This window comes from Leptosomus discolor, chromosome 7 (assembly GCF_034619465.1).
Source record: "Leptosomus discolor isolate bLepDis1 chromosome 7, bLepDis1.hap2, whole genome shotgun sequence".
In the NCBI taxonomy this organism is placed as follows: Eukaryota; Metazoa; Chordata; class Aves; order Leptosomiformes; family Leptosomidae; genus Leptosomus; species Leptosomus discolor.
The window spans coordinates 57,662,087-57,805,464 of NC_141397.1; the positions used below are offsets into that span (position 1 = coordinate 57,662,087).

At 42.0% G+C, this 143,378-nt stretch overlaps 5 protein-coding genes across 7 annotated transcripts; 2 read left to right on the plus strand and 3 right to left on the minus strand.

The window, feature by feature from the left end:
• Positions 1-15,351: 15,351 nt before the first annotated feature.
• On the plus strand, positions 15,352-41,908 carry GNB4 (G protein subunit beta 4). Its single transcript, XM_086468497.1, has 10 exons — positions 15,352-15,384; positions 32,533-32,632; positions 35,534-35,572; positions 36,306-36,412; positions 37,369-37,432; positions 38,255-38,417; positions 38,615-38,681; positions 38,859-39,060; positions 40,285-40,501; positions 41,750-41,908. The coding sequence occupies exons 2-10, from the start codon at positions 32,576-32,578 to the stop codon at positions 41,854-41,856; spliced, it is 1,023 nt and encodes a 340-aa protein (XP_086324623.1). The 5' UTR covers positions 15,352-15,384; positions 32,533-32,575; the 3' UTR covers positions 41,857-41,908.
• Positions 41,909-47,308: 5,400 nt separating this feature from the next.
• On the minus strand, positions 47,309-72,435 carry MFN1 (mitofusin 1). Its single transcript, XM_086467606.1, has 18 exons — positions 72,403-72,435; positions 71,762-71,883; positions 70,796-70,931; positions 67,752-67,914; positions 66,981-67,105; positions 65,212-65,320; positions 62,776-62,883; positions 61,915-62,068; positions 61,723-61,790; positions 56,900-57,021; positions 55,305-55,431; positions 54,886-54,990; positions 53,827-53,929; positions 52,639-52,868; positions 51,988-52,143; positions 51,286-51,482; positions 49,841-49,975; positions 47,309-48,960 (listed from the first exon to the last, which is right to left on the minus strand). The coding sequence occupies exons 2-18, from the start codon at positions 71,874-71,876 to the stop codon at positions 48,891-48,893; spliced, it is 2,223 nt and encodes a 740-aa protein (XP_086323732.1). The 5' UTR covers positions 71,877-71,883; positions 72,403-72,435; the 3' UTR covers positions 47,309-48,890.
• A 3,735-nt stretch (positions 72,436-76,170) lies between these two features.
• ZNF639 (zinc finger protein 639) lies at positions 76,171-79,995 on the minus strand. Its single transcript, XM_009957932.2, has 5 exons — positions 79,832-79,995; positions 79,355-79,422; positions 78,683-78,790; positions 77,701-77,838; positions 76,171-77,422 (listed from the first exon to the last, which is right to left on the minus strand). The coding sequence occupies exons 2-5, from the start codon at positions 79,410-79,412 to the stop codon at positions 76,275-76,277; spliced, it is 1,452 nt and encodes a 483-aa protein (XP_009956234.1). The 5' UTR covers positions 79,413-79,422; positions 79,832-79,995; the 3' UTR covers positions 76,171-76,274.
• An 8,414-nt stretch (positions 79,996-88,409) lies between these two features.
• On the minus strand, positions 88,410-120,284 carry PIK3CA (phosphatidylinositol-4,5-bisphosphate 3-kinase catalytic subunit alpha). 2 transcript variants are annotated; one of them, XM_086468296.1, is made up of 21 exons: positions 119,956-120,284; positions 113,638-114,051; positions 112,026-112,235; positions 111,094-111,344; positions 109,192-109,437; positions 108,281-108,366; positions 106,301-106,406; positions 105,036-105,188; positions 104,793-104,927; positions 100,914-101,038; positions 100,442-100,523; positions 99,828-99,992; positions 99,175-99,278; positions 97,817-97,988; positions 97,394-97,500; positions 96,768-96,889; positions 96,163-96,241; positions 93,599-93,769; positions 92,906-93,023; positions 92,589-92,740; positions 88,410-91,362 (listed from the first exon to the last, which is right to left on the minus strand). In XM_086468296.1, the coding sequence occupies exons 2-21, from the start codon at positions 113,987-113,989 to the stop codon at positions 91,092-91,094; spliced, it is 3,207 nt and encodes a 1,068-aa protein (XP_086324422.1). In that variant the 5' UTR covers positions 113,990-114,051; positions 119,956-120,284; the 3' UTR covers positions 88,410-91,091. The 2 variants fall into 2 exon arrangements, with proteins under 2 accessions (XP_086324422.1, XP_009957229.2); XM_009958927.2 differs by lacking the exon at positions 119,956-120,284 and having other exon boundaries at positions 113,638-114,064.
• Positions 120,285-137,847: 17,563 nt separating this feature from the next.
• ZMAT3 (zinc finger matrin-type 3) lies at positions 137,848-143,245 on the plus strand. Of its 2 annotated transcripts, none has more exons than XM_009954124.2 (5): positions 137,848-138,132; positions 139,742-139,861; positions 141,617-141,783; positions 141,895-141,995; positions 143,017-143,245. In XM_009954124.2, the coding sequence occupies exons 1-5, from the start codon at positions 137,863-137,865 to the stop codon at positions 143,226-143,228; spliced, it is 870 nt and encodes a 289-aa protein (XP_009952426.1). In that variant the 5' UTR covers positions 137,848-137,862; the 3' UTR covers positions 143,229-143,245. The 2 variants fall into 2 exon arrangements, with proteins under 2 accessions (XP_009952426.1, XP_086324391.1); XM_086468265.1 differs by having other exon boundaries at positions 137,863-138,132; positions 142,987-143,245.
• Positions 143,246-143,378: the final 133 nt, after the last annotated feature.

Genomic DNA, 143,378 nt, shown 5'->3' on the forward strand with positions numbered 1-143,378 from the left:
GCTGTGACTCTTCCAGACAAACAGCAGAGATTCTTATTCCAGGTCACAAATGTTAACCCATGGGCCTGAAACTCCCTTAGCCAAAGTATAACCTTTTTCTCATCCATTTGGAGTCACCTACGACAGCTTCATGGTAGTTCAAAACCATCAGAAATCACTTGTAACTAGCACTGGTCCCCTTATCAGGGAGAACAACCTGTTCTCCCTCCAGCTTTTGCACCCTGGTCCCAAACTGCCTGGTCTCCTGTTTGCAGCCGGTACACAAGCTAAAAACGCAAGTCTGCTGATCCTACAGAGCCTGACTCACGTCTCTGTGAACCACTTGCAGCAGCCTTCCCCAGAGGGAATGAAGAGCTTGATGGATGTTGTACTGCAGGTTATCAGAGTGCGTGCTAATGAAGCAACAGATCCATTACAGTATTTATCCATTTTGTAAGATCCAATTACAGGAACTTTGTGAAGTATAAAATAGTTTGATTTTACCCTGTGTTCATCCTGTAAAAGACGATGTCTCTCAAAGATATTCCCATCCTATCATTATTTCATTGTGCTTATTTATCTATGTTCAAGATTGTTTAGAGCCAGGATTTGATTCTGCCTCGTTCCTGATAATGTTTTTTGTAAATCTCTTTGATAATTGTCATGGATAAAGCAGAAGAATCCCTGGGTCTTTTGCTTGCGGGGTGTGACATGTAAAGTATAAGTTGTTCTTACAGATCAGAATGCAGGGGACTGACGTAGGAATTATTGTGTGAAATTACATTGTCTCTGTATGTAGGAATTCAGACAGTGATCATGATCGTCCCTTTTGTCCTTTAAAAATGAGAATTTATGACTCAAAAGGTGCTCCTCTGTCAGTCACAAAATTTTTACCATTATACCATTAAAAATAAGATTCAGTATAATATCCTGTCCTTTTAGTTGCAAGTGGTGTTTTGAATGCAAACTGATTTACAGTCGTTTTCTTCAGTCTGCAAAACAGGCACCCAAAAAAAAAAAAAAAAAAGGAAGAAATTCTATATTCAGTGGTGGTGGCCAGAGAGGGGCAAAATATAATATAATAAAAAAACCTTATTGAAGAATTTTTCTTCTTTGCATGGGTTTGAGAGATCTATTTTTTTTAGGATGAGGACTATTTTTAGGGATTCCTTAAAACTACCTGAAGGAGTAGCATCTGAAAGTGAATGATAACAAGAAATAGAAATACAGATATAAGTTTTTACAACATAAAATGCATATAATTTTTATCAGGTAGCCAACTTCTTGTTCAGAAAGATTTCCTGCTGCATTAAATTTCCCTTGCTGTATCCCCCAGAAGGCTGAACGTTGCTATCCTCTGCAGACAATGCAGCAACGCCCTTATTTGGTGCTAGTGAATGATTTTTCCATTCACAAGCTGTTTCAGTGTTCCAGAGCATCTCACTGCTCTAGCATGCATTTGTCTGAATTTGAAGTAATTTATTCATAAAAAGGTTATTCTCTCTTGGTTTGGGGGATACCGTCAGGGACAAAGGCACATGCAGTAGCACAAACAACCGGGATCTTCTGGCAGACTTTTTGTCTGCCTAACGCTTTCACTGATGGCCTTGACACTGATTATAATGCCAATAGAGTAAAATATCCTCTACAAAATATAATTTCCTGTTGGATTGTTGGCAAAGCAGTGCTGATGTGGCATACATTTATGGCGTCATCTATAGGTGATGGCACTATCTTGCCTGTTCTGTTTTCAAGGTTAAACAAAGAAGTGTACAAAATACTCTCAGCAAGAGAGAGAACTACCTGAGTCTTAGGTCTGACTTTAGCTGAGCATTCAAACCCTTGTGCTGTGCTTTTTGTGTGCAAACGGACCTGCCGTGTATGTAAATTATCTCAGTTTACATAGAAGCAATGTAGAAGACTGAACTGTGTAGATAACTCTGAATAGATCTACTTGTTTTTTGTAGAAATTCTAAGGATGGTGGACCTAAATAATAAAATTAGAGTAAAAGTCTTAGTAATAACACCCGTAGAAGTACATATTTACCAGTTTTACATATCCCAAACTAGATCACACTGAAATGATGGACAATTCAATCAAATATATGCCTGGAATGTATTTAGAGCCAATAGCAAGAAGCTGAGTTCAGATAGATTCAGGCTGGAAATGAGGCATATGTGTCTATCAGTGTGGGTCATTAAACATTAGCATATCTGGACAAGAAACGAGGAATATTTCACATGCACAGTAAATTGAGGATTTGTCTACGTAAGACTACACACATGTAATCTGAATTAACATTGACAAGTTAAAGGATCTGGTATAGGAACTACTTAGGGAATGTGGTTGACCGTTGCTGTAAAAAGTCAGACTAAAAGATTAGAGTAATCTCTCTGGCTGGAAAATACATGAGTCTATAGCAATAGCTCTGTCCTATATGAGCACAGCAGAGAGAGAACAAGAAAAGGTTTTCATTTTCACACGATTAGATAGTTAGATCATGTCAAATCTTGGCTCATCACCAAGACTACTTGCCATAAAATTTCTGACATCAGAAGAGGGACATCTGTATTAAAGTGAAATTTAAAGATTGTCTAATATGTAAGTTTATGAGACAGAGTCCTTATCCACAGAAATAGTGTTGTCAGCAGCGCTGTTTGAATTAAAGCTGCAGATTGGATCTAGTCATTGATGCTGATCTCAACTTTTATGTAGGACATAAATTGAATACATTACATTTTCTAACACGCCAGGCCAGCATTCTCTGACGCAGATACCGCAGCTGAAGTAAATGGGAGCAGGCAGTGTTTCCCAGCCTGAGGTGTCAGGCCATTAGAAATTTCAGGTTCCTAAATGTAAATGTAGTATAGATAACCAAGTTGAAAGATATCTCAAGTATATATCCAAAGACACATATTATTCTGACAACACGCTGGAATCTGCTATTACTGCTGACACTGTGCCAACCCAGCAAAGAAGGTTTTTGATGTATTTGAAGAAACGTGTAAGTTCAGTGTCCTGTAACTGCATCCGTAACCACCAGCCTCTCAGGAAAAAACTCGAGAAGGGTGTTTTTTGTTTTTTAATGGTTAACTTTGCACTCTTGTGCCTTCCTTCCTCTCTAAGCTTCCTTTTTGTGAAGATGAAACTTAGTGATGCAGTGTTTGCCTATAGGCGTCCTTTTTCCTGTGAACATAGAGAACCCTGAAGAATAAATAAACTGTTTAAGTTGCTGATCCTGCATGTTTGCAAATTCATTGGGAGATTTGGCTCACATGTAAGGACACAAGGATCCGGCTCCTACGGAATAAACGTCAAAGAACATGAAAAGAAAAGCCTTAGTAGGCACTGGGACTATAAGAACAAAGAGTGCTTCCAAACTGCAGTAGTGAAAACCACTGGGAAATGTGGAATAGTCTGACAGAAGCCATAAGAATGATGGTTCTGAGTCAGGCACTGAATCAGGAGAGAAAAAAAAAAAGGGGGGGTGGGGGGTGGGGAAAGAGGCTTGATCCAAGTGAATTAAAGCTACTTATATTCCTGGAAATGAATTATTTCCTCTTTATCAAAAAGGAAAAAAAAGACAAAGAGGTTAAGAATGTAATTATATGTTGCAGAAAGAATTATATGGCAATTTCTGTCTCCCAGGCTTACGTTCAGGATACTAACCAAAACTCTGACACACTGACTGACTTTCTGTAGTGAGTCTCAGCAGCGTTGCCTGTGCTGCCTATTTACTTTTCAGTACTTCCTCTTGGAGGCTTTCTTTTAGTCTATGTTCTCGGCAGGCTTTTAGAGGAAGCTCTGGGTATTATTTTGTGTCCAGAATAAACAGAAAGCACAGTACTCTCTTCTGTGCATAAGCTTTCTCCTTCCCTTGTGAATTTACAAATATTGTAGAAAAACAAAATGATCACAGAAATAGTGTTTTGTTAAACAGTCACTCAAAACTAGTGCTGAGGACTTGGTTCCTTGCTTTGTCAATGAGTTCAAGCATATCAGGTACATAATTTACTATTTACGTCGTGAAGGCCTTCAAGGAAGTGCTGAAGCCTACGAGCCATCTCCCCCCTTTGCTATCTTAGGCTGAGAGTATTTTCATTCCATTAATCTCTGCTTAGACGCAGAGCGTCTGAAGACTGTTGCAGAGTATCTGTTATCAATGCACAGTGCTGTTTTGCCAGTCATATGTCATGAGGGAGCATACTCCCACTGGTATGAACAATATGACCATGAAAGAAGGCGAACAGTAACTGCATTATGTCCACCAGAAGATGGATAGAAGTTAGAGGGAATATGTTTTTGCGCACTGTGTTTCAGGGCCTTGCTCATCAGTTGCACAACACTGCTAAACTTGTTTCCTAGTATTGTATTTACAGTGAAGTTAAATCAAGGTTGTAAACCAGAAAATTGTATTCAGATGCTTTGTAGACTGACGATGACAGACATACCGCGAAATGCTAAAAAAAGGATCAGCTTCAACTCGTCTATAAAGAACCTAATCACCAATATGAATTTGACAGCCAAGATCTGAAATTGTTAACTTCACTCTGTCCTATAAACTCACTAGGAATGTCTTTTTGTGTTGATTTTGTTGATGGAAGGAAGTTGGCTGGAAATAATTATGTTAAGATTCAGTTATTCATAAAACTGTATCATTTAATAACAAAAATCCATTCGCTTATGAATGCATTTAGGTTGCTGCACTGAACGTACCCAGACTCCCATCCTCCAGTCATCTAAGAAGGTCTCTGTCATTCTTAATTGGTGGAGGAGTAGAAAAGGACTGGGGCAATTTCCAAGAGAGTTTTTTCTGGCCTTCCTGGTATGATGCCCTGAAGTAGATGAGATGCTGCTAATATCACAGAGACCACTGGGTTAAATTAACCAGGATCTAATTAAGATTACAAAAACAATCCCAAAAGAAAACTTTTATGGGGCTGCAAGCAGCATTATCTCTCATTATCCCAAAGAAAGTTTATTTCTTGCTACTTCCCTTGAGAGAAGAGTTAAAAATTGCCCTGTTATGGGATGAGGACTGCCCAATAGATAGCCAGAAAAAGCAATCTGAGAACTAGCATGGCCAGCTGGAGCCCAGCCAGTATGACTGTGACTGGTGATCCCCCGAAAGAAAGCTGTGGAGCAGAAGCTGCTGCCCACTGCCGCTGAGAAAGCATCCCCCAGCAGGTGCCACCTAGAGAAGCCAGTGATTGCCTGGCCTGCGGGAGTCGAAGGCGAAGCAAGGTGAATGGGAATGAAAGAAAAACAGGAAGGGGAACAGTGGGAAAAGGAATTAGTCTTCATTTTGTGGGCTGGAAGGATCAAACTGCAGTGCACTGTTGCAGTGTTTTGAAGCACGTTTTGCCTTAGGACCTGGCTCTCCTTATGCCGATTTAAGTCATCAGTTTGATACATAGTGAGGCGAACAAGCATCAACCCCTTGCTTGCCTACTCGTACAGACACATTTACACTGGATGCTTGCTTTTTAGCACAGTAGCGAACCAACAATGCTAAAACACCGTATGTTCTGCTGTGTCAAGGGAAGGAGCTGTCACTGTAGCCACATCACTAAATGACGTTATAACCCTTGGTCTCACAACATTCGTATAGATCTCCAGCTCTCTGCTATTTGTCACTAATCAGAGTAGTCTGAAGATAATCATGCAGGGACATTATCCCATTTGATGTTCTTTCCCTCTGCCTTAGCTAATCATGTCTACAATGCCCACACAAACCAGCATATCCTGACTTCTCCAATTCCTTTTGCTATCTTCATTTTTCTTTCTTTAGCAGAAATAATTGAAAGATCAATGAGGTTATTGTGCCAGGTCTATTGCTCAACTCCCCAGTTTCCTGTTGCGGTGGGATCTAACAGGAAACTTGAAGAAATCCAAAGAACAGCCAAACTTCTTCTCATACTTGCTCTGAGACGCCTACCCTGCCTGTGTACCAGCAACAGTTGAACATGCTTTATCCTTAAAAGTTTAAATATCTTTTTATTACAGTATGCCTCATCCCGATGGAGACAATGTTAGGGTTCGTATTAGCACTGCTGAGTGCTCTTGTTTTCTCTTTCTGTTTTAGCAAAGCAAAAAAATTAGGTGAATTATCTTCCCTGTTACAGGTGCTTGACACTGCAATTTTAATCAGCGTAGCTGCAGAATTTGACCAGCCATCTTAAACCCCTTGTATTTCTTTTTTTAATCTTCAATTGTTATATTAATAATTTAAACATTTGTAGGGAATAGCCTGTTATATTGACCTTGAAAACATTATTAAACATAGTAAATGCAACATTTGCTTGCTAAAATGGAAGGATGAAATGCTCAGTCACTTAGAGCTTCATATGGTAATCATCAGAAAAACAGCTCCTTTTCTAAATGTAGCTGTCAAACTGACAGGTTGCAGAAGAAACAGATCCCCAGCTATTCAGTAGTTACAAAAGATCAAGATGGTCCAGTTTCATCAGACCATCAAAAAGGGAGACCTGAATTTGTTGAATTCACAGAAGTTTTTTCTGTTTCCTCACTTAGGCTGGTCTTAACCACAAGTTTATAAGAAATTAATAATAAACTTTTGAGCTGTTACTCATTGCATGGGGATATTAAGTCAACGGTTGGACTTGATGGTCTCAGAGATCTATTCCAACCTCATGATTCTATGATTCCAGGATGGCACTGAACATCAAATAGCTGTCAATTACAAGGTGAATGAAAGTACAACTGCTTTTTTTGAAAAATGCTTTGGGTTGATCACAACCACTTTGACATAAGATGCAATTCTCTACAAGTGCAGATAGCAACTGATTCTGGCAATTTCCTTATGGGAATTTTTCCAGGGGGATTTGATGTAAGCAAATGGCTCTGAAAATAAGCTGTGGACACACTACGAGGATCATTTAGAAGTCTTTTCTGAAAAAGACATCTCTGTGTCTGCTATAGTTCAGACAAGATTGTATAACTTTATCGATTCCTGACCCTTTATCCATGTCTGTCACTCAGCTCCACCACTTAAACCAGCCTTTTATTCTTTGGAGTAGTGGAAACCGTCGTTTTTTTCACATGCTTGTTAATGTATTTGCCAAGATACTGGGGACTTCTTTGCAAAGGTGCTACTGCTTTGCTGATTGACATTCAGCATGGGCAGGCAGAGCAGGCCAAGGAAAGAAGCAAGAAGCCGGAAAGGAACAAAACCCTTCAATTTTTGCATTCTTATTCCAAATGCCTTTGAATCAGCAGCTCTGGGCCCTTCCCAGCTCTTGAAGGAATGCCAGTTCAGTACAGTGAGTGAATAAGGTGTGTGTGGGGGCGACTGCTCTGTCAGTTGTGAGAAGCTTTATTTTAAAAAGTGCCTCTTTTTTTTTTTTTTTTTTTTGCTAGCGTTACAGAGGTTTGAATGGTTCTGGGGAGCTGGTAATGGTTTATGGAGGCTTTCTTGTTTATGGCCTGTTGCCCAGTCGAATCCAGCCCAGGTCATTAGTGACTAGAAGCTGTTACCATGTTAACACAGTGTGATGGATGATGTGAACTGTGCCTGAGTCCAGTTTCTAGCAGAAAAAGCATCACAGAAACCAGTATTGCTCTTGTCCCTAACTGACTCTCTCGCAAGCAAAGGGGGACGGAGCTGTGCCAGCGGGTTCATTCGGGGCAGAGCTGAGCTGAGGCATGCAGCTGAGCACTGTTGTAGCAAGCTTCCTCTGCCGCCACACATCCTTCCCTTCTCTGCAAAGAACGAACATTAGCCTGCGAAGCTGTCAAGCTGATGCTTTCCCCAGCACTGAAATAACACACAGTGAAAACAGGCAAGCAAAATGAACAAAAATAAGGAGCACCTTGGCTAAGGAGCACTGATATCTTCTGGTGAAAGATACACGGAAGAGCATGAATGGTTTCATTCAGAGTTTTGGACCAAAGCCCTGTGTGTATGAGGAAAATCATTAACACACCATTAGCAGTCATGCGTTAAAATGGAAATTACTTCTTTATTGTAATCTCTAGTTTTATTTTATAATATTTTTACTATTTCTTTTTTGCACTTTGCTTATTCGGACTCTCATACTGGTCATTTTCACTTTGCTTATATTTAATTTCACTCCTTTATTTGCTCGTTTGTTCTTCCATCTGAAAAGCTCTCATGTTGGGTAACTTGCTCAGCAATAAGGGTACAAGGAAGGCAGGTGGGCAGGCAATCTGAATTCTGATTTTGGCTCTGCCACTGGTTGCTTGGCAAGCTGTTTACACCACTCTGTGCCTTACTTTCCCACAGAAAGAGACTCATAGTTAAAGAACAGTTTAAAATCTTTGTCAAAAAAGAGCTGTGCATCTAACTACTGTTATTTACTGAAAGAAAACATAAATGAAACCAAGGTTTTTTTCCCATGTGCTCCTTAAAGTGTATATGTGTCGATTAAGCCCAGTAAGCATCTGTTCTTCATTTTCCTTTCCTGAATTAGGTCTAAATGTTGAGTCATCATCGATGTACACATCCAAACCACTACAGACATCTTAGCCTTCAAATTGTAAAAAATCCACATCATTCTAGATTCTTCAGCCCGTTTGACAGATGTGATATGCAAGTAGCAAATCCTAGTGACTAGTGAAGCTCAGTTATAGTACAGATCTGCACCGGCACTGCAAGGAGTATGTATTGCTCTCTCCTTAAACTTCGGTGTTGTCTCTATTCCTTCCCCTCATGACTTCATTTGGATGAAGTGTCCACCAACAGGGCACAGCAGTTTGTTAAGGGCAGCGTTGCTGTATAATTTTATATTACTTACAGTCTTATAAAACTGTTGCTGCTAACAATAGAAATAGTGTCGTTTCTCTGCCTACACCATGGTGCCATTTCCAGTATTGTTGATGCACGATAACTGAAACCCTTTTCCCTCAGGAATGGCTGGGGTCATAGCAACAATGTTGATGCAGATGCAGTTAAAAGCTAGCAGCAGCAGTATGCTGAAAAGCTTATTAGAAGTGGTCTCTGTGTAGACCTGGAAACCCAGCCTCTTGTATCAGATTTCCTCATTTGTGACCATAAAACTCTCCAGGTACCAAAAATTCTGTAAATTAAATGGCAAAACTTAAAAATGGCAAGCTTGAGTAATAGTCTTGACAACTCAGCGTAAGCTCAGACTCAAAGGTCAGAGGAAGGTGAAATATATCTGATTAGTCTAATATGCAACACTTGACTGTAATGAAAATTTCTTGCTGCACTACACCTGGAGGTTAGCTTAGATTCCAAAACTGAAAAATAAATAGCCTTTGCCATCTTTGCAACTGCAACTCACTGAGTTAAACCCTTAGTTCATTTACTGATCTTCACCAAAGCGTTTGCCAGTGTGACACCTGATAGCCTGGTATTCTGCAGTCTGCAACTAGCAACAGTGATTCAACAAGACAGTATCGTGGTTATGCACAGTGGGGTTTGGCTGGGCAAATGCCTTCATTTGTTGGTGGCACTGTGCAAATACGTATACTAAAAAATATTACACCTATTATTTTCTAAGATATTGGGTAGCAGTGGAATGCAAGAATCTTTCATTAAAGATTAATTAAAAATGTGAAAAGTAGTTTGATTTTGTTGTGATTGGAAACTAGCTTATATTTGTAAGAATTGCTAAAGCTAATTAATGGACCTGATCGTGCTTCTTCAGTGGGCTTCCTGTCTTGTTCCACAAAAGGGTCAATCTCTGAACAGACTGAACAAAATACTACTTCTTTAATACTTCTTTCTTCCTAGTTCCACATTTTACTACCCTTGTCAGTTACTGAATGTTTTGTTAAGCTCCTTTCATGACTATTCACATTTTCTCTTTTGGCTCCACTCATTCCACTCTATAACTGGAACACAACCTTAGTGTACATTACGCTCTTCATTTGTTGAGAAGTAATTGAAAACTCATAAAAAGCGATCACTTACTGTTTATGTGCAGTTAACTAGTCCTTGTTTGCTGCCCTGTTGCACACACTGTAAAATTCTTGGGGTTTAGGATTAGGTTATGTATAAGGTGAAGTAATTGTAATTTCCAAAGCAGGATCTAGAAAATACCATTCTTAATAGTTAGGAGAAGGGCTATTTGGCTGAAAAGGGTTGGGAGATTTTTCAAACTGAGAGTTAAAAAGGGATCTTCATTGTTTCTGCCCCTCCCATCTGCTGTTCTCTACAGCTGAAAATGGGGCAGAAAGCCAACGTCATGACATTTGAGCAGACAGCAGTTTATGGAAGCGTCTATTACAATTCCACACCCACACCCGTGGTAGAAAGAAGCCTTCTCCCTTGGCCATTTCAAGCAAAGTTGCTGCCAGAGAGTTACAGCTGATGTGAGGCTTCGTCCCCTGAGTCTGAGATTTGTAGGCAGACTCTTAAATTTTTCTATGTAGGTTTTAAATACAGATTCTCCTTCCCCTGCTTGCTTACTCCTCTCCCCCTCCAGAACCAACCAAAAGAATTTCCAAAACATGCCGTAGAGTTTTCTCAGCGCCCGCATGCCATTGTTACAAGTGGGTTGGACTGGGGCATCGGGGGATGTGCAGAAGCACCGTGATTAATATGAGCATTGCCTTTTGCCTCACTTTGTGATCTTAAACATTGCTGAAATACCTTGCAAATTACAGTAAGCCCATGAAACCCACTACTGATCTTGTGGTGTTGCAACTGGTCTTAGAAGGGAACAGTATAGATCAAATGGCTTTTTCAGATCGTTTGATTTTTGTTGCTGTTCTTTTATGATAAGTACTTTCAGCAGTTCCATGACTATATCCGTCGTCATTTTGTCTGAAAGAAATATATATGTTATTCATAAATACATGCATACATATAGGCCATACGTAAAGAATCTATGCATATCTATCCATTCCTCTTTCTTCTATTTAAATAGTGTTCAGTGATTTCTCAGTTCTCTTTAAAGGATGAGTCACCTGGCTCACTCTGGAGTCAGGAATCTAGACTCAAAACTGTAGCTGCACAACAGTCCAACTGTGTAGCTTTATCAGTTATTTTACTGGACCTCAACAAGTAAATGCACTCTCTGACATCCACTGCTTCTTCAGCCTCCTAAATAACAATAAAAATATTATTACTGTTTCTCCTTATATTCTTTTTCCATGATTTTTTATTTGAATTGAATGTTAGAGAATAAGCATGTGGATATAAAAGGAACTGAATTGTGCTGGATTGGCAGCCCCAGAAACTGAAGTTCACTGATTCTTGGTAGCACAAGGACACCTGCCCAGTTAAACGGTGATCCAAAGACAGGAGCCAGTGGTGAGCAGCTGGTGCAGTTACCGTACGAATCCTTTCTTGGATTCTAGAGAGACACGTAGACAATGTGAACTAAACTGCCACCTCAGATGCATTTCATGTAGAACTGGTGTGCAGAGAGATCACCGCTCCTTGGTGCTGTGAAAGGTCACCCATATGTGCGCAGGGCCACTGACAGAGTGACAGAAGATGGTCTGTCATGCTTCAGTGGTGCAGCTGAGCAAGTGGAGGGTTCTTGAAATGAATGAATGTTGGACTTCAGTAAGGATAAAAACAGGAGATTGAAGGTAAAGCGATAAAACATTTGCTTTCATATTTAGGAATCAATTGAGGAAGGGACATCTGAAGGTGGACATGTTTTCCTGTCACGTATATAGAAGATAAAGGTAGTACGTGTAATCCTGCTTAACAGAGTAATTAAAATATATCAGTAAATTAAGTGAACTTTTAAGTCTCTGGCTCTTCATAAGGCTTGAATAAAGAATGATGTGAGTCGCTCACTTATTAGTAAGGGGTTAATCACCATTCCAATGCCTAGATCTGAAGTAAAGATGGAAATGTAAGGGGAAGAAGATGTAGATTAGCATATCTCACCTGAATAGCTGCGTGGATTGCAGCAGCAGAAGTGCTGTCAGACACAAACAAAGACTGAGGACAAAGCAGAAGGAAAGTGTACATGCTGCGGGAGCGGCCTGATTTAACCAGTGACAAAACCAGTGATGAAAGGAAACCAGCATTGCTGTATAGATGTGTCAGGAAAGTGGATTGCTACATTGATCAATTAATTCTCAAGTCTGAATGAGCAATTTGTTTTTTCTTTTGTTTTCCTAAAGTCAGTCAAAGGGGTGGTGTGATTCAGTCACACCAGTGGAGGGGATTCCCTCTGGATCTTTGTCTCTTAGTTATCTGGGTTTGGGGTTTTTTTGCTTTAACTTGTCTCCTGAACAAACATGATTACTTCATGTATATCCTGAAGTGTTTTGGGAAGGAATTAGATAATGGGCTGATGAAACGTGGGGGCTTTCTGGAACATGGAAAGTACCAGGCTGACAACAAACTCTGCATTTCTCTGGAACCAAGACAAGACACGCATAGACTTTGGTGGTATTTTTAGCCATTTAGATTATACATGTGCCTGTCCATCTTTATGCCTTTTGGTCTCAGGCCCTGCCAAGGCTGGGGAGTTTTTTAGAAAATGTCTCATTGCTTCACTGTTCTAACACGCGGTGTTTCACAAGATTTCCATCAGAAGGGTGTTTAGGGTGCTGCTGGCGCTATCTTGGCTGAGGTTTTCAGTTACAGCTGAATCAGCACAATCTCCAAACAGGTTCCCTTCCTCTACCTTCCCTTTGGAGACGTCTCAGACTCATCGGGCAGGAATCCAAGCACTGGGGGCCTCCAGTAGCATTTAATCTATCAGAAACCAAAGTTGCTGTGTTGGCTGCAGCAACTCATAATTCAAAGAGAACATGTTAGAGAAACTGATCTAGATATTGATTTTAAAAACTGATCTGGCACTGCATCTCAACATTTTCACTGCAGAACAAATTGATACCTTATATAAATTCTAAAATAACATGAAGCATATTGCTGAACTGGCGTAAGAGTAACTCCATTAGGGGTAGCTTTGATTTTGCAGAGTAGGGTTTGGCATATGAAACCAGTGATCACAAGCAGAACGGGATAAAAACTGGCTGTAAAATATTGCCAGTAGCAGGACTGGGGATTTCTGTTTCATTAGGAATTCATAACTTCTTTGTACGATGAATGACTAAACAGACTACACAATGGGTGAGATGAGTTTTATAAGGAGAGGCGATTCTTTTTATTTGCATTGGTTGGTGTAAGAAAAGATACTCCTCCATGCAAACTTTGCTTTGCTCTTAGCTTTGGACCACCGCAGCTGCAGCAATGCCAACCCTGCAAGATGAGTTCCCCTGCAGAGAACTGTGTCCCCTGTGCTTCATTTTCCCAGTCTGCAACTGAAGAAACTTCCCTGTCTCCCAAATGAGTCATGAGGATAAATTATGTAATTTTTATAAAATGTTTTAATTTGCTCCACTGGAAGGACAAAGACTGATAATTTCATAATATGTAGCTACCTAAATACCATCTGAACTTTCCGGGGCTTTGCTTACTGCCTGTTATATACCAGAGCTGTTTCAAAACAGAAAATGAGAGATGATGTGCTCATTCTGGGACCATATCTTGTCAGTAATCACTACTCAAGAGTTCTGAAGATTGGATTAAGAAAAATCTAAGGGAACAAGCATAGTTTAAGGGAGAACTATTGTGCCAATTTCTCCCTTTCATAAAAAGTTAAGCAACTTAGTGCTATAGTGACTCTGACAAAGTTTTTTTCCTCTTCATGTATGGTCCAACAAAATCAAACCCATTCCTGTGGATTTTTGCTATGTGATCACTCATGAATGCAAAGTAAATATATTGCTGAATCACATCTGTCCTTTGGATACATAAAGAACAGATGTATTGCAGTGCAGGAAAGCACAATGTAGACTTTGCAACCAGGACAAAGCTATTAAAATAATAGGTTTGAGTCAGTTAAGGGAAATGTATAAATGGTTTTTAAAACTGATTTAAGGTAAGCAATGAGCTGTTTCATTACAGTACGTACTGTATGTTCCAGTATGTACTACCCTTAACATGGAGCCATTTATCAGTAATATTCTTAACAGCTCAATGATTGCTTTACCCACAGTAGTTAGGATACTCATGTAACGTATTTTACAAAGATCTTGAGACGTCATGGTCGTGATGGTGTGGCAAACCCATGCTGAGAAGATGGATGATGCAAGCGTCCCATCTTTAGTGTTGGAGTCCTGGCCAGGGCTGCCTTATGTTGGCTGGGCTGAGGCAGTGACTCCTACAGGGTGTCCCTGTGGCATCAAGGTCAGTGGAGCAGGCAGGACTCAGAGAAGGTGTGTCCAGAGCATCCCACAAATTAGCTGTTCTGTGTATTCACAGGTCTCACGTTGGCCGTGACTGTAGTTTGGTAATTTGATCATAATTTGAGCACGAGATGTGGAAGGGCAGACAGATGCGCACCGAGACTGGTACACCCTTGGCAGTCAGCCTCTGACGGCCTTTCTGCTTTCCACATGCCGGCGTAAGGGTGGGTGCACCCTGAAGGGCTGTAGGAGGGCAGCTTTGTGAGGAACACACGAGGTTTGAGCATCCATCCATGCACATTACTTCTACCTTGTTACTGACCTGCAAAGTTCAACGGCGTTACTGCTGCCACGGCCCACGGGGTGCTGAGGGCCGGGCGTGACTTTTACTGAGCAGGTCCACAGAGGCCAGGGCTGCTCACGAGGAGGCAGCTGAGACTGCGGAGTTTCGGGCTCATCTGATGTCACTTCCCAACATCTAGGAGCAGCCCAGGGGGTCCCTCCAGCCCCGGCCTACACCTCCCGGCCACACCAGATGCTGGCGTTCTTCCGCGGGCCGCTCCAGCGGGGCAGGGCGGCGTGGCCACCGAGTGCTGGGAGGCCGCTGAAGAGCACCCCGCCGTTTGGGTGCTTGGGAGGTTAAAGGCTTGATGGGAAACGTCTGCTGCCCGCGGCTCGCCGTCAGGGAGTCGTTCTGGCCGCCGACGCGCCAACGACTGGGTGGACACCTGGGTGCCAGCAGCCGACCCGGGAGCAGGCACTGATCCACCGCCCCCGGGGATGCCCTGTGCTCCGCACCACCCCCTGCCATCCCGGACAGGCCCGCAGCCCGCGCCGGGCGCCTTGCCGGGAGCTCACGGCCATTGCCGCCGTGCAGGTAAAATAACCCGCCGGCGCTGCCGGCCTCAGCCCAGCGGCTGCCGCCGCCCGGCCCGGACGCTGCGGTCCTCCTGCACCGAACGTAACCGCCCTGCCGCGGCTGGGAGGAGCCCGCCCCCGCCTCGCCCCGCCGCTCCAGGCCGCGGCGGGCTCGGCAGGCCTCGGCGCCGGGACCTCCGGGCGCTGTCTCTTTAAGCGCTCTGACGTCAGCGCTGCACAGCCATGGCAACGGCCCGTCACGTTGGCTGGGTCCATGCGGGAGGGGGAGGAGCTCCTCCCGCCGCGACCGAGCGCCATGGAGGCGGCGGCTCGGTGACACCCGCGCGGACCGTTACCCGGCGGCAGCGAGCCGGCAGGTATTTCCCTCCCGGGCCGCGCCGGGGCGGAGGATGCCCGCAGAGCCGGGCCCCCACCGGCGGGAGGAGGGGCGGGGCGAAGCCTGGCCGGCGGGCGGCTCTGCCCAAGACCCCCGGGGCTCGGCGAGGCCGCCTGAGGGCGGCGGCTAGTCCCGCCGGGTTGTCGGCGGCGCCTCCTCCCTGTCCCGGTGGGGCGCGGCGCGGCGGCACGGCCGGGCCGCGACTTTCCGCGGACCTCACTTCCTGGTCCGGCGGCCTCGCCGGCCGCCCCCGCGCCGCGCTCGGCCGTACGCGGGGTGGAGGAGAGCGGCTGCGGGCGGGGGGCGGCGGCCGCTCGGGGCCGGGCGGAAGGTTCCAGCGCGCTTTCCGCCTGGGGCGGCGCCACTCGGGCCGCGGGGCTTGGCGCGGGCTCGGCCCCACCGCCCCTCAGCGCGGGCCCGGCGCCGGGCGGGCGCGGAGCTCCCCGCGCACGGGGGAGGTCCGCATCGGTGGGAAGCCCCGGCGGCCCCTCCGGCTTTGCCCGCCGCCGCGCCCCCACAGAGCCCGGCGGGGCCGCCCGGGAGCGCCGCAGCCGCCCCGCGTCCGCCGGCCCCCGCCCCGCCCTCGCGGGCGGCCCCATCCCGCGGGCGGGGGAGCATGGGCGGCACCACCGCGCCGCAGCGCCGGGGGGAGGGGGCGGCGCTCGGTGGGGAGAGCCCAGCCGCAGCGGGGGTGAACGCTAAGGCGGCCGCGGGCGTCGCCGCCAGCAGCGGCCCCAGCCCGGCCGGCAGATCCGCTGGGACCCCGCCAGCAGGTAAAGCCCCGCCGCCGGGGCCGCGCTTCCCGCCGGGGCTCCGGCTGCGTCCGCGGGCTGAGGGGGAGCCCGCCGGGGTGCCGCCCTGAGGCGGCGGGCGGGTGAGGGGCGCGGTCCCACCTTGGGGTTGCGGGCACCGGGGTCCGCCGGGAGCGGCTGGGCCAGGGAGGGGTGGGCGGCATCGACGGCTTCCCTTCCCGTCCCCCATCCGCCGCCCCGGAGCGCGGGCATACCGCGGCGCCGCGCCCAGCCTCCGCGGGGAAGGGTGGTGCCGGGGCAGGGCTAGGCCGCCGCGGCCTCGGGAGGCCACCCGGAGGTGGGGGGGGAAGGCGGGAGGGAGGGAGAGGCTCGTCCCCCCGGCTTTTTCCCAGGCTGGGGGGCGAGAAGCGGGGCGGGCGGCTTCAGCCGCCTGGGGAGTCGTCGGCACTGACCACCCCCCAGTGCCGCCAGCTCCGGCACGGCTCCGCCGAAGGGAACCCGCGGGACTTCCCTCCCAGCCGTGAGAGCCGCCGTAGGTGTAGGTGGTGTAGAGATCGTCTTGGGGCCAAGGTGCCCCTTTTTGCCTAGGAGGTACCTCCTTGTTGCCGGGGGTCGTCAAGGACGAACCTGGCGCTGAAAATAATGGGCTTAGCGATGCGGGTAGGACGGGGGTGTTCAGCGTGCTCCTGCCATCCCGACAGTACCGGCTAGCCCAGCAATTTGGATTTAAAAGTCTGTGCAGCTGCAACAGGCAGTTTCCAGGTTTGTGGAATAACTAGGGAAACTCTTCTCACTTTTATTTTTTATTTCTATACCAATCTAGAACTTGATTGGGTTTCGGCGTTCCGTAAATTCGTCTTGTGGCAAGGGGCTGTGACTTGCGTGCGTTGCGTGAGTGTTGTGACAAGGGTAAATCTGAAGGTACTCCCCGTCTTTAGGAAAAGTGCAAAGTCATTAGATGCTTTTTGTGTCATACTTGGTAGGTGTTGCTGGTTTCCACATCCAGGGTGGGTTTTTTTCAAACTCTGGGGTTTTTTATTTGCACTTACTGCTGAGGTTATCAGCTGCTTTAATTTTTAGTTTGGTTTATGTCAGAAATTGTGAAAAGCACGCAGATTGCTTGTATCTGGTAGGCAACAGGTTTAGTTATGCTGTAAAATTATCTGAACTAATGCGAAATAAGTCTCTGATCTGCTCCCTGCTGTTCATTGTACAGTTTGGGAATAGACATGTTGTGTTTTATTAGACCAATTATAGTAGCTTGGAAAATAGATGATTTTCCAGGTTGGTTTTCAGTTCTGAAATAGGAGCACAGTAAGTCTCAAAGCTAAGTATGAGTTGAGGAAAAAATTGCTTAGAGCTTAATCTGATGATATATGATCAGTTTCTGAAACAACAGAATAGTAGCTCTTCTCTGCTAAGTAGATAGTATTAGGAAGGGAAAAGACTGGCAAAATGGTCTACAGAGAGGAGACCAGTAACTGACCTCTAAAACCCACCATAAACGCTCTGGGAGAGATGAAAACTGTCATTTTCCGAGTCTGGTGGGTTTTATTCAGTGGAGTTTTGCATGCTGGTTTGGTCTCTGCTTTGAAATATGTTCTGTCCGTTTTCTGCTGAGAATCTGAACTGAGAGATCAGAGCGATTGCTCGGTGAAAAGTGGCTCCCCGGTGGTAGCTGGGTGCTTTTCCTTTGCCAGTTGTCAGCGCAAGCTCGTTCTGGTTTGTAGGAGTTGCCATGCTTCACCTACAGAGTTAACTGCGAGAGCATTTGATGTGCTTTCCAGAATTTCATATACTTCCCTAAGTATAAAAGAGGATTTTTGGTAGTTCTTGGGGGGGCAGTGAGAACATCGGGGAACATGAGCCTGCAAAGTCACTCACAGAGGAAAACCTAAAGTTGCTGTCTTGGCTTTTACATCCCTTCCAGTATTTCTAATAGAAGATGGTCACTAATTGACAATTAAGTGACAGGTACAGTAGATGTAATTGCTGTTTAAAGTTGGGGAAACTCTGGAGTAATGGTAACAGGAAAATAACTGTATCAACAAATTAAAATGAAACAAACCACATGACAAACTCTTACAGTCCTGAATTCTTTTAATGGGATGGGAATCTTCAATGGGTTTTTGCAGTGTTTGTGATTCTTAAGCACAATAACTGCGGTGAAGTTAATTTGTGCTTCCAAAGAATAGACTGATTTTTATCTTGCAAGAAGGGGGCTAGGAAGAAGAGGGAGATCGTAAATATATGGATACATCTCACTGTGTCTAATATGGCAAAATATAGGCAATATTGAATTATGTATTCTTTCAAATTAGCAGTTTTTACAGTGGATAATGTAGATGAGTTTTACAGATTTAATATGTTGAGAACCAAGGCTATAATAATAGTAGTATCTTTCATCTGTTAATCATGAAAAATATGAGTTTCAGGTTACAGGACTGTCTTTTTCTGTGTTCTGTATTGTTAAAGTGGTACAGCAAATAGCTGGTGCTCTGTCTCTTGTTTAGCCCTTTCCCAAGTGCTTGAAAAGTTGGTTTTGATAGACTGCTCAGGTCATTTAAATCTTAAGTAGAAGATTGTTGCCTGTGAATGTCATGTATTTATGTTGGATAATGAAAGTTTCAGCTATATCTTCATGTTGGTTAATTGAGTGCTAAGATTTTAATTTTTCCAAATAATTTCTAATCAAAACCCTGGGACTTGGAAACCTTATTAGAAAACCTTGCAAAAATATTTTTGGATACATAGTTCTCTCCTAGACCATTGTGCAACTTTTTAAAATGTCACAAAATTTATGAATATAAGATTTTGAAAGTGAAGTAAGAAATTAAAAAAACAAACAAACCACCACCCCCCCCACGAAAACACAAAACCACAATGTGCAGTGCATTGTAGATCTTCCTCAATTATTGTCTTCTCTGCCAGAGTCATAAATTAAGGCTGATGTGTTTCTGAAGACAGGGTAGTTTGATTTGTTGTTTATTGTCTCAGGAGTCACTTTTAAAAGGCTATCAAACTAGTAAGAAATTCAAAATCTGAGCTTGATGTGCAGTGCTTGCTCATAGGATGAAAAAGCTTAGGGACAATGATAATGCAGTGATTGTGGCTTGTACTTAATGCTGTCAGAGAATATCAATGCTCAAATTAATGCAATTCCCAAGTGCCTGGAACTTGCTGTTGAGACAGTACGCATAGTATTGCTAATCAAGAAAATATTTTTCAAGTTCCACCAAAATTTTTCTCTCCTCTAATTGGATGCAGACCTGTCACTTATTTAATCTTCTGAAGTGTGTAATGAAATTTAGTTGTTATTGTTTGTTCTTGTATGAAACCTCTGTGTTTTGCAACCCAGTGTTTTGTAATAGAATTTATGTGAAAGATGCTAAACAGAACTAAAGCAAATGATCATGAAAAACATGAACGTATGCTGTCCTCTTAAGGTTGTGGTTTGCTATCTGATACGAGGTCAGAGAGCTTCACAGAGCTTTCTAGATAACACAAGGCAGTGCGATACAAAGCTGCAGCTTTAATTTAAAAAAATATGCACTGTTTAGGATTGTGTTAATGTGTTCAGCGGTGTGTGAGCAATGAAACGTCCATCTTTGCAGGAAGCCTGAAACAAAAGACCGAGAGGTGAACTTCTTAATGTTTTGAATGGATGTCGGCTTGGATGCCATCAATGATACTGAGTGTTCTGACTATGATGAATTGCTGTAGTTAGTGTGGGGAGCTACCGTAATGAGAACTGAGCTGAAGGTTTATAAAAACCAGAATTAAAACAAGTGCAGATGGACAGGATTAGCAAATAGTTACACTATTCAGTGAAGACAATTTCATTTCCTTTAAGATGTCTCGGCTTCCAAAAGTATGTGAAATGCTGACATACAGTAAAACAAGTTCTGATTCAGTTGCTGTATAACTCTTGCAGTCTGTTGCCTTCGAAAGGACTTGAACTGGAAAGGAGGGGAAAGATTGAAGTGCCTGACTGTAATGTAGAGCAAAAGACACTTTCAAGTTCCACCTATTACGTAAAATTAGTTGTTTGGAGGCAAAATAGGTTTGCCTATTTACTGAAGCTGTAGTTTTCCCCTCCTTCTTATGTTAGACCTCAGGCAAATATTAATCATATGGATATTCAGTGTAAGCCAAGTGTTTGAGTCATAGTGAATCCTACTGTTTTGAAACATTAAAAGAGCTGAGTAATGTTAAGTTAAAATTATTTTACAAGATTTTAATTTTCAAATGGGGGCGGGGGGGGACACACAACAAAATAAAATCATCAAATCAATCCCAGGATTGAATGTGTTTCTTAAATGAGATTGAAGGTCTTGGAGCTCTTCTCAGTGAGTGGCTTGGCGTCTTTGACCAGAACAAATAGCCTCACAATCAGCAGTGGGAACTCTTGGACCTGTTTGGTTTGTTTTCATAGTTCAGGTGGCCAGCATCTAGTCTAGCATAGATCACCCAACCAGTTTCAGGATAACTCGATGATTTTTATTCTTGTTGGGTTAATTTTTGTATAAATTTTTCCTACCCTATGTATTTTTTAACTGTACTAATTAATTCTGACTTGAATTACACTTGTGTCAGTTTCTGTTTGTATATTAAAATGCAATTTATGTGGTACTTGTACACATTTGAAGTCTTGCATTAAAATTAAAGGTGCTTATTCACGATCTAGTGTTAAAACACGTGGTGTTCAAAATTGATCTGATTAAAGGAATATTTGATCAGAGTATTTTTCTGGTGACCCTTTCTGTCACGACTGATTGCTTTAAGTGATTGTTCATGTAAACCAATTTTATCCCTAGTTTGGAAGAGGAAGGCGTTTTCCTTCAGATTCTTTATTTAAATTGAGCTTAGTTGTTACTGAGCTGAAAGAAATATTCAGATTGCATATATAGATGCTGTGCTTGTCAAAATCTGTTTTAACACACTGTAAATTTAGAGCCTCAGTGTATAACTAGTGACTTTGATCAGTTTTGGTAATTTGACTTCAAGATTTTGACAGTGCAATGTAATGCCAAGAGTACTAAAAAATTAATAAATCTCTGGTAAATTAGGTTTTAGGTAGGCTTATTCTAGAAAAGTTTTTTCCCCCCTAAAACTATAAATTGGGTTTAAGCAAGCGTATTTATTTTGTGTTGCTATGTAAGAATGTGAACTAGAGTCTTTTCCTTCACTTGCGCACGTCAGTGATGGGAAGAAAAGGAAGTAGAAGAGCTAACATAGTTTTGTAGCAGTCTCAACATCGAGTACAATAGGCAGAGTTCAAAAAATGGCAAAGCAGAGTTTCCAAGAAGACATTAAGTCCAGCTGCTGTAGAATACCAAGAAATGCATAATGACGCTAGTACTGTTTTCCTTACATTGGATCAGTAGGGAGGGCGGAGCGGGGATGTTGGGTACCTCTGACAGGCTTGGGGGAGAAGAGCATGGTCTGCAGGGAAGTGTTACAGCACTTTACAGGGTAAATGCCCCTTTTTAATCTTACTGACTGACACATGTGGGGCAAGAAACTTCACCATTGTGGTTGCTCTTTCTAATATTTTGGATATGAAGTGACTAAATAAAAAACCAATCCAAAGTATGGAGAGTGAGATGGCCAGGAAGTAAAGCTACTGTTTCGGGTGCTACAAACACAACCTTAACCTGTAAGATAGGCAACAGAAGAGAGGAAACTCCTTTTTTGTCTTACAAGCAGCCCAAAAGAGGGACCAGGATTTTTTTTTTTGTACAGCAGGATAAAAATGTAATACAAGTCCGCAGTAAAGGCTCTGTAATGAGTATGTAATGGTGTCAGCACTTTGTTGCTCTTCCACAGACTTTAGGAAGAAGCGGCTGATTGGCAAGGTCAGGTAGCTGGAGCCACAAAGTCATTCAGGCACCTTTTTTTCCTCTCATCTATTGTAGTTTGTTATAAATACAAATAGATGGGCGTCAAAAGCCGAACGCACACTTTGGAAAGGGATGAAATGAAGAAAAGAAAATTGGCTTTTCCTAGTGGTGTTGCTCGAGAAGCTTGAGCAATTTTCTGTTCTCAATCTCTACAGAAACTTTGTGGCCCTGAATCGTGGACCTTTGTGGTAGCTTTCACAAGATGACAGCTGCGAGGGCGACATCCTAAGCAAACAGTTAAATTGTTTGAGAATTTCATTGCTATGGCCAGTGTTTGCCTCTTCATTGAGTCAGATATCGTTTTGCTTTGCGCTTAGCTTCTGGAAGCAGGAGTTTAAGGATACTTCGCCATTTTTACTACTCTTTCAATCACAATTGCTGAGAAAAACTCCAAAAACAGTAGTATGCATTTCCCAAACTTTAAAACCAAAAGACGTAGAACAGTGTATGCTTTTTGGTGAAGGCCAGAAGCAGAGACGAGGCACTTAGTGAGGCTGCTGTTGACCCAACTCACTTTGGCTGAGGTACATAGGAAGTATTTACAAGAACAGAAGTTTCAGTGGATTGGAAAGATAACCTCCAGCAAAGCAGGTTGTGGAGCCGTGGGCTCTCTTGTGGCCCCAGTGCCTGGCAAATACATTCTTGTCTATAACCTTAGGCTTTGTCTCCTCAGGGGAATTCTGCTGTTTATAACCTAGTGAGTGTCGTGTTTTCACAGAAAAGTTCTCCTATTTAAAAAAAAAAAAAAAAAGTGACACTTTGGGAAGTCTCCTTCTAGTGGGAGTTTTGTAGTTCTTGCTGTCAGCATTTTGTTTCTCTTTCATCCTCTTCTGTTGGAAACTTCATCTAGGGTCGTTTCCTTCCAATAGCCAGGTGGGTAATTTCTGACTTTTGGCCACTATACTCTGTAGGTTTATGTGACCTGAATATTTCTTTTTTTTTTTTTTTTTTTTCTTTTCCTTTCCTTTTTTTCTTTTTCTTTTTGAACTATGAACTCTACAAATACATTTGGATTTTAATGCGTTGTAAAGGTGTGAAAAATAATGAATCACGAGTTTAATTTACAACTTCCTTTTAAATAATGCCAGCTTTATCTGGATAGGCTTTTTTAATAAGAAAGTTTTTTTTTATCTTGCCTAAAAGTTTTTTCTAGATACAATCAGTATGTTAAAAATACTCCTACTATAAAGACAGCCTTTATTTTGAGAACCCTGCAAGTGTGAAGGTAGTTAGAAGCACAGTGATGCATATTGCTTTAACATAACATCTTCCTTAAATATTCAGGTGTACTTTCTTTTTTAATAAGTGGCCGTTTGAAAGCAGGCAATACTGCATGAGAAACATCAAAAGCAATTCAAAAAGATTACAGATTAAATTGATCTCATCGCAAGCGGTACCTGAAGTCATTACACAGCCTGTGTACTCTCAATCCCATACTTGCTTTGGCAGGGGTGAAAAACTGTACTTAGGATTTTTGCTTTCTAGTATGGGATTTCTATGCATTCAGTGGCTCTCTGTAAAATGAATTTTTTGATAGATTTTTTTTTTAAGGGTCTTTGATAATATGCATTTGGAAAAAAAAAAAAAAAAAAAAAAAAGAAACCTGCTGGTCTGGAAAAGGACTTAATTTTTGTGGCTTAGAATCACAAATAATCGACCAGAAATGTGTTGTGAACCAAAAGAAAAACTAAAATTAGACCTGAGGGCGATAGTTTTATCTGATCTTTAGATAATCCGTATAAGAAAGCAAATGTTTATATTCCCTTGTTTTCTTATGAAAGAGTACAGCTGTATGCTAAATGTTACAGCTGCATTATTATGTGAACTGCATAATGCCTTGCTGTAACTTTGGTACCAAGGGAGTATGTGTGTGGTGCTGAATGGTGAGGAGGAGGGAAGGGTGCTGAAGACTATGTATAGATCAAATGCTTTTTTTTTTTTTTTTTTTCCCAAGCTGATGATACATTTGAAAGGATGCAATGTGTATGTGTAACTGGTACTGCTGGGCTTTCTGCTCCTGAAGTGTGTAAGAACGCTCCACTTTCAAGAACTGTCAGCCAGAAATTATTTCAGTCAAGTGAATAGTCATCGTAGTTGAATCGAGGCATTTTTCCTGTAGTTTCTCTTGATGTGTATCTTCTCCACTGACTTTAAACCTAAAATTTTCTGTGTGTTTAGTGCCTTTTATGCGTACCATGCAGTCTGCATGCTCTCAGAAAACAGGAGGCTGCTTAAGTAATCTTTTGTGAGTGCAGGTGCCAGACCAGATTTTATATGCGGAACGCTGCTTGGCCCGACAAGATGCAAGGGTGCTAGAGCACTTCAGTAAGTATCAATGTACTAGTGCCTTAAAATAAAATCAGACTTGTTTAGGGATGGATTTAAATGCAAGTGGTCTTTCAAAATGACTTTGAATTGTCACTGTGTTTTACACTTTTTGTGACAAAACTTGTTAGAATAGCATCTGGATATAGCTGGGTATTTGAAGAGGCAAATAACGTAGTACATCAGCTCTGTGTGTGTGTGCATGTGTCCACCTGTCTGTCCCCAAGGAAGAAACTGGACTGGAGCCATCTCTGTCTGTCTTGTTACTTAGGGTTGTATCTTTTTGCTTAAACCTTAAGATCTTTCTTGCCACTTCTTACATGTTTTGAATTGCAAAACCAATAGTAATTTGTTCAGTGATGGAGTGTCCTGTGATCAGTGAACCAGATTTTCACTGGAGAATCATTATTATAGTCACTGAAGACAACATAATTTGAATTTCACATGAAGTTCTGTTTGCGGGGAGTGTGATAAAAATAAACCTGTGCTTACGTACCAAAACATTTTGACCTGGAAACGAATATAAAGAGTATAAGATGCAAGAATGTTACTTTTGGAAAAATGACTCTTTTGGACTGTGAAATATTCATTACTTTTAAAAATTCTTCCCTTCCTATTTTTTTTTTCAGCCGTGTGCTTAACACTGATTTTCTTGTTTTTTTTCTAGAATCTAGTGCATGTGGGCGAAGAAGAGTAGGGTCTTTCTGTACATGTTTTATGAATGTACTTGCCTTAGACTTTAGGTTGAGTTTTAGAAATAAACTCTCATATCTGTGAGCTTAAAAAGTCTAAAGTCACTGATCAGTTTTTACTGGTAAACTTAATAAGACTTATTTCACTCTCATTTCTAAACTGTGATTTCCTTTGTCTGTTTTGACTGCTGTTAAGAAGGTCAGTATTTGTTGGTCTGTTTGTCTTCCATAGAGACCGTAATCAAACCAGCCATCAAATGCGGAGACGTGCCGTGATCTGTTAAGACTGATCACCGTGCGGGTTCGCGCGCTCGTTTGCGAGCCGTGCGTGCGCAGTGTCAAACGGCATTGACTTCTCAACCCAGCAGCACTGTTGCAAGGCGTGTTCGTTCCTCTGTTACTGAAAAAAAACGCGGAACATTGATACTTACAGTACTGAAATCTGAAGGTGAACACAGATATTTATATTTACCTGACTGAAATTACTTCTGTTAATAAATCCCAAGTAGTTATTGTGGTAAATACACAATACATAAAACATTTTTATGTGGCAGGCTTTATTTCAAAGTTATATTAAAATCACAGGAGAAGCAGCTGTATGTGTGTAAAATGGCAAGTATTTTCGTTCTTTATGATGTCTACTCTTTATGAGGTGTTTTGGCGGAGGAAGGAAGGAGCAATATTGTTGGCTTGAAACTGCTTCTGCCACCCAGTTCGTGGGTGGGGTTGTATTCGTGATGTAACTCCATGGGGCACGTTGGCACATGAAGAGGCAAGACTGCTGTCACATCCCACTGATTTATTGTTTGCTTGTGGGTCACTTCTGTGACTTCTCCTCTCCAGCTGTACAAGCAATTTTAAGCACATACGTTCATTGGTTCCTTAAAATTGGGGATGATATCTGTTCGAGAAATGGGTGTCTAAATAAGTTCTGCTAATACCCTTCCTCTCAAGAGGCGTTGGTTGATTATTTCCTGTTTTTGTACCAAAGCTATAATGGAGACATATCACTTTAAAACACTTCCAAAATGTGCAGAAGTGCAACAATAGCGCTGACCTCAGCGAGCGAGGTCACACCCAGGCTGCTTCCTGTTTTCTTCTTGGGGAGACCAGAGGCCCTGAATACGGGAGAGCTCTCCTTCACGTGTGCCTGGGGGCTTGGAAATCAGAGTGACAGTTAATTCCGTCTTACAAAATGAAAATTTAAAAATCTTAAGGAAAAGATTCAGTGAGGATTTCCAAGCTTATTTTCTAAATGGTAACCATTTAAAACAAAAAATAACCACTATTCTCCTTCTTTACTGAAGTGTCTAAGATGTTCTCCAACTAATGCACCCCTCAAAAGTGTGTGTTAAAGATACAGAAGGGAAAAAGATGCACTGAAGAGGTTTGAGAGGAGAGAGAGAGAAAGAGCAAGGTACGCAGAGTTACAGCCCTTATATACTGTTAATTCATCTTATGCCTCTCTCTGCTTGGATTTAAGTGTTAGTTGACCAATATAAAAGCTCCTTGCTTTGTTGTCTTTGTTTATTGATGCAGTACAGCGACAAATCGGAACAAAGAATTCTTGGGAAAATGAATAGCTGGTAAGGTCTCTTTGAAAAGCGGAGGAGAGACAACATAGGGCCAAGGTACAGTACAAAAAGGCATTAAATGTTTAATTTTCCTCAGTGGAGAGCTGAGAGCGTGTGTGGTCCTCCCAACAGCTCTACTGTAGTAAATATGTTACATAAAATTCCAACTAAAATAATTTTTATGTATGAAGGTACATAATTACAGTATAGCATTAATGCATTTATTTTAAATGGCTGTTGTGCTGGCAGAGATTTCACTTTATGTAAGGCTTTGTCCACTGTGTTGCAGTTTATTGATTTTGAGCCGTTCTTGAATATATCAAATCAAATCCATTCCCTTCAGGCTGTGAGGAATAAAACCTCTCTATGTTTTTCTTCTCTGTTCATGGCTTTGGGGGAGCCTAAATGAGTGGGCAAAGCTGCCGAAGTCTTGGTTAGTGTCATTGAATGAGGAAATGTTTTATCAAAATCTTCTTTGGCACATCCTGAATATATGAAGTATTAGGCCGTGTACGCTGCTGGAGTTCAGCCTCAGAGCCAGAACCCCAGACAGCGCTGTTAAGGCAGCAAAACCTGCGTACGCTGTCAGCAGTTACAGAAGACAGGCAGGTAACTTCAGACGAGCGACTTCAGCATGTAAAGGTTTTGGGGACTGAAGCTTGGATGTGTGTGAGTTACCAATATAGCTCCCTTGAGAGAGATCTGGAGTATTTCTTGGTGTCTTTTTCCTATAATTAGTAAAGCGCTATTGTTAGCATTCCTTATGTTTAGCCACCTGCGTGATCACTAGTAGGGACGATCACATGAAAGCTTTGTGAAACCTCCTCTCTTACTTTCTGCTGCTGTGTGTTGATCACTTGTGAGATCTTGCTGCATATGAGTTGAAAACTGAGGTTGATATATACAGGTGAGCACTTCTGTTCTAAAGGGCTGATTTTTTTTTTATATATACAATTCTTGCCTAAATAATTCTTTAGGCGATAGCTCTTAAGAATCCAGTCAAACAGACTGATCATTCTGCAGTCGGTCCCTTTAATCTCTATATAATTGGTACAAAAATAGCAATGCTTTGTTGTGGGGAGGGGCATATTTACACTTCTGTAGTAATTTTTTTCTTCCTGTCTATATGGTGTTACATGGGAATAAGCAAAGCTTGCCAAGGCAAGTGAAAATGCCATATTTTTTTTTCTTAAAGAAACCAAATTACTTTCCATCTTAGTTTGTAAACTGTAATCTTCTGAGACAGAAATAGCTCTGCTTTGCAGAACCAAAGGTTCCTATCACGGCATGCCTGACTATTCTGCTTCGAGATCTTCCAAATATCAGCCCATTTTCCTGGCTTTCCAGAGCTGTGTCTGCTCTCGGTCGCTGTGCCAGCCTCCTGCTCCGTGCTGTGGGGTGGGCAGGTCCCCGTCTGATGAACTCCTTGCATCCCAGCTCGGGTAGGCGCTGTGTCATGCCCTGCTGCTGGCCGGGGTGACACAGTGGTCCTGGGCTTAGTCACTCTTCTTACAGTGCGTCCTCAAGTACGTCTGGAGTGAGTTTTTCCAGAGAAGAGGGTGTTTTTCCAGACACAATGTTTGAGTCCGCAGGTTGCAGAGAAAGTACTTTTGAGACAACAACCTGTGGTAATTTGTCACTGCCTGCCCCTATAATGAAGAATTTAACTCTTAGCAAATGATGCTGCTACTGAATCAGGAATAGTGTAAGAGGTAATTTATCTGTGGAGCACTCAAGCCTGCCTGTGGCTTTCTTGACACTAGATATTCTGTGCAATCTGACTTAGTTAATTATTTTGCCTCGGGAGGCACTTTATTTTGGTATCAGTAAATTCACTTGTACAAGTCCGCTGAGGAAAAATTGCACTGAGGTACAGCTTAGCCTACAAATGACATTGCTTTTATGAGGGCAAAGATGTACCGTCTTGGTTACACAGCAGTTACTGCTCACAACGAGCTCCCTGCATTGTTGCTTCTGATGGGAAGCATCTCGAGTCCTTGACCCTGTTTCCAGATCGCTTGGATGTCCTGCAGTGGTACACCCCCTGGCTACCAATGGTATTAAAAAGTTCTTCCCCTCCCTGTTGCTTATCCCCTCAAGGCCCCTTTGCCGTAGCAGGTGATATTATTCGTAGTACACCATGCACATCATGAATTGCATTTGAAGGGAAGCATCTGGCTGCTTCGTCAGGGTTTCTACCTGTTGTTGAAAAGCAGATACCTCTAGTATTCTGCATCTAAAGTAACTTAGACTATCTTTTATCTCACTGAACATTTATTAAAAATGTTAAGAAATTGGGGAGGTAAACGTTATGTTACCCCCAGTCTCCTGAGATGGCAGGAAGGATCCTGGCTTTCTGCCCACAGAGGTGCAAGAGCTGGTGGCTTCACTGTGTGCATGGCTGAGTACGATACAGCTGGAGTCCTGGGGAAGTTCATGTTAGAAGTAAAGAATTTTCCAGGCTGTGGAGCGGTGCTGCTTCCTGGCTGTAGTATTTTGATCTTCCTGGAGGAGAGAATGAACAGGCACGTGTCCTTTGTAACCTAGTACAGGTTGGAGTTGAATCCACTGAGGTTTTAATTAATTTGTTCTGTGAGGAAAAACTTGCAATATAGAGATCACCTCAGTTCTTTGCAATCCCTGTAAGCCCTGTGAAAGCAGTCCCAGCATTTAATCTGATAAAACCCCAAGTTGGTTTTTATCTGATGACTGTTAGCGTTGGGAAATAGCACACTTCAAGGTTGTGGTGATGACCTGCTTCTCTGCACTAAGGACGGGTTTATAGGATGCAGCCTCTGCTTTGCCATTGCTGCCAGCCATCTCAGTTCTGTGTTCTTGCTTTGCTTCACTGGTCTCCTTACTGATGCACTTTAAAACAATATTACAGCAGCTGAATCTAGTCTGGATAATGGTCTGTGCACATAACTACATCTTGACTATGGCTTCCTCTCTCTTAACCATATCACTGTAGCATCAGAAGCATTAAAACAGACGTAGATGTGCCTGCGTGCGTGAGTTCCAGGCGTGTGCTTATCTTCCTGCGTTCCTGTCACGAATGTGGCATCAGTAACATGTTTAAATGGTAGTTTGACAGGAGTTCAGCAATGCTGCTTGCAGAGTTAGTGTGAATCTGGAAAGGCATCCATGAGAGCTTCCTCCCTACCCACTCAATTCCTGTAATTTCCTGCGGGCACCTCGAAATAGTGCTTAAAAAAATTTTTTTTAAAATCCCAAGTGGAAGCATCTTGCTCATGGTTCTGTTAAATGCTTTATGGTGGATGATCCTCTGAACACACAAGCAGTTGCATTGGGAGCTGCAGCCAGCCAGTACAACAGAGAGCGTTGGATACACTTCAGTTTAATGGTTAAACTGTGCACTTAGTTTGTTTGCTGTAGTATCCCGGTGTTTATATATAGCTTAAGAATATCTCAGAGTTTGCTGTTCAGCTGCTGCGTCCTGGAGAGGAACTTTAATGCTTAAAGCTAGAAAAATCCAGTTCTAAAATGAATCTAGATTTTGTAGAAATGTGTACTGGCTTGGAGGCTGTTATATTCCTTGAGGTATAGCTTGACCTTGAACCGCTTGATACGTTTCTGCTGACCACTAATGCTGATGACCTTGCAAATTCAGAACATACTGCTGTTGCTAGGACTTTTCAGCTACAAAAAAAAAAACCACCACCTTATAAAATGTATGAAAGATGATTGTCCTTTAATTTGCTTAGGAATTGATTTTTAAACTAAAGGCGGGTGAGTGAGAAGGCTTCTGAAGCTGGATTTTGTCCATGTAGGAACTTGTACAGGTATAACACGATTTGAAGCTGTTAAGCTTAACAGCTGTTTAGCTGCTGGTGCAGCTTGATACAGAAATGGTATTAATGATGAACAGTACTGATAGGCATGACATTAAAGTCGTTAAAACTGACTGTATGGTTGAAGTGCAGAATGGTCATTGATGGTCTTTGAGTGCCAGTGCAGTGCTACAGCCAACTTTCTAATATGCTCACAGTTTTACCTATCAATAAAAAAAAATGCCCTAACTTTAGCTACTTGTGACCAGCCATGCATGCTTCTAGCTGAATAGTGATGTCTCTTTATGATCAATTATTCTCCGTGTTGAAGTTACTGTTTACATAGCACTGCAGTGTGTGGCACATCACAGGGCAGAAGCTGACTTCCCTTCTCAGAAAATTAGAGATACATCAACTTCTCTGTTAGGAATCTTTATCTTCTGTTAAAAATAGCACACAAGACTACTTAAACGTTGGCAGGCATCATGGCTGGCTTGCTTCAGATGTTGGAGTCCGTTGCTTTGTCTGCCTTACCTTTGTGTAGGTTCTAGATCAAAAAAGGGAAAACATACTGAAAAGGATGATTTGACACCATCAGAACTGAAAGTGAGGCTATATTTCATAGAGGTATAGTATTCCAATCAGATGTGTTAAGATTGTCATTAAACTCTGTAGAATATAAAGGAATAGGATTAGTGTGCATGCTTAAGTGATGTTTTTAATGCTCGATTTTTTTAAATCAGACATTAGTATTGATCGCTTCTATTTTATGCCTTCCGTGCATTAAGCAATATTATATCTGAAATAGGGAGATAATAGTAAATCGTCTCCTAGTGTATTCGCATACAAATTATAATGTCTTTGTGGTTGAACAGAGCATAGATTTAAGGAAGGGAAAGGTGTGAACTTCATAGTTTGCTTATGTATAGCTGAAAATACTAGTTTGACCTTCTAAGTCATCACTGTGCTCTTAGCGATTAGGATGTGTTTTAATTTGTGTATGTTAGTGAGTTTATGAGAAATGGACTTTGCAAAAATTTTCCATTTTTGAGTAGCAATCTGACTTTTGTCTGTCTTCTATAAGCTAGGAGTGGTTTTGGCTTTTTAGATAATGGTGGGACCACCACCGCCAGCTTTCTGGTGGGCTTTTTCTGACGTGAAAAAACTACAAACCAAGTGCCTGGCTTGTTGGTGAGCAAGCTGCTAGCTTGTATTACTTTCACTGCAAGGATGTTGAAGTCTACACGTGTGTGAATAGACTTCAGAGGTCTCTGTGGTGGTGTGTGGCTGCACTGCTGTACTGGGGATAAAGAGGAAGATTGATCTGAGGAAACTGTTCAACACACTGAAAAAAATCAGATGCAAAATCTGTTTGAAGAAAAATTATTAACCTGACAGTCTGCTTGCATGTGGTCTTACTGTTTATTGATCTTTTTATTAAGGTTACTTTGAGTCCTTGTTCAGATGAGAGCTGCTTCAGGCTGCTGGGGGCTCTACCAGCATGAGGATTCTTTTAGGGATCGTTCGGTCTTTACTGTCCCTTGTCACTGCGTGGGTGCTTTTGAAATGAAGACATCATCGTTCCTTGCACAAGGAAAATAGGGAAAAAAACCCCTGCTGTTTCAGCTGTAGTCTAGGATTCAAAATTTTTGTCTTTAATTAGAACAAAAACCACCTTGGTTGTCATGTGCAAAGGTGCTTGTGTCATAGCACTGTTGGTCGCTGTTTACCTTTGAGCTCACTGCAGTCTTTGCTCTCTGTTGCCATCTTGGGGTGAAGACTGACAGAGGGGGTGAGAAGAGTGGTGCCAGAAATGCATTCAGTAACAGTTTTTTAAAGTACAGTGGGTGGTTCTGTTGACAGTTGCATCTATATTCAAAATATACTTCATTTAATTCTGCTTTTCATGGTAATTGAGGATTTGAAATAACTTTGGTCTTGCCAAATTTATTAGGCAGTGAAGGGAGTATCTATTTGGAAGCCTTTCTAAAGGCAGAATAAATATATATAGGTTCGTGGGAGGTTTTTGGTTTGTTTTTTAAAGAGGAGAAAGTGATACTGAAACTTACTTTTCTTCCCTCTTCTTGGCAGGTTTTCTTCACCAGTGGAGTGTGAGAAATAGAGACTGAAGAAGATGAGTGAGCTGGAACAGTTACGGCAGGAGGCAGAGCAGCTGCGAAATCAAATCAGAGTAAGAATTGCTAACTGCTTGTTTTTCGTGATAAAGTTCTTCCTTTAAAGGAGTAAAGTGTAAAGATTGCATCTATTACTTGCTCCTGTTTAAGTTATGCAGGGCTTAAAATATTTTCAGAATATTTGTTTAAAAATCAGAAAAGCCAGCCATTGGCATAATGAAATGCATTCATAATATTTCTTGAACAAAATGGTTTATTTCCTGTTGAAGTTTGCTGTGGTTTGTTACTAGGGGTGTATGCGTGTCTGAAAAGTTTTTAGTTTGGATTTTTAAAAAGAAAATAAAAAAGAAAAAAGGGGAGCAGCAAACTTCTCGAACCTAGGCATGACAAATTGGGGTTAAGGGTGCTGGAAAGGCTTGTTTCTGGGCTAAAAGTGACCGCCGCGCTGCCACGCTTGGTAAGCATGCGGGTCAAAGCGTGGAGTGAGAGAGAAAACCTTCCGGGGTGGATGTCATTTTTACGAGCCTTATTTCTTTCCTTCCTGTTGAATTTACTTCTTTTGAAATTGTGGATCCCCCCATATGTACTAATTTTTTGTTGAAATTATTCATTGAAGATAAACCAAGTATGAGCTGTCAAGCCCAAAGCCAGTTTGCCGGGAATCTGTTGCAACACGCCTGTGTATTTCAGCGGTGCGGTTTTTAGTAGAGAGAAAAGTACGAAGCGTAATAAGGATCTTCAAAGTCTGTTTATCCTTCATCATAAGTCTGCATGAATTAGATGGCGTGAATTTTTAGCGCAGGAAGCTGGAAGCGTCAGTGAACAGTGAACTACTAGATAGCAGGATGGCTTTGTGGTTAAAGCTGATTCCTAGTTCTGTCTATAATAAAGTTCCCATGTGATACGTGTCTTCACTTTGAGAACTGAAATTCAGGCTATGATTTTTTCAAAGTGTTGCATACTTGGTGCAGTGTCGTTTGAAATTGAATGAGGTTTTGAACAAATAAGACACTATATTTTAAAAAATATATATAGTTTAGGAAAAAAAAATTAAATCTTAAGTGTGTGTGCTAGGAAATTGTGGGGGCTGCACATTGATTGGGCAGATAGATTTTTGTCACAAATTCTGCATTGTCTACTGTGAACTGAGAAAAATGTACAATTATGTAGAGGAGCTTTTTTCTGTTATGGCACTAATGGTTCTATTATGATGCATATGTAGAAATGACAGTTAAAATCTGAGAATTAAAATAGCCTGTTGAAACTTTAATTTTCAGGCAGCTTTGCCAATCGTATGGCAAGTATTAGACAGCCTCAAGTAGCTAATAGCTCTTTCTTAAAGAAAAATTGCTTTGATTTGTTCAGAATTCATTTTACGTTTAACATCTTTGAGTGTTTCAGCTAAACTAAACAATTAAAGTTGTTTAAAGTCCAGTGTGTTTCTTCCTGTGGATGAAGTAAGTCCTGAGTGCTAGGGGATTTGCTGCTCTGGTATTTTAAACCCCTCCTGATTCCAGACGTCAACATTTTATAAATATTTCTGCAGTTCAGACATTTTAAAAATAAGTTGAGATGACTTAATCCACTCTCAGGCTTGCTTTCTAGGAGGAAAGCTATAAAGGGTGGTTGAAATAAACATGCGCTAAAAAATTGTTCAAGTTGCAATGTCACGTAACTCAAGCAAGAGCTTGGAAAATTAAAATTCTAGTCTGAATATGTTGATGCAGTTCCAAAATGCGCGAGCACGTTTCCCTTCCCCCTCTCAAAGAGGGCATTGCCATTAGTGTACAGACTGAACGCTCTCTTTGGGCGGAGGGACGCACCAATCAGTGGTGACAAAGGCCATCGGTCACTTGTGGGATGGATGCCTGCTTCGTTGGTTACGGAACTTAGAAGGTATTTGGAGAAATTGGAGGGCGTTAGAGACGGTCTTGTGGCTGATCCTTTAATATTGTTGTTGATAGTTTTATCTTTAACTTGTGCTGTAGAGTTCCTGTCTGATTTTAAGCCGATGACTTTAAGCCGTGCTTCTCAGCAGTGGCTGCTCGCCGGGTGCCTGGTTTTGTTTTCCCGAGACGGGAGCCCGAGTTGCAGGCGTGCAGCGCGATCGCGATTGTAGCTGAGACCAGGCTTTGCAATATCGGGGTGTGGCAAACCGGGCTCAGGGGTGCTTGCCTGTGTCAGGTGTCCAGCCTGTTACCCTGACTGTACACATGCCAGGCAAGCCTGCGTTCTAGGTGGGCTTGAACAATACACAGAAAATCAGTCACGTGCCCATAGAGTCTGAAATCATGAAAAAAAGACTGAGTATCTGTATGGAGACCTGAGCACCATCCATTCCGTGAAATGAATGAGGGTGTTAGCTGACTATTTTTTTTTGTTTGTTTTCTTCATTTTGTATGAAGTGCATCAGCGGCTTAAGCTTCGGTAATTTGCCTGTTAATTTTCATCCTGCCTCTCCTAACCAGCTCATCGCACCTGCGATGGCAAGGGGGTTAATGCAAGAGCCTCGCTTGCTAATCGTGTGTAATATGTGGTTGCTTTTTCAGGTGGATCAGTTGTTCCCTTGGTGCTCAGCCCACCCTGAGCAAGCACATCCACACCAGGGAAGGAATACAGGGAAGAGGGTAGGCACTGGGACTTCAGGATGGCTCCAAATGCCTTTGAATCACATACTCTGTAGAAAAGAAGACTCAAAGGTTGCTGGGCCACAGCCCTTCCGAAGTCCCGCTTCCTCCACTACCCCCAGCTTGTGTGCCAGTGCTTTAGATTCCTTGGACAATAAAACGTAGTAGGGTGACAGAAGGGATGTTGGCATGTCAGTTGTCGTTGGCTTGTGGCTTTTTCAGTGTGGTGAAGTCTAGCTTAAGAGTTATTTTACCTTTCTTAGACACTTTCTCTGAGCCGATGCTCAGTGTTGCCTTTTAGATTCAAGTTGTTCCATTCTTTTCTTTCAGGATGCAAGGAAAGCATGTAGTGACACAACTCTGGCTCAGGTATGTTCTTGATTCTGTGCATAGGCTGTTACTTGATAGATAAAAAAATAAAAATCGATATGATTTATGACTGTAACATGTTCCTGTTTAGTAACTGAAAGAAGCCTTTGGAAATGTACTGTGTATTTATACAGCTATTTAAAACAAAACAAAACAACCCCACCAAAAGACCAAACAAATTAACAAAATGGTAAAAAAACCCAAACAGTCCGGAAAAAAAAAAAAAAAACAACACCGTCTTAATGGGTCCTGCTTCCAGTTCACCTTTTAAATAGAGTCTGTTTATTGTGTTTAGTATATTTAGAAAGACTTAAATCAATGTCTTTTAGCTGTATTTTGGAAACAAAAGTATTTTGCGTTTGAAATTCTGCCCATGCTTTAAAAAGTAAGTGCAGTAAATATTGGAGGATTTTCTTTTATTGGATTTAATTGGAAACTTTCAGATTTGATAATCTGAAATAGCCTCAGCATTACACAGTAGTATTTTAAGACGACTTTCTGAAGTTTCAGGTATAGCCGTTGTGAGGTGTGTTAGTGCATCTTCTGTAAAACCTGTTTTCCTCACTGTTGCATGGACGTAGTCCTGGGTTGTACACTAGTATCCTTTCTTTTTTTTTTTTTGCTGTTGCATGCCAAGATACATTGTTTTCCATCAAAGTTCAAATGTATTTAGTTATCTTGTATATTAAAAATAGTTCTCAGTATCTCAGGGGTTTGTTTTATTTATTTTTAGATCACAACAAGTCTGGACTCAGTGGGTCGAATTCAAATGCGAACAAGGCGTACGCTTAGAGGTCACTTAGCCAAAATCTATGCTATGCACTGGGGATCTGACTCGAGGTTTGTACAAGTGATCCGTAAACCTGCAGTGCAGGGGTTAGAAATCAGATTGTCGAGATCAGAATTAAAATCTGGGTTTGGGACGCATACGGTGTGTGGTGGTGGTGCCCTTGCAGGGGGATCACAGACCACGGCTGTGGTGGGGTTTTTGACTTCAGTTATAGTTTGCCTTTTTAAAACCAGTGAGGATTGCATAGTGGTAATAGAGAAGTCTTGATTGAAAGGGAAGGTACTTTGCTTGTCCTTTCCTTCTTTTAGTTTTAACTAAGTTCTTTGAGTTGATTTAAGAGGAGAAGGGTATGTGGCGAGGCATATTTTTGGAATGATGGATATTGTTTTTTCCAAGGTGTCAAATAATTATTTAACTTCTATGGTAACAGAGAGTTTAAAAAATTACAGACAAATTTTATTTCATTTAAATAAAAGATCCCTCTGTACGTAGCTGGTAAGGTTACTTAGCTTCTAGGAAGGAGTTTTGTCATGCTGCCTTTAGAGCAACTGATGGTCAGATGTTAATGGTGCTCTCCTCATGCTCTACTCTCTGCCTTGTAGTCCAAAAACAATTACATCTTGAATCTCCTCTCAAAATCAGATTTATATTCCCTTAAATTTCTTGTTTATTTTTGTGTAGCTATATAATTAAAATATTAGTGTATGAAAAATAAAAGCACCTGGGGAGAGAGTTCATAAAGTGTGTTTTCAGTAAATTACTTGGGTTTGTCCGTTATTGTTAATCATGAGTTCCTGTGCACATGTGACTCTTCGGTCAGGAAGTATATAGACCTTTGTAGATTTTTTTCCAACAAATGCCTCCCTTGCCCCAAATAAGGCCAGAGGGTGATAAAGAAATTATGAAATTTCTGAATCACTTGGTGATCATGCATGATGCATGTCTATTTTGAGTTGGTTGTTTGTTTGGTTTGTATTGACACATTTTATTTTGTGTTTCTATTTAGGCTACTAGTCAGTGCTTCTCAAGATGGAAAATTAATTATTTGGGATAGTTATACAACAAATAAGGTAGAGTTATTTATAATCCATATCCATAATTCATGCATAATTTGTGTGTTTGAGGGGGCTTGTGTCTACTTTTTTCTATGGTTGCAAGGCAAAAATGAAAAGAAGCAGTCTTTTTCTAATTCAGACATAATTTTTTTTTTTCCATGACTAGCTGATTACTAGTGGTATGTTGTAGGCCCTGTCTCCGAAGGAAAACTTCTAGGTAATACGTAACATTTTCAGTTTAAATTTGCTGGTGCAATAGCTTGTAGCTATTGCTCTCTGCCTGTGTGGTGTTGCTTCTGAAACTAATTTGGTTTTAAATTGTAGCAATACACAACCTCAGAATTTAGAAGAGTGCTTTGCTTTTGAGGGCAGAGAAAGGAGGAGGGGGGAAAAAAAAAAAAGCAAGCTGATAAATGAGAAAAGCTTAGGTAGAATGTGGGGTGGTGATCTGCGTCTGTAAACTGTCCTGTCTCCATGGGTACAGCCATCCCATAACCTATAGCTCAGATGTGTAGAAGAATTGCACAAAGCAGTCTAAGCAGAATAAACAAATGTTGCAAATGTTTAAGTTTAGAATAGCTTTGCTATTAAATAACGTTGTACTGAAGTTCTGTGTACGTACCCTGGAGACTACTGGTATTTTTCCTCCGAGCCTGTGTCTATGTGTAAGTGTGAGATGGGTCGTAATGTGTTGTAAAATCGACACACTGAAACTTGGGATACGCAGTCTGTTTGGGGTCTTTCATCTGTTACAATTCATTAACTGACCCGAGTGACCTCAGTGGAAAGCGAAAGCCAACGTGTGACGTAGCGTTCACGAGCTCTGTCTTTCTGAAGATGCACGCCATTCCCTTGAGATCCTCCTGGGTGATGACTTGTGCGTACGCACCGTCGGGAAACTACGTGGCCTGTGGTGGATTGGACAACATCTGCTCCATATACAACCTGAAAACCAGAGAGGGCAACGTGAGAGTGAGCCGGGAGCTGCCGGGGCATACAGGTCAGCCATGTTCTTGCTGCAGCTGTGGGGTTTTGCTGCGCCAAGTGAAACAGTTCCACGTTGAGGTGTATTGTGAACTGTGAAATAGTTTTGCTGGTTACAGACTAGCTGTGGGAGAACGTTAATTGCTGCTCTTGGGTTTTAAACTTCAGGTAGTGCTCCTGGGTCTGAAACTAACGTAACTGTTTCATTTTTAGGGTACTTGTCCTGTTGTCGCTTTCTAGATGACAACCAAATTGTCACTAGCTCAGGAGACACCACGTGGTGAGTTTTTGAGCTCTTGTTGGCCTTTTTTTTTTTTCCCCCCCTTTTTTTTTTCTCTCTCTCCAATGCTTTAATTTGTATTTGTATTTAAATACAATTTGTATTTAATTTGTATTTAAAACTTTAAACTCTCAAGTAACCACATACATCATGTTAATGTTGTCACTTTATCTGCAGTGCTTTGTGGGATATCGAAACTGGTCAACAGACCACCACATTCACTGGGCATACTGGCGATGTGATGAGTCTCTCTCTGAGTCCAGATATGAGGACTTTTGTTTCGGGTGCCTGTGATGCCTCCTCGAAGCTTTGGGATATTCGAGATGGAATGTGCAGGCAGTCGTTCACAGGGCATGTGTCAGATATTAATGCAGTTTGTGTAAGTGATCATTTGTATTTCCACATGGGAAGAAAGGGGGAGGATAAAAGCTAGAGTTGCATGAATTCAGCTTATGGTCTACTGGGCTGTCTTGATTTAAAACCAGTTACTTTGTCAGGATAGCATGTAATGCAGAAGGTTGTCTAATAAGTTACAATCTAGTTTATAACTGAATTGTTAGTATGTTATCTGTGATGCACTGAAGTGTTCTTGCAATAGTTTCGGCTATGTTTTTGTTCAATAACTGAGACCTTTTTTTAAGAAGCAAAGAATGGAGGAGGGAGACTTTTTGCAGTGTAGCAATGTCTTAAAAAGTGAAAATTGTAGATAAATGTGATACACTGAGAGGGAGCAAAATAGCCAAGCATCCTCATCTGGAAGTTTTATGTTGAACAAAAGTGTACTTGTTTTCTGTTGAAAACAGCTTTCAGCAACATATTCTGGAAGGCAAAGTTAAAATCAGTACTTACGTTGAATATTCATCCCTGGAATCATTCTGTAATATTTATAAACTGGATTATATTTCCTCTCTGTCACAGTAACACTATGTTCTGATCTGCAAGATACAAGCTCTGATAAATAGGGAATGAAATCTAAGTCTAAGCTGCATCTGTTTTTGATAAACATGACAAATTATTAAGGCTGAGAAAATACCAAAAGCATGACCAGCAGAAAAATGCAGTTCCTATACTTAGACCTGAATCCTGAGACGTGTTGAGCTTTTTTCATTGCCATTTCAATCAATATGGCTGTTGTAAAAATGGCTCTGGTTTGGAGTAGAGTTTTTGGAAATCGAATTGCTGGCTTGCAGTCTTCTGTCTTGGCTGAGCCACCCTGGCTGGCCAGCTCAAGGTGGGGCGTGGAGTACCGCTGCACCCAGCTCTGCCTGGCCCGCAGCCAGGAGGCGCGGAGCGGCCTTTTGCTTCCTTTCGGAGGAGATAGTTGCGCCCTCCCTGACTCCTGTTACACCGCGTGCAGGACCTGTCTGGGTAAAATGCCAGCCGTTCAGGTGTTACCAGTACCGCTCGAGAAGTCTTCCCTTCCGTAGCTCTGTGTGCATTTTTTTTTTTTAGCGGGCAGATTTACATATTTATGTTTTTAAATAAATCGTTCTGCCTTTATCTGGTCATCCTGGCAAAATAAACCTGTGATGTTTTTGGAGTAATGCATGAACAGTGCATTATTTCTGGCGTCAAACTCCTGTCTCTCAATTAAAACTTCCAGTTTTTCCCTAACGGACACGCGTTTGCCACTGGATCTGACGACGCCACGTGCCGGCTCTTTGACCTGCGTGCCGACCAGGAGTTAATGATGTATTCCCACGACAACATCATCTGCGGCATCACTTCCGTAGCCTTCTCGAAAAGCGGGCGCCTCTTGCTAGCGGGTTATGACGACTTCAACTGCAACGTGTGGGATACTCTGAAAGGAGAGAGAGCAGGTGAGTACACGGAACTGCAAAGAGCCCAGGTTTTCCATTTCCTTAGCAGGAGGTGGATATCCAAAATGTGTGTGGAATGCAGAGCCAGTTCATTGCCAGTGCTAGTGCTGATGTTACGGAGTCCGCCTGCTCCCTTGGAACGCTGTTTTCTCTTGGAATGGCGTCCTTGTGCTTTATTGCACTTGGTTAGACCTTCTGGTTGTTACGTTGCATCACAGTTACACCTGTATCACGTGTGGAGTAACTGCTCCAGCCAGGGAAATAACTGCTGTTCTTGGGTATGGGCCGTTGTACATCTGTGTGCTGGAAGATACCAGCTCTCGAGGCTAAGGAACAGCCTCCAAAATCATGTGAAGTCTACAGAAAATTTATTTCACTGAAGTGTATGAAATTAAGTAATACAAAACTCTACATTTGCATTGACTTTTGCACCCACCAGAGGAAGTGATTCACTCAGTAGTAAGTTACCGTGGTCTTCTGGTGTTGGGAGGGAGGGAATGGGAACGCTTTTGGCCCTTGAATTAGTCACTTCTGTCGGGAAAGACAGCACGTTTATAGCCCAGCGACATCTTTCTCACTTCATGCGGTGATGGAAGTGATGGGGCCTGGCTCAGGTCTGAACCTTGGTTCTGCTGTTGAGACTGAAAACAGCTGCCTGGCCTTCAGGGAGCTGGACAGGCTGAGCTCTAACCCCTCGGGAGAGCAGACACGTGCGAGAATGGGCAGAAGGGAAGCCGAACCGAAGCGGGAGAGGCGGGGTACCGTGCTGCCTTCTAGTAGTCCGATGCAGTACGGGGGGTTTTTAGTCGTAAGGGTTTGCAAAACCTGGGAACCTCCAGGTAGTTCCTGTATCCGGGGCGTTGTCAGAAGACGCCACGTTTGATCTTGGAAGTACTTGATGGCTGAAATTGTGGACAGCGTTGCTGAAAACGGGGGAGAACCAGTGGAGAGCCTGAGGAGGGGTGCAGGAGGTCTTTGGGGCAGAAAGAAGGGGAACTCGGGCAGAGAGAAAAATGGAGGCAATACTGTGTGTATGTGTTTTTAAAAACCTCACTGTTGAGTGTCTTGATGTGGCTGTTGTGATGCCTGTAGTTCTTCAGGGTGAAGACAAAAAGGATTATTAGATCTCGCATTAAGTCTTTTTTTTTTTTTTTAGCAAATTTGAAGACTTAACCTGGGAGAACAGAGTAACAGCTGGAGTCCTTGACGTGCTGTGAGCGTTAACTTCTGTTGCTTCTTCTCTTCCAGGTGTCCTTGCTGGCCATGACAACCGTGTCAGCTGTTTAGGTGTTACTGATGATGGCATGGCTGTAGCTACAGGGTCTTGGGACAGTTTTCTCAGAATCTGGAATTAACTGGGAGCCAAACATGTACATTCTCCATTTGAGATCTGGAGAGATCAATGCTGCAGCCTATAGCTGTGAAATAACATTTCTACCTTGTATTTGCAGGTGAAGTTTTTCTATTCACTGATTATTACACAAAAAGGCTTTCTGTAAACTAGAAAAAAAATCAAGTGAAGAAATAGGGGAGGGGGGAAGAAATCACTGACTTTTTAAAAGGGGCCAGCACACATAATCATGGTGACCGACAAACTAAGAGCCAGTCTTTTTGTTTTGGTGGTTTGGTTAGATTGTCCTTGAAGGGTTTTTGCTTGTGCTCAGTCTGCTAATCCTGTACTTTTTTTTTTGTACATAACAGAATATACACGTTATAGCAGCCAATCATGTAACATTTGTCTGTATGTAAAGAAATATGTTCGCATTTTTTAAGGAACTACATTTATAGCTTTGCTTTTAACCCGAGATGTCACTTCTGAGTTTTGTAGTGGATAAACTAGATTGCTGTTTTTAATGTTTTCTGTGAATTTACTGTAGATAAAGTGAAGCCAATGGTATGTATGTGTTTTTATAATGGAAGGCATTTGAAATTTTTTTTAAAGGCCCTGGAGACTCCCAGTTAATACCTACCGCCTTACTCACTCACTTCTTGACCTGCTTGCCTATTTTTAATCATGGGGGTTCTTCCTTCAAGCCAGTGGTTCCTGGTTCATCCATTGGCAGTCATGGCCTCCAAACACCAAGGAGTTAATGCCAGGCAGACTTGCAACAACAGCAAAAAATAATTAAAAGTAAAAAACCAAAACCAAACAACCTGGTTCCAGAAGTATTAGCTTCCTTACTGCAGCTTTTCACACCAGTCGTGACTCCAGGCAGTCCTTGGGCAAGGAAGCCAAGCGAGCTGCGCTGCTGTCGGGAAGCGGCCGAGTGCTTTTCCTTGTGACGATTCAGCTCTGCCTACACGAGGTGGTTCTGGCCCGTCCCCAGCTCGAGCTGACTCGCACTAACGAAACGCTCTGGCGCGGTGCTCGGCGCGCAGAGAGCAGTGTATTTGCAAAGCTTGTTCCGTTATTACCACCGTCAGCTGAGAAATTCAGGAGGACTTTGCTTAAATTCCGAAAGAAGATTGAAATGTGCAGTTAATCGCCTGTAATCCCCCTCTAAATTAGGGGGTTGCCAAAGCATACCACAACCAAAAGCGCTTGTTGTTAGTTACGTGCAGTGTGAATTATAAAAGGAATTGTGTAACTTACAATAAACCAAATAACCTTACTTACCTGTGTGACCCTTTGAAACTTCATACTATAAACTTAGCGGCTTGCCTGTTCTCCTGTGGTCACAGAGGTCTGTACCATGGTGGCTTATTTAGATGCTAATTGTTCTGCAGCTTGTCACTGTAAATAGCCATTCCCTCTCCTTTTCCTGATTTTATTCTGGTTTTGATGTCAGTTGCTTATAAATGATAGATTCCGATCAAGTTGAGTGTAGATACAGGAAAAATCAAAGTGACTGATGCCCATTGGAAGCTACCGGGGAAGATTCCTTAACTTGTTGGTGCCTGGCAGCGTGCCTGCGCGTGCAATGGATGCTCTCTGGGGAACCTGAACGTCTGCTTTTGGAAAGGGGAACTCGCTCTATTGGCTTCTCTTAAGTGACTTGTTTTAAAGATACGTGAATTTTAAAGCATCAGGTTAGAAGACCATGTTAATCTGCCCTCATCTGAAGTTACGGGGCGTCTGGGTAGCTCTGGGTCAGGCAGTGAATATAAGTGCCCCGTATCTTGTAATATACCAAACCAGATTTGTGGCCGAGGTGACTTACTTGTCAAATTTCTGACATTTGTAATCCTAAATTTCCGTACTTCCAGACTGTGCCTGTAAACTTGCCATGTCTGTAATGGTGAAGGTGCCAATAAATGTACCAGTCAATCACAGTAAATTCACTTCTAAAAAAGAAAAAGGCGCATCTTGTGCTGGAGAAGGACACATTTACTAACAGCAGGCTGGGGGGTAGGACCAAAATCACACTGCGTTGTACGTCACAGGAATTCCTCTGCCTTTTGCTTTGTGGTCTGTCTGCATTAACAGAGCTATTACGGAATTCTTGTTACTCTCTTAAGTGAGCAGCTCTTTGGGATCTCGCAGACTTGGTTTATTTTCTAGTGGTGCACGTGATTATTATTTTTAACTCACAGCTGCCTTGAGCGAACCATTCTGGAAATTTGTTACTAAGGAATTTTAAGAAAATATTCTTTTTTCTAAAAAATTTTTTTCCATAGAAAGGTGTTTTGAACCAATTTCCTAGTCAACACCTCTGCGAACACGGGTGCCATTTTTACATGCTGGTATTAAAACTAGTTTCTACTTGCAAAACTCCAAACCCAATTTTACCAATGTACATAACTTTTCTTAAGAGTTCCGGGGGGCTGTAACCGTGGTCACGGCTCTCGCAGTGATACAGGTATTGCTGCAGATAACGTCGCTGTCATGGTTTGATGGGCAATTGTCTGTTGGGTTCAGCTGCTTTTGAAATGAACAGCGAGGAGCGCCGCCTGCTTGCTGGCATCGAGGGTTCCACAAGCATCCCACATGTGTCTGCCGGCCTTTGCCGCTCGCTTCGCCAGCGCTGCAGGGCCGGAGGCGGCTCCTTCGTGCGGCTGCACAAGGGAACCTGGAAGAAGCCGGAGCACGACTGGGGAAGCAGCGTCTGATGCTTCTTGGGAACTCATAGAAAGCTTGTGATAGACCCTGCCAAGGTGATGTTTGCTCTTTAATTACTGTCCTGGATATAGTTTAGAATTTTTTAATTTTTTTTTTTTTTCAAAGGCTACTGGTTTAGTGTAACACATTGTTACTGTGTGAGGCCAAATAAGGAACTTGCACAGGCTGGGGAAGTTCTTTTTAAACACCAGTGACCTTTCAAGATCCACACCCTCACTCAAGTGGATGCGGTTTTAATGCTAAAAGCTCAAACTGCCCCTAATAGGAGGGAGGTAATAAAATGACCCATCACAGGTTTTCCTTAAGAGGTTTCATTCCCAGCTTTGACCCGCAGAGCAGGTGGGTTGTGCCCATACTGTCGTGTAGGCTCCGGTATGCAGCGTGTGTGATTTCTGACTGTGCCCCAGGACAGCACGCTCGCCTGGTCCACGGCAGGTTCCGCGGCACTAGTGGGTACAGCTTGACCCCTCCCTAAAAGCTTGTTGCCGAACTCCATCGTTATCTGATGTAACTTGTGTAGTTACAGAAATGGAGTAACTGAGAACATGGTGCCAAAATGGTGCCAAGGTGCCTCTTTCCCAGCCTCTCTTACAAAAATCAGTTATGGCTCAGACTATGTGCTTTGTGCAACAACTTCTTGCAGGCAGGTGCAGTTCTTGTTGCCATCTTCTAACGTTGATTTAACGTTGCAACAGCGACTATGGCTCAGGGCAGTGCCCAGCCTGGCACTCAGACAGACGGTTATGGGCAGAGAGAGGGGTGGAGATTCTGGAAACCACAACAAGCTTCCCCGTGGCATCGTGCTGGTGTGTACTCGCTTGCTCCAGTCAGGTGGGCCTGTTCCCATCCCTCTCCAGACGTTTTTTTCTTCCAAACATCCCTATTCTCTGCCTCGCGAAATCGCAGATACGCCGCAGAATCGGGCAGCAGTGATAGTTCAGTGCGTTGACACCAACAGGTACCACTTGAAATGGGACGTGGCTGAAACAGGCGCTCCCCTGCCGAGGGAGGGGGCCTGACCTTGACTTGGCGAGGCTGAACTGATGTCCCAGCTGGTCCTAGTGTGCTTACTGTAATGCATGGGTTGGAAATAGTTTTACTTCAGTTAGTGTAACCGCGTGTCCCACGATGAAGTTCACGTTACTTTAAGGTGGAATGAAACCATTGTGAAAACATTCCAAGAGTGCTTAGTCTTTCCTCTTTGAGGCCACCGTCACCTCCACTAGGTTTAGTGCTGTGCTTTGAGATGTTGGTGAGAGTATTGGCTAATTCAGCTAGTTGGTATCCATGGTCGTGTAGCAGAATGACTGATTTTTGAGATAGCATTTCCTGTACAAGTCCTTACGCATGGGTTGGTGGTGCACTTTGTATACAGTAACCTGGCGTGCATGCTGGCAGCCGACTTCCTACACTTCGGAGGCACCACAAGCCTTTTTATCCAATTGCTGGTTATGTAAAATACATGCAGAATGTTAATGCAGTGTTGTTATGGTAAATGTGTGAACAGTGTTACTAATTGATATAACTGATAACAGATTACATGTGCCTGACATTCTTATACCACACAGTATGTTTAGGTTTTAACTAATATGGACTTCGGTGGAATAGTCTTAGATATTTCAAGCCTTTGTTTTACTTACACAATGGTGCTCTATTTGTGTTTTTCTCCTTTTTTTTTTTTTTTTTTTTTTTTTAAATAAAAGCATCTGAACACTTGTAGTACATATTACATCCAAAGGAGTCCAAAACAAAAATGCTTCTCAACATGCTTGGTTTTAATTTGCCTTTAGTTTCCAGCATTTCTCATCAGCTAGGGGTTGTTTTTTTTTTTTTAATTTGTTGCTGACTACTTCTTTGGAAAACTTTGGTAACGTTACCAATTATGAAGTGATTCTGCACTGCCTTTGGATTGTGTATGTATTCAGAAACAGTCTTAAAGCTTTTATTTAAGCTATTAAAAAAACCAGGGACTCGTGCCATTTGTTCTTTAACAGTGCTGTTGTAAAAAAGACTTCCCTGTGAAAAAAAAAAAAAATCACTTGCTATGAACTCTGTTTATAGCTTTTTTTTTTTCCACGATGGATCTTTTTCTTTGTATTTGTACAGTGGCTCAGTGAAAGATGTTGCCATGAGTTGATATTGTAACCAATAAACAAGTGCTTTTAACCAGCCTGTGGCACCTGTGAATGTTTAATTAGAGCTGCCATAACGAGCGTCCCCCTCCTAAACATCAGGCTTGGTCCTGTGACAGGGGCTGTGGCCAGACCCATCTCCCACAGCCACCAGGTCTCGCTTCTGGCCGGGGCAGGGGGGTGTTGAACAGCACCCAGGAGCTGCCCTGATGTACAACTCGCGTTTTCCCTCCCGGAGCAGCGCCCGTGCGAGGTTTCTGCCGGAGAAAGGGGGCAGCCCTGCTGACCCTCTAGTGAAGGGAGGGGGCAGGCAGCCACCAGCCCCAGCCTGGGAAAAGCAGAGGATTTAGAGCATGCAGAATTCCTGTTACCCCCTCCCTGAGGAGGCAGGCACCTTCCCGCCCTCCTTCCTTCAGCCGGCGGCATTAATCATCTTCTCCAACCCGCTGAACTGCTCCGGGCTGCCGCAGCGAGGGCGCAGCTTGCGCGGCCAAGCCGGGAAGCAGCTTTTTTCATTCAGCCTCAGCAGTTGTGTCCTGCAGTGCCTGCAGGAGAGCTCTGGGGCAGGCCTTCCCCCGGGGTACAGCTGCCGAATAACTGACCGGAGCAAAGGGGTAGCAGTTTCTTTTTAATAAATAACCATAGCACACAGGCATGTAAAGGTTGATCTTGATACAATGTCCATAAAAATGCTCCCAAAAGAGCACGAACACACAGCTGTAACCCCGTACACCTGCAGGCTGGGCTGCTTTTGTATTTCACAGTTTCCCTCAAACACCTTGAGCCTCCTCCTGCACGCTGCTAATGAAAGTTCCAAGAGAGCCATGCTTGCGGTAGCACAATCAGAAACAAACACCCAAATACACTGTGGTGAACACGGTGTTCTTTTGTCTCCTAATAATGAACTGCCCTGAGCATCAGATCTTACACTTTTTAAGACAGCCCTTATTTACTGGGAAATAGCAAATCCCTACAGCTTCATTTTAGAGGTGAATATTTCATTAGTCATGGTAACGCTTCCATAAAAATATATAAATATTCTGAAAAGGCTTTCTCTTAAAATAAGTTATTTTTAAAAAGTCTAGTTAGAAAAAAGTAGGTGTTCAATGACTGCAGATGGCAACAGCAAAGACTTTTTTTTTTTTTAAAGAGGCTTTGCAGTGCTGGAGGTGAGCAAAGGGGTGAACTACTCCAGCACCCCTGCCCGAAGTCTCCCCTGGAAGAGGCCTGGCCTACAGCAGAACCCAGGGGCCGCCCAGGACATTGCACCAGTAAAAAGTGCCAACCCCAGCCTCTCCCTGCTCCATGAACTCAGCAGTAGGAGCTGGGGGTCAAGGCTGACCCCCGCAGCTTCCCCCCCCGAAGGTGCCAAAAGCGAGTCGCCACCCTCAGCTGAGCCAGCTCTTCCTTGCCCGGGTGCCAGCGCAGCGGCAGCAGCAGCCGTGGCCCCCCCTGCAGCTCGCCTGAGCGCGGGTTCCAGGCCTGCTCTCGTGGGCAAATGACCACTTCACCACTTGACCAACTGCAAGAAGTCCGACCAGCTTGTTGAAACAGGTTTATTTTCACTTCATGGGTGCCATCTGGTCTACAGGGGGTAGCCAGAGGGGAAACTAGAGCCTACTGCGCTTCCTGAGTGAACGCTCTGCAGTTTACTGTCGCCTTCCCTTTGAGGAACTGCTGCCCCCAACACCTGCACTCCCTTTCAGAGCAGGCCAGGGGGTCCCTTCCCCAGGCCAGAGTTCACACTTCCCTTCACTGAACAAAGCCACCCACGCATGAAAAAGCGGCACCCTCCGTCCCTGGCTAATTCCTAAGCAACTGGAAGGGGAGACAGCGCTAACTGAGAAGGTCTCTCTCCCTGCGTAAACTCCTGGATGCCAGGAAGCGAGACTTGCCACTGCTAAATACTAACAAAAACCAGTAAGGATTTGGGGTTTTATTGTCAAGTGCCCAAAGAAATTTAGTGTTTAAAGACGATTTTTAACCCAAAATCTGCAAAACAAACAGAACACTCAAAAATACCACAGCTCTTCCGTTTGGTTCACCATCAGAAGCCCAAGTTTTACAGTAATTAACAGGTGTAATCAAAGTAACATTTAAAATATAAATCATTTCATGTGACTCCACAGAGAAGTGTCATCTGTAACGTTTCTACTTTGTCCTACAAAGGATCACGGGGAAAGTTACCAACGACGGTTTATTTACTCTTTTGAAGAAAATGTTTTGTAAAGCGATCTAGTTCATTCTCAAGGTGAATGGCTTTATTTCTGCAAAACAAACAAAAGCAAGGAATTTACTTCAACGCGGGAACACCCCCAAGGAGGCAGAATCAACAGCAGTGTTTAGTCTCTACTCCTCCGTTCCTGAAAGCCCCAGCACTAAGAAAACCCGAACGCTCCGGCCAGAGCCCCAGAGGGTGCGAGGGTGGGCCCCGGCCGCCACCCCACCTCTCCTGCGCCCCACGGGCTGGGCCAGCTTCATCCCGGACCGCCCCAGGGCTGCCCTTCCCTTTCAGACGCCACCTCGGGAGGGGCTCTGCAGCGGCAAGGAGGGCCCTCAGCCGGGCCCCTCACGCCGGCCACCCCTCAGCACCCCCGCCGCGGGCTGTGCCCGGTGGGGCTCCGCGCCGTGACCGCGGGAGGCCGGGGGCAGCCCGCGGCAGGGCAGGCTTAGCAGGGGGAGAACACTACGAAACCGAGGCTGAGGCTGCTCCTCAGTCCCTCAACCACCCATTGCTGGAGGCTTCTCTTGTGTAAACACCTCCTGCCGGAACGGCAAGACAAGCAGTAGCGCACGGAATGACCCGACACAGTACAGCTGCTCCCCTGTTCTCCTATGGGGAAGGTTTTTGGGGAGGTGCCACCCTAATTTACCTACAGAAGATGAATATTCTTGAGAAAGCAATCTCTCCCACACAATAGAGACAAAGACAATCTAAGAAAAGAATATTTTTGGAACTGGGCTCATTCATCTAGGCAAAAGCACGCATTTATTTTAACTTAACCAGAGCTGTTCAGTTACAAGCAAAGACAACAGGTACCGCTGCACACCCGTCTGCGCCTGTGCCCACCTCCTGGCAACCTGAAAGTAACAGCAAGGACCAATTGCACTGGATTTGCTCGTGGCCAGTCACACACCCAGGCTTACCTTAGCTGCTTGGAGTTGCTCTGTATGTTCTCCAGCTGGTCTATTTCTTTGGAAAGCCTAGCAATTTCTTTTTCCAGGTTTTTCTGGGTAATATCCACCTGCTGACAGAGCCGAGCAAAGGTAGTAGCCATTTCCCTAAAGAGAAAACAAGTTTGTAATCACGGTTTACACAAGTCTCTGCTACAAAAAAATTTAAGAAAAAGAAATAAATAAAACCCACACGGCATGGCAACGTGCAGTACAACACAGCAGCCAAAACCTCCAGCTGTTGAGGGCTTACAGAATAGCAGAAAGCAGGAGCACTGTGTCTCTTTTTTTAATTAAACATACAAAATGCACCTCAGTCTATGCCAACATCACGTCTGGCAATTTTTCACCGAGCATCAACAGGTACAAGCCTGAGATGGGGCTCTGGCAGCAGCACGTGCTGGGGCAGCCAAGCGCCCCCTCGCACAGCGCCCTGTGCCGCGCTGAGCGCCCAGCTCAGGGCAACGTGGGCGCTTGGCCGGGGGAGGAGTGCCCCGCCTCGCCGAGGTGCCCGATCCTACTTGCCTCTCAGCCACAGGCTCCCAACCTGAGTTCCAAGACTCTTCCTTGCACAAAATATATAAAAAAACCCAACCCCGTTACCACCCCGGGCCAGCAAGCAGGCTCTCCCGCAGGAGAGCAGACATCTCCTCTCCTCTCTACTTCACCTCACTGGAGCACTGCTTTGAGTCCAGCTCTTCCATGTCCTCACAGAGACACACAGCTGCTGGACACGGGGACGGTTCTCTTTCCTCTGCTGAAGCTGAACTCTGTACTAGTAAAGTTTTCCCTGGGCTACACCGGAGAGGTGTTCTGCACCCTGGTGGTTAGAGGTCTCATTTAGCAGGCCTAATTTTCTGAAATAATAATTTAATCAAAACAAACTGTTTCAACAGGAGAGGCTGAGGGAGACAGTCACCTCGACATTACTTCGCAGAGACAGGTGGAAACATATTTGGGAGAGACACACGAGACAAACGGGACAGTCCAGAAAGGCTGGCGAGCTCCTCTTCTGCAGCGCAGAGCAGCCGGGACCGGCTGCTTACACCTCGCCCACACCAGCCCTGGAGGCAGGACCACCGCTCACCAGCAAAGGGCCCCAGGGCTGGTTCGATGCTCGTCTAACATTCAGCCTCCCCTAGAACCGAGCCAGCTCCCACGTCTCCAGAGCGCAGTGCTGGACACGGAGCCTACGACTGACTCTCGCACACGCACAGCCGGAGATGTACGGACTGACCCTTGCAGGCAGCAACTTCAAACTCTTCTAAAACTCCCTCGTAGTCAACGCCAGGGGACACTAAAGCTGCCTTCCCGCACCACGCACAGCCAGTCCCTGCTCCCCGCTCCCCGCACACCCCAGCACCGCACCGACAGCGAGTTCCCGTCCCAGTGAGGGCAAACACCCCTCTGATACTCACTGCTGCACCTGATGGCTGCAATTAGCGCTGGTAAGACTGACGATCATCTGCAGCTTTTCAGTAGCATAGTCCACAAACTGCTGTTTAAAGGCTCTCTCTTTTGCTTTGGTGGTCCAAGTCAGTCTCTCGTAAAGATACAACAACCCGTACATACTTAGGGAAAGAGAGATGAGTTTCCAGCCTACTGTTCTCCAAATCTGAAAAAGAGGGTTCATCATCAGCTTAAATAAACTGCCCTACAGAATAAAATCTAATTCCACCCATTTTTTTTAATCATCTTCGTGGCCCGTTCCTCGGATTAGTTTAAGAAAATCCATCACTGCCGCAGCATCGCTGCAGAGCGACACAGCTCCATCCCAACGAGCGGCATGGGGAATGGCAGGTTACGGAAGCCTCGCTGCTTTGTCACGAAGGGAGGAGGAGAAAGCAAAGCTCCCACCCAATCCAAACTGGATGAGGCACCATCAAATCATCCTTTAATCCACAAACTGAACGCAGACAAACAGCATAGAGAGTATGTCCCACTGCCCTCAGTAATGACACCAGTTCTCTCCCTACAAACCACCTGCGGGTACCCAGTGTGCCCCACGCGCTCACCCAGCCCAGCGTTACTAAACCCATGACAAGCTCCACGTTGCGCCCCAAACAGGAAAGCCCAGTTTGATCTTTGCCATCACAGGCAACGGTGCTAACGCTACTTGCCACTCCGCCAACGACGATGATGCTCATAGAGGTCCGCGACGTCAGCGAAGCTAAACTCATTACCAAGGGAACCATGAAATCATCGTGCGACGCGATCTCCGGAGTTACAGCGGGAAGGCTGGCAGCGGACGGGGTGGCAGCTAAAGGACGAGGGATCTACAAGAGGGGAATATGGCAGCCTGAGTAAAAAGCATTAAGGAACTACAGAGCAGACTGGTTTTATTTTATCTTCATATATTCAGGGTTTGATCTACTTAGAGGAAACCCGTCAGCACAGAAATCTGAAGAGCACTGCTGACAGGCAGCGGAAGTTTTGACACTCCCTTGCCCAACGGGGGACTGGGTTAGAGTAAGGGTTCCACACGGGACTGGCTCTGCCACCAGGGTCCAAAAGTTACAGATGAAAAGGTTACCCGAAGGGTGCAATCCAAAGGACAGCTGCAGGAAGTTGAGGGAAGGTTTTTTTGTTCCGTTCTAACCCTGAATATAATCCAATAAAAACAACCCTCACCAAAAACATTTCACACAAAGGGACTAGGGGAAAGCAGCAGCAAGCACGTGAATAGCAGAGGCAAATACAGCAAAACCCAATACACTCTCAGCAAGGTAAAACAAGGCACTTAAGGTCAGCCCAGCCTCCGAGGCACTCACTTGTACGTTTGGATCGGCTAGTCCCAACAGTACCCTCTGAGCTTGTTTGGGACCCAAGAAACGGTTTACAAGCGAAGTCCATCCCAAGGAAAAGTGGAACATGATATCCTCTTGAAAATCTGCACACAGACTATGACAGTTTAGATCATAGCTAAGGTCGAACCTCCTGCACGGAATTAGCAAGTGGAGCTGATTCTGAGCACCAGAAGGCAACAATGGTTTCAGATTTTCTAGAAATAAAACAGAAGTGTAAAGATGAGTTAACATTAAAAGCTTTACAGCACATTCACAAGCAGCATCCTTGCACTGCTGAGCAGCCTTGTGAACTACAAGAACCTAAACTGACCAATTCTACTCATCTGTAAAATCAGCGGGTAATTTAGCAGTATTGATCACAGCAGAACAGGCAATTTATTGCTCTGATAAAAGAAAACAGTCACACAACATCAACTCATAGGGAAAGCACCATCGGAACAAATGGTCAAATCAACTGAAAGACCTCTATGAATGCTCAGATGATAAGGATGGACTAAAGAAAGTTGGTTTACCCAGCAGTTCCGTGGTGCCATACAGAAAAGGCAGCATTACTGCATAAGATGACAGAAGGCTTCACGTAATTCCATGATCTTGCTCTGAATCTTTTATCACCAGAAACAGATCGGAAGAGATATGGATATGCAACAAAATTACTACTTGTTTAAAAAAAAAAAATAAAAAATGAGTGCACAAATGCTTTGTGAAATGATCTTGTTTTGCACTCAGAACCAGAGGGACCTAGGCAGAGGACTGTACTGCAGAAACATTAGCTAACAATTAGTGTATTTCATGTATCTGCTGTGGGAGCCAAAAGTTTAAACGGGTTTCTAAAAGGCTTAGACAAGTCCCCAGCAGACAGGTCCATTACTACTTGCTTAAGCCATGAATCCAGATGCAGTGTCTTGGCTCAGAAGTCCCTAAACAAGCGATGGATCACTACCCTTACCCCGGTTCGTTATTCCTCTCCCCAGGCATCTGTTACTGGCTAGCATCACAGACAGGCTGCTAAGACTTGATCTAGGATGGCTTTTCCTTCATCATTTCATAGTGTTAATGTTAAATCACGACCAGAAAGAAAATTTTTTTAAAAGCAGGTTTTCTTAAATTGTCTTCCTCTAAACAAAAAGCCTGAACACTCCTTCCTCATCTTACCAATCATCTCCTGCTGCGACTGATGCATCGACTGATTGACCTCACTGGAGCAACGATCAGCCAGGTTCTTCCCCAAACCGTCTTCTATATGCTTGTTCAGTTCCTGAAATTTTATGAAGAATATATGCTCTTCAATTTACATTTAGCTAAACAATTACACTATACAGAGCAGAGGCAGGTTAAAGAGTAGGCATTGTTATTTACAGTGGGAAGAAAAGAATGTTACCATGGAAATACCATGCTTTTTAATTGCACATTGGGACTGAAAACCTAATCAAAATGACGCAGGAAAGATTTCTCTAGGACTGTAATTATTAAAAGGCACACGGAAAAGTCTGTCTTTTCAGCAAACCCGGACACTGAGAAGCACAGCACGACCACGCTGCCCTGCAAAGCCTCGACCTTCATCGTTTGACGGGAGCCGACCTCCCTGCTCTGCCCAGACAGACCGACCGACCCCACCAGTTCCCACGGGCGCCTGCTCCGGCCACGCGGCAGAGCCGGGCCAGCATCGGCCGTCCCGAAAACACCACGCTCCCGGCTGAGTTACAGCAGCCACTCAGCAGCAGCAAAGCCTGAGCCTAAGAGGCAAACACAGGTGTACGTGCCTTTAAAACACTAAGTCTGAGGAGAAATTCATAGAACTTTAATGAAAAATGCATTTTCCTTTAAAAAAAAAAAAATTAAAACTACAAGTGTCGGGTATTTGCAAGCTCATTTTATTTTTGGATCTATTTCATTTTAGGAGTAGTGAAAATTGTTTATGTCAGGTCTTTATGTACTGGAAGTGAAGCCTACAAATCAGGGTATCAGTTTCAGGAACCACTCCAGTAAAAAAAGGGTTGAAACAGAAATTAATTTCTTCCAAAAACAAAGCAGAAAGTATTTTCAACCTTTTCCAGTTTTAGACAGACAGAGACACACATAGGTCAGAAAGCAAAAACCCTGCAACGCTTAAACAAAGTGTCACACAAAATGCTATGCAAATTATGAAAATACCAAAGTAGACACTGAAGGAAGGACAAAGAGCCTGGCTTCAAACCACGCGAGAAAACTTACTGTCTTATAGAGCTTCAGTACTTGAGGAGAAGGGTGAAAATCTGCATAGAATTCATTAACCAAAACTGAAAGTCGGCAAATCTCATCGGTCATGGCAGAGGAGACCTGGAAGAACACGGTAAATACATAAAGAAGAACACGGTAAATACATAAAATGTTTCTCCTACCTTTGCCAGCCAGAGTGGGAACAGACCAACGCAGGGAATCATTGACTGTACCAGTTCACTACCTGACAGTCAGGAGGGATTGCCACTTTGAAGGTCTGGGGTTTGTTTTGATTTTTTTAAATTTTATTTTGGAAAAGGAACATACTAGACATTCCAAACATGCTTGGTAAGATGGGCGGGCACCTAAAGGAGCTGCCCTACAGAAAAGGCAACACTTGAATCTGGGAGATTTTTCACACTGCCATTACTTACTTTATTTTCTACCTCCTCAGTGACATGTTTGATTTTTTCCTTAGTATCTTCTGTCAGAATGTTCAGCTGATTTCGAACAAAGTCCAGCCTATCCTTCTGATCTTCTCGCTCTTCCATTGAATGGACTCTAACACAGCAGAAAGGAAATCACCATCACCAGCAGGTATTCTCCCAGTAACGAAACAAGCCCCAGAACCAGGCACGGGCCACCTAGCTGATGGTTTACTGAGCAGCCAAAAGGAATCCGAAGCAACACTGGCTGAACAGAGCAGAGGCGCTGCTTCAGAACGACTGCAATATAGACAGGCGCATCTGAAGGCCGCCCTGGTTGAACATAACTCCAGTTACTGGGGTTTGATATAGTCACAAAACAACATTTGGAGCTGGGATTGTTACCACTGTACCTCATGACCACTAAAAAAGGCCTGGGGAATCAGGGGCCTTTAATACTTGGTCTATCCTGATTTAAAAAGGGAAAAAAGGATAAGTCTGATCAAACTGTCCTACTGCTGCTCACCAGCACCACTCAACTATTCCTTCACAGTGAGACGGGTCTGATGGCCCTGCAGAGCAAAGGGGAGGTGGCAGGAACCAACCTTGTCACAAACAACTCTCTTCAGAAGTCCTCGACCTATCGTTTAAGTAAAAATTGCTTAATCTAAAGCAGTTTTATCTTGAAGGGCCAGCAGAAACATCAAACAGCAACTCAGATTAGGAGGGGTGACTACACAGGTTTTGGCAGGGCGACTGACAGAAAGCAGAATATCAGAGTATTTTCAAACGTTCCACAGCATGTTTTCACAGGATCCGACAACATGAGACAAGTCACTACGTAAACACGCCGGTTGTAAAAGCCGATGTATTCGGGAAGATGAGTGTGTGTGACAGGCACATGCAGCCTGCTGAAACACAAAGACACGCTATTAACAGACACAGGAAGGAGATCGATGCCGAGGATTAAACGCGACAGCAAGTTCGCCGTGTACAGGAGTCAAGAGGCAGCAACAGAAGTAAAGGAAAAAGCCGTACATATGCTCTCAGAGTTGCCTCCTCTGAGCTGCTATCATTAGCACCCAAAGGATTACACGAGCAAAGAGAGAACAAAGGTGTTTAAGGATACAATCTGGGACGGGCCAAAGGCCAAGCCTCTGTTAGCTGGGGCTCTTCTCATCCCTTACAGTGCTCCAACCCCTTGCAAAGTAAAGTGTCTGCATCCCCCCCATTTATTCTCTCAGTGTTTTTGTTAACAAAACACTTGGGCAAAGCATGCCCAAACATGACCTCTGAAATGCTGGACAGAGCTAGAAAAATTTAAAATTTCAAATAAAGATTCGAAAACCGACAGACTGCCTTTGTAACTGTCAGTCAGTAACGAAGAACAGCAAAGTAAACAGAGATCCCGACACAGAAGTCACAGACTGAGCGGTGCAAGTGAACAGCAGTAAGACTGACACACCAGAGAAATCCTCTGTTTCTTACCAAGCAAGAAAAGTGAATTTTAAAGTCCATAATGGCCCAAGGGAATCATCAGCATAGAAATGGCTCCTCAGAGGATCCGGATAAACGAAAGCCAACCAGCCCTCCAACCAACCTACCTTTTTTCTGCTGCGGCTATGTTTATGTCGTCCATAATGTTTTTCACAGTATCTATTATCTGTTTAGCTCTGATAGTGTGCTGCTCAAACTTGGTTTTCACGGCTGATTGCGAGATACACTCCTGCGAGGGGCCCAAGCCACAACACATTACTGCAATTCCATGCCAACACATTCAGGAATTTCACTGTCAGAAAGCACATGCTGCTAATTTTACCATGAACTTAAACCAAAGGGAAATAAAAAGGGAGAAAGTGTATAGAAATTAAAAGACAACAGAACTGAAATCTCAAACGAGCCTATAGCAGCACATCTGTACCTTCACGGTCATTCACAGTAATGTGCACAGGTTTTTATTCTTTTAAAATAAATTAATAGAGTAAAGACGAAAGAAAACTCAGATGAATACATAAGATAAATCTAGCTCTTCAGAAAATTTTCCAAACTATCTCTTTGGAATTATAAATGCCTAACATGAATGCTGGCAGTATTGCCTAGCTTGAGTCGTCTTTATTGCAACAAACAGTCTCAGTTTCAAGAAGCAGTTCAGGCAATAAAATCCAACATGCTCATGTCAATACTGACCGTCTGGGAAGAAAATATACAATTTGGAACATGAAACAAGGACCCTCTCACAGGATTAAAAAAAAAGTTGTTCAGTAGCCCTTACAATACTAGCTTATTTATAGATCACTGAAGTGTGAAATGAATGAGTAGAGAGTGCTCTAAAGATACAATTTCTCATCAATCTGCACTCTGGACTATTGTACAGTGATTCAGAAATTCCGGGACACTGATCAAAAAGATACACAAATGTTGAATTCGGGCAAAAGCAAATCAATTGCGACAAATCATAAATTAAAGACTTTGACTTTTCTTCCAAGCAACTGCACACCCTGAGTTATGTAGCCAATTAAATGCCGTTGGAATTCAACCTGCACTAAGTCACCATAAATTAGCAACATTTTCTGTTTGAGGGGAAGAAAGCAAGCAGCTAGTTCCTTTACACCAGATCTACGGGGTTTTTAAATCTTTCTCAATCTGTGGATGCACCTTTCATGGCACAAACAGGTTTAAGTCGCTTTTAAAAGACTCGCCTGCGACCTTCACATACACTGGAATAACAAGTTTCAGCTATCTAAAAATAATAGATCAAAACAAAATAAACAAAATGGGTAAAAGATATTGCTTGTGCCTCGATGAAGCAGATCTAGAAATCAGCAATGAAAGGCCAGAGTTTCATAAACATCAGCACATTGTAAGAGCTAGACTAGACCCAGAGGAAAGCCTTCCCAGCGTTAGTATGCGGCAGATAAAAGGATGACAGTCACTCACAACACAATCAGAACATCCAAGTTAGAGCACTAGGAAAAACACAAAGGTTAGTTAAGCGACTGGGAAGGAGAAGAGGGGTCAGCAGCAGATTTGCTGTTACGCTGTAAGTAAGTATTTATCGACACAAAGAGAAAAGGTAAGTTTCAACAGCGTCACCAAAACCAGTTACCTTCCAGCCCACTTCCAGTATAGCAATACAGTCTTTAAGCGCACAGCTTATGACGTGCCAGTGCAGTGCCAGCAAAGGACTCTGCACTAGCGTACTCAGTCAGGCTCGGTTATTCACTCCAGTTTACAGCCAGAATTGCTATTCCGCCCTGCCTCCCTCCTCCACGCCTCCCTACACCATCTCTGTTACCAGTTTTTTGAGGAAACCTGGCAAACACTACAACCTGAGGCACAGTGGGGTTTGGTTTTACGTGGAATATCCACTGAGGACTACAGCACACAGTGCACTCTGCATGCGCTTCTTTACCGTTTCGATAAAGCACTTCCATGCATCTCTCAGTAAAATTTCAGAAGAAAGATACACAGACTACTTTCTGTTATTCCACAATATAAAAATTCAGAACTGATGCACTAATTCAAGCCTTTCCTCTAAGACTGCATACTTTTTTTCTTTGTTGTAATGCAGCTGACACACAGAGCAACATCACTTTCTGAAGCTACTACATGAATCTCTAAGACTTTAATTTCACCACTGCTTACAAGTTTTTCTAGTAATGCCTGGACCAGTTTTCCTTTTAGCAACTTTAACCACCCTGTGCTTTGCAGAAAAACATATTCTATCTATTTCTGGAATGCCTTTTGCCCTCACACAAGTGTCTACATAAATGTAGTTACAAACCTTTCAAAAATGGTCCAAATTTTTCCCATATCACAACAAACTAGCACTGATGGAGTGCTTCTAGATTTTTTTTTTTTTTTCTTATCAGTCTTAGGATGAACAGGCTTTCCCACTAGGGAACTGATACTAAAATCAGGAATGTGGAACTACTGGAGAAGTAACAGTTCCTCTTCTCGGCCCATGTGGAAAAGAGGAAGAAGCCGTCCAATTTCCGTGAAGACAAAAGCAGGGTGAGAGAACGCAGGGGGAGCAAACCCAGCAGATACAGGCAGTGGGAACACGGCACACGTGGAGGGGTTTATAAATGAGGTGCTGAGATAGCTTAGAGATGTGAACTGGGTGGAAGAGAGCGAGAGCACCTGGACAGGGACAAGGAGCTAAAGGCAAGACAGACCAAGGCAGGGAAGCGGTCAGTGTTTGACGAGGACAGACAGAAGCATCTGTGCTCTTGTCCCCTCCTCTGCACAGACTGCAGGGTCATCCAAGAGTCCCGGGACTTGCAGCTCCTCTGTCAGGAAACAGAGTAAATGCAAAGCGTTTTGGCCGCAGTGCTTAGGCCGTACCCATGGCTACGCAGCACCCGAGTTCGGCCTAGCAGTGCATAAAGCCTGGTATCGAGTAGGGTTTCCTCCCCAGACTGAACACAGAACATCTACCTGACATACAACATTCTTCATTAATACACGTGCTGATGTAGCCTAGTGCTGCGAAACATAACTGATGACAACAGTATGCTGATGTCAGCTGCTTATCAGCTCAAGTGACAGTAATTTCAGTGTTAGGTCTGAAGATTTCAGACCTGGTGAACCATTTAAGTATCAGCCTTGCTTTAAAAGCAAATAAAATGCCATTATAACTTAGGAAATTGCCCACAAAACCTGAATGTGAAAGAGGCTGCACCATCAGACACTCAAAGTTTAAATTGCTTTGGCAATCTTAATTTAGCAGATGTTGTCATGCTCTTCAAGTGATGTGATCACACTCCTATTCAAAGCCACTCATGATTTCAGGATGAAACACGGCTGAGCAGCGAAAAACATTGCAGAATCCACTCTCGCTGCTGGAGTCAGAAGGTGTGCAGCTAACAAAACAGGCCATGGGAAAGAAGAAAAAAGTTGGTTTAAGGCCATACAGTGCTGTCACAGAACTGGTTTTGGTCCCGGCATCTACCAAAGAAACTTGCCGTGGTTGTGATCCTGTGATAGACGCTTCTCATTTTGGGAGCAACCTTGAGACTGCGACATGTGATTTACAGATGTGCTGAGCGCTTATAGCACCACATCATTTAATAAGTCATACATCCATCTTAACCTTGAAATATCTAAGTGTTGAGTGCTTAACTGCAACTGTAAGAGGTTTTGTCAAAAAAGCTTTGGGTACAGCACATGGCAAAATGTGTTAAAGAACAATAACTGACTTAGAAGCTTAATTTCCACTTTTTTCCTACTGGTTGAAAGTTTCCTACCGTAATTCTAAGGACAAAAACTACAAACAAAAAGGTCTGCTTGGCGACACAAGTAAGAAATTTCGTGCCTCACGGTCTGAGACCCTGCTGGTATTCTGAACCAGTCATTTCAACAATTCAGTCATCTATCCTGAGAGTGTGGATAAGGACTAAATTTAAATTTTAGTCTGATATTTTCTGGCTTATGGAAGACTGAATCAAAGTATTATTCTAACACCTTTTTGATATATACACATCATCACATAACTTGGTTTTGCTAAGGTCAAACAGGTTTGTTGTACTGTGAGAAGAAACACTTTCAGAGGCAGCCTGATTTTTTTAAAATACCCTGAACAAGGAATTACTGGCTCAGGCGTGCAAGAGCCGTCTTCAGCACCTGCTGTACACAACCTACGGTGATACTGTTCAGGCTCACGTTGCACGAGATAGGCTGGTACATACCACACAAAACCATCGAGGCATATCCGAGATGCTTCCTTAAGATATCCAAGAAGGGCTTTAATTAATTAAGAGTTATTAAACTCAGCTAGACAAATGGATCCTATCACGAAGAAATCACTCAAGTGTGTAGCCAGTCCTACTTCTGAAGAAACCATAAACTCCAACTACGTTCTGTACAGCAACAAGGACACAAAACCAGCATTAATGTACAGCATACCAGAGCCAAGAGGTAGGTAACAGTGATAATTTCAGAACTCCACCTTTAAAAATGCAAGTGAATATTTAGATTTACATCAGTGAAACAGAATTTCTTGGTATTTGCGTCCTGAATTACAACGATTAATTACAAAGCTACAACTTCAGAATAAAATAAGGCTTACTGCACAGCAAACGTTCCACCAGCACACGGTTCTAAGTGATGCACTTTCTAAGGGCATCGTCTCTTTTTATATAGACATAGACTATATTCATACTGAGGTCGCAAAACATGAGCAAAGAGTCCACTTTTGGTCCTTTCCCTCACTGAACAACACTTCTCTTTCAAACAACTACCTGCTATTCAAAGTGAGAACAGACAAACAGAGCCCACAGATAAGGGAAAGCTGTCAGATGGTTCGAATACCTTACACTCCTCCACTCACTAACATGGGTAATGTTCAGTAAAATCAAGCTAAGCATAAGCAAAAGCTACCTTTGCATTAAAAAAAGAGTCGGTCTAAAAAGCCCATCACAAATACCTCGAATATCTGCTCAAAATGTTGAAATTCCTGGAATCTTGTTTGAAATCCTTCAGCAAGCGCTCCACCTGTGAAACACAGCGGACCATCAGGGAGAGAGCAATACCTCACAGCAGTGACTGTATCTTAAATACTTTATCAGGTTTTATGCTGTTTTTCTGTATTTGAGGAAAAGCAAGAGTTTCTACACACCACCCTCTGGCATTCCTTGGGCCTTCTGTATCCTGGCACTCAGAACTTCTTTTGCTGAAACAAAAAAGATGCGATTCCTCGCTTCTACAGGATCAATAACTTTGAGCTCATCAACTAGAAAAGTCAGACAGCGCTCCATGTGCTGCCTACGCACCTAAGGAAAAGGCAAAAAGCTCATGAGAAAAAGGCAAAAGCTGAGCCATCATCAAATCAGAACGTCAGAGTCAGGAACAGACGATGAACAACCCCTTTGACAGCAGATGCCTTCTAGCTGCTTTTAACCATTTAAACAGCCCTGGAAGCCACAATATTTTCTTCTCCAACTGTCTGTTTTTACGCAAGTCAGAGATCTCAGTCAGTTACTGGGGTAACCACTCCATTCCCCATACACGGAGAAAGAGGTATCACTGCAAGCTAGCTGCCGCTGAGAGATCTGAAGGGCGCACCAAACTGTTACCATCTAACCCTGTACTCTGCCAGCTACTCTCTCATGTATACATGCATAACCCGTACCCTCGGGCTGCGTTACCGTTACAGAAATAAAAGGTAATACAAAGAAGATGGAAAACAAGCTTAGCTGTGGAGGAAAAAGGTTCTAAACAAGCTTCCCATTGTATTACCTGCCTGTATATATTGTGGTTTGAACTGCAGGCTGCTTTTTGCTCTGAACAAGGAGTAAGTTATTTCCATCTTCCGATCAAATAACTTATCCCTTTATTAATAAGACAAAGCTGGTGTTTTCATATTAATAACTGTATTACCTAGGCAATTTAGAATGCTTTTATGCATATGGAGGCCATTTCTTTATATATATGTATTTTTTAAAAAACCAACACAAGTAAGAGCCATCAAGTTACTCACATCTTCCATATATTCTCGTTCTGATGCAGAGGCATCCCATCTATTATTCAAGATGAAGATGTTTGGCTTGGAAAGTCGTTCATTCACTTTATGGAAAAAATGTTTTTCCTAAGAATTAAAGCACAAACAGAAAACTCCCAGGACATCCAAACCAGAGTCATGCATTCTTCTGTAACAGCTTCTGAAGTTAATCCAGCTTTCTAAAGGTTTACTAAAAAGAATTAATTAACATTAAAAACCGCAGATATCCAACATAAAAAAAGGTTTACGATAGTTCAAAAGTCATCAAATGCCCTAAAACCAACGTCAATGCTAAAAGTCAAAGACACTGCAAGCTTCTCTAAAATACAAATGTAACAAATAATAAATGTACAAATACAGATTAAGAAAATTGTCAAAACAAATTGTTCAGAAAATACTGGAAAATAAAGTCTATTTTTCTATAAATCTATCACACCATTCCCTGTCTTCCCTCCTCCCCACTTCTTTTACTATCACAAAATTTCATCATCTTTGATACTTCTAGTCCTCCATTAAATGTGTTTGCAATTGCGTGACACTAAAAATACTGTTGGGGAAGAGAGGAAGGGAAAAAACCCATAGAAGACAGGACTGTATCTGCTTATTTCGTGTTTTAAATAAGTCGCCTGGCTAAAACTGTGACGTCTTCGTTATTTGAACTACCAAGATGCTTCTGTTCATCCTGCCAAATCTGGTTTCTACACCCGGAAAAATATCCTCTATCTGTATTCTTCAACTAGGCAACGTCAGGTTGAACTATAGACAGGTTATGTTTCCTAGACAAGGATGTATGGCTTGAGCCACAGGAAAAAAGTCATTGCTGAACGTTTTCATTTTAGAAGTGAGACACACATGCACCTGAAAATGGATTTAGGTCCCTTGCCTGTACCTACCACCCATCACTGCTGTTTTCATAGTCATAATGGGTAAGCTGTGATGGAGCGAATCCCCACCCAGCATGGCTGAAACAGAAGAAATCTTTGTGCTTCCATAAGCTTTTTGAATCTGCAGCAGGACACCACCATGTACTCTGGAGACCACACTGGAGAGACGTTAGTCTCCATCAGCCGGGGAGTAAGCGTGTGTAAAGAAGAGTACTGTTGCAGAAATAAGAACTTTGAAGAGAATGTATGAGGGAGTATTATCTGTGGTTGTGTAGCAGCTGCCAAGTATTCTCAAACCTGTTACGGTCAGAGTCATGCGTAAGGAGGATGAGAACATAGTTATCATATACTTTACCTGAAGCATAAACTTTGTGTAGAGAAGAAATTACCATTTGCGACAATGCAAAGCAAAATAAAAATGCTTTAGAGCAGTTACATAATTGTTAAAGGCAACTTGATTTGTGTCTACCAGGCTGAAAAAATTAAAAAGGAGAGAGCACTGTTTTACCAAGCCAAAGCCTCAATCACAACCAAGATCTACTTCCTTTCCCTTCAATATACACCCTGGACTCTGGTGATTTCCGGATTCTGATAACGGCAAGGCACTCAGTATTAAGTGAGGATTTACAGACCTGGCAACCAAAAAAAACTCAGCAAGACTTTCATACTTGAAACAAACTGCAAGACTAACTTATTTCTATGTAGCAGCTTTCAGCCATGCCCAACAGGGAACAAAGACTGGCCAAAAATCACATTAAAAAGCAGAGTAGCACTTCTGTGTCTGGGTGTTTAGGATCAGACAAATACAAAACTAACAGAACCTTCAGTAGAGGTACAGCCTATTCGTCTTTCCTGCACATTTATTATCTCTGTCAGATTGGTTTTAATGGTTCATTTCCCTGAGCATACAGAAGTCTTCCCTCTCTTGAAACAAGGCTTTATAGAATAAAGGTGTTAAAACATCTTCAGCTCTCCATGTTGCACAGAACCATGCAACACGAATTCTTATTGCTAGCGTCTTCTTCAGAAGAAACACAGTTCAACAAGGGGAACCTGTAGCACTTGTCCTCAAAGCAAGGTGCATCAAGGGAATTCACCCTCTTCCGAGACAAGAACGCATGAGAACAAGACAGAAATTCAACTTCCTTCACCTACTTTGTGCATTTTACTGAACTTCTGGATATGAATTACTCCATAATTTATTTATTTGATAATACAAGTGTCTTCAGCTGACAAATATCAACAAACTGTACAGCAAGACAGGCACTGCATCATCCATTTATCAAAAAAAGAAATGAGACAGAAAGGATAAATGTGATGCTCAAGCCCAAGTAAGCAGAGCTGGTAAGAAACTTGGTTGTCCTTTCTCTAGTGGGGGATACACGTTGTTTCTTGCCTCCCACGCACAAATCCTATTCACAAGATCTAAGGGCAATGATTCATGGGTCTAAGGCCTAAGAGAAGTCATTACAGTCATGGAACTGATGAATATTTAAGTGAAGAAGTAATGAAAAATCATTGCACATCATACCGTGTTCATGAGAGTTGATTCTGAATTGGCAACCAAGACAAACACATCAGCATCTAAGCAGAATTTGTCAATCCAGCTGTCCAGTTCTGTAGTGACATCTGTACCAGGGCTGTTGAGAATAAAAACCGCAAACTTATATTTACATAGCGAAGGAGTATTTGGCTTTTATAAACTGATACAGTGGGATTGCCTAAGAGCCTCGTAAAAAGATACAAAGCTTTATATCTTTAGGCTGATGCCTACCTCAAGCTTAAGGCAAACATCTCAAAAGCCAATTACCATTTAACATTTATCAGTCAGTCGCTCATTGGACCATCTACTCATGCCACCCTGCAATTTCTAGTGAATACGTACAAATAAGCAGTATCATAACTGCCAAGAAAAGTGACAGGCCATCCGTACGAATTCCAGGCAGTCTCACAGAAGGTTCCCCCTCCCCATATCCCAAGTTTTAGACTTTAATCTAAAAGGACAGTTGCTCATAAAATATTCTTTCCATTAATAAAGGCCTACTTTAAAGTGATATGCTATGGAAGCTGGGCATAGATTTAATAAGAAACTAAAATGAAGTTAAAACTGTGATGGTGTCAGGTTTTTTTCTAAAAAATGTGTGGAGTATGAGCATGTAACACCTCAATCATTGCTGGTTCAAATTTTCTCTATCTAACAGTAAAAAGATTATTTGCTCCTTCCAAGTACCTGTTCTCTCAGAATCCAGGCTGTTTTGTTTGCCCTTTACATTTCACCTTTAGCAACCAAGACTGCAGATCAAATCACGCCCTGTATCATATCTACGCAAGGATCCCTCCTGGGCTTCCAGGATATTGGTGCCATGCACCTGTCCCCAGGGAGACAGCACAACTGCATGAGCTTGCAAGTCCAGCAGCACATCAAACCCACCAGCTCACTGTGCCAGCCGGGCTGCCTTGCTCTATGACTAACACAGGACCCCGGTTTGCACCCAAGAAAATAACGACAAACTCCAAGCGATTTCGAAGGTGCAAGATTAGAGATGCAACAAAAAGCACTACAATTTATCAGAATATACTCTGGGTGTTATTTTGCCAGGTACGAAGAAATCGTACAAATTCACTCATACTTGAGCAAATCACTCTCAAATTCCATCTATATTGATTCACACATTAGGTACAGATCACCTAACAGTTTGAAAAAAACATTACTAGGTTGTAGCTCAGTGGCCAGGAACACGGGCATTTCACATAGACAAAAAGCAACAGCTTTGAGAATCCTTTAAATACACGAGCTGTAGGAAATGCCAGCCCAACACAGAGTCGCACACAGCTGACAGTCACAATTCAGTTCTGAAGTCACCTATTACTTGGATACGTAGGCAGTGCAACTCTTATCATAACTTTAAAAATTAAGTCCAGATTGCTCACACTTCACGTGATCAGTCTGAAGTGTCTAAAGACAGGAGATGGGAAAAAGGTCGTTGCTGCAACAGCCCTATTCACACTTCCACAGTTTGTCTGAAAGGCAGAAGTATCCTCAGCCAAAAGCTAGTCCCTTATTCAGCTCAATCACAAGACACTTGTCTGTTCCAACTGTTACAAGGCCAAAATCAGCGGGGTGATGACAGGCAGCAGTATATACAAAAGAACAAACTCAGTACTCTCAAAGAAAATAAAAAAGCCTTTCACTTTGCAACCTAACAACCAAAACACCATCAATCCATAAACCAGCATCTTTTCTAAACATTATAATGGCTAATTTATTTAAAAAAACATTTACTAAAACAGAAAACGTACCTGTCCACTAAAACCAAATCATCTCTCAGCAGGGCACACTTCGACTTCGGCCAAAAGACATGGACCAGACAGCCAGCTTTCAAATCTTTATCCATGTGAAGTGCATGAGCAAGCTGATTGACCGTCTATAAAGAGCACAACGAGAAGACAAACACGAATGGGCACCACAAACAAGCCTGTAAGCCAGTCTCATTTGGTTCTCAAGCAAACCTGGACACGATCCATCTTGAACAGGATAACAGAGTTCATACTTCCTTCTGGTGAATATTTATGATTTTTTCTTTTTCTTTCAAGCTCAGACCCACCAGCATCTAAAGAACAAGTCCTGCCTTGAAACTCAAATAGGAGTTTCCTCGGAGCCACAAAGTGATATTCTCTACAGGGCCAGAGGGCGTGATACTGAGTGTTGTCATAAATTCGCCTCAGAGGTTTAACATATCAATGGGAGCAGCTAAACAAGCTGAGCACCACAAGGACAGATGAGAGGCGCGTTCCCAATCCTTAACAAGTAACAGAACTTGCTCTCAGTCCTGTAAAAATAAATCACTCAGCATATGTCAAGCTACAATGAGACACGCATTAGTTGTTTCTCTGAAAGAAAAACAGCAAAGTAGACTATTTCAGGTTGTTAGTTATGCCCTCCTAAATGACTTAAAAATGCAGAATCAGTTAGCCTTATAATTTCTTAGACTTGAAATCACTGTTAAAAGACAGATCTTTTGAGAAACAGTTACTGTGAAAAGTGGCACTAATCATTCAAAAAAATTCTACCTTGACACTTTTCTTCTCATCTGATCCTTCTGTCATAAGGTAAGCCTTATCTCCGTCCGTCCCTTCTACACTGAGGAAGCAGTTAGTTGTATGGCCAATCCCACTAGGAAGTACCTTATCCCACAGCATCGCATTAATGACCGAACTCTTCCCACTGCTCGTTCTAGAGGGATAGAAAATAAAAGCACTTTGAGCACAGTACAGCCACATTAAACATACCTTTGTCTTGAACTCAATGCACCCCCACTTAATTGCATCAGACACACACGCTGCAAGCTGGTTTGGGTGATAGAGCTTCAAGCTAGTAAAGCATAGCTTGCCAGAAAAGACTGGGGAGCACAGGGAAAGTTCATCTGAACAGCAATTCCAAAAATCCTTCTTGGTATCAACGTTGCCTATCCAACCAAGAAAACGAGTTTTCATCTGCATAACACACACTGGCTGAACAAACCCAACCGGTACCGGTAAATATGCTTTATCTGGTACACCTCAACATGCGTAAGGAATTTGTAAAAGATAGTGGCTCAACTTTGCTACACCAGAAAAAGCATAAAAAGGTGCCTTAGATCAACTTAAAGCAATTGCTAGATCACAGCACGCTGTCCCACGTAAGGGAGCAGCCTGCCCTCTTCTTTGTGCCAGCCCGAGCACTCGTGCAGAAAAGAACTGATTGTAAATATACGTAACATATTGGGCAGAACGGTCTGATCAGACAACTGCACATTCCCACTCACAGCAAAGCTAAAGGAATTCCAGGGATGCTGGAGGAGGACACAAGGAGAAGGCCACATGACCGGGGCAGGGAAGGACTACCCCTATGGAGGCAATCAACAGTGACTGCTTAAAACATTTGTGAAATCACCACCTCGGCAACTGAACCTGTCTTTATTGACAGATCTGATCTTTATCAGTCAGAAAGGAACTGCTGGAAGTCTTCTAGGCACGAGACGAGGTGCAAAAGGAGCATCACTGTACTACTGCCTTCAGATGTGCTTCAAAGCATTGCTGTCTAGGAATTCTGAGTTATCATTGCTGGCTGTGGTAAGAACAATTTAATTGGTGATAATCTCAACCGAATGAAGATTCCTATAGTAAGATGCGAAACAAGGTGCAAAGAAAAACCTCAAATGTGTTTATTGTGCATAATCCTTGTGAACTCAATCCTGCCCTTATCTAGGAGGTAGCTAAATTAACCAAAACCCTGTTGATTAAAAGGAACTGTTCACTAACCCAAAATTCTGCAAGAACTTGAAGTTTTCAGTAATGTCCTACTTCGCACTAACCCTCTACCCCTCACCCATAAAAAAATCTGAGGTTTAGCTATTACACAACAATATGAAGTTACATAGACTACACCTCATTTTTGGCTACTTCTTCTGGAAATAAACAGGACTCACTGTACAACAGATAGAAATGTATTTAAAAGGACTCTTTTTCCTGCTCTAAACTTCTTCCCTTTGCAAAAGCAACTTTTATCACACATCACAGCTTGTAAATGTATTCAACTTCTAACTATGTGAAATACCAAGGCTGAGATATAACTTATTTCTTTATCCCAAATCCTTTTAACGTTTTTCTTTAAATAGTTGAACTATTTTTAGCAAATGAAGGTAAGACCACTGCTGTACACATTTTTTCCAATATTATTACAGAATTTTTAGAACTAAAACATGCAGATTCATACTCCAGGAAAAAAAATGTAACCACATGCTTAAATTCAAGCACAGGAAAAAAAACAACCAAACAAACAAAATCAATCTTCCTGAAGCAAAGTGGACTAACAGACCCCGGACTAACAGACCCCGGACTAACCAGGCACATAAAAGCACTTGAAAGCACTGGAACCGCAGTCTTTTAGAAAGACTTCACTATTTTATATCTGACTTCACATTCAGTAAGGCAGATTTTCATCATCTTTCTACACCCTCCAAACTTTATAGGATCAGAATGGCACAATGTTTGGATTGCAGAGGTTTATTGGAAGTGTTAAGAGCCAATCAAAATTTCTCACTGAAAACTTGGGACTTTTCCACTAAGATGAGACTGAAATGCAAAACACAATACCTACAAGCAGAGAGACATAAAACCTCAGTGCTTTGGGTCTATACACCTGACAGCATCTCTTTAGAATACTTCTTACATAGTAACACATTTCAGGTGCAACAAATACCTTTCTTTTTAATTCCCTCTCTTCCTGCCGTAAAAATAAATAAATAAATAAAATTTAGCTGAGATGATAAAAAATATTTAGCTGAGATGATCACAAGCTGACCAAAGTGTAAAATTTTCTAATACTGAAAATACTTGGTTTTTTTCAGAACAGAAGTAAATTTAAATCTCCTGTAACTTCGGAAATGCTATCTAAATAGGCAAAAGGTCTGTTGTAATACCACCAGGACTGTGAACTAGAATGTTTCCTAATTAGTGATTCAGGAAAGCAAAAATTCATAGCTTCGTTCAGATCGATCTGTAAGCCGTACAGGACATTGTTACTGTTATCTCTTATAATTATCACACAGATCTAACAGACTAACGATACGACCAACGAGGCGACTGTCTCTACTTTTCTTCAGCTGCTTATATACAGAAACATAAACACCTCAAAGTTTAGTTTTTCAGTACTTGTGATCAAACAGAAGCAGAAGTTCTCAACAGTAATAGTCCAGTAACACAAAAGATATTGACTAAACAAAACCACTACGTTAGAAAAAGAAAAGCCATTCTGGAGAAGATGACAACAAACTCAGACCTTCCTAAGTCAAATAACGGATCTATGCAGGATATTTATTTTACAAAGTTTATCACTGGAAACCATTTAACAAGACACGCATAATTAATCTACAGTCACGAAGTAAGATGGCATCAAAGAAATATTCAACATCAAGTAGGTAAGAGAGAACATGGTTTTACGCTTCGTATTTCAAACAGCAATTCTACAACGAAGCACTAATTCCAGCGCATTTAGATTAGAAATACGGGCACTAAGCCCTGCAAGAGAAGGAAAAAAAAAAATCAAATTAAGTTTTGGCAATTCCGTTCATTACCTGCCAAAAAACGCCACTTTCATGTGTCTTCGTGAAAGCACCTCGCCGATGACTGCTAACTTATTTTTATATGCCTGTATTTTCGCTAGTTCGTCTTCTGTTGCTACATGTTCAAGCTCCGGGTTCCTGTATGTTGCTACACATAGAAAAAGAAAAACATAAAAGCAATCACGTACAGAGCACGTGCTCCAGGACACAAGATATAGATTATCAGCACTTCACAGGCCAACAAAGATCTGGGTAAATTTTAATTGTACAGCGGTAAAAAAACAAACCCAACAAAACCGCAGTACAGACATCGATATTAGCCCTTGTCATTTGACAGCTCCACCACAAGCACGTGTGAAATCCCGGCAGCAGTCGCTGCAGATGCATCAACAACCTCACTGCTGGGTTCAGTAATGCTGTGAGCACAGCCCGCTGTGCTGATCTGCCCCACTCTTCGTGGCACCTGCCTCCTTCGGAAAGGAAAGCTGGGACGTGGATACGCCAGCCAGGCTGGGCTGTCTTCCCCCTGCAGAGCTCACTGGAGTGACGAGCAACCAGCTCCATGTGGTGACACACACGCCTCCACGCTGCTAAAACTTCTGAGGGTGTAACCAGTGGTTGTGTTTCATCATGTTGATCTACTTTTCTACCGAATAATGGGAGAACCTGTTCGTCCTTCTAGGCAAAAGAAAAAGTACCAGGACTATAAATGCCGGAATGGTCAAGCTTTCAACCTCACGGAAAGGAGGCCAGGCTACCAGCCCAAGCGATGCAACCAGCTTTGATATACGTAACCGCCCTCGGCATTCCTGCCAGCCTAAGTTGAAGAAAATCAACATCAAAGGTAAAACGTGGCTGTTTCTGAAGGCCTATGTTTACACAAACAGCACCCTGATACGTATTGTAACGTGCCCTGCGCTGCTGTAAAATGTATTCAAAGCCACAGACAAGGCCCTTGTGTTTAAGATGAAAGCTAACCTTCCACAAAAGTTGCTCCCTCAGTGACATAGTCCAGAAGCTGGTCGAAGATGGCAGTGATTGTCTTTTTAGCCAGCACAAAGTGCTTCAGTGGAGAGACGGTGGCTTCTGCCATTATGCAACTGCAATGAAAGTTACATAAAAGTGACCAAACACCCGGTATCCCCGCGTACGTGAAGAGACATAAGCTTCTCATCCAGTCATTTAAAAAAAGGCAAACCAAAAAAACAAACCCAAACTACCATGAATGCCAGTAGCCTTAATTTAGGCTGGTTAATCCCTGACAAACTCTTATCTCTTCCCCTCGCCACACACGCCGACAGCGGCTCACGAAGCTCCGGGACAGGTTTAAACCGATTTGGTGCGGTCTGACCTCGAAACATGAGCCTTTCCCCTCACGAAACGCGGCTCACCACCTCCCTCACCGCTTGGAGGTCGGCGCGGTCCCCACGGCCCAGCGAGGACAGGCCCGCGGCTGCCGCCGGCCTCCCCGGCAGGCCCAGTCCCCGCCACCACGCGGGGGAAGTACCGCGGCGGCCGCCCGCCGCTGAGGGGACGGCGCGGCGCCCCCGGGCAGGGCGAGGGGTCAGGCCGCAGGGGCAGCGAGAGGCCCGCGGCCCTGCCCGCCTCCGGTCACTTACGGAGCCCCGGCTCGCTCCGCCGTTAGCCGGCAACCGCCGCGCCGCTGGCAGGGCCCTCCCCACCGCCGCCGCCGCCGCCTCCTGGCCCGCCGCCGCCGGGACGGGGGCGGACATCACTTCCGCTTCCGCCTCGCAGCACTCCGCTCCCGGATCCGCCTGGGGGGAGAAGGGGGGGGGGGGGGGCAGTGGGGGGCGGTGGCGGCCGCCATTTTTACTGCGGGCACAAGGGGCGGGGCAGCCGCCATGTTCAGCGAGGGCAGAGGAGGAGCAGGGAGAGGCGGCGCGGCTGGTCGCGAAATGGAGACGGGCGAGGACTGGTGGGGGCGGTAGCGCTCGGCCCGGTGGGGGCGGTAGCGCTCGGCCCGGTGGGGGCGGTAGCGCTCGGCCCGGTGGGGGCGGTAGCGCTCGGCCCGGTGGGGGCGGTAGCGCTCGGCCCGGTGGGGGCGGTAGCGCTCGGCCCGGTGGGGGCGGTAGCGCTCGGCCCGGGGAAGAGGAGCCGGGTACGGCACCCAGGGACTGGCCGCCACAGCTCTGCACGGGGCCCGGCGGCAGTTTGGGGGGCGCTGGGCGCGGCGGGAGGCTGCAGGCCCCGCGAGGTGGAGGGCGCCTGAGCTTAGACGGGGTCGGCCCCCCAACAGCCGGCACGGTAACCTGGGCAGCGCCTCCCGGGGGTCTGAAACAAAGACGGCGAAGCACGACTGTGGATTCCTGCGTACTGTCAGCACCACGGTTTAATCAGAGTCAGCCAAAGTGACAAACGCGAAGTACTTTCAAGTGTTAAAACGCGCTGTAGACTTTACACATTTGATACAAGAGCAGGAGAAAATGAGAACCAGAACAAGCACAAACAATGAAAATCGATGACGCTTCATAAGCATTATAGAGAACACATTACTTGACAATTACTAATTTGGTGTATTTTAAGTTACTGCAATAATCGGTGGGATTTAAATTTTGAAGTCAACAGAGTCATATGAAAAAGTTCTTTTGGTCAGTAATAAAACATGACCCAGGAAGCTGAAACACACGACACACATCCAACCTAAAGGCTCCAAAGTCTGAAAAGCAAAGAATCAAATACAAATTCCTTCCAAGCACAAAATACTTTCGAATCCAATCTCATGATTTTTGTCTAGCTTCTGGTTAGAATGCTGTTCCTCAAGTAGGTGAACCTCGCAGGTATCAGCGTAACGAACGAACAACTGAATTTGATACACGTACTGAGTGCCTCAGGGGAAAAAAAAATACTGGCACACTTGATTACTACAGTTAATTTCCTTCCTTCAAGACTGAAATGGATTGCTCAAGCTACAGGGTTAAAGGAGACTGAAGTCTCTGGCAGGATCAGACCAGCTGCATTCACGTGCTCGCGGTTCACGCAGCAATGTCAGAGCGCCAACCTTCCACTCACGTGCTTCACGTAAATAAACCGAGCTCTTGTCTTCCCTTCAGTGGGAACAACACACTGTCCTTGGCACGTACAGTCATTCCTTTTGGCCTTCCAACTTCTAGACACACTCCACACATTTCCTATCTTTTCTACTACTTAGTATCTTTCTTGTTTTGGCATGCTGATCATGGGGAAGCTGATATCCTGTGTTCCTGCTAAGGTAAAATGAGACAAGCTACTCCTGTACGTTTCCATTTACTTTAAAAAGCAAATACTAACATTAGTCCCTTATTTTTAAAATCCAACCCAAGACAAACTTGAATGTATTTCCTAATTGGACACCGTGGGGTGCATTTTTGATAGGAACGATTTAGCTTCATAGCACTCCTATGGGGTATTTTAATTCCCAGTTTCGAGATTAGACATACCACAACTCAAAGACAGACATGAAGTTACTCAGGAGTGAACAAGCAAGTTTTTGGTATCACAGGGGTCTGTGCTTTTACAAGAGACCACCTTTCCTGTACAGGACACAATGCTCGTCAAAACAAACACACACACTTCTCAAGCCCACTTATTTTCGTCATCATTTTGGGGGTTTTTATGTCTTTTTTTCCACTTCTTGTCACTGTCCCCTGGAGCAGCTTTCTCTCCAGAGCTCAGCTGTGCGATTCCACCTGTGTTTCGTCACCAAGAGCAGGATTTTAAGAGAACCAGCATTCCCCCTCTCTCAGTTATACCTCTGTGAACAAAACTAACTTTCCATATATAAAATAATTCTTGTTAGTGTCCTGTTAACTACATTATTGCTACCATTTTAAGCCAGCCAGGATGAACGTGTTCAAAATAGGAAATCTGCGATTCTACCACAGACACGGTCATTCTCTATACCACAGACTAATAACATACAGTCAGGACACCATCAGGTTGCCCTTTTCAATGACTACACAGAAGACTTAGTAGTAAATCAGCATTTCAAAAGGACGAAAATGGTCTTGCCGCCTACAAAGAAATATATGCTAACTGGTTCATAGCAGACTTTCCAGAAATACTTCTCTAGAGCTCCCATAAACTGACTATATTCAGCCAATTTTTATCCTTAGCTTTAAAAATCGAATGCAAGGACCCTTGCACACCTTGAAGCCGAGAACACCAGATCTCACTGATCAAGAAATGTTTTATACATTAATTATATCTATACAAAGCTTGCATTAGACAATCTTACATTACAAATTTACAATCGATGCAGAAAGAAATGTAAAATCCACCACTAATTAATGGGTAAATTCACCCCGATAACTAGCACAATCTAAATGACCTCACCCTTATTTTTATTTGTCCAAGTATTCACTCAGAAATACAGCTACATAATGAATTGTAAAAATTCACTTCTAATGACTATAATGGCAGGACAGCACTGTCTAATCTGAACAGATGTGTGAAATCATTTGAAAGCGGGAAAAGTTAATAAAATTTTTGTACTGTGCCAGTGTTTCAAGCCAGCATAGGGAAGTTTAAAATTTACACAATTAAAATAGCAGTCCTCGAATCACTAGCGGTGGAAAGCTAATTATAAATATAAAAAATTGTAATAATATAATTACAGACTAATAGAGGCTTGCTCTAAATGAGGTTGGCGACATACATCATTAGTGAGAGCTAAATGAGGATTTTAGATAAGGAAATCACTTTGTACATTCTCAGCTGGATCGCTCTGCAAATTCCCTAACAATTACTCCTTAAAACGTGACCCAATCTACACACAAACAACGTGTCTCACCTTGGTGCACTAAAAGATAGGAACTGAAGGTAAATAAATGGGACAAAAATCACGTGGGAGGTCTGTAGTAAACGTGTGGAACAGTCAGTTGTTGGATAGTCCCACAGACAGGAGCTGAAATTAAACACTGAACAAAGAGAGTGAGTGATGAGGTAGGATAGGTACTCCACGAGAAAAACAGGACAATTTTAAAAGCTTATCAAGAGTGAGGTGGGAAATGCAGGCTGGCATGTGAATTTGGAGACGTCCACGCCTGGGAATTTTTGGAACACACTTTATCTTTGGCAAGCTGGTGCCGTTTGCTGACCATCAGCACAATGACCGGCTGCCACAGAGGGTAACGTGAGCTGGATATGCAGCTGAGATCAGCATGGTGTGACACAAGCATGGAACTACAGAGGGCTGGTCTTGCACATGAGATGTGAAGTGTGGGATGACCATGAGAATCGCTACCAGAACATGCAACTACTCCCCCTGTCCCTCCTCCCAAAACTGGATCCATCACTCTGCAAATGTGATTATTCCTACTGAAATCTCTGGGTCAGGAAATCCACAACACCAAGTTGTTATACATGCTTTGTTGAGACAAAGATGAAAACATCAGAATTGTACAACTGCTGTTAAAATTATATTTAATATCACATTTCAGTGACTGGAAATTAATTCCACTTCTAGCAAATTGGTAACAGGGAAAGAAAGTGATCACGCTGTCTCATGTATCTGAAGATGACTTAAAAGATCTTTTTCATTTCCAAACCTCATTAAACAATCAGTACATTTATGAGGCAAATCTGCTGAATGCCTGAAATCCAAGTGAGTTTTAAGGTCTTCAATCTGTCCTGTTGAATATTCACAGTATTGACACAAATAAATCCCTTCAGATAAATGAGAGCTTAAATGCTTGCAATATTCCAACATACCTGAAAAGCCCTTCCCACAGTCATCACAAACATGGGGGAATATTTTGGTGTGTTCAATAGCTACGTGCCGGTTGACGTTGGTATGCAGCCTGCTCCTAAAGCCGCACACTTGGCATACAAAGAAGTTTTTGCATTTGTCAAAACTGATTTTGTTGATGAGACTGTACTGTCCCCGCTCCTTGTTGTTATAGCTGTCGCTCAACTCTATCAGCCGACACGCGTGCTCGTTCACCACGTGGCTGTGCAGATCTTCGGGATCGTTGGTTTCGTGCTCACAGAACTGACACAAGTACTGCTCGTCGCAGCTGTGCTCCTGGAAGTGCAGGTACAGCTCGCTGCTCGAGGAGAACTGCATATCGCACTGCTCACACCAGTAAAGGTGGTCATTGAAGTGAGTGTCTGCTATGTGCTGACTCAGATTCTCAAAGATCACCGTTTTGTAATCGCAGTATTTACAGATGTAGGGATCCTCCTCATGTAGTTTTACATGTTCAATGAGCTGCACTTTGCTGGAGAAGCTTTCTTTACAAACTTTACAGACGTGAGTGTCTGTACATGTCTTATGTTTCAGGATCATGTGCTGCTTTAAATCAGAAAAGTACTTGCTATTAAACTCACAGAGCTCACACTTGTACAAGCCGCTGCTGTTGGCTCTCAGCAAAGGCCATTTCTGTTGAGCTGTGATATTCAAAGCCTGGTTCTTCTCAAAGATTTTACAGGTTTCCAGAGGGATTTCCTCTAGGTCCTCAGCTTCTAGCTTCTCAGGGGACACAGTTTGTGTTTCTATGTCGTGAACTTCTACAGCATTCACTTCTGTTGTAGAAATTTCTACGGTTTGAATATCTAGAGGCTTCTCTTCTTCTGTAGGGCTGTCGCTGAATATAGGTGAATCACATAAGTCTCTGCACATTCCATTATGAGTACCTTTATCTGCAGGACGGAATAGATAATAAAAGCAAAAGGTTAAAAAAACCCTGCAAAACACCTGTCCCCATATCTAACGTTTCAGTTAGTCACAGCAGCTTACAAATGCAAAAAGCAGTTTTATTTCCCCAGCCAGACTGTGTTTTATGCTTAACTAACGCGTAAGTAAAGTAAACTGCAAATCCTTCGCCTCTTCTGTCAGAGCAAAAAAGCTGCAGTAAAAGCCAGCAGCCATGGTCTCCAGCTTCCCAGCACCTAAGCTGCAAATACACGGTGACCTTTACCTTTATCCTTCTTTTTAGGGTCTGCATAGTGCAACCCCACAGCGTTTGAATGGGACCCACTCCACTGAGAAGTGCCAGCATGCACTGGACTCCCATCATCATCTGTGTCTAGGCTCTGCACAGGACCATGGAATCTACCTGCAAAGATAAAAGAAGGATTTTCTTGTCATCATTAGTCCATATGAGCATCATTGTGATTCTTTGATTTAACCACAGATCTTATTTACTGTTTACTTACTGCAGTTGCATGAATTTATATTCTATCACATCATAACCTACATTAAAGAAAGTAACAATAAATGCCTTCAAAATTACTTCCATACATAGAGAGACATTAAAAGAATTCAAAAGGTGGCAACGCTGTCTTTAAAATTCAGCAAAAATTAGTCAGTTGATTATACTGGAAAAAACTTAACATCCTTAAATGAAACTTTACATTTGAAAGACATAATTTAAAAAATATTCTTATGTATTTCTGGACATCACATTTTAAAATGTACTACTTTCTAAGACTTCTGGAGACCTGCTGGATCATTTATTAGAGTGAAAAGAAAAATAAATATAATAAAAATCCATCCTCTTATTTGTTCCGCTAAACTTTACATCCACTAGTGGTCGTTTTATAAAAGGCATTTATTTTTCTGTAAGTACAAGTACAGTTCAATGCAGTGGCTGGTACATTCCACCTGAACTCTTAGATTATTTACATCAGCTTTACATTACCTAGCTAGCGGACAAAGAAGTCTAAGCGTCATTAAGTGTTGTAAAATTGAAGAATCTTTTTGTCATCATTGTTTCTACTTAGAAAACTGTATTTCAGTTGCAAAGATTAAACAACCTTCCACCTGTCTAAGGCATATCAGGTCACAACAGTGCTCTGAAGTCACCCACCACGTATTTTGTATTCTATGCGCTTCTATGAATAGGAGCTTGACACAGTCAGTGAAGAACTGCAGAACACGACCCCAACACATAGTCTTACCTCTGTTTTCAGAATACTTTATATCTGGCTGTTTCATAGAACAGACGCTATAGCAGTGGTCAGAAAAAATTCCACTGTTGTCTATGTATTTGCTTGCACCTGAAGAATCTGAAACCAAAAGGAGTTTTAGTAGTAACACACTGATGTATTTGATGTTCACCAAAATTCTCTTCACTGGCCACATTTTTACTTCTCGCGTGGGGAGAATTCTGTGCCGGCCTGATAACGTCCCTGTTGTGATTTACAGCTTTCAGCTGCTGCCCTGATGTTTGGAGTATCAGATACAGGCATTAGCTAAACCGCTCCCAGTGAAGACAGTGACAAGAGCACAGTTTGTTCAGCGCTGAACACTTCCGGACACCCCCATCCCAACTTTTACAAAATCCTTGCCCTTGTGTGTTAGCAGAATCGTCTTCATGTTGTAGCTTGAGCTTGAGCTCCCCCATTTGCAGGGAGCACAAAACAAAACCGTTCAGCTGCGTGGACTGAAAGTGGCTTAACAACAGAACACACAGAGCGGGTACTCAGTACCTTCGGACCAAGACTTCTTATCCCACCCTTTATGTTACCCATCTTCCATACATTAGCACATGCAGTCCCTGCTCACAGAAGTAATGATTCTGAGAAAAAACAAACTTACTGAAGTGTACGTAACTCAAGCTCTAGACTGACCTGAGTATCGGGACGGATGCAGAGTCTTCCTTTTCCTCTTTTTAGGATGTTCATTCATTTTGAAGAGTCTAAATTAATTGTAAAGGGAAACCAGTCAAGAATTAGACTTGTTTGTATCCAGTTTATCTTTCATAACTTTATGAAACAATACAAACATTTTGAAAACCTCCACATTGAATATAAGAGGTTTTTTCCTACTGCCTTTTCTTGCCCCCCAGCCCATTCTGTCACAGTGACGAACACATTAAATGCATTCAGCTACTGAAGCCTAGTTTCATATTCGTGCCCTGGAACCAAAGACGGTTCACCACAAAGACAGACAGGTCAGGACTCCAAGCACTCACGTACTCAGTGTAACCTACGAGGCAGTTCTCCAGCACCCTGTTGCCTTTTGTCAGAGACCTGATATTCTGAGGCAGAGCCCTTCAGATAAAGCTTTAATGTTGAAAACTCTTAACAAAAGTCACGCTGTCTTACCAAAAATCCTAGACTCTTCAGTATCAGCAAGCAGAGCAGCTAAGAAGCTAATGGCTGTACAGCTTCCAAATACAGCGAATATATCAGCTTGAGAAGATTTTCATGTGCGGAGCGACAGCATTTTAAAACACTTCAAAACTTTAAAAAAAATTAAAACACAAATATTACAAATAACGAAGCTACGGACATCGAAGCTAGAAAACAGTCTAAAAAAGTTGATATTAATTTTCATTTAGAGTATCAAAATTAATAAAGTAGATGCACTAGAATATTCATTTTCCTTGTCTCAGTGCACTTACCAGCTCCTGACATCAGAAAAATACTCGGCGAAAACACCAAAAATACTTTTTTTGAAGAAAGGGCTGAAAACATGGAATCTGATCCGTGGTTTACCATAACACTAGAGCACTTACAGGCCCAGCATCTTCTAAAGCCAATGCCATCCACCAGAGGTGAAAGCAGGTGAACAAGGCCCGTCGCGAAGTAAATGCTGTTCTTATGAGATGAAATCATTTTTCTGAATTAAGGTTTTATTTTAAAGGGAGGCTAACGTGGAAAAAACATTGTATCAAATGGTCTAGAAGTATCAAATATCCTCATCACCTTTTCTGATTACACGATGACAGCAAGTTTTAGCCCCGCTAACGCGGCTCCACCTTTTCCCCAGGGATCGGCCCACGGGACAGTAACGCCTCTCTCACTCTCCAGCGGCTTTCCCGGGGACACCTTTCCCAGCTGCTCGGCATGGTTAAGGGAAAGGCCCATAAAGGCCCTAAAACCGAGGTCCCCGCCCCGCCCCCCCCCCCCCGAGCCGGCCGCGGCCTGCGCGGGGAATCGCGGGCGGGAGCGCGGCAAAGGCGCCGCTCCGCCCCGCCCCCCCGGCCCGGAGGCAGCGGCGGGGAAGCCGCGGGCGGCGGCGAAGCGCGGAGCCGGGGGCAGGGGCGAGGCGGCGGCCACGCTCCAGCGGCGGGGAGGGGGCCCAGCTCGGAACCGCCACCGGGGAGCGCCGCAGGCCCGGCCCCGCCTCAGCGCGGGGAGACGCGCGGGGCCGAGCGCGCCGCGGAGCGTGAGTCACGTCGCCCTCCCTTGGCGGGAGGCGAGGGGCGGCGGGAGGCGAGGGGCGGCGGGAGGCGAGGGGCGGCGGGCGGGCCCCTCGCCTCAGGGCGGCGGGTGCGCGCTTCGAATGGCGCCGGGGCGAGGGGCAAGGCGGGGGCGGGCGCGGGGCGGTGGGCCGCGGGCCGCGCCCGGCGGGGTGAAAGGCTGGAGGGAGGCGGGCGCCGGCGGAGCCACGGGGCTCCCCCGGGGCTGCGGGCGACGCCGGCGGCCGCTCCCCTCCTGTCTCGCCGCCGGGACTCACCTTCCGCTCCGCGCCCAGCGCCGGGCCCTGCCGCCTCCGGACGCGGCGCTCCCCGCGGGGGAAGGGGCGGGGCGGGGCGGGCGGCGACCGGCCCCACAGCACCCCCTGGCGGCCGCGCCGGCGGCTCCTGACCCCGGTCCGTCACCGCAGCAAGCCGGGGGGCGGGGAATTAAACCTTTGTGTGTCTTTTAACGTATACACGCCGCGGAGTAAGTGCTCCGAGAAGGTCACCAGGACGTTTGGATAGCGAGGCTTCGTCCGGGGCCTGTAATCCTGAGCCCGAGGGCAGTAGTTTACAGGAAGGAGGGGGGCATCTCAGAGGTAGAACCTCCTAAAGAATAATTTACTCCGTGTAGCACTGCAGCAAATGTCCCTTAACACTGGTGTACAGAAGAACCCATGTAAAGTAAGAGGTGGAGAATTAAAATAAGCAACTTTCTCTTTTCAAAGTTTCCCAAGGTTATAGTCACAAAAGAAGTCCCTGATTTGCTCACTTCATCTCCACTTTTTTTTTTTAGGCCCTAGGAAAGAGCCAGAAGTTATGTTTTCCTACAAAGCAGAATTTAAACAGCATTTTGAAAAAATATGTCACTTATTTTGAAGACACAAGGGAGACCCTTACAGTCACTTGGTTTGACAACTTAAAAACAAACAATGGAATTTTACCAAGCGTTTCAGTCATTGAGCTATTCTGCTCTGGCTTAGCCTGAAGTTACCTAATTTTAAAATCACGCTTTCAATGAGTAGACAATCCACAACATCCCAAATGTTGTTGCTCCACGGGTTAGTAGTTTTATTCATTAGCTGGGAGCTGAGAGTGGACTTATTCTGTTTATGCAATCCTATCTTTAGCCTTTGTTCTGAAAATTGGAAACATATCTTCAGGGTGAAAACCTATATTCATATTATAGGTTTATATTTATATTATAAGTTCTATATCACAGAAATAACTTCATCCTGTGATCACAGAGCAGTGTTGAGGGTAGGCAGCATAAATACAAGTAACAGTATCCTTTCAAAGGCACACTGCTGAGCCCTCAAATTAAATGTAGTGGATCTACCATCTCCTGAGCTGAATCACCAGCCATGGCATCCCAGCCGAGTTTGTTCTCTGCTGCTTATTCCAGCCATAGGAGCTGAGGTTGTGTCAAAGTTATCTTAAAGTGGTTGTAGCCGCCCCAATGGGTGGATGCCCACCTGTTTCTCCCTCTATTCCCCAAAACGATCTCCCTGTAAATATTCCAAACGAGCACTTTCCCCAGTTCCCAGCGGAGGGCAGTAATGAGAACTTAAAATCCATAATTTACCAAGGGGGGGGGGGGAAACAACAAACCCACAAACACCACCACAACACCCAAAACCAACCCTTTGCTTGAATCAGTCCTGCTTGGCAGGACAAACTCAGGCTAACCAAAGCACAGCCCACCTTCTGTACCTTTTGCTCAATTTCTTCTCCACACAAAATAGCACAGCCCAACACCACCTTTGTCAGATAAAAAGACAAGACTTTGAAAGAAAAACATCTGAGGAGGATCCTCTTGGAAGCTGCAGATCCAGTCCAAAGTCATGGGCATCAGTGTCATCAATGCTTTAGACAGAAAAGTCTGAGTGAGTCTCATTTTCTAAACCACCACATGCTTGGGATGTTCGGACAGGTCTGGGTCACCTTATTGTAGTGGGCAGCACAGATGATGCTCATTTCAATTAGCAGGATATATCCTTACCAAAATAAGACGACTGGAGTAATCCCTTTCTTCAATGAAAGCAGTAAGCATGATAATAACCTCTTGTGTGTCCTTTTAAAACAGTAACAAATCTACCTTCATCAAAGGGTACCCACGGTACCTTGCCTAGCACCAGTTTTCTTGGTCTTTTGTTACACGGGCTCAGATTTTGCATCAAGTCTTTCCAATGCAGGTTGGAAACCAGACTGATTTGTGAGCATAAACCCAGGAGGGCTCATTGAGATTCCTGTGCTAAAGCAAACTGCCCACATGGCAAATCATTCTTCTGTTTCACTAGCATTATTTTGCAAGTTTTCCATAATCTTTTGAGACTTTAGGGACTGAGACTTAGAACTACCACAAAAAAAAAAAAAATCACACCATGGTATCGACAGTAAAGTCTAAAATTTGCATTTGAACAAGAACTGATGATCTCCTTTTCCCGAACCATCCTGTGCGTTTAAAACAAGGTAGTAACCACCCCTAACCGTTTCAGAGTTACTAGAAAAGGTAAAACTCACCTTACAGTGCAATAACAGAAGTTTAATCTGTTAGCTCAGGTTACTAAACTAGCTACTTCACAATCACTAGCCATACTTTGATTTGCTCTCTCTGGACTAGAGCTCAGCTTAATCTTCAAAATAAATGTAAGGATAATGATGCCCACCTTTTATTATGGAAGTGGATCCAGTGCAGCCTGAGCACCTGCTGGAGCGTACCCCTTTTCAAAGCTAGGCAGTGGTGATCTGAAACCGAATTGATCAATGTATAAAGTTTAAAGCTTACTGGGGACAAAGATGTGTAGAAATGACCTGATTAAAACCCTGACACTTCCCCCCTCCTTCCAAAACAGTGAAACTCAGCAAGGGAGCTCAGATCCCTCCCATGATAACAGTTTGTTAGCAACTGAAGTCCAACAACACGTCCACAGAAGCAGTTCCATTGCAGCCCCATGCTCTTATACTTGCCAAATATGTTTCTCACTCTTTCAAAGTATTGGATACAAAAATACAAATAATCTAGTTTGTTTTTTTAAAAGTAGTTTTGGTAATGAGAGCATGAAGGCTATTTTTCAAAAGCAGAACAGACTGATTTAGCAGGGGCTTAAAAACGATCCAGCTGAAACACTTCTGTAACATCCGCTCTCTTATCACAACTTTTATAGCCCACATCTCGTTACTTATTTTGAGGATCAGTGTGCACAAGACCAAACCCACATGCATCCAGGACTCCCCACACGTAAATACTGCAAGTTCTATTTGTTGCCCTCAAAATTAACTGTTGGATGAAATTTCTATCTCCTTCCTTCTAGCCCTTCTCAAAAACAGAGTTGCAACACCAAATCACACCTCCCAGACTGAAGATTCCTTAAATTCTCACTTCAGAACTCACAAGTGTACCAACCATATTATTTTAATTTAGTTGTTAGTATATACATTAACAGTCCAAAGTGTGATAAAAACCAAACAAAAGTATTCTTTTAATAAACAGCATGTGATACAGACCACAAAGATAAATAAAAGCAGACTTTTTACAGTTTCCCATGAACATGAACTACAGTATCATAGGCCAAACTTTTGGTACTTGAGTAGCACAGCAGAAGGGGAAAAAAAATATTATTTTTTTTTATTTTTAGAAGGTACTGCAAGACTATTCTCTGTATGACAACACATGCATCTTGCTGCATCTTAAATACTTTTTGGCCCATTATTACTAAAAATGTCTTGCTTTCTAACTACTTTACCACAGGACCTTTATCACAGAATGACATACACAAGGCAACATCCCCCCTCCCCCCACCCCCCACCCCCAGTAGTGGTTATTTCAAAGATAATTGTCTCATTTTTAGAAGGTATTTCAAGCACTGGTGGGTGTTTGACTCTCCTTTTGATACAGACACGTACTGCTACCAGCTTCAACAAAGTTACATAGAAGCATCAAGAGATTCCACCCTCCTGGGCTCTATTTATCCAAAATGCCAACAGGACCCTGGGCTGCCTTCGGAAGAGCATCGCCATCGAGGGAGGTAAGCCTTCATCCTGCCCCTCTGCTCAGCACTGGTGAGGCCACACCTGGAGTACTGGGTCTACTGCTGGGCTCCCCAGTATGCGCCAGTCATGGATGTACTGGAACGAGTCCAGTGAAGGGCCATGAAGACGACAGAGAGGAGAGGAGGCCGAGAGCTGGGATTGTTTAGCCTGGTGAAGAGTAAGCTCAAGGGGCATCTTGTCTGTGTATATGAACACTTGATGGAGGAGTAAAGAAGACAGGCAAGGCTCTTCTCAGTGCTGCCCACTGAAAGGACATTAGGCAATGAAATAGGAGAAATTTCATATAGACATTAAGAAAAAGCTTTTACTGTGGACTCTTCTTTCTTGGACGGACTCTAAACCCAACAGGACAATGTCCTGGGCAAGCTGATTTAGCTGACCCTGCTTCAGATGATCTCCAAAGGTCTCTGCCAACTTCAATGATTCTGTGAAAAATCTTGCAATTGTGGTGCCACTCGCAATGACAACAATACTTTCAAAATTTCAAGCCCGAGAATCCAGGACAGACTGCTGCCATATATATATTTTAAATCCTTTTCTCCACCACTGAAGTAGAGTTCGATGGTGTACGTGGATATTCACAGTTAAATCTTGGAGAGGTGCAAGGGGGCAAGGGGAAAGGATTATACATTTATCTTCACAAAAGAAGATGAAGAATTTGGACCACAGCAGCTGTAAGACAAGAGGAGGATTCATCTCCATCTCTTCCTTTTCTTTCCCTTGCCCCAAAAGAAACAGTAAGACAACTTTGGACAGCCTGAGGCAGTTGGTAATTCAGGATCTAGAACACTATTAATAAAGCCTGGAAATAGATTAAAAGTAGTTAAACTAAAGAAACAAGGCAGAATGAGATTGCAGCTATGAATATCCATATCTTAGCTCTCAAGGATTAACTAAACTACAACAGACATCAAGATTCTTCAGAGAAACAGCTTCTGCTTGAATTAGGCTTTCTGTAACTCCAGCAATACAACTAAGTCAGGTTTAACTGATTAATTTTGTTACTGGAACAGGCTCCTAACAGAACTGATGCAGTTACACTGAACTAAATGGTTCCTAAAGCAGCTTAATAGCTACTGGGGATCTGGCACCAGAATTTCAGAATCAAGATGGAATAGTGTATTTTTGGCCTTCCTTATACTGAAAGAATATTTCGCCACATACAGAAGTGACAGTAAGGACACTTAAACTTAAGACACATTTATACAAACCAACAGGGACGCCAGCTTCAAAGTACAGGCAGAGCATTGCTTCAATTGATCTCTTACATATTTTATGTTGTTCTTATACTACGGACATGTCCCTTTATAGGGGAGAGGGGTATTGGAGAAGGGAGGGAAGAGACAGGGACAAGGGGATCCACCTCTGGCTTAGAATCAGGAGTGCTAACACAGCCAGACATCATTCTTCCAAGAGTCTATTCCCTAAAGCTCAGAAGCCAAGAATACTGCACAGCATTTTTGCTTAGGTTTGGTTCAACAAGTCTTTATACTATCAACGAGTAGGAAGAGGAAACACTTAAGCTAGCAAGCAATAAAAATCCTGAAAGCCTCAAGAACAAAAGTAACTGTAGACAAGATTACAGTAGTTATGAATTGGAGAGTTGAAAAGTCTAGTCAATAAAGACTATTTCAAAATGAAATTGTCAAGTGTTTAACTGGGCTGCTGGTAAACATTCCTCTCATTAAGAGAGCACCTTTCATACTGAATCATACGAATAAGTAATCTGGCACTTTAATATACACACAGACTAATTCTGATTTCATACGCTTTTGTAAATCCAGAGCGATTCCGATGTAGTCAGTCTTGTATCAGCATAAAGTGAAATCAGAATTTCTCAAAGACCAGAGCACCTACAGATTTGATTAACATATGCAGATAGAGAACTTCTATATCCAGTTTCCAGTTGGCTTCCCTTCAGTAACACAGATGTAAAAAATAAAACCAATAAAACCCCCCAAAACCCCACACCAACTGCAGGGGTGGTGAGCTACACATTTTGGACAGATAGAGCCTTACCTAAACTGAGACAGCTTTCAGCACGAAAAACAAAATACAAATTCATTATTTGTATGAAACATGTATTGCAAAATTAAATTGGGATTCAACAATCTGCAACAACATCCACAGCTATATAGTATTTAAAAAAAAAACCCAAAACAAACAAGTGTGGTTCTTCAAGTAAAACTAAAACAAAAGAAAGAAGTTTAAAAAAAATATCTTAGAAGCAGCAAGTCACAATTCTTTCTGTAATACCACACCATTTTCATTAACTTGAAGCATTTTTAAGATGCCAAAAGACATCAACAAAATAGTAATTTCAAGTGGCTTTTTTGATATTTGTTTTTTGAATGGGTCCAGCCCAGGTCTGCAACCTGTACAGACATGCAAAACAGGAGGAATTCACAATTATTATTAAAACAGATGTTGGAACATGCCAGTTATAAAATGACAAAGCAAAGAAAATACCTTCAAATTGTCAACAAACATGGGCTACTGACCACTGAAGGGCATTTAATATTTTACACAAAAAGGAAAGTTGGAAAATAAACCAAAAACCACCCTCCAAACCACCACCAGCAGGGTCATCACATACAAAGTTCCCTACAAGGTTGGTAATTTCTATATCGCACTTAATACACGGGCTTTTATCTTCTCCACAAGATGCCAAACCACTAACAATTTTGGTTTTATTTAAATGCTTTTTTTCATTTTAAAAATTATACTGAAAGTCTGTTTCACGTATGAAAAAACTAATGCACCCTTTCAGAGCAGTGTGCATGTATGTCAGTACAGGTGCTTTTTCTGCTACCTTGAGGAAAGCAAAGAATATATTTTTAAGCAAAACTAATCATCAGCAGCCTGTTCTGTCATTAAACCAAACAGTTTCACAGTTGAAAGAGTTACTGGTTTTAAATTTGCATTTCACTACATCACCATTTCCTAATACTTTGTAACAAAACACATGGCCCAGTCATGGGCTTCTTGCTCTGGCAGTCCTACTACGAAGTTTTGCAGGAGCAAGGTGTTCAGATTCAATCCAAGCTCAAAATAAGCTACTTAGTGTTTTGTGCAGCTGATTCTCAGAATAAAGGGAATATTTTCAAATCTCCATGAAGTGGGAATAGTTAAAAAATAAAAATCCAAATGCCAAGCAATCTGTGTAAAAATCTAGAGCTCAGTTCCAGGTGCTTTCACAGTCTGTAAGCAGATCTCATTTCTGATACTGAGAACAGATGACATCTTCTCATTTACACCAATATAAGTAAGTAGTACCTCCACTATCTTCAGTGAAGTTACATCAGCACAAAACTGGCATAACAGGATAAGGTAATTAGGGTTGAACACTTTGAAGCTGAAAAAAGGATTTTTTTTTCCTGAAACACTGGCAGAATGTTTTTCAAATGCCCATCCTGGTTATGGTAAGAACAACTGCTTTAAGCCCATAAGCTTCTCCTACTTTTTTTTTTTTAATTTAAAGGCTATAATTACCCTAAATTATATTACATCTGTATCACTACGAAGTTTTCATCATACCTTTCTGTTTGTGCAAAAAGGGTGCAGAACACTCTGTGCTTGAACTGAAAGACGTTTATACTCCTCTTTACAGAAGTAAATGGCTAGGAAGGGGCAAAGTACAAGAGAAGTTGGGCTCGTAACATCCAATAAATTTGAGTTGATCTTTTCCTCCAGGCTGGAAAAAGCTGACCATCTCTTAGCTAAACGAGGTAAAGCATTGTTTCAATACCAGATAAATAAGAGTAATATAGCACCTAATGTGGCATTTGTGCAACAGGTTTACTCAGTTAATTATGGCCAACAGGGTTTCAGATTTTGTGAACTAGTTTTGAACTGAAAATAAGCCATGTTTTAAAAGAGCTAAACCATTAGTGTGTTGACTGCAAAGTAATACATACCAGGATAATTTTGCTCTGGACAGTATGATCAAGGTTAGAAGGAGTTAAAATATTTGTATGAACAAAAAGGATTATGTAACAGTCAGTAAAGAGAGTAATGGGAAGTCCATTGGACTACTCCAAAATATTTAGTAGAATGAAGGAAATAAAACTTCACATTCCCCATACTATTCTTGGAACTTCTGTAGTTTTCACAAAAGCAGGTTTTCCCCCACAACATCAAGTATCCACATGTGCAGTAATCAACTGCAGGATCTCGACTATGAAAGTGTCTTGAAAGACCAAAGTCTTGGCTTTACAATCCCCAAAGTCTTTCATAATGTAATTGATTGCACATTTTTCATATATTACAATTTGCTAAATGAAGCCAACCACTCATTACCTCATCAGTACAGCCTGCACAAAGTACAGTTTATTTATATCCTTATATTCTAATCTAACACCAGCTGTCAGCATATTTTATATTACATGTGGTATTGCACTTTGAGTGGCACCTCAGTGCGTGTTTGCAAGTGAACGAGCTGAACCCCCAAAAGCCCCAAACCTTTGGAATTCACTCCAAGTGCTGCCAGTCAAGCAAGTTGAAACTGTTAGGGTGAAAATAACCCTCTGAATCATGGGCTTCGCTAATTAAAAAAACCAAACTGTTTAATAATTAGAAAAACAATCCTACCTGAAGTTGGATTAGGGCAATCTGAAATCCTCGGTACTCTGAACAGTTTCAAAAAGTGGTGCCAATTTAATTGCACACATCATAATTGTGTTAGAGGACAACAACTAGATTTACAAATATATATTACACGCACACACACAAAACAGACAAAGCTATAAAACGTTTGGTAACTCCACATGCTTTGAGCTAGCCAACCTATCTGCTGTATCTTGAATTGCTTATTACTGATCATATTGAAAATCTAAATTGCTATTTCTGATGTAGCTGTTAATGGATTAAACAACCACTTCCAAAGGAGGAAGGAAGAGGAGAAATGGTGGACCCAAAGTTGAGGGTTTAAATGTATGTTCCTTGAATAGCCAGCATATCACTTCAGTCATGTGAAGAGTGATGCCCAAAAATTTTTTGAAGAGACTTAGGCCAAGTTCACCTCTGGCATTAGTGGGTGTATCTCCCACTACACTTCAATGGTACTTGTGTCCTCTTTCACCAGGGTTGAATTTGGTCCTAGGAGTATATCTGGTCACCTTCAGTGACATTAATGGAAACGGGAGTCTTGGACAGATAGAACTGGGCTGCAAAATTAAAAGAGTGAATATTGGACAAATCATGTAAATAAAGAATATATATATTAATAATAGTTCCTATTATATAAATAGCCTTTATAAAAAAATAATCTTTCAATAATTTTAATAACTCACCTTTCTTTAGGTTCTGGAAAACATGTATGAAAAAAATCTATTCCGTTCAAGTTAGATTAAAGCAAACCTAAGATGAACACTACAACTCTCTGTTGCACTAAACCCAATTCTGACCATTCAATTTCCAGGTTAGTCAGTTTTTGGGGATGATAGGGAGTTTCTTTGTGAAGGTATGAATTGCACCCCTAGAAATACTGAGCAGAAGAAACACCATACTGAATGGGCCTACTTCCTACTGCTTTCAGAAACTGTACAGATGACAGACCCAGAAATCAACAGGTCACCTAAACCCCGTAAATGTTAATGCCTGTGAGCACATTTAAAAGGCACTGTCCTCTCACTATTGATTTTAGATCTTTCAGCTTAAAACTCCTTCCCTTCAAACTATGCTGCATTTAAGTATTCACTATCACTTGAATTCTCTTTCCACTTTTCTCAATCCAGCATAGTCCCTACCTGCTGTACCAGATCTAAGGTAATATGTGATGGACTATGTTCATGCTAGCACTATTTTCTTTTTCCTTCTAATTTATCCTATCAAATGAAAAAAGGAAACATTCTTCCAAGTTTACCTTTTTGGGCTTAAGGCATAACATGAAGTCACACATCATACTAAAGCTTAAATTTTTGAAGTGTACAATTTTAGTGCTATCTGAAACCCTGTTTTACACTATTTTTCAACAGTTGTCTGAACAGTTCATCTCTTTTCTTGCCATAAATTCTAATGTTGTTCGTGGTTTGTGCAATTCCTATGCAACCAGTCTTTGCTGCTAATGGGTATTAACAGTGCAGTACCCACAAAGCGGGCTATCAGTTCTTGTTTTCTCTGCTTTCATTTCAGTTCAAAGCATGTTGCTTTATTGTGTGGAAGATCCAGTCCATTTTTGTTGTCCAGCCACCATGGTGAGCATCATTCATTTGCTTCATGAAGTACTCAAGAGCTTCCTGCTCAGTTTTGTCCAATGCAAGCGTCTTTCGAATGTACGCAATATCGTCAAAGGACTGCAGTTCTGGCATTCCTGAGCCAAGCATCATGGAGAAAAGATTTATGAAGAGATTGGCATGCTGCCGAATTGCTAGATAAGCCTTATAACACATCTCCTGAAACCTGGAAGAGACGAGGGGGAGGGGGTGGGAAAGCTCAGTGTATTTCCCTATTAGACACATATTACTTCACCTCCAAAACAGTTTTCAGGTAACTGGACACTAAAAAAGCAGACACTCTTAGTCTAATAAGAACACCATAAAAGTTGCTGAGAAAATATACTCCTCTTCCTACTTTGGCTGTTTTAATTTCTGCAAGAATTAGTAGTGGTCAGACTAACACAACAGCCAAACTGAAGACAGGCTTTCTAGCCTTAAAGCTCCTTTGTAATGCATGGAAGTATTCCATGGAAGTTTATGGGAGTTCACGGAGCCATTTTAGTCATTGCGACTGACACTTCAGATTTCAAAGCACATTGAAATTGCAATTCTGCAAACAGTGCCTTCCTGGTTATCATCAGACACATTTCTCTCCTGCACTTCTGTGAGGGCAGTAGCTGTTGCTCCTTAGCTACTCTGAACAACGCATTGAAGACAGGGACACTTGCTATACCACTACATTGGGTGAGAAATGCCTGTTTATGCTGAAATCCCTAACATAACGTTAGCGATTCTTCAGGTTAAGAAAAAAATGCAAAAAAGTTTCACTGCAGAATTCAGACAGACACTATAACTTAAAATCTGTCGTGTGTGTTGTGTCCTCCCCCCCAACATAATGAAATTAAGATCAAAATTGAAACCTCTCAAAGACTAGATCTCTGGAAAGACATAGTAAGACTAACTACAGCCACAGAATTTTTTTCAATTTCTTTATTATTATTATTTTAAAGTTCTCCTTTCTTAGCTGGTTTTCCAGAATGTCACAAACTGCACAGGCCAGTGAAGAGCTGATATCACAGCAGCTACAGGAGAGAGAAGTATTGCTGAGTGACCAGCAAGGCTCATTACACCTGACATTTAAGATTTCTCAGTTTCTGCAGTTACGCAATCCCAAGAAAATTTTAAGTATTAAATAAAATAAATTTTCATATATTTAAAAATCTATCTTTATTCACGTGTGCTGACCCTGCAAAGCTAAAGTGAGGTTTCATGAACTGAAGGCTATGTAAGTGCTAAGATCCCTTACTGATTTACAAGTGGATGGCTGATATTCAGCTAAAGAATTAGAACATACTCACCGCAAGCCAATTAAAATACTACTTTTCAGTTAAAAGGTCTAATTAAAGGTCAGCAGTAGTCCATTTTAGGTACAAAATACTCTGAAGTTAAATGCTTAAAAAAAAGGCTCACCTTTCAAACTCCCTTGTTTTGGTACATTCTTGGGCTCCTTTACTAATCACTATTAAAAAGTCTTGAGTTAAGACAAATGGCACACGTTCTCTTTTGTAACCAAATTTTTTCTTCTTGTGATCGAGGAAGTGTCCAAAGTCAATGTGAAACAGCTTGGAAAGACAGAAAGGTATTTTAAGATTAGTAATTCCTTATTTAAATGATGTCATAGTAAAGTTGATTGCTTACTTATAGTTCAGATGGGTTTTTAAAAAAACCCCCTCATATCAAAGTGAGATATGACATTAGGCCATGTTTTCAGAAAAAACATATCTTACTTGTCCGTCATCTTTTACCATGATGTTACTATTGTGGCGATCACCAATGCCCAGTATAAAGGTAGCAACACAGTAGCCAGCACAAGAACGTGTAAACAAGTCAATAGCTGCATCATACCTATTGAAAACAAACAACAAAAGACATTTTCCTACAGATATTCTAATACTACAAAAGTGCAGGGTTTTGTGGGTTCTCTTGTGTTGTGGGGTTTTTTTTTGTTTGTTTGTTTGTTTGTTTTCTTTTCCCCTTCCCATTAAGGCAAAGCCAGTTCCTGCTTCCTTAAGAGAAGGTAGTAGAATTCCTGGACTTTTTCATTTTATCAAAGTAAGGAAGAAATTCAGCATTCTCTGAAAACAGTAGTACTTAGATGATGTAACAGTCAACTAGCTATAAAAGTGACTGTCCCTCTTTTGAAGGCCAGCAGTTTTCACTTTGATGAGCTACTGTTAAAATACAGACTTAAGCCACATCTTCATAGTTCTACCTTGAACTTACGCTTTACTGCTGAGAAGTCACACAACCACCCGAGCTCATTAGAAGAGCTACAAGCAGGAATACTAGGCAAACAAGGACCGGGAAACAAAACCAAAACCAGACAGACGTTACTTCCCACTTGATGAACTTCAGTTCTCTTGAAGCTTCCATAAAAAAAAAAAACATGAACAAGAAAAACAAGCAACAGGAAATCTCACATTTCTCCTTTGTTCTTGTCCTTGAGCCACTGATGCAATGTATGGCTGTTGAACTGCAATGCTCCTTTCAAGCCTCCTTTACACTGGATCTGCATGATCGTATGAGAGCTCCTCACTACTTCGATGAGTCCCACACAGTCACCAATCGACAAACAGCCATAAGGCAACATCCTGAAAGACAAAGGGTTTGGTTTTTTTGTTTGTTTGAGGTTTTTTTCTTTTTTTTTTTTTTTTAGAATTAAGTTTTAAGACAGCAAGCAACAGGCATATTTGATAACCCTTATCAGGTGAGTGTCATCTGCTATGAAAACCTCTTTTAATGTTTTATAGGTGTATTATCATTAGTCTTGTGGAAAAAATGTACCAGATATTAGTACAGTAACATGCCAGCCACTGTATCCACCAACATAATTCTTCAGTTTTCAATCAGGACAAAAGGTTAAGACAAAATTTTATTAACATGTTCTTGGAAGCCTTGGGGAAATACACTGGAAAAACCCTTAAAAAGGCCTTCAGCATGATTTAGCAAGATCTTACTTCATATATAGTTGAATAGTACTAGAGACAGACCTAAGCATTCAGAAAACAAATGTTAGGATTTCATGGGTTACTGTAAACAAGTAGCAGGTAATACTCAACGTGAAACCAGCTTGGGACCTTCAAACTGAGTTTCCAAGTAGTACCTGAACATATTACAAAACTGTAACTGGAATCTATGGTCAGCAACATTACAGTTTATCCAGACGTTAATGGACTAACTGTAAACAGATGTTCATGCAAGGACTCTTTAAAGACCATCATAAATCACTTTTTCATAATCTGTAACTGAAAGGATAAGCTTGGCAGCCTATTTTTCCCTTTGCAAGTAGAAGAAATTAATTCCTCTGCCTCCCTCTTCTTTCACAAGTCTCCTTCCTCGCCGTCCCCCAAAGTCTGTATTTCTTTTTATGTTCAAAACATTTTATCTGAGAAAGCCAAATAAAAACTAGCCTTTTATTCAAAAATTGAAAGACATATGGCCATCGCTATGTTTAACATCCTTTGTTAAAAGATTTCAGAGACAGTAATAGTAGCCCTTTTCTCTCCTAAAGTTTCCTTTTTGGAGTGTAAGTGTCACGACTATAGAGTAAAACTGCCTCCTAAGAACACTGGAGTATCAAAAGTTTTTGTGATGCCATGGTGAAAAACCCAAAAAAACCCCAATCTATCATGGCTTCATATTAGACCTAAGCAGCTATGGAACACCAGTGCAATGTGTAGCCAGTGGCCCAGCTGCCTGCTGGTGTTGCTGTGGAGGTGGGCTTCTGCTCTCTGGATTAACAGCACTTTATTTGCAGGCACTAAAAGTATATTTATATCTGTCTATCTACACTTGCATTTTTAGGTAAAACTCTGATTTGGAGGTCAAGGAAAAACAGTGAGACCCATCTATTTTCTTAAGGATGTGGCATAAACTTTGGACCATTAGACTTTCTGTATTACAGAGACTTACAGTTTAGTTGCCTTAGTGGGAGGGGTCACAACTTCTAAATCCTTAAAAGATTTTCTTCTTGTCCACTAGTGTAATCTGTAGCTTGCTCAAGATTCGGAGTCCCTCAGCTGCCTGACCTTGCATGCTCATTTCAGTCTTTCAGTGTAGGTGACGGGACAGCTGGGAGGTTTTTGTTTTGATTTTTAAGTCAGCCTGTCACTTATACCACACCTATTCAAATTCTCTTCTAAAGCTCCATGCTGCCTCTAAAAAGAATGGTGGGCAAGAGATGGGAGAGGATGTAGTTTTGCAGATTTCCATAGCCGGCTGCTCTTCAAGACATGGGCACTGTGAACTGTAACTCTGCAAACCATTCTTATACAGAGCCATAATTTTGTCACTCAGTCCTAGAGACAAAACAGTCGCCCAGGTGCACAAGAGATGATGTAGACCGATAGATCCTTTTGCCTAGATGAGAACCAGGGGCGCAAAGAACAGACTTGGTCTGACAGTGCAGAGGCAGCTCTGTTACACCACCACCTAAAAATCTGCCATACAGCAAACGTACAGCAAACGCCTATTTGAAGTGCAACCTGTCTAGCATCCGTTTTCCAGAAGCAGAATCGTTTATACTGAAGGGCATTCTGCAGAAGCTCCTGTACTTGCAGGCTATTAAGAAGTGGAGAAGCTGCAGGCTGGGTAACACCTACTTTGTGTACGGAAATGAAGATACCAACTACAAAGAGTCCAGGGCTGCAGTTTGGCAACTTGTTCAAAGCAAATGCTACAGATACCATCAGCAGACCATAGTGTGGCTAGTGTGTGTTAGCTCTTGTAGCCATTCCTGGTATGTAGATGCCTCACAACCACTTGAATAAGTACTTTTCAAATACGATCTTATCTTTACAGAATCCAGCAGTTTAGCTAACTGAAGGTTATTAAAAAAAAATTACAAATCACTAACATGTACAAACATGCCTATTTATAGCATTTCATTTATTACCCTTGGGAGAACAGAAGCAATCCCGGGCAACAAACCAATGCAGAACCCATTAAGAACAGCACTGCTTGAGAATTGACCTCTAACGCTTACCGAAGATCAAGACCCTGATTTTGCCAGATGTTTTCCATAATTCTAATTATCTGAAGTGTCAGCATGTCTTGACGCAAGTCTGCAATAGTCAAATACACAGAGATTGCAAAATTGTAACACCAGAACACTTTGTTACATCTTATTTTACACCCCCCCCCCAAATGTATGTCTAAAGGAAAGAAGGCTTGCATAGTTTAGTATAGGTTTTGTTCTCTCCATTCAGAAAAGCAGATTTTAAGTAGTAAAAAATTAATATAAATTTGTGGTGTCTATTTCAAAGACGCTTAAAAATATACACTGAAGACATGACAATGGAATTACAGATTACACATCTGGAATATCCTGAAGACATTTTCAAGTAAAAAACCCCAAAGTATTAAATAGCATCAGGTTCCACCTCAACAGACTGAGCATCTCAGAACATACAAAACTTGTACATTACTGAGGTAAATACTTACTTGTGCATGCTTAGTTTTTCTAGAAAAGAAAATTGCTTTGCTCAGATAATTTTTTAATATATGTCTTTTATATGCTTAGAAAAATACTGAACAGTAAGTTAGGAAAATAAACAGGTATGGAGCTTTTGGATTACACTTTTTCCTTACCATCTCCATTTTTAAAGATTATCTCATTGTTCTGAAATAACAATTCAGACATAATATCTGGGTTTTCCCAGTTCAACCACAGGGGCCTTTTTGCCGATGACATTATCCTGCACTCCTCAAGCCTATAAAAGAGAGAAGGTTTCTATGAGATGGGCCTAATTTGATTCTCGTACCATGTTTCTGTAATACTATTAAGGTCTCCCTGTTTTCTTCAAACTCTTGGAACTAGTACCAAATTCAAGATGCATGGGTAACTAACAATCAACCACATCTACTTTCAGCTTCAAACTTAAATTAGTAAATGCAATGTTAACCATTTGTTAAGCTCAACAGAAAAGCTGGCTGTATTCTAAGTTTTCCTTTGGCAGTGTGTGTTCCTTACAAATGGAAAAAGGACTGCAGTTCCTGTCATCTTAAAGGAACAGCTACCTATCATGTTGTTGCCCAAACTGTTAAACCATGGAACTACCTCACTCTCTATGAATTACTCTGCTACAAATTTTATTCAGTTAACTTTGAAGATACTAACATTTAGCACGTTAACATTTAACTTTAACATTCTTAATGTTAACATTACTAAGCATTTACTTAAATATCTAGACAAACTTCAAAACTGAAGACAATACCGAAGATTTCCCAGTTGATGCGCAGGATTAAGAGGAGAGATAAAACCTTGTAAAGCATCCATAAAATCTGGCCGTCTCATTTGTTCAACAAGAAACTTCATCTGTACCTGATAAACAATCACATTCAGATTTTGAGAACACTAGTTACATGTAAATGAAGGTATCTGATTTTAGCTTTGGTTTTAAAGCGTGGTTTTGCACAGTTCTAACACAAGCAACTCTGCCTGAAACCCTTAACTTTAGATCTATTGCCTTCAAAAGGCAAACAATGACAGTGCACACAAAATATTACAGCCTCTAGGATAACATACTATCTAGTGAAGTTAGCATTCATACTTTTCTAGTTAATAAAATTAAACACAGTTCTAAGTAATTCCTGTGACTCGACAGCAACAGTTGTGGTATGTGGACAGCTTATAATACCTTCTGGGTCTCATCTTTTTTTTCCTGCTTGAGAATATCTGTGAGGTTAATCAACTTCTCCATAGCCTCCACCTGCCTGCTCAGATGCTTTAGGTACATTCCACACGCTCGACAATAGGACTCCAGAAGTAAACCAAACCTCTGACTTACAGTTTTATTGTGCATTTCAGACCTACACAGAGAGGAAGAACAGTTATAGCTTAAAGAAAAGACCACTTTAAGGTGCCAAAAATGAAGCTATACCTGTAACGTCTTCCTGAGGGCTGCTTATGGATCCTTCTTTTCAGGTAAACAACTTGTATTGACCCCCCAAAACTCATCTCATTTTGACTGGACTTTGATCAGACTTCAGTACCCTTTACAACTAATCTGCCACAGAGTTTATAGGCTTTTTCCCCATTCCTCCTTGCTCCATCCTGTCCTTTTCTACCCCTTACCTTTATTCAAAATCCATGCTTCCCAGAAACCCTATAGTAAACCTCAAGCTTTCAATTCAAGTTCCCGATTTCTTTGCCAAGAGCAAAGCTAACCTGTTTCTTTTTCTCCTTGTCTCATTTAGCCAATCCCAGGCTGTGGCCCCTCTAGCTTCCTCATTCTTACCTACTCTCAGTCTTCACACAGTCCTAAAACACATCCCCTCAAACAAGTTAATGAGGCAACTTATTCCATTTTCCTTGATAATTACCAAGGGAAGTAGAAAAAGCACAACAAAGATTCTTTGATCCTATTTCTGTGTCTAATCACACCATCTTTTTTAGGTGAGGCCTAGCTACAATCCAGTATGCTGTAGGCTTGATTTACACTCTGCCTTCTCAACATGAGGATTTACAAAAGCCTCTTTGTACTTTGTAAGGAAGAACACAAGAGATATTTTGGGTTATCTAGCTCTATGAAGTCTTTAATAAGCATGTATGAACAATTATTTTTCAAAGCCTTAACTGGTCAAATTGGGTGGCTTTCTTTAGGCCGCAACTATTTGTAAAATTTTCTGGAAAAGCCTAGTGGGGGATCTGGCGTACAAAAAGTTCAAACAGCAGAAATCTGCCAAAGCTGTAAATAGCTAACAATATGGGAGGCTTCCATGTTAGAAGGCCTCTTAGACTACCCTGCTTTTAGAATAATCATCATTAGATAAAAAGAAGTACAAGACTAAGTACCTATTATTAACCACCTTTTGAAACTGCAAGGGATAACTTCTGTTACCAAACTACGCATTCAAACTCTTAACCAATATAAAACAAACTTTAGGTGGTAATTTTTTCCTAGCAAAGAACATTTATTATGCCAAGCCTTTAGAACAACTAAGCATTTACAGCTAATAGTAATCCCACCACCCTTTAAGATTATATTAAACTTACTTTAAATGCCAAAAGAAGAAGTGTCCTATCCTTTGATTGGTCAGTGCCTTCTTGAGTAAAAATCTCACAAGCTGATTATCTAAATACTGTTCATATTTCAGAACCTAGTTAAGGATAAAAAGAAAATAAAATTAAAAAATTAGCTGCAGTTATTATTTCTATGAACAATACACAGATTAAAGGCAGTTAAATAAAAAGCAATCTATGTTTTACATTACGTTTTGTAGAACGACTGATCTTGGTATTAGGATTGGAACAGTATCTGCTAACAGTGCACCCTGCCTCTATTTCAGGAACTTACCATATGACACTTCCTTTACTGTTACCAAATATTTTAGCCTCAACTTGCTCAAAATTTTGAGAAGATGCTTCTGCTCATACTTTCCCATATGTTAGGACAGCTGAAATAGCTGCCTGTTCCAGTTGGTAGAACAGTTCTGCATCTCTGCAAAATTCTGGCAGTTAATATCAACAAGCAAAGACACAGCGCTACAGAAAGTGAACTACGTTTCATCTCCTCCTACTCAATCTGCAACGCAAACATATACTTTTGATGACCTCTTTTTTCACATCATCTTAACTTTTGTTGTATTTTAAGCCTCTGCGATCATAAGATATACACAAGACATCAAGTACACCAAAATGTCGTATACCTGGACTAGCTGGATTAAGTACTGAGACAGTTTGTCATCTGTCAAGTACTTCTCTAGACACCGAACTGCAAAAGCTCGCACCATTGGATCTGGATAATTACAGTCCAAAAGCTCCATTGCTTGCTCTGGCTTGATTGGAGGCCAATCTTTTACCAAACAGTACATCTGTGAACAAGAAGGCCAAGCATGTTACACATTTGGATTAGGAAGAAGTTGTAATACACAGCCATTAGAAGGTATTGTCAAGAGACAAACTGCATCTGAGTGGAAGCTATTTACTCTCCAGTCCTCTCTCAAACAATTTGGTGTTAGTTGCCAGCTAACTCTGTTATTTTATCCACTATAAAAAGAATGAAAACAAGCCCTCACATTTAACTGACATATCAGCAACATAGCAAGGATTCAAGTAATGCCACCAAGAGGCAATCTTAAGACTCACACTAAGCTAAAGAACAAGAACTATAGACCAAACTGATCAGTCAACGAGTGGCAACTTATTTAAGGTTTCCATGTATCATACACACATAATGTTTTTAACTTCCAGAAGTTTTCTTTGAAATAGCATATTTTAAAGCTTCTTCAAAACTTAAAACTAATTCAGTGCTATATGTTACCTGGGCCACTTCATCTCTAGAATTCCATTTAACAGACAGAAGTAATTTGGGCAGAATTTCTGGGGTATTCACACAATAGTGTCTGCAAAAAGAGAAAGAAGTGGTATGTACAAAATGTCATTTTTGCATCCATAACCATCTACTATGTCCCCTCAGTCTTGCACCTTTCTCTTCCTTTGTCAGCAGAATCTGATCAACACCATAAGGTGGTGTCAGGATCCATACACTAAGACAAGACTGCAGTAATGGGGAAAACATAAGTGAATTCCACAGCCTTCTTTTCTCCATGGGCTTATGCACCAAGACATACAATGCAGAATGCTTTAAAAGCCTTTTCTAAAACCCTAACCCCAACAACATAGAATAAAGGCAGCAAAACCCAAGACAATCATGACAAATTTGGAGTGAAGGGGGTGAAGTTTGACTGTGACAACAAGCACTTTTCTTTGGTTGGCTTTTTGTTTTTAAATACCTGTGGCTCCAGAGGAAGTCCTTCTCCTGCTCAGTGATTTCAGACAAAGGATCTCGTGTACATATGGCTCGCAGTTGCTCCTTGTCACTTTCTCTTAATTCATTGTCTCTAGCTATTCTGTTACTCTGCAGAGAGAGAAAGTGGTCTGATCACCCTCCACACACTTCCTTCTGTCGTCGTACAACATACATGAAATGTTTTAACAGCATAGCAACACTTGCAGCCTATGTCATGCAATACCATCTTGTTGTTTCCTTTTGCTATAATTGAGGACTTACAATTTAAAAACAGAGATGGAAGACTAGGCCTTTGATTCCTACAACTGCTTTTAGTCACTACTGGGACAAGAAGGGGTAATTTTCAACTAAATCAGCTTTGTGAAGAAATAGCAGCAGTTGGCATCTGATGAACAACATAATGCAGCACTAAATAAAACTGGTAATTTCCGTCTCCAGTTTTGAGATAGCTGAGAGCTGCTGAGAGGAGTGAAAAAGAATCAGAACTGAAAAAGCACGATAAGGGGGATGAAGCTAGGTAAATAAAAGGTAGAACATTGTAGGAAAGCCTGAGTAACAGGAGAACTGGAAAACATTAACCAGAATTAATGTAAGATACTCCCTGAAGAGCACAGAACACAGATCTGGTACATGCTGACATTATTTTATTTAAGACTTCATTTGTTAGAATCAGCTTAGACCGATGGCAGAGGTATTGAGACTACTACTACTCTTCACAGCTCATGTGCCAAGTTCAATTCTTCTCCTATACTTTCCATTTCTTAGTTCACTTAATGTGTTTTTCGCAAAGCAGCATAAGAAATTATGCAGTTTCTGAGGTTTCAATTACAGAATCAATCGCACTGCAAAAAAGATAAATCCTAAGCAGCTTATATTATTGCATTTAGTATAAAATACAACTGTAATCAAGTTTGACACTTAAGATGAAGCTATCCCAAGAATTCTACAAGAGTTGAACAGAGTGGACTCTCTCACACCTGTATGATACGTACTACTACAAAAGAATAAGATCAACTCTTTCCCAAGTTCAAGGTGTTGAAACTGTAGAACCACAGTATTCTACCTCTTGTTCTGTTCTTTCCCTAGGCAATTTCTACTGAGCACATGGAACAAGACAGTAAGAAAGAACAAACTGAGCTTTGTCTGCCAGTTTCATTGATGGAACTTTCCAGCTGGTTGAACTAGTACTCTGAAACAGAAGTACCTACATGTTTTTTACAGAAAGTCTTTTCAATGCATCTAGCTTTAAAAAAAAGAGCTGAACAAAAGAACAATCTGAAATTTCCAGGTAGGAGATCAAGGCACCCTTTAAAAGGTGAAGTGGCATTACTTCTAAGAATATGCACAAATATAGGAAGAATTGTCAGGTTTTACCACATCGTATCGACTTCAAACTGAAAGTTCTCTACTTTATCTTTAACCACACAAATTATGTGTTCTCATGATAGGCTCACTACTATTACATGGGACAAGAATATTCTGGCCTTCAAGCTTACATCTACCAATATTAAGGTATGAATCAGCCAACTCACAGGATTTTTAATACCTTCCCTGTTACCAGTAGGATAGGGCAAGATTTTAGTGCACCAACATGGGGGCTTTTTTAATACTGTTCTGAAGCACAAGAACTGGACTTAAAAGTGAGGGGAAATTACTCAGGACTACTCTTATGTGGCACAGCAAAATTTAGAGAACATATTCTTAAGTATTATGGTAATGGATACAGTGCAAGTAGCAGAACTTCCAGAGTCATTCTGTAAGGAAGTTAACGGATAAATTACTTCATAATCACCCTACTCCTGACGTAAGACCAAATAGCTGATATTGAACAAGTGATTAATTGTACATATTCATCTTGATTCTGAAAGAGTCATCCTAAAAAGTAAGTGAAAGTCAAAAAAGTATAAAATGTACCTGCATAGTGTGTCAGAAAGATCATAGTTTAGGTCAAGCCCAGAAGGAAAATGCATTTATCCTGTTGCGGTCAACACCAAAAACTTGAAATTCTATGAATCGTGGGACAGTAAGTTAGACTTAATATTTGAATATTCCTTCATATTTGAGATATTAATGGACCTATAAATGACCTCTTATAAGTATGTATTAATAGATTTTAAATGCAGTGTAATGCATTTCAAGGTTAAATAAAAGTTATGCTATTTGTATCATAACAAAACCATTTATGTAGACATCATACCTCAGTGACTGCTTTGCTGATTTTTACCATTTCGGGTAAGCATTTTTAACTCTTCTAGATACGGCCAATGCCACACAGTGATCTAGTATCTGATTTTTGAATGAGTAATACCACATTGCCTTTTAACTCCCTAAATATAGTTAGTATTACAAACAGCTATAAATATGCACAGTACCTGAATATACAAAGTCTGGCTTCAGACCTGAAGATCCCACACATTAGAAGATAAAGGGGACAAATACAATCCTAAGAGGTAGCAATGATGTTAAAACTTACCAAGCATTTAATGAAGTATGATTTAAGAAAGGATAAGTAATAAGAGGATTTTGGGAGACAACAAGGAGAGCTGAAAGAAAAGCAGCATGAATAGCGAGAAAGAGACCAAAGCAGTGATGGACAGTTTGCTCCTTGTCACCTTTGTCATTCATGTAAATAGGCTTTCTTCATATTTAACCTTCTATGGTATTTTAAGGATTATCAGAAAATGGACAAGACAATGATTTGAGACTTTATTCTACCTCAGATTTTTTTTAAAATTGTAAAGTACAAGTCAATCATTACTTTGTCACCGAAGAAAGATCGAAAATGGTGAGGAGACTATTTTTGCCGGATAGAACAAAACAATGAGCTGAGCATGTATTAGCCCAAGTAACAGGCTGTGCTATAGCAAAGGAGTGTTATTTACCAAGAAGCCAGCAGTCCTTAACCACTTAAGAACCCTGCAGCACTGCTCAGTCACAATACCTAAGCAGCTACACCACTCTATAATGGACTTCCTATAAAGTATCAAGAGAAATCAAATGACTACAACCCTTTGTTCAAATATGTTGAGATGAGACTTATAAATATCACCAGAATTCCCAAACTGGAAGCTTACTGACACCTACGCACTTTTTGCCATAGTGAAACTTTCCATCCTTAGACTCTTCTTCACCACAGACCACAAAGCTCTCTTGGGGAAACTCTCAAGTCTTTGAACCAGCCTCCAGAAGAACGTGTAAAACATACCAACTAATTTCACAGCCTTGCCTTTAAACACACAGCATTTTTAGCCTTACTGCTTTTCTTTTTTTCTGCTTTTAACTACCCCAAATGTGCTTTTAAGAAATCTCTAAACCTCTCCAAAAAGCCAATTGTCAATGCACGGATCTTCTCCATAGAAGAGAGGAGATAAAGGACTACACTCAATTGCCAATCAATTTCCTTTAGAATTCCCTGTACTTATGGTTGTAACTAGCCCACTAAACAGCCAGTAAAGAGTTAGAAGCACCTTTAGGTCACAAAAGAAAGCCTACCTGTAGACATGAAATTGCAACAAAAACCCAGTATCATTGAAGGAGAATTACAACTTTCGAAAAGCTAAACTAAGTAGTTTAAACATACGGATTAGCAATATAAAAGCGTCAGAAAGGCTCTAGCAGTTTGTACAGTACCACAGTTGCTCTTTAAAGTGCTTTGGTTGGTCAGTGCAGCATTAGGTCAGTGCACTGGTAATATAAGGAAATAAGAACATACTACTTTGCTAAACACAAAAAAAAATTGTTTTCTTGCTCTTATGATAATCCAGATACATGAAAAAAGTATACTTTATCACTAATATACTAAGTAAAATGAATGAGACTTTTGTATTTTAGTAGCTAATCTTGGAATGGGAGTTTGCCTTACCAGCCCCGCATAGCTGTAGTTAAACCCCAGTTCACGTGATATTGTCCAGTTGGCATGTTCTTCGATCACCGTCATATCTGGAAACTTCACAGGGTTGCTAAACCAATCAAATTCCAGCTCTAAACATGGAGTTTCCTATTTAAAGGTAATTTAAATTACTACTTCTGTTGAATGATATTAATTATAATACAGCTTATTTTGAAAACGTACTCCTGAAGAGTAAACTGGCATGCAAATACTTACCTTATTTGGATTTGATCCAGTAACACCAATAGGATTCAACAAATCCTCCAGCCCATGAGGCACTGCCCAAAGATTCAAAGCCATTTTCCCAGATACAAGAGTGTCTGTGTAATCAAACATGTTTATATTTCCCCAAGCCAACGGACAGTGCTCCTTAAAGAGATTAAAAGAAGATTTTTTCAGTGTCATCTATTAATTACTGCAGAGCAAGTCAGAAAATAACATTTTCACCCCAGAGCAAGCTGTTACATTCCCAGATTAGCTGAAAGCAGGTTGTGGAAGCTGTACCATATTTTTCTGAGTGACTGTCACAGCAGTCATTTTGCCAAAGTAGATCACGACACTTGGAAACAAACGCTAACATCTTTCCCACATCAAAATAACTCAAGATGATGGAGAGAGAGGGTTTTTTCAGAGAGAGACTTTTTACCAAGGCCTGTAGTGACAGAACAAGGGGATCCAGTTTTAAACTGAAAGATAGCAGGTTTAGATTGGACAGAAGAAATACACTTCTTTACAGTAAGGGTAGTCAGACACTGGAACAAGTTGCTCAGAGAAATTGTGGATGCCCCATGATTGGAAGCGTTCAAGGTCAGGTTGAGCGGGGCTTTGAGCAATCTGATATAGTGAAAGATGTCCCTGCCCATGGCAGGGGGGTTGGACTAGACAATCTTTAAAGGTCCCTTCCAACCCAAGCCATTCTATCAGATTCATAAACCTGGTTGTAGACAAAAAAAACACACGCTATATTGAACCTGTGACACACACAAACCCAGAATTTAATGATACCAGTGGCTAGAATTAATGCCATATGTAGATTCTTAAAAATGACTATTTGGGATCTTGCATCAAATGCTAAAGCAGCACAAGTTTTCTTTACTTCACTTTAAAATTCAACTCTAAAGTCAAGTATAGATAATGCCTTTTTTTAATAAATAGGTAACTAACTTACGGGTTTACAAACTTAAGTTTAAAGGCATTTGCACCTCAAAAGATTAACACTGATCTTTGTGTCTGGCAATATAGCATAGACATGATTTACAGCATTGAACAGACAAGCTTTTTTCCATGTTGTTTCATTTCTGACCACAAAAAAGTAGTAGTCTGAATTAGATACAAGAAACAAAGCCATCCCTATTTTAATCAGATTCAAATCAAACATTAGACTAAGACTCAATGCCAGAATGGAATTTACCAAGTATCTTCCCAAATTTGACTTCAGTAGCTTTTGTTCGTTACTGTATTAAAGCCATGAAGTATTTTACCTCTTTAGCACCCTTCCGGCCCTTAACAGAACAGATAGAAAGGCAGAGCCGAGCAGCACGTGGAAGGTCAGGAATGTACATGTCATACAACAGCCATTCATTCCATCTGTAAGATTTAAAAAAGCAGAATAAAACTGGGTTAAAGGAGAGCAGAGACACAACTGCATTCAATCAACAGTTACACTAAAAAGCATTTCTCATATTCCTACCTAAACTGTATACGCGCATAAAGAGTACACCTACTGAAGAAGGGTCCTCCCCGACGTGCATTTGACCACATCTACTGCTTCTGGGCATGGAAACTTCCCCAATTAGCCTTCTAGCACCAACACTGTTTAGTAAGTCATGCTAGGTTCAATTCCTGCAAACTTACTGATAGGTTCATTCACCTTCACTCTTGCAAACCTACAACTGCAACTGTCAGCTTAGGTATAACCTAAGGATAACGGATTTGCATGTGCGCTACGCTAATGTAAGTTTATCTTATGAAATATTTTTCACTTCAGGGAAAAAACAGCAGGTGGGGAAAAATGTGGCATAGCTTTCAGAACTCAACTGAATTTGGACTGCTAGAAAGTAAGAAGATAACTGCAAGATGGGAATATAACAAAGAAGTATATCAGAAATCTAAAGCCTTAGTCCTAACTCAGATATTATTCTATTTACCATAGTAATAAGAGCACAGATTGGTTCTACAGGAATATATATTTTGTTTTCATGGACTTCCCTAAGCAGACTTTATCTCCCAGCTGGTAGGACTGCGCTTTTGAAGAGGAACTTCTCAATACAGTTTATTTTCCTAAGCGGATTATCATGCCGAATTTTCTCAGTTGGAAGAGGCAGCAGCTTCAAAGGACAGCATTAATTTTTCAATGTGTCTGTAGCTACTAAAGGCAGAGTTTTACAAAGAAGTAACTGTCCAAGCTCTTCTCTAAGAACGAAGAAATTGGCAGATAAATTTTGATTCACTTTTCTTATGTCTCCATTTCATATAATACAGATCTGTGTGATTTTATCAGTGTTTTCAAGCCATACCCTTCAACACCTTCCCAAGAAGACTTTCTCTCTAGAACAGTTAAACTCTCAGTTCAAGTATAGCTATATTTGGGGCAACTCAGAGGAAGAGGCTATTTTTCAACAACTATGCATATTATTAGGCCCTCTAATTATAAAACCTGATCATATTCATAGAAAACAGGCAAAAATAAAAGTTTAAAAATGTATTAACAGACATGAAGTCAGACAGAAAATGCAAGTCAATAATTACTTCTGAACACATACTTTGCCATCTAATCCTAGCAGATGCTGAAATTTCATACCTCAAAGTTATGGGAACATCTTTTAGATACTTGTTCTCAATATGTTTATATATGTTCATATAAAATTTTCACACTTTTAAGTTCATGTGATTTATTTTTCCAGATAATACTGATGGTAGGTCAAATCTCCTGAAAATAATCAGCCCAGAGCTGGCAGTCCCTTCCATGTCAGAAAGTGATACCCATCTCTCTACACTCAGTGGTTCTGCTTTAGAACACACTATGCAACTTCACCAAAAATATTCGCAGGTTAAGTGACATCACATTGCCTTATGCTGAAAGCGAAATCTGAACCTGCAACTGGAACACCTGCTATTGATCCACAGTCAAAAGCAGAGCTCAGTCACCCAGAGCTATGCTGATTTCACAGTATTAGTGAGTAATTATCTGGGAGTGTCTGAGGCAACTGTAAATGCGCATTTAAAACAATCTGTTCAGTAAAGAAACTATACTATTATATGCAAGATAAAATACCTGTTTGAATTAAAATAATTCTATTTGTAAGTAGATACGTAAAATATTTTTACAAAGCTTAAGACAAGGAATTCCCAGGAAGAAGATCCACCTGAATAATGGCTAAGTTGAGCTTTTACTCCTTCAGTGCTGTTATATGATGCCCTGGAAGTCAGGTTCTCTACAGTCATTCAAGTATTTAGCTTACCTGGGATTAGAACAAGGTACCCTTTGAGTATTCACATTGTCACACAAAGGTTCCCCTCCATGGTAGATGCCTGTTCTAACATAGATCTGAAAACAATATCAATATTAGTACTCTTTGAAATGTTACTAGAAACAATTTTTTTCACTGCTATCAACGTATACTATGATTACAACATATTACCCTTTCATTTCATCAAGTAAAAAACAAAAACAAAACTGAAAACCGAACAGCACCATCGCTCCTCAACCTAAATTCATTCATGCTCTGTAAAGTGTGAAGCACAGTATATAAGCACTCCCTTCTAGAAAAAAATGTTTTGGTCTTTCCTCATTAATTGCAAAACTACAGTAATCGCAAGAAAACAGTAATAAGCTTGAAATGAACACTAAACACACCCCTGGAACTTATTCTCAATTCTTCCTGTACCGAGGCATAGTGAAGAAAAGAGACCAAACAAATTCTGAGAAAGCTGAGAGCCAGGCTTGTAGTAAGTCTTCAGTGGGACTGAACCCTATCTGCCTTTTTCCTTGATCTCCCCATATCTCCCTTATCAAAAACAAATATAGCAGTGTGCTATCCAGTATACCCTCATCAAAAGTATTGCCAATTATGGTAATACGTTCTTAAACATAAGAACTATTTAGAATATAGATAACAACATGGGTTTTGTTTTCCTCTCCATTACATACTTGGCTGAAGTGAGCTACGCAAACAGAGTCCTGCTCCTATCAGGCAGAATATTTGGCTGTATTTTTTAGAATTTAGTACTTAAATTTAAATAATAAAGTGGTCTATTTTTCTAACATATTCAATAACACTTCTTTTCCAATGTAAACACAGAACAGAAAAACCAGGAGGGAGACCATGAGTTGCTGAAAACCACATGCGATGCCATGCAGCATTTGCCTTACCTTGTCTATGTCTCTAATGTTCACATTTACATAGGTTGCACAGAGAATTCTTATTCTGAGCGCACTATTTATAGTCCAGAGGGATTTGGCGGTAGCTTCTCCATTCATGTACGGTGTAGCTGTAGAGATACGCCTGGAGTAAGACGGCATTGTAAAGGTGTCCAGCGGTAGCTGCGTGTACAGGCTTTCCTTAGCCATCAGCATCAGGTTGGGCATGCGACCAAGCATTATACAGCTTCTTATGTACTGCAAGAAAACAAAACCGAAATTCAGTAGGTTTTTGAAGTGTATACGCTTGGTAATCGATGCCTAAAAATATTCAGGAAAATATAAAAGCATATTTAAAGAGTTATCATTGTCCCTGTATGTACACCCTTTAGAGTGCTTATAGTTAGAACATCCAACAGTTTAAATACGATGTTGGGTAGGATCACACAGTAGTGCTCCATACAGGTTTTGAGATACAAGTAACATCTACAGCAGCAGAAGGTTGAACTGGAGGTAGGGAACAAAAGCTGACAAAATGACAAATCAGGTTCCGTGTAGTGCTCCTTCGCTCCGGCGCAGCACAGCACAAAGCAAGCAAACCGTTTCCACATCAGAGCTGTTCCTGGAAGCACTTGAGATGCTTTTGCACAGCACACTGCTGCACTAACCTGCTGCCCAGACCTAGCGCAGGTGACACTGATACTCCCAGGCACAGCCAGAGAGAACAAAAACAGCAGACACACTCATTTTTGGTTCAGCTGGGCTTATTATTACCTTACACTCTGCACTGATCCTGACAGACTTTAGCTGTAAGCCTGTATGGTGTCCATTCAGGAGCAAGTGCTGAGAGCATTTAGTCTGGCAACAGTACCACAAGACACAATGCGTTAGGACAGGTCCAGCCCTGCAGTGTAATTAGCAAGCTCTTTTGCAGCACAGTAAAGGCATAGCAGACACTTCTGAAGAAACCACGCTAGATCAAATAGGTCTAGTGTTTGATCTCAAGATGACTGTGCAAAATTATTCATGTATGCCTGCACTTGTTCCCCAGCTCCCAGAGAACTGAGCTGCTTTTCCCATTATTCACGATCCCCCAGCCCCCTTCTCTCCCCCATTGCTCTGGAGAGCAGATCGTCAACCATTTTAGACAAAGGAATGGAAGCTGTTTATTACAATACATTCCTCAAAGAGGAAGCAGCAGCAGTCTGTCAGGAAATCTACAGGGTAACATTGTTGTCTGCTCCAGAGAGGGCCGCTCAGATGCTCTTCTGTCAGCAGTTCTGTCTCACACCCACAGCACTAACAAAACCCAGGCAATGAAGGACAGACAGCCACAAGGAAGATTTAACAATGATTTAGGTAGTGATGGAAGCTTATCACTCCTTTAATAAGATAAAAAAATTTCAAGATGTAAGTAACAGGAAAACAAGTTGTTTGTTTAGATTTTTTCCACCCCTAAAGGGCATACATAGGGACAAGATTCATAGTAGTAAAGGTTGCCTTACAATTTAACATCTAATCGAATTTCCTTTTGTATTACATTAACCCCATTCAAGCATAACTCCTTCTTTGCCATCAGAAATCCTAGGCTATTTCTGAAACTACCTACCACTGATTTACCACTAATGTTAGAGGTAAACTACTTCATTCAAAGAAGAAGAGTTACATTAGTGATAAAGATTCTAGTTTAAATTACCCTTTCTCCCCTTGTCTTGTTTTAAGAGCATACAGCAACAAATACACACACTACACTCATGCATTGGCCAATTCATTTGAAGATGAATATGCTTTTACTTCCTATGTTTTGCATTAATTTAATGAAAAAGCAAGCCAGTCACAAAATTGATCACACTTCTCCCTCACACATTTGGGTTATTATAGTGCATTTCAAAATAAATCCATTATGTTACTCACCTTATACTGGCTCAGTGGATATTTTTCTAGCAAGTATTCATCACAGCCACACACTTTTAAAATATATTTGCCCTGGTACTCCAAGACGCAAAGTTTCAGTTGTTCAGATGACAGCAACATACTTCGTGTTTTCTTCCTAATTGCTTCAGCAATAACTTGCTCAGGCACACAGTCATGATTGATCTTTAAGGTGTATTTCTGCTTATCGTTGTTTGGTGAGACTATTACCCATATCACCACTATAATTTGCCCTAGAAGAAATGTAAAACAACATTAGTCCCATCATTTTCAATACAGTTTCAAAACAAAAAAACCAGCCCCCAAACCAAACAATTCCCACCCCCGCAACACAGAATTGCTTGCAGTACTACTGAAAGAAGACGTACCAAGATTCATAGCCCAAACTGACAGGGTTTGTGACTTCTGCAAGGAACTATGTGTGCTCAGTTCATTTGACTCTAGTGTAAACTCAAACTTTCACCCCTTCAGGTTAAGAATATTTTAAATAACTGAATACTACTGACTAATTATTAAGCTTTCAAGAAAACAGCAGTAACTGTTTCATATTTGAGGACTGCAATGTAACTCAGTAATTTAGCATAATTTCATTCCAGATTTCTGATTGTCAGAGAAAAAATGCAAAGCCAATAAGCTGTTTCTGCCCATTAAAAAAAAATCACCTCTATTTACCAAGTTATATTTCAAGATTTAGTTACTACAATAGCAAAAAAAAATTAATTTTAAGTGTTGTCATCTTCCTTTTGAATCCACGCTCTACCGAGGAAGTTATTCTGAATAACTTAAGGTGTAAGATATTGCTAGAGTGTACTAAATACAGTACATAAAACGGTGATTTACCCAAGCCACCAGCTGTACTCTTTGATTTCAATCATGAAAAACCACTATGTTTCTACCATAAATATTTATCTTACCTTTATCTAGTTTATTGTATATGTGTTTGGGTAGCTCAGATGAAGACTCTACGTTTGGAGGACAGACATATAACGCTCTACTATGTGGTGCGTTGGCATCTCGAAGATCCACTGCTTCTTTACAAACATTAAGAATATTTCTTCTGAAGTCTTGTACTTCTGGATCCTTAACCATGTCAAATTCACAGACGGGCATGCCAATAGCAAAACCTACAGTATCAAAGAAACACAAGGAAATAATTGTAACTGATAATTAAAGGTAACAATTCCTTTTATCAGTGATGGAAAAAGTATGCTTTAAGCAAAACACAACCTAAAATATTTGTGCTAACCACTGGCTTCTACTTATGTACATAAATGTTTTATTTCACTCAAGAACACCACAGTTCTAAAGTTAAGTCCACCCAGCAGTCACAAAAAAGGTTAGAAAACAGGTGTACATTCACTGAAGATCCTGGAAGCCTTAAATCACCACTCTCACAACCATAATCAACTCTGCTTACAACTGAATGACAGCTATTCAGTTGTTTTGGGTTGTTTTTTTTTTTATTAACTACACTATTTAAAGATGCGACAAGCACTCCAACCTAGCTCTTTGGCATGGAGTCATGTAATAAGAGTCCATTTCTCCCAGGTTCTCCATCTCAGACATAATTCCATTTAGTTTAATGAGATCACTTGCATAAATAATTATTTATGCACGAATGTTCAAATAGAAACTTTCGATTGTCCTGTTGCATGGTTAGCTAACCACGGTTCTCCCCAAGTCTTGAACAGGTTAAGCTTTACAAAACAGAAGTAGTTTACCTATGATGCATTCATAACAATTAAATAATTTAACAATTAGGAGCACCCCAGAACAAGTATTTCCAGTTGACAAGTCTCTACCACTGCAATGTACATCTGTTAGCAACTAAAAGGGAGTAGGTATGCTTGTACTGCCAGAGTTTAGATACTTCATCTAGATGCCAGAACGCATGCTAGTCTCCCTGTGCTTTCTCAATGGATAATGGAAAATGGTAAGCTACTCCAGGGATGATTCAAAACATTTCAATTTGTCTTCCCCTCTGCCCCTCCCTCAGGCGTTTTTGTTTCCCTCCTCTCCTCATGCTCTTTTTGTAGGAAAGGAGGGGAGGAAAACCACCTCATGTCTGACATTTTACTTTCTAAGCAAGATAGAGGAGTATTAAAACGTGTTCTATCACAAACATATTTTAAGATTTGTAATTAAATCTAGAATTTACAATTCTGTACACTTCCTTCAAAACAAATTAAGATTGACTTCTTAAACAATAGAACAGGCTTTGCTCTGTAATAATATGAAATCCCGCTCATAAGAGACAAGGTAAAAAAATTACCCCAACCCACATACAACTACAAATATGTACAAAGCAAAGACTTTACATGTGAATGAAACAGAATAGCAAAAAAAGTTTAATTCACAGTTTGAGTGCTGGCTTTACTGTGATCAGCATCTTTAGACATTTGATGCAACAACTGACAGTTATGAAATGCAAACTTTCGACAGATACAGGTGACAAACACAACCCATTTCAATTCTTTGTTTTGCCAGTTAAACAGATTAGCTATGTTTAAATAAAGACAATCTCACCTATTTCTCTATTAAGAATCTTTTCTTCTCTGTTACCTACTGGTTCAATGACTTTTAGAAAAGGCTGAAATAGTCGCAGGTCACAAAGTCTCCGTGTTTCATCAAAAAATTCTTCTCTTTCTGCTTCTTGTGTAACACTTACAAAAATGTAAGAAGATTCATCTTGAAGGAGCTGATAGAGAGGGTATTTTCTCGCTTCTTTAAAGAGTTCATGTTTAATAGTTAGTAAGGTGGCCTCACGGAGGCATTCCAGAGTCACTATCATTCCATTTGGGAGAAGACACTCCACAAGGATCCTTGGTGGCATCAAATGAATGCCCCATAGTTCACCAGATGATGGTCGTGGAGGCATTTTTAAGTCTTTAGATAACTTTGTACTGGAAGTTTTTCAAGCAGTGATTCGTACGAGTAAACCTAAGTATAAATCAGAAATTTAAATATTAAGTTTGAAATACGAACATCACAAGGAATTTCAGATAAGATTGTTCAAACACTGCTTATAATTGTAGGTTAGTATTTATGGCTATATTTTACATCAACTCGATAAAACTGATGTCTAAGGAACTTGCATTTGACATATGTCTACTCAAATAAAACAGTTAATAGTAGAATAACGTTAGTTTGAAAAAATGCTGATATGCATATGGTCTTAAAAAAACAGAGGATTTTATTTTTACTTAAGTTTATAATTTATGATTATAACATTTAAATAGCATGGGGGGGATGAAAATATCTAATACTCAAATTATTATTACAGCAATTTTTAAGCAAATCTCAAACCCAGTTCTTCACATTTTTAGTCTGGAAAGAGTAACACTTATTATCACTTGAGATACATACCATCAGCTCTGCTCAGTTTAGCCAAACCAATGCTTCAATTTTCATATTTAAAAAAAAAACCCAACCTTTTCTCATCCCAAACCTCTTAAGTATTCAAACACCACTAAGATAATAGTTGCAAGTATTTACTAAAACCTCTAAACTTGATTTTAAGAATGCAGGTACACACAAAACTTGGCCTTAGCTTTTTTTTTTTTTTTAAGATCAGTTTAAGCTACTTACACCAGGAACAAAACCTTTTTCCATGAATGAGACAGAAGAACTGAGCTCCATCAGCACTTTTTTTGTTCAGCCTGTTTTATTTAGGATCAATTCCCTGTTCTAGTTCCCTTTGGCAGCCACATGAATGCCTTTGCAAAGCCAAAGGAAAGGAGAGTAACACATCTCACCTTCTAGCAGCGCTGCCTTATGCCAGCTTAGAGCAGGTACAAGAAAAATTTTATCTGGACAGAGCAGACACATCTTCTTGCCCAGTGGCCAAGAACAGATGCCAACCAAAACGCAGAATAACTAGGCAAGCACACAGTGATATTTCATCAATAAACTCTCCTAATCCCTACCTGTTTTTTTAATCTCCTTAACTAGAGGCAATATTTAGGTATTTGTGAAAGAAATCCATCAAGAACTATTGAGTTTGTATAGGAAGTTTTCCCATGCAAACTGTTGGCATCCTGTGACAAGAGCGAAGAACATTCCATGTTACAAAACATTTGCTTTTCTTTGTTCTGAAGGCTGCTACTTCCACCTGGTATCCTAGATTTCTTATAATGAAACAAAGTTCCTTATCTTTCCATTCATTGCTCTTAATTTTACGGAGATCCAACAAGTCCTCCCCACTACTTCTTTTCCATAATAGCCCCAGATTATTTAGTCCTCCTCTGCCCAAAAGTCATTCTAGATTTTTGTTAAACCTTGTCATCTTCTCTGTATTTCTTCCACCCTTACCACAGCATTTTTGCAAGGTGGAGGGGGAACAACCATATCTGCACACCACATTCAAGGTCCGAAGGGAGCACATGTTCACATAGTGACGTAGTATTTTCTATTGCTTTCCCACTAAGTTGCTTTCCTGACTGTCACTGAGCAGCAAGGCATTTTCACTGAACTACACACCACAGACCTAAGCTCTCATTGCAGAGCAGTAAGTTACGGCAAAGGCCATCATATGATATATGTAAATCTCAAATAGTGCATTACTTACACTTAGCCCGTAACTTTGTTAACTTCAGCATGTACATTATGAGAGAGTAATATCAGACATCTAAAGAGCAGTCCATGGTCCATCATGCCTCCTCCACCAACCAAGTGGCCTGAAAGCACAGGGCTAGGATAACTACCAGACTACTACTCTAAAGCCGTTCTTCGTCACCTTTTAAGTTAAGAAGCCTCTTAGGACTGTCCCTCTGTCTTAAGTTTCATAAGCTTTCTCAAAGCTCTCACTGTGGAAAAGCAATGACTGCTATGTTTGCCCTTTGCTCAGCAATTTATATATATTTTTTTTTCTGTGTATATAAATACATGTCAAATTATAAATATAGAAAAAATTACACATACATAAAAATAAACCCATGATCCTCATTTCTGCACTTCTGTGCCTTGATACTTTTTTTCCAAGAAGTTTTCTTTCAAGTACATCCAGAACCTGCTTTTGCCACACTCTGGTTCTTAAAAAGAAGCATTAGAATCAAAGTGATATTTTCTGAAATCCACTGCTTCCTAAGCAGTAAGTAGCAATATGGTTGTCTTTTTTAATCCCTCCTTTGTAGTTGTAGTTTGCACTTTTAAAAATATCAACAAAAGCACTAAAGTGCCACAGAAGGTTTAGAAAAATGCTTTTCCACTAACAGCTCATGCATATTTAGAAGGGCTTTGCAACTGACTTTTTTTAAAGAGATCTTAAAGAAGCTATTTTATTTTCTTCATCATTGTAATAGTCTCAGTGAGCAGCTGCTGAAATGTAAAGTTCCAAGCACACTCACAGTGTGTTTAAAGAGCCAAACCTGAAAGGCTTACCAATTATAAAACATTACCAATGAACCCAAACAACACCATTTAGAGTATTTTGCAGAATTGTGAATTAGTGGTAACTATCCTCAGTTTACAGATAAAAAGAAATACACAGAAGGTTAAATAGCATCTTTTTGATCAGGCAAAGGATGAACAAGACTCCCTCTCCATACTGGTGAATCACATGCTTATTTACCTTTCTTAATTACAACATAAGCAGAAACACATCACTGTTAAGGCATATACCAGCATAAAAAACCCAAAACAAGAACATGCAGTTGTAAGAACTTTTCTGTCCACACAGACAAACAATGATAATACAGATGGACCACAATCAAATTAAATATTCACAACACAGACTGAGTTTATACCAGCAGTCTTTTAAGTTCGGTTCCAAAATCCTGTGGAGGCTTCTCTGAACTGATGGTTGTAAGAGCCCATCTTCTCCCTGCCCAAGGCGTGTGTTCTCATTCCTCATCACGCTGGCACCAGTACTCCCTAAGCCACCTCCTTACAGGGTCAGACAGATGAAAGTGGCAGAGAACTGCTCACTTTTCCTTTCCTGGGTTGCCTTCTGCTCTCTAAGTTGCCTTATGGAGATCATCGTGGAGTCAGATTAATGTCATGGTCTACACATGGGAGCGAGCATGACTGCAGCAGTGCTGAGCTAGTTCAAGAATGGTGCTTCATTCCACTGCAAATTATTCCTCCCTCCCCACCAATAATTGCTAACAAAGAAACAGAGGCAGGGCTGGGGGACACACATATTAAGTCCTTTTAGACAAGTATCTTTTCAAAATAAATGTCAACCTCGGCTTTTTAAAAATGTCAAACATTAAACAACAACTCAGTACCATTTCTTTAAAGGCTTGCAGACAGTCTGAAAGGGATACCTCAAAATCTACACTCATTTAGAGCAACTGCACCAGAACATCAGCTTTTGTTTTAAACTGCGATACAGACGTGCTGGAACAGTGCACAGTCAGCCTGTGTGCACGTTCGTTTTACTTGCACATGTAAGCACGCCTCCAGGGTTTGGATTTGGAAAGCAAAAATGTACACAGAAACAATTCTGAAGTATAGTTGGCAGCTTATGTTTCTGTGTACACTTTCAAATCTGGAAGGCTGCCTGGAATAAATAGAATCAATTACATTCTTCGACAGTAAGAGGACTATAATTTTAAGAGAATTCTAGAGAAATGTAATTTAAATCCAACCAAGGTACACACAAATGGTTCAAATGAACACTACATCACACCTGCAACCCCTGACCTTCCAAAACCCCCTTAAAACATTCTTCCCCTGCCAAAAGCTTTGGGATACCAAATATGGTCAGAAAGGCCAAACTCAAAGATACCCACTGATCAAATTGCCGCCTTCTCAACTCATTACAGCCTTCCTGATCCACTAGGCACATTCTCCACAACTAACCTTGCTAAGCACCCAACCTAGAAGTGATCAAATTTTGAAGCTCTGTTCAAAAGTAATACATATACATGGAGGAAAAAAGAAGGAAGTTAAACATACCTCCCAAAATACTGATTCCTACTTGCTTCCAGATACACTTATCATATTAATGCTAGCTTATATAATCTATTTTCTTACAGGATAGGAATCTGCTATAGGCTGATACAGTCCCTTGTTTTAAATAAGAGATTTCAAGTTTAGAAAATTTGGTTTTGGTAAACTACGACAATTTTATCACCTCACAGCACTGAGTTGTGCAGAACTAGAGGCATGGTTAAGTTTCAGTCTATTGAGTATTTTATTACAAGTTACAGCCTAGAATTATTTTTCTAATGCCTTCTGGATGACACACAATATGTCAACTGTGAAAAGGTTTACACGAGACCATCATGAAGTTTGCTGCTGCTACTTCAGAAAAGAATTCCTTCCCCTTGAGGAACAGAGCTCAGCGAGGGAAAAATTCAGTAAGAATTGTACTGCAGGAGAGTTAGTATTGGTTCCTAATGTAAGTACTTGAAGTATTTTATGTTCACAATTTAAGCAAACTAAGCTTGGGACAAATTAACTTGAGTCAAAAACCCTCACATATTTTCCCCTTAAGACATCTGAGGCTACTGCAGCTGTTTTTACACATAAAAGCCCTATGCATCTATAGCTCAGCAGGACACCCTGGCAGTAATTTTTCTGGCTGTAAGTGGTTTTTTGTACACTAACATTTTGCCAGAAGAATCTCAAACAGGAGTGTCACTTATGAAAGTTTTATGTGTCTTGCTCAAAGGAAGGACTGTTACCCTTCAGTACAAATGGAATCTACATTACAAAAACAAGCAAACAAGAAATGACTTTCCACGAGCACTTTTATCTGAACATGTGAAGAACCCTTCCTTGCTAAAAGAACACTCATTTTTACAGATTATATGAAGCTAATTGATTTCCACTGTTTAGAGATCACTTACAAACATTCTAGCAACTCCACACAGGTCAGTATTTGGCATTTAAGACACACATATATTGAAAAACACCAGTTAACCGATAAGGCTTTTTCCCCCGTTTCATAAATTATCTGTAGGTATGTTCTCCCCACAGAGAAGCTCCATTTAACATTAACACATGTGTTACAAAGCAGGTGAAGACCCACAAGTGCAAGTCTGGGAGCCAGTCTAGGGAAAAAAAAAGTTAGTTCACTTTAGGAGACTTGCTGTTAAGATTGTCATCAGCACAAGCACCTACAGTTACTCTTCAGGCTCTGCAAAAAGGAAATTCTCCCATCTACAATGTACCGACTAGCAAGCATAGAAGGAAGCAAGAAGCAGAAGTGTATGTGCTGTAATACTGTATTAAAGTATGGGATACTTATGGAAAGAGGTATACGTTCCAGTGACAGAACTGAATAATTTTGCACTGCTATAAACATCAGCTAGTGTTTCAAAAGTCAATTCAGAAGGATAGACTGAACAATCAATACAATTTTATCAGCCCATACTTGAAACTGAATTAGTCATTAAATACTACGCTTTAATTGAAGTCCATTAGTTTTTCTAGTCACAAGACAAATCCCATCACACTTCTTTCATAGACAGGACATAGCAATGTTTTATAATAATTTGTGGTATTAAAGAGCTGCTCATTAGGATTCCTGTCTAGATTTTACTTCCTTTCTGGGTAGAAGTCTCCTCTAGATTCTTAGCATTGCTTTAAGAAAAAGTCTTCTACTCATTAAACAATCCAATTATGTTTATAGATTCCAATTTACTGCATGCTCATGTGTAGGTTATACGATTTTCTTGATTCTCTATCAAACTGATAGAAGTATCAACTACAGGTATCATTCTCAAATCAGCTTTTTCAAACTTCTCCAGAACCCCCAAGACAAAAGCAGAAGGGAGAATAAAAAAATTCCTGGGACAAGAGTAGCACTTTTCAGAATGCAAGACATTTCAAACTTTCTAAAGAGCAAAATGTTTTATTCTTATCTTCAGACACATCAGGCATTCTAAAACTCACCATGAAGAAAATTGGTCTGAGTTGCTCGTCTAATTTTGCTGCTGTCCAAACCTGCTGTGTGGTGACAGTAAGACTGCCCCAGACTAGATATTTTCAGTACTGTTCTTTTGTTCTTCCTGCTTGCCAAGCTGGCATTTCTCCAAAACCTAGGAAGACTAGTACAAAGATGTCTGAAATTGTCCTCTATGAAATCATTATTACACACAGATTTAAACAGTAGAAATATTGCTTTTAGAATAGAAAGCACGAGACTTGTATTGCAGTTATGTCTTCTTATTCCTTACGTATTACTGTCATGCTTACTTCACAGAAAAGGCACAGATACACAGAATCACTTATCTGATCACACACAGCAGCTCAAGGGAAACAAACAAACAGAAGGACTTAACACTGTCAAAAATACATCTTAGCATTTATTTTCCTTTTGAAGCAGGTATTTCCAAATACTAACAGTTTTATTTGTAGTTACCTGCTTCTTCCCTGCAAAAACCAGTGCCAAGTACCTTTCCCTTGCTCTAGACAGAGCTAAAAACCCTAACATCATTGGTAGCATCTGGAGCATTATAGTACAGCAGAAATACAAGATCATTCTTTCCTGTGAATGCAAAAATCTCACTGGAAATTAGTGAAAAGAAGTTTCAGTTTAATTAGATATGAGAACACGGGTTGACTACGTTTCAAAACTGTTAACTTTTAACTTCTTACATGCAGATTTTTTTTTGTTTCAGAATATAATATTCTTAGATTCTGATTGTAGTGACTTTCAGATATTATGACTAAAATTAATGGTGAGATCACCCTGAAAAAACCCAACAAACTCACTATAAAGTATTGTCCAAGAGGAGATATATATACACACACACACACATTATCTGTTACTGAAAAAAATACAGGCTCAAACAGCTGAAAGGAAAACAAGATGAACAGCTTAAAAAGATTTACTATTGCTGCAGCCTTCCCCTCCCAAGAAAACCAAAATACTTTTTCTTATTTTCAAACCCCCTTGTTCACTTATTCACCCTCCCCCATCCATGCAGGCATATTGTTTATAGCTTCACTTACTATCTGGGAGCCATGAAAACAGGATCACGAGAAAGAAACATTTGCAAGTTGCTGGTGACCTCTACAACTCCCACTACGACTGTGCTTTTTCCCTAGGGGTCCCATGACATACCAAGAGCAGAATGTCTGTCCTAGAACATTTTCTTCCAGTTAAAGCCAGATTTTTTTCCCCCCTTCGTTAAACAAAGGAAAGCCTGGAATTAAATCCTCCCTTTTAGTTCTACATCATTCAGTAATTCCATTTCTAGCTTCACCTCAAAGGAAAGGATTTTGTTATTTATAGACCAGTAGTCACAAAGCAAAACAAAGCATTAGGAAAGCAACACATCTTCTCTTTACACTTCACTTATCTGCTTACTCATTATTTCAACCATTAGCTTGGCTTGCTATGTAGCAGGATAAGAATTACACTCCCACCTGGCTCTGTTCTGGTTGGAGCTGTTCCTCCACAGCTAGGTGTGCACTCTGAAGCTCAGGGAGCATCACTCAAATTCTTTCAAGCTCTTTAAATCAAAAGCCTTCCAGTTCATCAACAAGATCAGAGCAACAAGCCATTTTGTACCAATAGAAATAAGGTTTTCCTCCAGTTACATATTTTTCTTTAATACTGTATTTTACATGGGTGACAAACATTTTTTATGTGAACATCAGAAAGAAGATGAAGTAAAAGCACACCACAAACCACACTCTGATCTTTGCTACAAACCCTAAGGGCTTCAATGTCAGTTTTCACACACAGAAATGTTCTGCTTTGGAAAATTACTGCAAGACAATGTAAACAAAAGATTACTCTAGAATGTCATTCATGAAACTAATTAGATAGGTCACAAATGCTGCATATATATATATATAAGAATGTAAAACTCCACCTTAAATACTGCTGTTTACTTTTCTTTTCATGTTTCTTCCCATCCTCCCACCTTCCTGGGATATTTGGAACCCAGACAGTAAACAGGATCTTTAAAAACAGGAAGCACTGGCACACAGACAAGGAGCCAAAGCAGAGTGAATCCAGGTGTTCTGCACTCTGGTCTAGTCTGAATCTTCACTTCATGTGAGCAGCTGCACAGCAGAGGTGTAACTCAGCTACTGAGCCTTTCCAGGTGCTGATCTCCCCCAGGAATGTCACCTCAGCTTTTAGAAGTAACTTGCTGCAGCAAGATGAACCTCCAGTTGATTGAAAAAAGAGGAAAGATTTCCTCTCCCACTGTCCATGCTTAGAAGGGCAGGGAAAGAGCTGCAATAAAACACCAGAGGAACTGCAGTCCTCCCACCATTACACTTGCCTCCCTACGACACGCAACAGTACCAAGAGACTTCAACCTACAAGGTTCACCTGACCAGCTCCTCTGGGTGGAAGGCACACATTGAAGCGTGTGTTCCTAAGAAAATGTGACTGAGCTCAGGCCCACTTCTGTTTATTAACTTACATCCATCTTTACTCAAAAGATCCACCCTGTGAGCCCTTCCCTTACTAAGAAGCAGCTGGAAAAGACATCAAACTCAAGACTGACTTAGGGCATATTGTATACTTCCCACGTTAACATTCCTTAGGATGGAGTCAGACAGCAACTTTAAATAGAGATAAGCGGTTTCTTCCATACTAAATTACTCCAGACTCCGAAAGCAACTAATGTGTAAAAAAAAAGTTTTGGAGTAGCAGTAGATAACAGTATTTCTGCAACTTCAGTTTTAACATTAAGCACAGAACAGTGAACAGGAAGACAAAAAGTTTCTGTTTCATAATCCAAATATAAATTAACTTTCCACTTATTCTGTCTTAAGTGACAGCATTTATAGAAGCATGGGTTTAGCCTGCATGGGCATACTGAACTCTGTTAGCAAAAATCATTATCTTTTATTTTACTGGCAAACAGAGGATGGGGTGCAACTTCACTTTTGACAGAACATTTGTAAGAACCACATGCCTCAGCAAAAGCCATGAAAGTAGGGTGTTTTTTTTTTTTTTCTTTCTTTAAGTTCCTAAACTGAAAAAAACCCAAAACAATACATTCTCCATCAAGGTATTCCTTAACTCCCTTTTTAAAACCGTTTGTTGAGAGAAGGAAGCTTGTGGCAGAGTTAACACAAAGGCACAGCCACCATAATGAAAAAAAATCAATTCTGCAGCAAAATACACTTGCCCTATAAACAGCTGAAGTTAATGCAGTTCGTTTACAAAGACTCATGGAACAAGATAGCAGGCAAACAAATCCAGTTCCTTGTAAACCCTGCCCTGAAGAAGTAGTTGCCTACTTCTGCACAAGCTATAATCACAAACGGAAAATACCACGGCTTTTCAAGAGTCAGCTAGAAATAACGAAGTACTACTCCCGAGTAGACTTGTTTGTGATACAGAGTCAATGGTGATTAACTAAATACTTATTTAGCAGCAGATAACCCTGCTGAAAGGTAAGCACCAACAGTCTTCCATAACATCTTATCAACAGACCTTTATTTACTCCAGCAGCAGACCAAGACTGTCTTGCCTATGTGTGAGTGGCTCAGTGGGATACTATTCAGCTGCAAAGAGTTTAGCACCACTACATTGTCCTATCAGGCTTCATCTCCCAAAAGGTGACAGATCTCATATATATTACAACTAAGCACACTGGAAAACTGGGCCTTTGATGTGAAATAATACTGGTGACGGAACTACTGATTGTGTAGGCATATTTGACTGCTTTATATAAGTTAAAGAAACCAAAGTTTCTCTAAAACCTTAAGGAGTGTAGGTTTATTCTTGTTTTAGCTGTTGACTCTGGCTGAGTAGGACTTCCCTCTGCATTTACAGGTGAATGCCAAAGCAACAGTCACGATCTTGAGACATTAACGTATTTGCGTTTGTGTTTGAGCAGTGCAAACAAACATGATTCACTGTGACTACGTCATTAGGTCCTGCATGTTTCAGCCTGAAGTATAAAAACAGCTACGGTAAACTGTGACAAATGTCTCTTCAGCATGTTTCATCAAATGTTTATCATTTCTGTACATATCCGTTAGAAGCATCTGCTTTGCAAACCCTATGTTGTGCAAACACGAAAGCATGATTTCAAGTGTGAGGCTACTGAGACATTAAGCCTCTTGTTAGTGCATCTCTCTCTTATACTTCAAGCTGTTACCCAAATTGTTTCTCTAATGAGGTCAGGGTACCAGCAATTTGTGTTTACTACATCTGAAAGAAAGGGCTAATATTTGCCTAAAGAGATAACGTTTGCAATTCACATGAACTTTCCAAAGAAGAAAGTGACATAAGCTCATAGGTATTCAAACAGTAAAATACCAGCAACATCTCCCCAGTAGTTCAAACATTCCTCAACTTCCCAGCTTGGAAAGTCACTTTCACATCCAGATTGAACACTTTGAGACTCGGGAACATGCTGCCTACTACTACAGTCAGAGCTCTGCAAGACTGATAGGTTAAAAAGACAGACCTTTATTTTTAAAAAGGCCAAAAAGTCACTGCTATTAAGAGAATTTTACACATCTGCACCAACGGGGAAGTATTTTTAATATATGGTCCTCTGGAAACATTTAATATACACACCATTTTTGTAGGTGTGTATATTAAAAAAACTGAGAACAGTTTTCAGCCCAGTGAAGTTTAATCCTGGGATAGAACAGAAGACCACAAAAGCTTACGTGTTTTGGATTTAATTTCAACCCATAAAATACACCAACAAGGAAAGGTTTACTATATCGGAAACCATCTTTTTTTGTTGTTCAAATAAATAACCTACTCACATACTAGAACAGCAAGAGATTAGAAGCAATACTAATGGTTAGACTTCTCCTATCACCTTGCAGTTGTTTGTGATGCTATCCTATCTGCTGATGCACAATGAAAGGCTTTGAAAAGAGGTGATGAAAGAGGAGTTGAAGAGCTGGATTGCAAAGTAATTTGACAACATATTTTAAAAGAGTTTCCAGTCAGGAACAGGTTTTGCTGTCCTTTTCTTCATGTATCAACTCTACTGTTTCATTGCTCGTTGGCTTCCGTTTTCATCCTGTATCTCTTGGTGGTGGTTATGCCACCTTCCCCTATCCGTCAAAACATTCCAAGTGGGACGTATCTAAGATCAAGGGAGTGCTGCTGAGCAGTGATAACGACATCAGTGCTTTATCCTCCATTTCAGAGGAAGAGGAACACAAGTTACTAGAATTTTACTAACCACAACCTTGGTAAGCAGTTAAACATGAGAGCAACAGTTAAAGTGTACCTTCTCAATTAAGATGTTAAAAATCAACTTCAAGTGCTTTCTTTTAGCTAGAGACCGCTTACCAAAAAATTCACAACTGGTTGAGTTTATCATCTACAATGACAGCATTTCAGTACGACATATTACTATTTTACACAAAAACACAAACATAGTTTATTATAAATCAACCTTTGTAACAAACTTGCTAGACTAAAAGTGGCACTCACAGGCACCCTATGGGAAACACATCCCCAAATACACACCACAATCAAGACTATTCAAGGTGTCTGGATGTTGCTTAAAAACTAGCTCTTTCACTTAGACACTAGAGGTTTTCTTGGGATAAGCGCTCTTCTACAGTACTTAACATCAAAACTGAGCGAGATTTCAGAGCTGACAGCATAAAATTGCAAGACGACAAAACACAATACATTTATCATTTTCCTCCCACCAGTGTAGACAGCCTTGATAAACTGGTAAGTGGAACTGGTTGTTCAAAATCCACATAAGCTTTTCAGAAGACAGAAGAGCAATTTCCTGTTTTACTAGTATCTCTTCCACTTTTACAAACCAACATTTGCCAATTATTCTGTTAAGAGCTGGGAACATAAACACAAAAATGAAGAATAAGTGTATGTTTTACAATCTAAGCAGCTTAATGACCACAACAAACATTTTAGAGTATTTGGAATAGAAGTTTTTACTTCCCTTTTCCCAAAGGGAGCTAGCTCAATCTAGAAACTTCTGTTAGCACCATTAACATTAATTTTTAAATTACACCTATAGTCAAGAGTCACATTAGTGTTTTCCAGCCTTAAAAGTAACTTAACAGCACAAGTGCTGAAATCGGGTAACAACATACCTCATCACACAAAGCATATTTGTCAAGTTTGAGAAAAACAATTCATGTCAACCCTGCTTGCTTCATAAACCAGTTTTTACTCTCTGCTCATTCTTACTTTTTTGTGCTTGTATTTTCAACTGTTCAGTGTTCAGCTTGCCTACATCTTTGCAGAGATCAGTCTCCTCACTTTTCTAACAAGTCAGAAGTCAAAGTCCTAAGGTACGGAAAATTTTGTTCTATTTATTCAGATCACAGAGCAGACAGGTATTTCTGCTTATGGTTGATTGGTCTGACATGAAATGCCGAAACTTAAATATTTTATTTTCAGTAACTTACACAGGTTCTTGCATTTTGAGGCTGTTCAAGAACTTGCTTCTTTGTTGACTGCTAATAGCTAAAAGAAGGAACAAGGCTGCAACAAAGAGTAATTTTTTGCTCTCAGGTTTAGTATCCTCTGCAAGGATCCACAGCTAAACAGCTCATAGTTTAAAATACTTTTCCAAGTCAATAAATTCAATCTCAGGAGAAAAATCCATGCTTCTGGAAGGACCATGACCCAAGTTAACAGCAAGAGTTAAAATCAGGAACAGTCTTGGAACACACTGGGCAAGAATCTTTCATCACCATTAACTGCCACATTAAATATTGGCAAAAGACTGACTAATTACTATGGAAATAACAAAACCAGTTAAGTCTCGAAGACAGATAAGTTGGTGGTTTTTTTTTTTTTTTTTACATGTACAATCTAAGAGGCAACCTTCCAGTTTTCTTTCTTTTCTGTTTGGACTTAGAGAAAACACCCAAGGGATGGTTCTCTACATTTCTTTGCCTTAGAAGAGGGTCATAATGTACAGCCAATAATGTGACTCAGCTGCCTCAAAATTGCAGGGAACTTTACTGTAAATCTTAGTCAATTCAATAAGTCTCCTGCATTTGACAACTACACTATGTGGCTCTCAATCTTCAAAAGCTACATTCGCAAGCATTTCTTTAAAAGGAAGCTGTAAGAACCACTGCCAAAGGTTTCCTAAATAAAAATCCATGAAGATATCTTAATTTGAGGAAATGTGTTAATGGGTAGACCAAAAAAAAAACCCCAAACCACAAAAAACATACTCTAAGGTATATCTAGCCTTCTACTGGCAAAAAGCAATAGGGCATGAAACAAGATCACTGAACTTTAAATTCTATGTTTGACTCAACTGTTCTTAAACCAGACTAAAGTAGTCATTTACTTCTACTGCTGCAAGTTAGCATCATGCCAGAGGTGTGAAAGTTTCACCAGTACTCCATCATTCCCTCCCCTTCAATTTCACAAAAGGTAAGCCAGTTTCTTTGAATTTTGTTTTTACATTTCTACAGTTCAGGTATTTGAGCACAGTTTTTCAAGAACAGACTATAAACATTACCAATGAGTGTACTTTCCAGGCATAATTAACCAAGTGCTTATATTCCCCACTTCACTGGCTTAAGAAAAGAACACTCTCAATAGAGAACAAGAGATGATGTCCACTGTCCCCCACATTTCTGGTCTGAAATACACAGGCTTCTTAGACTGCCTTTCACAAAATTTGCATCCAGAACTGACTTACTTTTCTAGAATCGAAATGTAAATGCATGCTATATAAAATGCAACAACATACTGGCTACAAAACTATTAAGTACTGCTTAGACTGAGAAGACAGATCCAGAATTACATAAACTGTACTCAGTCTGCTGCGTTTCCATTTTACCATAAGTTAACTTACCGGATTCATAAAAATGTCTTTTTTAAAAAAAAAGTTTAATTCCCTCTACCCTCCAGTTGGGTTTGGTTTTGTGTTGGTTTTTTTGGTTGGTTAGTTGGGTTTTTTCATTTGTTTGTTTTTCTTCAGTTTTTAAAAGGTAATACTTTAGCAGTGCTGCAGGAAAAGCAGCAGTTAATACCTCAGTATTATTTCTGGTTCATTTAACACTCCATTAACCATTCAGAAATAGATTTATAGAATAAATTCAGGTGGAAGGAACTGCTGGAGGTTATCTGGACTAACCCTCCACTTAAAACAATTCACATACTTTTGGTGTCCAAATAAATGTCAATAGAAACAAACCTACTTTCTCTCTCTGCTGCTCACATTGGAGTCAGGACACTACAAAGAGAAACTTGTAACAGAATTCTTTGCCATGACACATTCAACTTCAAGAGCAAAAGAAAATTCCCGTCCAGTTTTAGTGTAAATATTTTTGTGGCCTCTTCTAGCCATAGCTACAATTTCAGACAGGCATCATCACTTGGAGCAGCTGGATGTCTGGCTTTTTAAAAGGACAAGACAAGACTCCCACAAGCATAGAATGTGACGCATAAAACACCGCAAAAAACCAGAAAGCCCTACCTTAGCTTACACTGCAAGCCACAAGTCTTGTTTCTTCAGTTAGCCAAAGCACAAACTCTTATTCTTTCCCTAATGCTCTCCGTCCAACTCAATCACGCACACAAAAAATACACATATTGCCCATTTTTCCTCAACTGGGAGACTTACTAGATCTTGCACATTTTTCAGTAATTACAAAAAGAGTAGTAAGACAAAACTTAGTTTTATAATGGAAAGACTAATTTTGCAGTATTATTCCTGCTCGTTATAAATCAAAAATCAGTTTCCTCATCAATATTACAGCTTTAAAAAAAATCTCAGCTTCCCCTCATCCAAATACGAAAGTTTTCAAATGTCCTATTAACTACAGCCTTTGTTAACCTTCATTAATGTACTCGACTAGGCAAAGCAAACCTACATACGATACCCATCTAAGAGATGCTAATATTTCTTGCATGATTTGGAATTAATGTATCATCATCCAAATTTCTTTTCCCTCAAAACAGGCAAGAAAAGCAATGGCAACAGTTTTCGATTTGGAAGTGAGTGATATTTGCAAGGTGCTCAGATATCTGAGCGTTCCTGGTACCCAGAGAATGCACCAGGAGTTTAGAAGACTACATAATGAATTGACTTTTTACGTACAGAATTTTTAAGCAAGCAGTCTTTACAGACTAAATGTCATCCTTAGGCTTTTGTCTAGCCATTTACAGGTAACTAACTTCTTTCCAAGTTAAAACTATGATGATCACCAAGGTTGCTCAAAATTGTATCACACATGACCAAGGCATTAAGCAGCACGCTACACATTGGAACCTGAGGAACAACCGTGACCAGGAGGTCCATTCTTCATGTGATAACACCTTTCAAAGGTGTGATTTTCTTCCACTAACTGGAAACCTCTTATGATACACTTGGTCTTGTGAGACAGCACGACAGTAAAGTGTGAAACCCTTCCTTGTTATAGAAATTCCTATGCTAAAGCTTACAGCAACTTTTAAGAAACGAGTTATCCAGAAAGAAGTATCCCCCCTTTGCTTCCAGAAAGCAGGAATAGCCCAACTGCACAGAAACAGTTAACAGTTAAGTATTGAACTACTTTATGACTTCCAATAAAGCACAACTGCTTTGTAAACAGCTCAGCTACACCACCTTTCCCAAAGAATACTCCAGAGAAAAACCCAAAACACTCAGCGTCATTACTCGTGCAAATAAATTGCAACAAGAGGCAAAACACATTTGCCATTAACATGGAATGACAATTTGAAGCAGCTGAACAACTACACCATCTTGGCATGGATTTGTAGGCTGGGCATAGTGTGCTTAGAAAAAATCATGAAACACTGTTTACAGTTTGCTAAGAACGGCATCAAGTTAACATCTATGAAGTGCAGGGCGTCTGCTCCAGTCAAATTTCAGCTGCAGCTCTGAAGCTGCCGTATTTATTGTCTTAACGAAAAAGCAGAATACTTCACGGATCGCATAAGGAACTGTGTGGTTTCATGAATTCCTCTGTAAATACTACGAGCCTGATCGATGTGTGGTTTGTCTATGTGATGACACTGGCTAAAATAGGCTTCCAAATAACTAACTAACCACTCTGGAAAAGTTTGCCAGTGTTATTGTTTGAGAATAAAGTTATTTATTGTGAAACTAAGTTCACATGGGGCTTTATTTCTGAACAGCAGACAAACCACTAAATCCCATCATCCTGAGTACTGGAATATTCCTTGGAACTAATGATGTTTATGCACAACAAGAGGTGGACTTTGCTTATTACACTCATTATGGAACTGCAGCACGGAAGCTACTGAAGCAACAAGCATGAGAGCATCTCTATAAATTCATTGTGAGGTGGGAGACATTAAAGAATGACTTAGATCATGATGAGAAAGTTTCTAACTTTACCCAACGTGACAAATTGGAATGCCTGCTACAGCTCAAAGCAGAGATGTGAGGGTACAGGCAACTAGCAGAACAGAGTCCAAATTTCTTCTATTAAGTGCTTTGAAACCCAGATTCAGAATGCAGCTTACCACTCCTTTACAAGGTTGCTGCAGAATGCTCATAACCGCAGAACTAACTCAAGAAAAGCTTTACAGTCCATACTGTCTACTTTTAAACATATACGTTCCTTGTGCTTGTTCTGAACATGCACCATTTATAAAGTAACCTGTGTTCAATCACATTTGTAAAGTCAACAAGAAAAGTGGGAGACATACCAATAACAGCAGTAGAAGCAGTAAGTCTGATATCTTAATAACTTCAGGAATAGTGGAAACAGCAACAAAACCCCCAAAGGAAAACAAACATGCAGTTTGTATTAGTTTGGTCAAAGTTTTGTTAACATTCAGTCTACTAGAAGTTACACAAGCATTGGTAAGGAATAGCAGTTTCACATTTAATATCAGTAAAAACAAATCTGTGGACAGCATGAAATAAGAAAGAAGTTTTTACAGGCAGCATAGGTGTGACACTGCTACTGTAGGTCAACTACAGCTGGAAACAGGAGAATATGCCACCGATTCGCACACACCCCCCAGTCGGATGAGGCTCTGTTCCCAGTGTCATTAACTAGCCCAACCGTGAGCCTACATACACTCCATCACCACAACTACTGAAACATATTTATAGAAAACAGCGGTATCTGGGGGTGAGGAGAGGCATCCTCGAAAGCAACAAGCCCCCACGGTTTATTCTCTCCCAGGTCACACCCCTACGCGGGGCGACCCACAAGCCAGGACCGGGCGGAGGAACGCCTTGTAGCTTTCCCAGCCGAGAGGGGCCTCACCGCAGCGCTCCTGCAGCGGGACACAGCCGCGCTTCAACGCCCACCACCCCAGCCACCCGAGGGGCGTGCTTCCCCCTCCGGCTGCCGAAAACGAGCAAGACGCCCCACAGCGGCGCTCCCCTCAGCCAGCGTCCGGCCCGAGTGCCGGAAAGCCCCCGGCGATGGCCGCGGGACGCCCCAGAGAGCGCTGCCGTGCCGCGGGAAAACCAGGCGGCCCCAGCACCGACCCCCGCCTCACTCACCTCACAGGCGGGGCCTCTCCGCCTCCGAACCGTCCCGCAGCCGCCGCCCCGCCGGGCAGGGCTGGGCCGGGCAGCGCCCCAGCAGCACTCACAGCCTCTTCAGCCGCCCCGCAGCCACCACTGCACCCCTCGGCGGGCGACCGGACCCCCAGGCGCTGGCGGAAGCGGCGGCGGCAGCAGCCCCCGCACCGCTCCCACGGAGCCGCCTCCCGCACGGGCAATAACAGGAAGGGAGCGGGGCCCTGACCCCGGATGGGGATGGCGCCGCCCGCCGGAAGTGGAACTGCGGCGCGCGGAGGGAGGTGAGGGGGGGCCGCCAGAGGGAAGGCGGTGGCGGGCAGCGCGCGTGCGCCGCCGGGGGGGTCGCGCGCTGTGCGCCAGCGGAGGGGCGCGGCGTGACGTCACGGCGCGGTGAGGTGGCCGGCCCGGCCCCGGGGCGCTCCCCGCCCGCGCCTTCCCGTCGGCCCGGGGCCGCTCCCTCAGAGCCCCCCGCTTCGGTGTCCTGCTGCCACCTAGCGCGGTGGTGGCAGCGGCGGGGAGGCCTGCGGTGCCCGCACCGGCGCTGGGGCCTCCGCGGCCCCACTGGGCGGAGCTGCCGGGGCCCCGGGGGTGACCTGGCTGGAAGCCCGAGGAATAACGGGCTCGTCCTACCCCGAGCTGGCCTTGCGGCGCGGCGCGGGCCCGACAGACGGTGCCTCTGTGGCGTTAATCGTCGTAAACTCAGTAACGCTCCCCTGCACCTGCAGGTCACGGGCTTGGCCGAGCCCAGTGTCCCTTTTCTCCGTGGGATCACCAATAACGTCAAGTATCCCCCTGGGATCGAGGCACTGTAGGTGAATCGAGCACGTTAAAGCGAGCGGCCCACCGAGCGAGCCCCCCGTACAGACGGGAGAGCAAGGAGAGAACACTTAGCATGGGCGCTCCCTGGTGCGTTGGGTTTTTGGGGTCTGATGTGAGAGCGTGGGGCTGGCTTGGCTCGGGGAGAGCCAACGAGGCCTGACGGCGATGACAGGGAGGAGGTGACGGGGATAACCCTGGTGACTGATCAGGCATCTTGGTGAATGATGCTGGTTTTTGAGGGATGCTCATCCCCTCCACAGAAGAGACGCAAGTTTTGGAGCCAGGTGTGAACGCAGCGAGGGCGTTGGTGAATTCTTTCCCTTGAAACGCTGCCCCAGGGCCCAGCACGGACCCAGTTCGCAGCGGTGGCCAGGCCGAGCTGCTGCAGGTGACCTCACCAGCCTTGCAGCCCACAGCAACACATACCCCAGCAGCCGTGGGTCCCGTTACCACATCAGGCTGTAAACCACCCGTTTGCTGCTTCTGCTATAAATCGCCACAGTTTGTGGTTCCAACGTATCTGATGAATGGGAAATTTTTTAAAACCTCACCAAAAATATTAGTGACGACGAGCGGGGCTAACCGATGGATTCCCACGTGGGTTGGCTGATGGCTGCCATCAAGCCTGGGTGATGGTTTCAGCTTGTAGCGACTTTCCCAGCACTTCCCTGTTCCAACAAGATGGGAGAAAATCAACAGAAGCTCCACACGCTTTGCAACAGGGCGGCCCAACCATGGGGGGGAGGCCCACGCTGCTGCCCCCGGAAGGGAAATTAACTCACTTTAGCTACAAATAGCACGAATAAGCTGAAAGCATTTATATATACATGCAAACCCAGGTTAATTGCTATTTCTGCTGTCAAAAACAGGAGGCACTAGAGAAAAAAAAAAAAAATAACCACCAAAAATAAAAGATTTAACAGACCTTGTGCAAAACCACCACTTGGGATTTGACCGAGCAGTCAGGTGTTAGGAGCAACTTTTCAACCAGGTTTGAGCCCGTCACGCCAAAAAACGTGTTTCAACGACTGCGCGTTTCTGGGGGATTATTTCAGAAGGAGCCAGATCCGAAGCGGCAGCAGCTGGAGGGGGAAAAAAACCCCGAGGGGGGGGGCGGCGGTGCGCCAGGGTCACACGGAAGGTAAACCCCGGTGCGAACGGGGCAGCCGCTGATTTCATGGCAGCTCTCGCCCAGGCGGGACTGGCCGGCGCCCGGCGAGGCACGGAGGAATAAATCCACCCGGCAGCGCTGGGGGACGGGGACCGGGCTCCGGCGCCCCCGGGCCCGCCGCGCCGCAGGCCCGTCCGCGCCGCCGCCGGCCCCGCCCCGGCGCTCTGCGGTCACTTCCTGCAGCTGGTCCCGGCCGTGCCCGCCGGCCCCGGCCCTCCTCCAGCCTCGGGCACCGGCTGGAGTTGCGCGGGGAGGGGGGAAGCGGCGAGGGGGGGCCGGGGCCGCCGCCGCCGCTCGCAGCCCCCGCCGGCGCGGTAGGTGCCGCCTGGGTGCGCGGGGGGCCGGGGGGGTGGTTGGGGGGGCCCCGGCCCCGGCCCCGGCCCCGGCTCCGGTGGGGTTTTAGCAGGGTCGGGGGCTGGCTTGGCCTGTCGGTGCGGTATTACGGGGCGGGGGGGCTTGCAGTGTTTCTGCCGTGTTGGGGGGTGCTTAAGCTCCCTCCGCGATGGGGATGTCTGTATCTGCCTCCCCATCGTGCTGATTTCGTTTCTGCGTTTGCAAAACCGTGTGGTGGTGCCCTGAGTTCTTGCTCAGGTTGCGGCTATTCCAAGGGGGTGGCTACTAGGGCTTTTCTTTTTTCCTTTAGACTCGCATCACCAGCACTGCAAGGCATGCAACTTTGCAGAAATGTCTGCTAGGATGTCAGGATGGACGCCTTGGTTTCTGATACCCCCTTGATGTAAGAGATGACAAATGCCCTCTCTTTCTGGGCTCCCAAATATGTATCCTCATCAGCAGAGGGTTAGTGGGCCCTGAATCTTAAGGTGGAATTGTGTGTGGTGCGTGTTTGTTTTGGTGCGCTGTCTTCAATCCCTGCAGCATTATGAAATGACCCTGCCTCTCCGGGTGAGTTCTGTAGGCCAAGCCTATGGCCAAAGGTAAACTTTTTGGCAAAGTTAGCTTAAGTGATGGCAAGGTTTTGAGATACAAGTGGACTTGAGAAGAAATGCTTCCTGTCTTACAAAAAAAAAACCAAAACCAAACCAAACAACCCAAAACCCACAACTTATTAATCATTTTTATAGATTTCTGTCACTGTTATTAGTTGCCTCCACTGTATTTAAAAATTAATTCTTGTGGGAACACGTGGCACGTAGATGTCTCACTGTGGTTTATGCTTGTGGTCAAGGAAGGTCACGTTGTGTGTGTGCCTTCCCCATCAGATGGCTCGGATTTGAGGCCATACCAGTTCCTTTCCCAGAACTATGCTGTTGATGGCTGGAGGGGTTGTTGCCTGTTATCTGTGCCACCAGCAGTGTCTGGGTACTGCCAGGCTGTGGTACTCGGGGCATGGAAGCTGCGTTTCCTCCTGTGCTGCCCTTGGGATGCCCCAACCTGTGAGTAGTGAGGAGGGCTGCGTGCTTGTCCCCCTTGCTCCCACCTGAGGACAACTAGCATGGGGTGGAAGTGCATCCTAGCTCGTACAGCGTGGAGGAGGAGGCATGGCTGAGATCTGAGAGAAGCTGTCTTGAGGCAGAATGTCTCCTCAGCTCACCCTGGCGAGCTACAGGTCCTTACCCTGCCTCGGGCTGTACCGTTATGAGTCCTTAGTGACAGAGATTCCTCATTCCTTTGCTATTTTGTAGCGTAAAGATTTTGCAGCTTCTCCTGTGAAGGGAAAGCCAAAGATGTCTTGTTCCCTTCTCCTGGATAGGGTACCTGTAGCTGAATTGAGTGATTCTTTTTTTTTTTTCCCTTTTAAATAATGTCTGTAAGAAGGAAATCAACATAATTTGAGCAATTTCAGTGATGAAAGATCACCATCGAAAGAAAAGAAAAAGAAAATCAGAGTTGCCTATGCCAGGTCAAGAAGTTCTAATTTTAAAATTGCCCATGCAGCCTTAATTTTGTCTTGAGACTACTGTTTACTTTAAGAAACAGTAAATGAATTTACAATTAAAGATTTTCTAAGAATATTGCGTTATACCTTTTCCCCTGTGGATGTAGAACCTGTAAGCACTGTGTCCTATCTTGTGTATGATAAATCTGATCCGTGACAGTTGCATATGGAAGGCTTGATTCAGCAAACACTTATGCAAAGTTAAGCAGATAGATCCCGATTGCCATTTACTGTAGATGTATTTATATTGCTCTATGAAGTATTTAGCTATAATTTACTCCCATTTTAAGGTAAGAGGCCCATTATGGTGCTGAAATGAAACTCTGAAATGGGATGGCAGGCTTACCTGCTTGCATAGTTGATCTAAACTGCCTTGATAGGCCTGTGTTATGAGATACTTAACCATCATGAATGTGAACTTGTTCCAGCTATAGCCCCGATGAAATTAATTAGACTGTCTACAGACTACTGCTTGAGGAAACTAAAGATAGCAAAATCTTTTTCCATGGTTTTGTTTAACCAGGAACACGTATGCTGAAAGTTGGAGAGCAGTTAGGTAACGCTACAGAATTTACACTGCTGATGGATGATTTGTACCATGCCGTTCCTGTGCTTCCTCTTACTGCTTTGTGGTGCATTCCATTTTATCTTGTTTTGGTTAGTTTCCTTGATACCAGTTTTGAATTTGTTTTCATGGTGACATCATATTAGATATAGCTCTCCTGGAATTTCACAGAACCTGGGTGGTGGAGGGCTGTCTAAAAAGATGAAAACTCTATATTAGCTCTATTACTGTCTTAAAAGCTTGTCTCTAAGGCAATGCATGCTGCTCCTTTTTTTTTTTTTCTCATTACCTTTAGTTACTAGTAATCACTGAACTGCCTCCAATCTGGTATTATTTGGAAGTCTGTTTTTAGAGGTCGACATTTCAGAAATGGTTGTGTCACTTGAGCACTTTAATCCTAGTGATTTTCTTTTTTTCTTTTTCAATTATTTTTTATTTTTCCTAACAGAACATAGACCTCTCTGGGGCCAGACTTTCAATGGTAATACAGTACCTAAAAATGCAGGCATCAACTGGGATTTTCCAGAGCTTGAATATAGCAAGGTATTTATCTCCTGCTAATTTTAGCAGATTGAAAATCCCAGAAGTTATCCCAGATAAATGCTGTCTGCTTCTCCAGGTTCCTAAATGCATTTGAAGTCAAATTCTGTTTTCAAAAGTGACTTAGGAATGAAGTTCCTATGTGGCATTTAATTTACCTTTCCTTAATTTTCCAGAAGTGTTATTTTAATATGTAGATGTGGCTCACTATTTGCTTGAACAAATGAACAAAGCCCATAACATAAACATGGCTGCTACCAGTGCAGCCTTAGCTGGAAGTGATCTGCAAAGGCCAAGATAATGCTTCTCTTGATCCCAGTGTAGCAGTGAACAGGATTTGTTACGATAAGAAACTAATGAGAAATTAACAAAAGAGGCTGTGCCTTGATTCATAATATCACTGCTCTGCATTATTCTAGGAATGTTCATCCCAGGCTTTAGATGTGATTTATAAACTTTAATTAAATAAGCTTCTCAGAACCTGTTGTTGGAAACCTAGGGTTTGTTCTAAAAACTTGAATTAACTGAGAAATAATTGAATAAAGGTTAATATGGGATAAGCTCTCCATTTTGCAGAAGAAGAAGATAGAGCTTTAAATGTTGCATTGGTTGTAGTTCGTATAGGAAACATGCGAAATAGCTCAAGGTCATTCAACAAGACCATGGAGGAGAACCATTGGGAGCTGACAGCGCACAACAACGTGTGCCCACGTTGGTTCTCACTCTGGTTTTTGTTGACTCACTTGAGAAAAGTTAACTGTAGAGTGTCTTTTCTTCAAGAAGGTCTTTGTCAATATTTGAGGGATGTATTTGTGTATGTGTATCCATTTTATATCTACCTATGTATAAGAAAAATCTGCTCTGAAATATTTGGGTTCTTTTTAAGTCATCAGTAGCAGTAATAGATTGTAATATTTGTTTAGGTCTTGGAGCATGAGCTTGTTCTTAAGCTGTCAGAAGAGGACGGGGCTGACGTTATATCCCTCCCCTTCCCACTGACACAGCTGTATGTGCTCTGTGTGTGTTACATGTCACATCTTCTAGTGGTTGAGGAGCAGTGGGGCATGCATGCTGTGGGTCAGGTACTGTCAGTGGTTAGGACTCTTCACCTGTCCAGGAGAGTGCCATGGGGTACTAACAACTACATTTCGAACTTCAATCCATTTCGTCTTTTAACTGGCCCTGGTTGGCTGGAACACTGCTGTGGGGTAGGGTGTTATAAACTGACTTCATCCTGCTTGGCATTGTGAAAAGGTGTAAAATAGAGGCAATGAAGTTACCGAAGTTGTGCCCTGGATTGTCGGTGTTGTAGCGCTGCATATTTCAGCATTTGTGTCTCTTTGGTCTAGATCTGAAGAAGACTCTTCATCCTTCAGAAGTAGCATGCTCACAGTCTTCCTGGCCAATGATTCTTCTACAGCAAGCAGGACTTCTTCCTCGTCCTGAGAAGCCTTCATCTCTTCCTATGTCAGTGGCTACAAGGCCAAGAGCCAGCTCACCACTGTCCCCACCAAAATCTCTCGGACTGGGGCCTTCCTTTCATCACACACAAGAAGAAGAGCTTGCAAAGGTGGTGGAGCAGGACCCTATGCTGGAAGAACTATGTAAGCCTCTGTGCTGTAAGCTTTGCAATGTCACTCTGAATTCAGCACAACAAGCCCAGGCTCATTACCAGGTAAGGAGAGCAGCAGGAGGCACGGCTTTCGGGGCTGCTGCGTCTGCAGCTTGTGTAGACATACCTGTGCCAGCGCGTGCACTGCCAGTGGCGTTGCTGGGGTAGCCCGGAGCTACGTGTGGGTAATGCACGAGGACTAACTGAGCTTCTCGAGGGGGGTGTTGAGTGCTTTGCTGAGGTGGCTGCACACCAGCAGCAGCGTTTGAGTTAGCTTGTCGGAAGCTACCTCTGCACCAGCTAATGGACTGGAAGCTGTGGCTAGAACTACTCTGTAGATGTGTCTTCACCCTGCTTGAACTTGCTGTTCGTCCAGATGTGCTGCAGTGCTTTCGTTTAAGATGTCATCCCCGGAGCATGTTGTGAAACTTTATCCGCAGGGACAGAGAAGTAGTACTGAGATGGCATGGGTGAAGAGGCAGATACTCGTAATTTTCTTTTGTTTTATACAGTCTATTTTCCACCTGTACACTCGTCCAAGAAAACAGAACTTCTGATTACACAGGCGTGATTTTGTAAGGCCTCTGTACTAAGGGCTGGACAGATGTTTTCTGCTGGATCCAGCAGTGCAGTTAGGAAAGGGAGTTGCTGCCATCACTGCCTCCTTCCTGAGGTTATGCACACAACTGACCTGCTGATGGGGCCACTTATGCAAAGTTGTATTTCTCTTATTTCTCATCTGCTTTGGACAGTGCTACCAAGCCAGCTCAAACCAAATTAATTTTGTTCAAGCTGGTCTGGGTGACTTGTCTGAAATAGGTTGAGGACTATTTTCATATGATTCTTTGCTGAGAGATCAAATATGTCATAGTCTGTTACCCCGTTTTACTAGTACACTCTCTTACTAGTGGTATATTTGTGTGAGATGGGGAGATAGTAACTTTTGCCACCAGCAGATCCAAAAGGGTGGTTGTTCATATCTTCAGGATACCAGACCCAGATCTCAGATTTGCTGTTGGCCCTGAAAAAGTGGTATCATGCCAGTGAAGGGGTGGGTTGAATTAGTGTTACACTTCAACGTGTGATTTCTGCAGTATTTCTGCCGTGAGGGGATGGCAGTACATTTATAGTACATAACTTGCATTTATGCGTATGCCTTAGTATATAACAACAAGGCATATATATACTCTCATGTAGCTCTATCAGGTTTTCAAAACACCAAAAAGAGTTATAGTATATGTTTTCCAAGAGAAAATAAAATATGAAGCAGGGTTTTTTAGATTCAATCTCATGTTTTAACTCATGAAGAGAAGTGTGTGTGTGTGTGTGTTCGTTCAGGGTTGTCACAAAGCAATGCAAAGCAGGTAACCTTTCATGTTTAAAATACAAAATGCTAGTTTTAAGTGAAATGGAAACAGATTGAGGATTTAATTGAAACTTACTCATTTGGGAAAATCAGCTGAAAATGAGGCCAAATCATGCTAGGTGATGAGCATTTTAGAGAAAGGGAGGGATGCCATCTCTCAAGTCCAGAACTTATTTTCTGAGTGACAGCTTCTTTACCTGAGGTGCCATCTTCATGGCCACTTTCTTATTTTGGTCTCTGGATCCTTTTACTTTCAGTGTAAGATACTCTTTTTAGGACAGTGATTAATTTGGGTTCTCTTTCCAGGGTAAAAACCACAGTAAGAAACTCCGAAATTACTATGCTGCCAATAGCTGCCCGGCACCTGCCAGAATGAGTAATTCGGTTGAGCCTGCCCCACCTCAGGTTGTCTCCCTTCCAGCTCAGGTAAGGCATGGGAAGGTGACTGAGATCATGCTGCTTACTTGTCACCTAACCCCCAATAAGGGTAACTAGATCTCATGCTTTGAGGATTACTGCAGGAGTTGGGAGAGAATTTTCCTTGTGATGGCACAGGATGGTGGAAATGACCTGTTGTGAGCTGTTTGCTTTCCTTTGAAGATGCAGATATTGATCTGCCCTTGCAGAGGAATATTGGACTTGAAATGTTCTATTTCTGCATAGCAAATACTTTGATTCCTAGGTAAGTCCGATCTGCTGCTGATTATGGCTGTTTGAGGGCAGGTATAAAATGAGCATTGCTGGAGCTGGATTTGGACAGAGAGTGTGGCATCTGCTCTGCACAGTCATCCCTCCATAGTGTGATGGAAGCCTGCCTGCAAAAAGTGCTTAGGTGCTCCTACACCCGTTGCCCAGGGCTGTTAGCTAATTCCTCTTTTGTTGCTCCTTTTGAAGTGCTCATTCCTGTGTGTAGGGTGAATGGATTGTTCCCTCAGTGATCCAGATTAATTCTGTGTTGGGCACATTAGAGGCAAAAGAGATGATTTTTGCTTTCTTCTAGAATTCATCGTTTCTGATTGTCGTGGGACTTAACAGCTAACCTGGCTCTTGCATGTGTCTGTGCAGGGAACCGCAGCTGGGCTGCAGGGATCGAAGCTGTGCCTGTCATTTCCCAAAGCATAAACCTCTGTTGTCTAGAAAAGCAAAAGCGTTTGCCATAAGTGGCAGGCTGTTCTATGCGCTGTCAGAGCTGCCAGAGGGAGACTCAGTCCCATGTAAAATAACTTTGCAGCTCATGACTGAGTTGAGAGGGCATGGAGTCCAGTCCTAGGTAGTGGGATGCGGGTCCCGCACCTGCTAGGGTATCTGATGCGTTTTTTTAACAGAGAAAATGATCCATGGCAATAAAAAGACCACTCTGTGTCCCTGTGAGGATTCATATTGTAATGTAAAAGTCAGAATTGTATGTGTCTATAAGCTTGAACAGTATCAAAGGAGATGTGAAAGAAACTCAACTTGGCAAGTGCCGCAGTGACACGGGTGTATGAATCACTGCTGCTGCACTGTTTACAAAGCACTTTTCTGTGGATGATACACACTGAGGAGATGTGGTTGCTGCCCTGATCAGTGTGTGGTCTGACTAGACAGGCTAGGTATCCTTCATACGGCAGGAGCTACTCATGTGAGGCTGGGTCCTTCCTTTGAACTCTTGATCCAAGTGTCTGAAGGGTAAGGATCAGAGGTTTGGCAGCTCTACTATTGTTTGGGTTTTTTTATCCCTTAGTGTGGTCAGGGTACTGTGGAGAGATTAAGTACGTTTGCTGTAAACAGGAGAGAGGAGAACCTTTACCGTTCCGTGGGTCTTCCTCAGTGTGGAAGTCACTGTTCATCAGCTCCCAGCAGTCAGGAATAGAGGAGTTAAATCACTGATGAGAAGTAAACAAGCCTTGCTATTGCAGAGGTACAGGGTGTTTGTTCAGATTGCCTTTTTTCTCCATCTGAGGCCAGGGATTTGTCTATATCTCAAGAAATTTGCAGATTCTCCTGGAGGCTGAGGCAGGGAAAATGAACTTCTTGTAAGAACAGTTTGTGGAGCACTTGAGAATGTCTTAATCCATATGCTCTAATTCCAGCTCTCTTGCTGCCTGATGAAGATGGTACTGGTCTCGGTCTCTGTGATTCAAATATTTCAACGATTTAACCTTCTTGTGTTTCACATGCTGTCTCTCCCTTTGCTGCTAGATGGGATCCAGTAAACCAGGTGGCCGAGTGATCTTGGCCACAGAGAATGATTACTGCAAGCTTTGTGATGCCTCATTTAGTTCTCCGGCTGTGGCACAGGCTCACTACCAAGGGAAAAATCATGCCAAACGGCTGCGTCTTGCAGAAGCACAGAATAACTCATTCTCGTAGGTATTGTTCAACTTCGCGCTCAGGCTGAAAGCATGTGGCAGTGTCTCTGGCAGTCTTTTTCTCAGAAAACTCTGAATTGCAGCTGTTCATATTTGTTTAATCTTCAGGGATGCATCAGAACTAGGCAAACGAAGGGCAAGAAAAGAAGGGAATGAATATAAGATGATGCAGAACAGAAGAAATATGTATACAGTTCAAAACAACACAGGTAACTGGGAGCTTGCATCTGTTCTATAGTTGGAATAATAATATGTAATAAACAGACTTGTTTTCCTTCTGTTTCTGAGGTCTGTTTTAGCAGAGACAGGTTGTGAAAGGAGCTGGTCCTAGCTCTGCTGATCCTTCGTGTCTACATGTTTTGCCAGCTGCTAAAGTTGCTTTGTTTTGTCAGCCTGCTTGTTAGTTCGGTTTCTCAGTTTGTAACTTAATTTACCATCTGCCTGTCTCTAAGGCTGCTCTAAGTGGTGACAGTGTTCCTGCTTTATTTTCTTGGCAAGTGGCCAGGTGCTTTGACTCCTACTGTAGCACATCAACCTGTACTTGCACTCGCATGACCAGAATGAGAGAGCATGTTAGCCTCCCTCTAAGACCATCTGTTCCTAGAGTAAAGTCCTTCCTCAGGTGTTAGATACTAACTTTGGCTCTTTACTATGATTTAAACTGTGTTTTATAGTGTCCAGCCCAGCATCTGTTTCTCTTTTTCATTTTAAGTTGTGCTATGAGCACGTATTAGCTGAAACCTTGATTCCTGGTGAAGCTTAGTTTAATCGTGTCCTTCTAACCACTGTCATGTGGAAAAGATAAATCTTTTAGAGTTCTATTAAATATAATTTTGTCATAAGTTTAAACTGAGGCAGCTTATTCTAACCAAAAGACTGTTCTAATTCTGGAATTGGAAGGTTAAAGAGAAAAAAAGATTAATTCATCGTTTAAATTATTAGACTCGTAATTTTCAAAGCCCGGTTGATTCTTATTAAGAACTGGGGCACTAAGCCGACTCTACTGCTTTAGAAAATACCAACAAGTACTGCTCCCCTGTGTGCTACACCCCTGTAAATCTGGATCTCAGCAGAGAAGTCATGTGGGAAAATAGGGTTCAGACTCTAATCAGTTAAAGAAGCTAATCTTTGGCTGCTTTTGAATCATTCGTTGGATTTAGAAGTTGTCACTGAGCTGCCTCAAGCTTTTCTTTCTTACAGATAAACCAGGCTTTTCTGTTGACTCCTCAGGTCCTTACTTCAATCCCCGCTCACGCCAGAGGATTCCTCGGGATCTGGCCATGTGCGTCACCCCCAGTGGCCAGTTCTACTGCTCCATGTGCAACGCCGGGGCCAGCGAGGAGATGGAGTTCAGGCAGCACTTAGAAAGCAAACAGCATAAAAGCAAGGTGTCGGAACAGCGGTATAGGAATGAGATGGAGAACCTAGGCTATGTACAATGACGCGCCACCCTTGGTAGTAGTTTGCAAATAGAGCAGCTTGTCTCTTGCCTGCTGTTTGCCACATGCCCTGCTTTGTGCTCCATTTGATAGGAGTATGCTCTCGAGCTATACATGTAACACCTGCAAACTTAATGGTATGGTTAGATTTTT

Coding starts and splice junctions, on each gene's coding strand:
- GNB4 (XM_086468497.1), top strand. CDS start 32,576: ATGAGTGAGCTGGAACAGTTACGGCAGGAGGCAGAGCAGCTGCGAAAT. Junction 36,413..37,368: donor CACTGGGGATCTGACTCGAG/GTTTGTACAAGT, acceptor GTTTCTATTTAG/GCTACTAGTCAGTGCTTCTC. Junction 38,682..38,858: donor AGCTCAGGAGACACCACGTG/GTGAGTTTTTGA, acceptor CTTTATCTGCAG/TGCTTTGTGGGATATCGAAA.
- MFN1 (XM_086467606.1), bottom strand. CDS start 71,876: ATGGCAGAAGCCACCGTCTCTCCACTGAAGCACTTTGTGCTGGCTAAA. Junction 62,884..65,211: donor AATCAACTCTCATGAACACG/GTATGATGTGCA, acceptor TTTAATTCTTAG/GAAAAACATTTTTTCCATAA. Junction 52,144..52,638: donor TAGCCGATCCAAACGTACAA/GTGAGTGCCTCG, acceptor CCCCTCTTGTAG/ATCCCTCGTCCTTTAGCTGC.
- ZNF639 (XM_009957932.2), bottom strand. CDS start 79,412: ATGAATGAACATCCTAAAAAGAGGAAAAGGAAGACTCTGCATCCGTCC. Junction 77,839..78,682: donor AAAGTATTCTGAAAACAGAG/GTAAGACTATGT, acceptor TTATCTTTGCAG/GTAGATTCCATGGTCCTGTG. Junction 77,423..77,700: donor CCCTAAAAAGAAGGATAAAG/GTAAAGGTCACC, acceptor TCCGTCCTGCAG/ATAAAGGTACTCATAATGGA.
- PIK3CA (XM_086468296.1), bottom strand. CDS start 113,989: ATGCCTCCACGACCATCATCTGGTGAACTATGGGGCATTCATTTGATG. Junction 106,407..108,280: donor GTACCTTGTTCTAATCCCAG/GTAAGCTAAATA, acceptor TAAATCTTACAG/ATGGAATGAATGGCTGTTGT. Junction 97,989..99,174: donor TTCTTCTTTTGGCATTTAAA/GTAAGTTTAATA, acceptor CTCTCTGTGTAG/GTCTGAAATGCACAATAAAA.
- ZMAT3 (XM_086468265.1), top strand. CDS start 137,863: ATGATTCTTCTACAGCAAGCAGGACTTCTTCCTCGTCCTGAGAAGCCT. Junction 138,133..139,741: donor AAGCCCAGGCTCATTACCAG/GTAAGGAGAGCA, acceptor TTCTCTTTCCAG/GGTAAAAACCACAGTAAGAA. Junction 139,862..141,616: donor TTGTCTCCCTTCCAGCTCAG/GTAAGGCATGGG, acceptor CTTTGCTGCTAG/ATGGGATCCAGTAAACCAGG.